The 144,179-nt window shown below is 39.6% G+C and overlaps 3 protein-coding genes across 6 annotated transcripts; 1 reads left to right on the top strand and 2 right to left on the bottom strand.

The window, feature by feature from the left end:
• Positions 1-53,580: 53,580 nt before the first annotated feature.
• METTL18 (methyltransferase 18, RPL3 N3(tau)-histidine) lies at positions 53,581-56,031 on the bottom strand. 2 transcript variants are annotated; one of them, XM_020874141.2, is made up of 2 exons: positions 55,825-56,031; positions 53,581-54,960 (listed from the first exon to the last, which is right to left on the bottom strand). In XM_020874141.2, exon 2 carries the CDS (start codon positions 54,748-54,750, stop codon positions 53,629-53,631), a length of 1,122 nt encoding a protein of 373 aa, XP_020729800.2. In that variant the 5' UTR covers positions 54,751-54,960; positions 55,825-56,031; the 3' UTR covers positions 53,581-53,628. The 2 variants fall into 2 exon arrangements, with proteins under 2 accessions (XP_020729800.2, XP_020729799.2); XM_020874140.2 differs by having other exon boundaries at positions 55,868-56,031.
• Positions 56,032-56,065: 34 nt separating this feature from the next.
• On the top strand, positions 56,066-105,547 carry FIRRM (FIGNL1 interacting regulator of recombination and mitosis). 2 transcript variants are annotated; one of them, XM_020874129.2, is made up of 25 exons: positions 56,068-56,249; positions 61,731-61,770; positions 62,969-63,057; positions 64,471-64,575; positions 65,067-65,207; positions 65,989-66,154; positions 68,941-69,025; positions 70,662-70,800; positions 76,932-77,012; positions 81,653-81,717; positions 84,604-84,752; positions 84,995-85,124; positions 86,267-86,453; positions 88,623-88,705; positions 89,055-89,106; positions 90,598-90,687; positions 94,880-95,065; positions 96,853-96,975; positions 98,094-98,189; positions 99,731-99,844; positions 101,430-101,534; positions 102,150-102,230; positions 103,083-103,202; positions 104,264-104,490; positions 104,929-105,547. In XM_020874129.2, exons 1-24 carry the CDS (start codon positions 56,139-56,141, stop codon positions 104,450-104,452), a joined length of 2,727 nt encoding a protein of 908 aa, XP_020729788.2. In that variant the 5' UTR covers positions 56,068-56,138; the 3' UTR covers positions 104,453-104,490; positions 104,929-105,547. The 2 variants fall into 2 exon arrangements, 1 of the variants encoding a protein (XP_020729788.2); XR_011490371.1 differs by lacking the exons at positions 103,083-103,202; positions 104,264-104,490; positions 104,929-105,547 and having other exon boundaries at positions 56,066-56,249; positions 101,435-101,534.
• Positions 104,597-143,562, bottom strand: SCYL3 (SCY1 like pseudokinase 3). Of its 2 annotated transcripts, none has more exons than XM_020874131.2 (14): positions 143,201-143,562; positions 137,412-137,626; positions 129,876-130,061; positions 127,931-128,044; positions 125,417-125,473; positions 124,220-124,322; positions 122,907-123,018; positions 120,788-120,865; positions 118,458-118,597; positions 117,626-117,810; positions 109,608-109,779; positions 107,139-107,297; positions 105,662-106,335; positions 104,597-105,301 (listed from the first exon to the last, which is right to left on the bottom strand). In XM_020874131.2, the coding sequence occupies exons 2-14, from the start codon at positions 137,574-137,576 to the stop codon at positions 105,242-105,244; spliced, it is 2,205 nt and encodes a 734-aa protein (XP_020729790.2). In that variant the 5' UTR covers positions 137,577-137,626; positions 143,201-143,562; the 3' UTR covers positions 104,597-105,241. The 2 variants fall into 2 exon arrangements, with proteins under 2 accessions (XP_020729790.2, XP_020729791.2); XM_020874132.2 differs by lacking the exon at positions 143,201-143,562 and adding an exon at positions 142,901-143,034.
• Positions 143,563-144,179: the final 617 nt, after the last annotated feature.

The following is a 144,179-nucleotide window of genomic DNA, read 5'->3' as shown; positions in this document are numbered from 1 at the left end:
GGCAGGTTCTTTACCACTAGTGCCACCTGGGAAGCCCAAGGTAGGGAGGGGAAATCCTAATAAAGATTCCATCCAACTTAGAGTATACAAATATGGTATTTCTTGCACACTCAAAATTGTGAAGTAAAATTAATCAACAATGTGCCATCATGGTGTAGAATGGCATTTCTTGCATGATTGAAACATGAGTATATTTGATAGAAAATGAGTCTGGTTCCCTCTAAATTCATTCTGCAGAAGGGCATGTTCACTTTTTTAGCATGTGTAGCCTTCTCAAAACACCTGGGTCAGGTAGGAGCCTTGGGCTCTCAGTCTGCACTCCCAATCCTAGGGAGAAGTGGCGTTTTCAGACTTCTCTCATATGAAGAAGACTCACCTGAGCAGCTCATTTAAAATGCGTATGTGGGGTTTCCCTGGTGGGTCAGTGGTAAAGATCTCTCCTGCCAATGCAAGAGACGGGGGTCTGGTCCCTGCTCCGGGAAGGTCCCACGTGAGCAGCTGAGCCTGTGCACCGCAACTACCAGGGTTGTGCTCCAGTACCTGGGAGCTGATCCTGTTGAGCCCACATGCCGCAGCTACCGAAGCCTGCACACCTAGAGCCTGTGCTCTGCAACAAGAGAAATCACCTCAGTGAGAAGCCAATGAACCATAACCAGAGAGTAGCCTCCACTCATCACAGCTAGAGAAAGGCTGAATGCAGCAATGAAGACCCAGTGCAACCAAAAACACCAAACTAATGTCTTTTAAAAAATAAAATGTGTATCTTGGGCTTCCTGGTGGTCCAGTGGTTAAAAGTCTGCCTTGCAATACTGGAGACATGGGTTCAATCCCTAGACCGGGAAGACCCCACATGCCGTGGAGCAACTAAGCTTGTGCACCGCAACTATTGAAGCCTGCAACCCTAGCACCCAGAGCTCGTGCTCTGCAACAAGAGAAACCATGGCAGTGAGAAGCCCATACACTGAAACTAGAGAGCAGCCTCCACTCACCGCAACTAGAGAAAGCCCAAGTGTAGCAATGAACACCCAGGGCAACCAAAAAATAAATAAGCAAAATAAAATAAAGTGCATTGTCTTCAAGCCCAACACTTAGAGACTTTGACTCAGTAGGTCTAGGGCTGGGACCAGGAATCTGTAGTTTAAATGAATATTCAGGTGATGCTGATACAAATGCCCCAGTTCTACCACACTTTGAGATATGTTGGTCCAGGGTCACCTAATTTGGGAAAGAATACCAAGAAGACTCTGTGGCTGGTGCTCAGCTCTCAGTAGAATTTTGACCCAAATGTCAGTACAGTTACTGACACCTTTTCTACTGGAAGTCTAGAGGCACTCTTGGTAACAGTGCTGGGCAAATAAAGAAAATAATTAGGTTGAGTTGTTGTTTTGATTTCTCATACATGGAAAGTAATTTTTTTAAATTTTTAATTGGAGTATAACTGCATTATAATATTGTGTTGGTTTTTGCCATACAACAGCATTAATCAGCCATGCGTATACATATGTCTCCTCTCTCTTGAACCTCCCTCCTACCCCCACCCCATCCCACCCCTCTAGACTGTCACAGAGCACAGGGTTGAGCTCTCTGCATCCTATAGCAACTTCCCACTAGCTATCTATTTTACATATGGTAATGTACATGCTTGCACGCTGCTCTCTCAATTCATGCCACCCTCTCTTTCCCCTGCTGTGTCTACAAGTCTGTTCTCTATGTCTGCTTCTCTATTCCTGCCCTACAAATAAACCACTTAGGAGTAAACCTACCTAAGGAGACAAAAAAACCCTGTATACAGAAAACTATAAGACACTCATGAAACAAATCAAAGATGACACAAACAAATGGGGAGATATATCATGTTCTTGGGTTGGAAGAATCAATATTGTGAAAATTACTATACTACCCAAAGGTATGTACAGATTCGTGCAATCCCTATCAAATTACCAATGGAATTTTTCAGAGAACTTGAACAAAATATTTCACAATTTGCATGGAAACACAAAAGACCCCAAATAGCCAAGGCAATACTGAGGAAGAAAAATGGAGCTGGAGGAATCAACCTTACTGACTTCAAACTATACTACAAAGCTATAGTCATCAAGACTGTGTGTTACTGGCACAAAAACAGAAATATTGACCAACAAAACCGAGAGATAAACCCATGCACCTATGGGCACCTTATCTTTGACAAAGGAGGCAAGAGTATACAATGGAGAATAGACAGTCCCTTCAGTAAGTGGTCCTGGGAAAACTGGACAGCTATGTATAAAAGAATGAAATTGAACACTTCCTAACACCATACACAAAAATAAAATCAAAATGGAATAAAGACCTAAATGTAAGGCCAGAAACTATAAAACTCTTAGAGGAAAACATAGGCAGAACACTCTGACATAAATCACAGCAAGATCTTCTATGACCCATCTCCTAGAGTAATGGAAATAAAAATAAACAAATGGGACCTAATTAAATTTAAAAGCTTTTGCACAGCAAAGGAAACCATAAACAAGATGAAAAGACAACCCACAGAATGGAGGAAAATAATTGCAAGTGAAGAAACTGACAAAGGATTAATCTCCAGAATATGTAAGCAGCTCATGCAGTTCAGTATTAGGAAAACAAACTGCCCCATCAAAAAATGGGCAGAAGACCTATACAGACATTTCTCAAAAGAAGTATATGGTTTTTAACCAAAGAAAGCAAGTTGCTTTAAAGAAGTACCATAAGTATGTATATGTTTATTCTCCTTTCTGCTCTGATTCGAGTGAAGTGAAGTCACTCAGTCGTGTCCAACTCTTTGTGACCCCGTGGACTGTAGCCCACCAGGCTCCTCCATCCATGGGATTCTCCAGGCAATAATACTGGAGTGGGTTGCCATTTCCTTCTCCAGCGGATCTTCCAGACCCAGGGATCAAACCCAGGTCTCCCGCATTGCAGGCAGATGCTTTAACTTCTGAGCCACCTCCATAATTCCACTAATTTCCCTTTTAAAACTTCTGACATGATTCTGAGATTTCAATTCTAATGTATTTCCTTGCTTCCTGCTTGGCAGCACCTTATCTTGTTATTGTTCAGTAGCTAAGTCAAATCTGACTCTTTGCAGCCCCATGAACTGCAGCACACCATGCCCTTCACTATCTCCTGGAGTTTGCTCAAACGCATGTCTGTTAAGTCAGTGATGCCATCCAACCATCTCATCCTCTGTCATCCCCTTCTCCTCCTGCCCTCAATCTTTCCCAGCAACAGGGTCTTTTCCAGTGAGTCAGTTCTTCACATTAGGTGACCAAAGTATTGGAGTTTCAACTTCAGCATTAGTCCTTCCAATTTAGGGTTGACTTCCTTTAGGATTGACTGGTTTGATCTCCTTGCAGTCCAAGGGACTCTCAAGAGTCTTCTCCAGCACCACAATTCGAAAGCATCAGTTCTTAGCGCTCAGCCTACATTATGGTCCAACTCTCACATACATGACTACTGAGAAAAAACATAGCTTTAACTATGTGAACCCTTGTCTCCAAAGTGATGTCTCATATACTGTCTAGGTTTGTCATAGCTTTCCTTCCAAGGAACAAGCGTCTTTTAATTTCATGGCTGCAGTCACCATTGGCAGGGGTTTGGGAGCCCAAATAAGCAAAACTGGTCACTGTTTCCCTTTCTATTTTCCATGGATGGGACTGGATACCATGAACTTAGTTTTTTGAATGTTGAGTTTTAAGCCAGCTTTTTCACTCTCCTCTTTCACCCTCATCAAGAGGCTCTTAAGTTCCTCTTCTTATTCTTCCATTAGAGTGGTATCATCTGCATATCTGAGGTTGTTTATAGTTCTCCCAGCAATCTTGAAGCTCCATTTTCTGTTTTGGAATCTAAGAAATAACTAGCGGGAATATCTTCAAAATGAGCCAAACCCAGTGAGTTCCCAAAGCAGAAGAAATAAGGGCAGATGGGCTGATAGATTGACGGAATCCTTCCTGAATGTAGCCAGACTGTTTGCCGTCTGTCATTAACAAAGAAGGGAAAATCCCCCTGGATTTTAGAAAACTTTCTTTGCTTGTTTTCCTTGGCCATTGTGCTGCTTGTTTTGTAATCAGGAATTTCCTAAGTGATTATTATTAGCTTTGCTCTCAGAGCCCTACATCAGGAGAAAAACCTGGCCTCGTCACTTTTGGAATAAAAAGATCTACTCTGTTTCCCTTGTATATTGTTGTAATTTTTGAACATGTAAACGTATTATTAAAAAAAAAATGCTGTTTTACACTAACACTGTGACTTGGAGCAAGCTTCTTGTCCTATTTAAGTCTCAGATCTCTCATCTAGAACTAAAGGTGTTTGACCCCAGTCCCTGCCAGCTGTAACATATATACATAAGCATATACATACAGCATATAACATAAATACAGAAAGAAACTCTAAATCCAAGTGTTCATCATTTTTTCTTGCTGTGATGTTTATAGCTAATGATTAATAATGATATCGTGTACTATTGGCATACATGTGTGCCCAGTATGTGCCAAGCACTTTACCTGCATTACTTCATGCAAATTTCACAAAATGAAAAGTAGATATTATTAATTTCATTTGCAGCGGATGAAGCACAGACCTCAAAAAGTTAAGTAACTGGCCTATGTTTTTTCAGCTGATATGTGGTCAAGCAGGGAATCAAATCCATGTCTTTGTTATTCTTAAGCCCATGTCCTTTGTGTTGATTCCATGCCTGCTCAGATTGAAACCTCAGAAGGAAAATATACTTTAGTTTTTGCATTAAAAAAATGTTACAGCAACTTCCTTGGCTTCCTGTACCTCTAACCAGCCCTGTAAATTCAGTGTCTTAGATTGAGTTCCTTCTGAAGCAGATCCGGCCATAAGGATGTAGGTGAAAGTCAATTATTTGCGAGGTGATCCCAGCAAGTACTAGTAGGGCAGTGAGAAAGTGAGACAGGCAGGAAGGAATCTAGTAAAGGGTGTGCTAGTCAGCAGGTAACCACTGAGGGAACCAGGATTCAGCCCCACTAGAGTACTGGGAGATACCTCAGAGTATTCTCAAGGAAGGACAAGGGAGGTGGGGGATGTACCGATTAATCCCAGTCGTCATTGTCTAGAGGCTGATCCTAGGGGGGAGGAGGGCATGGTTAATTCTCCTGCTCTTCCAAGTGGATTCCTGAGGCCAGAGAGGGCCCTCCACAAAGAGATTCAGGTGCTTGTGGTTGGAAATGACATGATTTGACCTGGGTTTTTAAAGGATGGTCTATAAACTGTATTGGGACATAATAGGCATTTTAGTTTTCTATCACTGCTTTAACAGAATACTACAAATCTAGCACGTGAAAAAAACCCCAATTGATTGTCCCATCATTTCTGGAGGGCAGAAGTATGGGGTGCTCTGCTCTGGGTTTCACGTTGCCAAAGTCATGAAGTCAGCCAGTTGGGCTCTCCTTGGGGGAGTGTGGGGAAAATATACTTCCAAAATCATCCAACTTGTTGGTAGAATCTAGTTCCTTGTGGTTGTCGGACTGGGATCTCGTTTTCTTGCTGGCTGTCAGGAGTCATTTTCAGCCACTAGGGGCAATTTGTATTCCTTGGTTTATGGCTCTCTTCACTGTCCAAAGAGGCAATTTGTTCTCCTCTCTTCAAATCTCTCTGACTTTCCCTTCGGCTTCATCGCTTGTTGGCCTACATCTTCTGCCGCATTTGTCTGCCTTACTTTTCTGCCACCACTTTACTACTAAGGGCTCATGTGATTACATTGGGCTCATTCAAATTATCCAGGATAATCTCCCTATTTTAAGGTCAATACATTGATAACTGAATTTCATCTGCAGAATCCCTTCCGGACAGTACCTAGATTTGATTGGATAATCAAAATGTTTGATTAGATAATCAAAGAGGAGATGTGAATTTGTTGGGATGGAGGAGGACATCTTTAGCATTTGCCTGCCAGAGTAGGGACTTTGTCATAGGGATGCAGTATAGAAACTAGGTAAATGGCTAGCCTAAATTAGCGCTGCTGTGCTAAGGCCAATTCTGTTCTGATGTTTTCTCCTCTTATAGTAAGCCCCCCATATACAAATGAGTTCCATTCTGAGAGCATGTCCATTAAGTCCAATTTGTTTGAAAGTTAACAAAGTCAGCCAAAGTACCCAACTAACACAGTTGCCTATATAGTACTGTGTTGTAACAGGTTTATAATACTTTTCATACAACTAATACAGAAGAAACAAACACTAAAAATAAAGAAAACATTTTAAATCTTATTTTAACTTTGAAAAGTACAGTAGTACCAGCTACATCACTGCTGTTTTCATGCTTGCTTCTGGACTTGCTGAGCTTGAAATAATAAAGATACTGTACTACTCTACTCAATACATTACTGTACAGTAAGGGACACAAATGTGCAACCACTTATAGAGGATGCACACACTTGACAGTGTACACCATACACATGAACTAACTTACATGATTGGTCATGAGAATACACTTTGAATCTTTGAATGTTCTCAAGTTGGAAGTTCTCATATAGGGGACTTACTATACTTAGAACTGGGACTAATTCCCTGAATCCAAGGATGTTCCAGACCTTTAAGTGGGGATTAGATATAAATAGAGATTTATAGCCTGTAGAATCCAGGACTGGCTCACCTCAGGCCAAACAACTAAGAGGGAGGGAGCACAGCCCCATCCATCAGCAGACAATTGGATTAAAGATTTACTGAGCATAGCCCTCTCCACCAGACCAAGACCCAGTTTTTCCCACAGCCAATCTCTCCCATCAGGAAGCTTGCACAAGCCTCTTATCCTCATCCATCAGAGGACAGAGAGAAGAAACAAGAACTACAATCCCACAGCCTCCAGAACAAAAGCCACAATCACAGAAAGCCACCCAATACGATCATATGGATTACAGCCCTGTCGTGGCAAAGGTGCTTATGTAACTCAATGAAGCTATGAGATGTGTGGTACAGAGCCAGTCAAAACAGATGGGTCATGGTGGAGAGTTCTGACAAAATGTGGTCCACTGGAGAAGGGAATGGCAAACCACTCCAGTATTCTTACCTCAAGAACCCCATAAACAGTATGAAAAGGCAAAAGATATGACACAGGAAGATTAGTCTCCCAGGTCTGTAGATATCCAATATGCTACTTGGAAAGAGCAGAGAAATAGCTCCAGAAAAAATAAAGAGGCTGGGCCCGAAGGAAATGATGCCCATTTGTGGCTGTGTCTGGTGGTGAAAGTAAAGTCCAATGCTATAAAGAAAAATATTGCGTAGGAACCTGGAATGTTAGGTCCATGAATCAAGGTAAATTGGACATGGTCAAGCAGGAGATGGCAAGAGTGAATATCAACATTTTAGGTATCAATGAGCTAAAATGGATGGGAATGGGCAAAATTAATTTAATTCAGATGACCATTATATCTACTACTGTGGGCAAGAATCCCTTAAAAGAAATGGAGTAGCTCTCATAGTCAACAAGAGTCTGAAATGCAGTAATTGGGTGCAATCTCAAAAATGACAGAATGATCTCAGTTTGATTCCAAGGCAAACCATTCAACATCACAGTAATCCAAGCCTATGCCCCCAACCACTAATGCCAAAGAAGCTGAGGCTGAATAGTTTTATGAAGACATACAAGAACTTCTAGAACTAACACCAAAAAATGAAGTCCTTTTTATCACAGGGAATTGGAATGCAAATATAGGAAGCCAGGAGATAACCTGTAGTAACAGGCAAGTTTGGCCTTGAGGTGCAAAATGAAGCAAGGCAAAGGCTAAAAGAGTTTTGCCAAGAGAACACACTGGTCATAGCAAACACGCTCTTACAACAACATAAGAGACTATTCTACACATGGACATCACCAGATGGTCAATACTGAAATCAGATTGATTATATTTTTGCAGCTGAAGATGGAAAAGCTCTATACAATCAGCAAAAACAAGATCAGGAACTGACTGGCTCAGATCACGAGCTCCTTATTGCAAAATTCAGGCTTAAATTTCAGAAAGTAGGGAAAACCACTGGACCATTCAGGTATGACCTAAATAAAATCCCTTTTACAATGGAGGTGGCAAATAGATTCAAGGGATTCAATCTGATAGAGTGCATGAAGAACTATGGATAGAGGTTTGTAACATTGTACTGGCGGTGGTGACCAAAACCATTCCAAAGAAAAAGAAATGCAAGAAGGCAAAGTGGTTGTCTGAAGAGGCTTTACAAATAGCTGAGAAAAGAAGAGAAGTGAAAAGCAAAGGAGAAAGGGAAAGATATACCCAACTGAATACAGAGTTCTAGAGAATAGCAGGGAGAGATAAGAAAGCCTTCTTAAATGGACAATGTAAATAAATGGAGGAAAACAATAGAATGGGAATGACTAGAGATCTCTTCAAGAAAATTGGAGATACCGAGGGAATATTTCATGCAAAGATGGAGACAATAAAGAACAGAAACAGTAAGAACCTAACAGAAGCAGAAGATATTGACAAGAGATGGCAAGAAAACACAGAAGAACTATACTAAAAAAAGTCTTAATGACCCAGGTAACCATGATGATGTGGTTACTCACCTAGAGCCAGACATCCTGGAGTGTGAAGTCAAGGGGGCCTTAGGAAGCATTACTACGAACAAAGCTAGTGGAGGTGATGAAATTCCAGCTGACCTATTTAAAATCCTAAAAGATGATGCTATTAAAGTGTTGTACTCAATATGTCGGCTAATATGGAAAACTCAGCAGTGGCCACAGGACTGGAAAATGTCAGTTTTGATTCCAATCCTAAAGAAGGGCAATGCCAAAGAATGTTCAAACTATTGTACAGTTGCGCTTATTTCACATGCTAGCAAGGTAATGCTCAAAATCCTCCAAACTAGGCTTCAACAGTACATGAACCAAGAACTTCCAGATGTACAAGCTGGATTTAGAAAAGGCAGAGGAATGCAAGAGATTTCTGTGTGTTAATTTTATATCCTGCAACTTTACTATATTCGTTGATTAGCTCTAGTAATTTTCTGGTAGAGTCTTTAGGGTTTTCTATGTAGAGGATCATGTCATCTGCAAACAGCGAGAGTTTCACTTCTTCTTTTCCTATCTGGATTCCTTTTACTTCTTTTTCTGCCCTGATTGCTGTGGCCAACACTTCCAAAACTATGTTGAATAGGAGTGGTGAGAGTGGGCACCCTTGTCTTGTTACTGATTTTAGGGGAAATGCTTTCAATTTTTCACCATTGAGGGTAATGCTTGCTGTGGGTTTGTCATATATAGCTTTTATTATGTTGAGGTATGTTCCTTCTATTCCTGCTTTCTGGAGAGCTTTAATCATAAATGGATGTTGAATTTTGTCAAAGGCTTTTTCTGCATCTATTGAGATAATCATATGGTTTTTATCTTTCAATTTGTTAATGTGGTGTATTACATTGATTGATTTGCGGATATTAAAGAATCCTTGCATTCCTGGGATAAAGCCCACTAGGTCATGGTGTATGATTTTTTTAATATGTTGTTGGATTCTGTTTGCTAGAATTTTGTTAAGGATTTTTGCATCTATGTTCATCAGTGATATTGGCCTGTAGTTTTCTTTTTTTGTGGCATCTTTGTCTGGTTTTGGAATTAGGGTGATGGTGGCCTCATAGAATGAGTTTGGAAGTTTACCTTCTTCTGCAATTTTCTGGAAGAGTTTGAGTAAGATAGGTGTTAGCTCTTCTCTAAATTTTTGGTAGAATTCAGCTGTGAAGCCATCTGGTCAGGGAACCCTCTTACACTGTTGGTGGGAATGCAAACTAGTACAGCTGCTATGGAAAACAGTGTGGAGATTTCTTAAAAAACTGGAAATAGAACTGCCATATGACCCAGCAATCCCACTTCTGGGCATACACACCAAGGAAACCAGATCTGAAAGAGACACGTGCACCCCAATGTTCATCGCAGCACTGTTTATAATAGCCAGGACATGGAAGCAACCTAGATGCCCATCAGCAGACGAATGGATAAGGAAGCTATGGTACATATACACCATGGAATATTACTCAGCCATTAAAAAGAATTCATTTGAATCAGTTCTAATGAGATGGATGAAATTGGAGCCCATTATACAGAGTGAAGTAAGCCAGAAAGATAAATACCATTACAGTATACTAACACATATATATGGAATTTAGAAAGGTGGTAACAATAACCCTATATGCAAAACAGAAAAAGAGACACAGATGTATAGAACAGACTTTTGGACTCTGTGGGGGAAGGCAAGGGTAGAATGTTTCAAGAGAACAGCATCGAAACATGTATATTATCTAGGGTGAAACAGATCACCAGCCCATGAGACAAGTGCTTGGACCTGGTGCACTGGGAAGACCCAGAGGGATCGGGTGGAGAGGGAGGTGGGAGCGGGGATTGGGATGGGAAATACATGTATATCCATGGCTGATTCATGTCAATGTATGACAAAAACCACTACAATATTGTAAAGTAATTAGCCTCCAACTAATAAAAAAAAAAAAAGAAAAGGCAGAGGAATCAGAGATCAAATTACCAACATCTGTTGGATCATAGAAAAAGCAAAGGAATTACAGAAAAACATCTGCTTCTGCTTCCTTGACTACACTAAAGCCTTTGACTGTGTGGATCCTAACAAACTGGAAAATTCTTAAAGAGACGGGAATATGAGACCACCTGACCTGTCTTCTGAGAAACCTATGTGCAGGTCAAGGAGCAACAGTTAGAACGGGACATGGAACAAAGGATTGGATCAAAATTGGGAAAGAAGTACATCAAGGCTGTTTAGTCACCCTGCTTATTTAACGTCTATGCAGAGTACATCATGCAAAATGCCAGGCCAGATGAATCACAATCTGGAATCAAAATTTCTGGGAGAAATATCAACAACCTCAGATATGCAGATGATACAACTCTAATGGCAGAATGGGAATAGGAACTAACGAGCCTCTTAATGAAAGTGAAAGAGAAGAATGAAAAAGCTGGCTTAAAACTCAACATTTAAAAACCTAATATCATGGCATCCAGTCCCATCACTTCATGGCAATAAATGGAGAAACAATGGAAACAGTGGCAGATTTTATTTTCTTGGGCTCCAAAATCACTGCAGATGGTGACTGCAGCCTTGAAATTAAAATATGCTTGCTCCTTGGAAGGCAAGAGATCAATAGTCAACTCACTGTATGAAGTCATTTTTCACTACCTGATGTTTGCTGTAATCCAGTTTTACTGTCCTATAGTCACTGGTGTCCAAGTTTTTACTGAAAAGTGGAGGTAATTTTGGAAATCACAATGATGGTCTTCTAATGGAGTATTTTATTAGTTGTCACATTCCCAGGTCCTGACTCAGCCTGTCTTTTAGTAAACAATCAACAGATACTTATCGAATGAATAAATGAAGTCACTTGAAACATGTAAAACATTTGTTAATGTTTCCTACACTTGAGTTTTAGAAAGCCTGGCATCCTAATAAAAGTGCATGCACTATTCTTTCCACTTAAATTTTTTGCCGTTGTAAAAACAGAAAAGCATCTGGGAGAAGCTGTCAGCCTCAGTGTCTCCTAGTAACAAACTGAGTGCTAAATCAGAGGGTTGCTGAGTCTCACCCACATGCCTCACCGTGCTGAGAGATCTGTGGGCAGTCAGATCACAGGAGATCAGAGAGCACCCCTCCAGGGGCACATCTCCACACTGGAAATGATTAGGCTCGAATATTAGATGCATGGGGCTTCCCTGGTAGCTCAACTGGTAAAGAATCTGCCTGCAATGCAGGAGACCCCGGTTCAATTCCTGGGTTGGGAAGTTCCCCTGGAGAAAGGATAGGCAACCCACTCCAATATTCTTGGGCTTCCCTGGTGGCTCAGATGGTAAAGAATCTGCCTGCAGTGTGGGAGACCTGGGTTTGATCCCTGGCTTGGGAAGATCCCCTGGAGGAGGGCATGGAAACCCACTCCAGTATTCTTGCCTGGAGAATCCTCATGGACAGAGGAGGCTGGTGGGCTACAGTCCAGGGGATCACAAAGAGACTTGACTATATGACTAAGTGCAGCACAGCACAGCATTAGAGGCATAGATAAAATGTTTTTTATCTTTAAAGGCATAAGGAAGATTGCTCAATAAAGAATGACTCTGATCTATAGCATCCGCAAACCCTCTTTAATACTTTATTTTTTGCCACACATTTGGGCTTATGGGGATCTTAGTTCCTTGACCAGGAATTGAACACAGGTCCTTGGCAGTAAGAGTGGGCAGTCTTAACCACTGGACCACTAGGGAATTCCCTGAAACCATCTTTGAAATATCTTAATCCAACTAATTATTAATCCAATTTATCCAATTAATTATAGGAGTACTAGCACAAAAGTGGAAAACCCTTTTTTTTTTTTTTTTTAAAAGAAACTAATTTTTGGACATCTAGAAAAAAGAATCCTGATCTGGAAACCCAGCCTGAGTCAACCATCCTGGCATTGCCTCTGTGTGTCTTGTCTACATACAATAGACATCTGTGTAAGACATACGAATCAGGGTAATCAACCACATTCCTTTCATCTAAATGGCCAGTGTTATAGGATGAAGTTAGTGCTTATGTGGGGCAGAGCATCCATGGTTATGAAATGATAAACCTGACAATGAGGAGTTTGCATGTATTGTTCAGGAAAGAAACTATGAAAGAAGATTTAGGGTTGACTTTCAAAGTGGAATTTCCTTGCTTTCTGGGTGTTGGCTTCCTTGGCCTTTGATGGTTAGAAGTTCCTTTTGTTGTTCAACAATGTTGATTTTGGAGAGAAAACAGCATTTGAAAACCCAGAGGTCATTTTCAAGAGACTGTTACAGGAATACAGAGGGCAGTTTCATGAAGCCAGCAAGGCTTTATCTCGGCTTCTAATAGATAGGAAGAGAGGAAGAGATGAACAATACATTTTTAAGAAGTTCAGCTTTATTTCCTGGAAAGATACCTCCAGTCAGTCTGGCTAAAGGTAATTGGCATGGGAGCATTTTTATGATTCTAAAAATTAGACTGTTTTCCTTAATTAAGAAAGTCTTATCTGACTCGGGGAAAATGAAACACTTTCTCAGATATGAGTGGACCCTTATCCCCACTAAAAAGACCCAAATAAGGGCAGTTGTCTGGAGTATCAGAAATGAGTCATATTCAGAAAATTGAAGCAAAAGTATATATTTTTTGTATTTTCTTTGTCTAACAGACAATTTTTTGTTTATAAAATATAATTTTATCTTTGCTACTCTGCTGTCATATAAGGCATAACATTTCCACAAAACTCTTTTAGACCTACAGTCGATGATTAGCAACACGTAATAGTGGTCCAACTCCCTAAACAATAATCACTAGACATACAGGATGCCCTCTCACATGCACAAATCTACATGGAAAAGTACTAAAGTTTTAGACTCAGACTTGTGTACTTAAGCTTATTTCCCCTTTCTAGTGTATTTAAAAATGATATGCACTTCTATTTGCCGAAAGCAATGCTTGTATTTTGACATCAACAGGTTACTTCTATTACATGGTGAAGTGAATACCAGTACTCCAAAAGCAGCAGGTGTAAGTGAAGTGAATTTTTATTGGGAAGAGAAGTTGTCAACTTAAATATCAGCAAATGAAGAACGTATAAGGAAACTCTGTTGTCATAGATACACCAGACTTCCACCATATATGACATAGGAGGCATTTTAGTTTGTGATCCCCAGCCCAGAAATGTTGAATGATTTTCCATTCAACCTGACACTTTTGGAATCAGTTGGTAGGAATCCTACCAGTAAGGAATACATTAAGAGTATGGAAAGTTGCTTATTGAAAGGAAACCCTTGAAGAAAAGTAAGAGATGAAATATAGAAATTAAGAAGCTATGGGGATTTACCTGGTGGTCCAGTGGCTAAGACTTCATGTTCCCAGTGCAGGGGGTCTGGGTTCGATCCCTGGTCAGGTAACTAGATACTGCTGCTGCTGCTCCTAAGTCGCTTCAGTCGTGTCCGACTCTGTGCGACCCCATAGACAGCAGCCCACCAGGCTCCCCCGTCCCTGGGATTCTCCAGGCAAGAACACTGGAGTGGGTTGCCATTTCCTTCTCCAGCGCATGAAAGTGAAAAGTCAAAGTGAAGTTGCTCAGTCATGTCCGACTCTTAGCGACCCCATGGACTGTAGCCTACCAGGCTCCTCCGTCCATGGGATTTTCCAGGCAAGAGTACTGGAGTGGGGTGCCATTGCCTTCTCCGAACTAGATACTACATGCTGCAATTAAGACCCAGTGCAGTCAAATAAGTAAATAATTAAATATTTTTTTAAAAAAAAGAAGTCATGTAGAACACTCTTGACATTAATTAATTACATTTTCACATGTTCACAGTAAGGCAAAACACAGTCATTAACACAACTGGCTCAGATTACTTAAAAAACCAGATACATGTTTAGTCCTCTACATTAGCACTTGGAAGTTATGTTTATATGAAGTAAAGCTATTAATACTTTCCTACAACAATAACTGCCAAGGAAGGTCAAGACAAACACAAATCAGGTTTTCCCAAAGGTGCAACATGATACCATATGGCTTTACAGATGATGAACCTGAAGTTCAGAGAGATTTAATATCTAGGTCAAGGTCACAGCCAGTCTGTGGCAACACCCAGAACTGTTTGTTTGTTTTGCTGATTTGCTTTATGGGCAGTATTTCTGTTTATTTTCCTTCACTCAATCCAGAATCTATTTCTCAAGGAAAGGGTTTCATGACACTAGACCAGAAATTTCCCACCTGCCCAGGCTGATAGACTCCAATTTAGGATTGACGCTTTGCTAAGAATTGTATCAGGGAATCCCTGATAGCTCAGTTGGCAGAGAATCCACCTGCAATGGAGGAGACCCTGGTTTGATCCCTGAGTCTGGAAGATCCACTGGAGAAGGGGTAGGCTACCCACTCCAGTATTCTTGGGCTTCCCTTGGGGCTCAGCTGGTAAAGAATCCTCCTGCAATATGGGAGACCTGGGTTTGATTTCTGGGTTGGGAAGATCCCCTAGAGAAGGGAAAGGCTACCCACTCCAGTATTCTGGCCTGGAGAATTCCATGGACTGTATAATCCATGGGGTCACAAAGAGTCAGACATGACTGAGTGACTTTCACTTCACTTTCAAGAATTGTTTATTCCTATTCTAAAGATGAAGTAAATTCTTAGTTGCCATCTGACATAGCTAGCCTTGGTTGATTATCTCTTAATAGCTAAGTCTAAAATTAGCATTTCTATGCAAATCAAAACTACAATGAGATATCACCTCACACCAGTCAGAATGGCCGTCATCAAAAAGTCTACAAACAATAAATGCTGGAAAGGTTGTGGAGAAAAGGGAACACTTTTGCACTATTGGTGGGAATGTAAATTGATACAGCCACTATGGAAGATGGTATGGAGATTCCTTAAAAAACTAGGAATAAAACCACCATATGACCCAGAAATCCCACTCCTAGGCAAATACCCTGAGGAAACCAAAATTGAAAAAGACACACAGACCACAGTGTTCATTGCAGCACTATTTACAACAGCGCTGGAAGCAACCTAGATGTCCATCGACAGATGAATGGATAAAGAAGTTGTGGTATATACACATAATGGCATATTACTCAGCCATAAAAAGGAACACAATTGAGTCAGTTCTAATGAGGTGGATGAACCTAGGGCCTATTATACAGAGTGAAGTAAGTGAGAAAGAGAAAGATAAATATTATTTACTAATGCATATATGGAATCTAGAAAGATGGTACCAATGAATTCATTTGCAAAGCAGCAATGGAGAAACAGACATAGAGAACAGACTTATGTACACAGGGAGGGAGCAGAGGGTGAGATGTATGGAGAGAGTAACATGGAAACTTACATTACCATGTGTAAAGTAGATAGCCAACGGGAATTTGCTGTGTGGCTCAGGAAACTCAAACAGGGGCTCTGTATCAACCTAGAGGGGTGGGTGCGGAGGGAGATGGGAGGGAGGCTCAAGAGGGAGGGGACATATGTACACCTATGGCTGATTCATGCTGATGTTTGATAGAAAACAACAAAATTCAGTAAAACAATTACCCTTCAATTAAAAAATAAATAAAAATTTAAAAATAAAATTAGCATTTCTAACAATACTTTACACAGTAGTATTTATTGAGTGATTATGCCAAGTGCTTAATTCATGTTATGTCATTTATTTAAAAATTTTTTCAAAGTATTTATTCATGTATTTGTCTGTACCAGCTCTTAGTTGCATCATGTGGGATCTAGTTCCCTGACCAGGGAGGGAACCCTCTCCCCCTGCATTGGGAGTGCAGAGTCTTAGCCACTGGACCACCAGGGAAGTCCCTATGTCATCTATTTTTACTTAAAAACCACAGAGTTACAATATAGAAAGAATTCCCATTTTACAAATAGCATAGCCCACTCACCACAACTAGAGAAAACCTACGTGCAGCAATGAAGACCCAGTGCAGCCAAAAATAAGTAAATATATAATTTTTAAAACTTATAATACCTTAAGACTGTAACCATTCAATTGTTTCTCACACACACACAAAAAAAAAAAAAAAAAGGGAAAGAAAGAAAAGAAAATAGTCCTGTTGCTAAAAGTAAGGAAAACACTTCGTGCAAGAATAAAGTTCTCCTAGCCTCCTACCTATCTAAGCAGAAATGTAAGCTGTTTTCCTATCTTCTTTTATGTCTGCCTTACAATCTTTGATGCTGTCTTGGACATTCATTTTCTTTTTTGCACATAATCATGTTAAAGTTCAAGGTAGGAATAAATTATACCAATATCTGTTTTGCCGAGTGATTAATCCTAAAAGAAATTTGGCTTTGCTTTTGTGAAGTTCAGCATGATATGGTGTGAATTTTTCATAGTTCACCATTTCTAGGAGTGGTTTGGCTTGTTTAGATGTTCTGAGATTATGAAGCAGAACCTTCCTGTCCTAGAACAGACTGGTTACAAATAAGCAACTTTACTGTTAAAGTTGTAAAAAAAACTCCAAAGCAGATATGATATATTCCTAGTCTGCGCTGTTTCTGGAGACTTGACAGAACCAAAAAAAGTCCTGACAAGCAAAATAAATTAGAATAAAGACTATGAGAGATGGGAGGAAGAAAGAGAATAGAGACCATATGAGGCCAAACCATTTAAAAGGTACTATCTTCACAACATTTACAGCATATACTGTCTTGGTGAGGCTGAAGGGAAGCATTCACTTCTATATATTGCTCGTGTGGATGAGAAACAGTGACCCACTTACAAAATGGAATTTAACAATATGGGGCTTCCCCAGTGGCTCAGCAATAAAAGAATCTGCCTGCAATGCAGGAGACGCTTGTTTGATCCCTGGGTTAGGAAGATCCCATGGAAGAGGACATGGCAACCCACTCCAATATTCTTGCCTGGAGAATCCCATGGACAGAGGAGCTTGGTGGGCTACCATCCATAGGGTCACAAAGAGTCGGACACAACTGAAGTGACTGAGCATGCAGGCACAGCAAAACTACACATGAATTTATTCTTTGATCAAGCAACCCAATTTCTAGGAATTTGGGGTGAATATGCACTGCAACCATATAAAAATATATATGCACAAGAATGTTCATTATGCTCTAATTTTAATAAAAAATTATTGGGGACAATCAGAGTGGACAAAATAGGAGACATTAAACAAACTATGGATTATCTACACAGTGGAGTGCTATTCAATTACTTTGTTAGTTTTTAAAAAATCGAGGCACTTATTTTACAGTAAACAGATAGATGCATATTTACCCTGATTTTCCTTTCTTAAATACTTGAGTATTTAAAATAAAAAAGGGAAATTAAGTAAATATGTATGCTTCTGCTTATTTTGTAATAGTAAGCACAAAAAGGGTAAATCAGAAATTAATGAAATTGATTATCTCCTGGTGTTAGTGGGGAAAGGGTAGATAGAAGAGAATGAAGCATCTTTGGGTATACAATTATATATGGTTATGACTTTTGAGCCACATTCATGTTTATACATTCAAAAACAAAAATAAACTAACGAGTAGCAAAAAGAAAAATCCCTAAAATTGAGTGCAAACAGGAAATAATTGATCCTACTAGAATTGATAACATAAACTCAGAGAAGAAAAAAAACAGCCAATCCAAGTATCAGTGGAGCATAATGCTCTCCCTGTGCATGGTCACCAGAAACATTATATGGACAAAAAGAATTGCAAAAATACCTTGAATTTTAGCTTGTAGGATTTTATTGGTAATGAAATTGACATACTAACCTTGAAATTATTTTTCATGTATTATAGGACTGAGTAAATGAATAAATATATTGATGTCACAGGGAACTAAAATTATCAATATGTGAAAAGGGATATTATAATATGGGCTCAGCAATCCTTATATGGTGACATATCTGTATAAGCTCATTACTAAATAAAATATATCTCCTAGCTCTGTGTGGCAGGGCCTAGATTCACTAGCAATCCTAGTAGAAATAAACACATCTGTTGGTAGAGTCTAATATCTCATTGGGCTTCCCTGGTGGTTCAGAGGTTAAAGCATCTGCCTGCAATGCAGGAGATTCTTCACTAAATAATAGTCATTTTCTTGGGGGAAATAACTGACCCCAGGTCTGTAGCAGAAAAAAAGCATGATGTAATCTTGGAATTTCTTGCTGGGCCAGAAATAAGCAAGTGCTCAAAAACTTATGGGAATGTACCAGAGGATATATGAGGCAGCTTGATATAATCCTCACTGACCAAATATGGAGCAATTTGAACATGAAAAGTATATTGAGAATAATGAATTATAACACTGGTTAAAAAAGAATCCAGGAGCCCACAGAAGGTGAAGAAGGGGAAGCTCTTGTTTACAGAAGAGTATCAAATAATAAATAAAGAGGAAGTGACAGAACTGGAGAAAAATTGTTTTGCAAGCAATGATTGCAATAGTGAATTCAGGTAAGTATTATTTTTAAGTATTTGAATACATATATGAAATTTTTATAAAAACAGACTATGCTACATACCAGGGTGTTTTGTTTTTTGGTTTTGTTTTTGATGACGAATCTTATTATTATATCTATTAATACATCAGGTTAACTATCTTTTTACCTATTGATTGACAACCTTACATTACATTCCTCTTGATATGATACAATGGAAAGTATATAGTATCATGTATGAAGTATCTTTGACTAAATAAATGAACCTGAATCTAAAACAAGCATCTAAATCTGTCAGTTTATAGGAAATACAATCCCATATTCATTAAAATGCTAAAACTTGGTAAATCCAACCTTAGCAAGTTTGGTGCATATATGGAACATTGGAAACTCCTGTCTCGTTGGTAGGAGTACAAATTGGCTCAAGCAGTTTGAATTTGACAGTACTTAAATTATAGAGAAAAAAAATCACCTTCTTTCAGGCAAGTGTTATGAATGGATGTGTTAGGGGAAGCACGCTGATTGCAACCACCCACCCTGGCCAGGCACCATAGTAACCATTTGCATGAGTTGTTTTCCGACAGGAGGTCCTGGTAAGGAACAGGGAACTAATAAGCCTCCACCAACCAGAAGAGTTCAGGAAAGGTCAAAAGGAGACACCACATGCCCCAACACCTCCCAGAATCCTTCTCTCTGGCATCCATCTTAGCTGAACAAGGCATGCACCACCAGAAAGGACTCTGAGTCAGAATGATTGGCTAAAGACAACCCGGAAACTAATCCCATCACCATAAAACCGGAGACTGCAAGCCACATGGCAGAGCAGTTCTCCTGGGTTCCCTTACCCTACTGCTCTCTGCCCGGGTGCCCTTTCCAATAAAATCTCTTGCTTTGTCAGCACATGTGTCTCCTTGGACAATTCATTTCCGAGTGTTAGACAAGAACCCAGTTTCGGGCCCTGGAAGGGGTCCCCCTTCCTGCAACAGATGTAATACTACTGGGTAAAGATACTATTGAGTAAAGAGAATGAGGTATTTATACAGTTTTAAGGTAACACCCTAAAGATAACTTATTCATGGGGAGAGGTGCCTTTACATGGGGGAAGTCTGACAGATACCGCCTTAAATCTAGTGATCAAACTTAATGTCACCAATAATCCATCAAATTGAATCATATGTCTCTTTATATGATATCATGCTTAGGAAAAATACAAATTATCAGTGCGATACTCTTCTGTGTTGAGCAGTACCCAAGGTAAAGGAGAGCTTTATTACTTACTTTCCAGGCTTGTTGGTTTTAATCCATTTTGAGGATCTCAGATTCTGTATTTTCTTGTCAGTTCAGTAATTCATTTAAAAGGCTTTTACATTTTATTCAGTATCTTGGTTGTTTTAATGTGGAGAGTCTTTCAAAGTTTCTAACTCATCAAATTACCAGGACTGGGAAACAGGATGGTTTCCTTTGAAAATAGCTAACTCTGCACTTACTTATGGGTGTCACTTAGATTCATAGAGACCTTTTGCCTAATAATGTGGCACTATGTGGGAAGGGCTATAAAAAATGTTTATACCCGTTTATTCAATAATATGGCTCTTGAGATTTTTTTCTAAGGAAATAATTTAGTAGCAACAAAACACTTCACACAAAACATAATTCGATTTGGATGACCAAATACTGGGAACAACCTAAATGCCCACTGGGGAAATCATTTACTCTGCAACCAATAAAACACTCATTATGAAGACTGTGGTAATACGGATGATGGTTCTGACGCTAAATTTTAAGAGTGAACATAAAATTTGCCTATAGGCCAATCACAACTTCTAGAAAAACATGTGCAAATAAGATTAAGATGGTACTGTGAAATGGAATATTTCCTGCCATAGCGGTAAACAAGGATGTCACAGTCTTCATCGGGATTCCAGCCTCCTAAATGTAAATTTCCAAGCCCAGGAAGAACAATGCCGCTATCTAGCAGCCATCATTTACCCCCCCACTGTAAGTGATAAGCACTGAGGAACTGGGTGTGGGAGCGAGCAGGATGTGAGAAAGCGCAAAGGCAGCCATCAGGCCACATCCGAATTTCTCATTTACAATAACGGGTGGTGGATGTGGTGGATGACTACTTCTTGTGTTTTTCATGTCCCCCCAGCTCCTCAACGCTTATCGTTAGCATGAGGTGGTTGTTATTATAATCATACATAATGGCCTGCCTCAGGGAACCCTGCCCCTCTGCCTGACTTTTTAAAAATATTTATTTATTTTTTAATTGAAGGATTATTGCTCTACAGAATTTTGTTGTTTTCTGTCAAACCTCAACAGGAATCTATATAATTTCCTTTGTTCAGCTCACAGGGAGATAATCTGACCCTGCTCATCTGTGAATGGCTGCTAGAATGAAAAGATTAACACATTCCTTCCCTGAGGTTGGCCATTCCATGAGATATTTGCAAGATAATGGCCTTTACTTCCCAAGATCCTCCCTCTCTCTGTTTTATAAAGGAACCTGGCATCCAGGCCCCAGCACAATGGTTATTTTGAGGCATTAGTCTGCCATCTTCTCAGTCAGCTAGCTTTCCAAATGAAGTTATCTCAACGCCTTGCCTCAACACCTTGTCTCTTGGATTCATTGGCCTGTCATGTGGTGAGCAGAGGGAACTTGGACTAGTAACAGAATGAAAGTAGAGGAAACGAAAACAAGTTTACTCTTGGCTATTCACTGTGCTGTTTAATCTGCCTTTAGTCTTTCTTGTCAGCTCAAGCTAGGATGTGGGTCTGAGTTTAAGTCCTTTTTTGGCCACTTAGAAAGTGACCCTGGGCAAGATACTTGTACTCTCTGAGCCTCCATTTCTTCATTTGTAAAACAGGGATATTAATGCACACCCCACTTGTCTTGCAAGTGTTTTGCAAGGCCTCTAACCTAAACATAGTTAAGTCATTATTATCTTTATGTTGGTAAACTATTCTGAGATATGATAACAAAAATGTTTGGTGTAATTCTACTGGCATATTCCAGGTTCAAAAGATGGAATTAAAAAGCCTTATCCTTAAAAAGTGACTTCCTTCCTACTTTTTCATCCCCATTCCTCACCACCAAGCCCTCACGAAATGGCAAGTTTTGCATGGTTAAAAATAAATCTTATTGAGTATATGACATCCACATATTCAAACCATATTTTGAAAAAATTGCTATATTTGTGCTGTCTCGATAGAAATCAGGGAGATATTATAGAAGAGGGAGAGGACTGCACATTTTTTTCAGCAAGTCTTGCATCTTTTACAGAATGTCCCAACATCAATTCCTGTGAGAGAGATTAGAGGCCAAGGATTAATGGTTATAAAGAGTATTAAGATGTGGATGAATGGGGCAGTCAAAATGGAGGCCCTACAGATTCATGTGAGGACAAATGGATGGTCTAAATAAAAAGATAAGAGGTTGTGAAAAATTGGTGGGTGTAAAAATTGTTACAATGTATTCTGGAGGAAACTGTCAATAGTTATCAGACTTTTACCAATTGACCCAGCAATTCCATTTCTTTCTTCAGAAATATTCATGTAGATAAACATATAAAAAGTTGTTCATTGCAGTAATAACAACAAAAAGAAAAAAAAATCAGAAACAACCTAAACTGTAGTACATATAGGTCATCAAAATACTATCCCACCACTAAAAATGTTAATGTAGGCATACATTTTTGGTGAACATGGCTTAGGTCTTCAGCAACTGACTTTTTAGTGTTGCTCACAGAATTGGACTTAGCCACTTAAGTCTCTGACCTCACATGGCCAACACAAGGTTTGTCCAGCAGGGGAAATGCCTTATACCATATATCACTGAGTAAGACACAAATTCTCTATGGACAGGCAAATGCCAAAGAGAAGAGAGGGGGGGACTGAAACACTGTGGGGTCAACTCCTTCTCCTGATCTCTCCAACAAAAGAAGGTGGACAGTTGCTGAAAAAATTTCTCTAGTGAACATCTCATCACAATAACACAATAGCCCTTTGCCTGAATCTCTAGTGTTGCACTCATTTCATGCCCTCTCAAGTATAATATCTATTTCATCTACTTTCTACAACTGCTAGCACACTGGCTGATACAAGAAAAACAAAAGGCTCAATAACAGCTGAGTGAGTTAACTAATAGCACTACTAAAAATGAGAGTAGCAGACCTCATAGAATGAGCCAAGTATTGACATCATCCTGAAAGCTGATTTAGTATATGAAGATAGCAGTTATTTAGAATGTAGGAAATGTGGGTTATGGTCAGTAAGAAAATATCTTTGTATTGTCTTTGTTGTTGTTGTTGTTGTTTAGTTGCTAAGCATGTCCTACTCTTTTGCATCCCCTTGGACTGTAGCCCTCCAGGCTCCTCTGTTCATGAGATTTCCCAGACAAGAATACTGAGGTGGGTTTCCATTTCCTCTAGGGGATCTTCCCAACCCACAGATCAAGCCTGAGTCTCCTGCATTGGCAGATGGATTCTTTACCACTGAACCACCAGGGAGACCCCTTTGTATTATCTTACCCAACCATATTATCAGTACCACAAGTCACTGAGGCTTTTTTCTTTCTCTTTCTTCTGCTTTTTGCTGTTGTATGCAATCTTTCTGTTCTTCAGACTGTGTTATTCTTATTTAGCTGACTTCAAGTTCATTCATTCTGTTTGATCATCTCCAATCTAATGTTAAGTCCAGTCAGTGAATTTAAAAATTTAAGACATGATGTTTTTTTAGTTCTAGAATACCTATACTTTCTTGTAGTTTCCATTTCTCTGCTGAGATTTCCTGTTTGTTCATTAATTATGACCATATTTTCCTCAACAGTATTGAGAATAATTATAATAGTTAACCTAAAATCTTTGTCTCAGTTTCCAACACCTGAGTTATTTTGGAATCAGTCTCTATTACATTGCCTTTTTTGAAAAAGTGTGGATCGTATATTCTGGTTTATTCGTATGTACAATAATGTTTTGGTGTTACCTGAACATTTTTAGCTGTTCATTGTGAAAAATAAGTTCAACTGGATTCCCTGAAGAGTATGGAATAATTTTTTCTATCAGGCAGGCAACTCAATCGAACTCACACTCCAAACTCACTGCTTCATAATGGGCAGCAGCAGTGATCTTTGTTCAGTTCTTTGAACCCTAGTCATAATGCTTGACATCTGCCATTCACACAGTAATTCATGAGTAGCTAGAGATTTGGGGACATTATATACAGAATTTGGGACTCCATTTCTATGGATTTCTCCTTTTTAAGAATTTTTCCTTCTAGTTGTTACGGTTGCCCTAAACTTTGCCTTCTGATTCTTCAGTTCAGTAAGATTTTAGATTTCCTATCTAAGTTTTAGCCTTGTTTGAGGCAAAAAGTTGATAAAAATGGGAACATTTTTTAATCTCAGTGTTATTCCCTTCCTCCAAGTATAGATGACCCCCCTCCCCACCCCAATGTCTACCTGCTTTGGGTTGCTCTCCAGAGTCCAGAATTTATGGTTGTTTTCTCTTGAAGAGTTGATTTGAAAGGACTGCCGCTGCTGCTGCTAAGTCACCTCAGTCGTGTCTGACTCTGTGCGACCTCATCAGGCTCCCCCGTCCCTGGGATTCTCCAGGCAAGAACACTGGAGTGGGTTGCCATTTCCTTCTCCAATGCATGAAAGTGAAAAGTGAAAGTGAAGTCGCTCAGTCATGTCCAACTCGTAGAGACCCCATGGACTGCAGCCTACCAGGCTCCTCTGTCCATGGGATTTTCCAGGCAAGAGTACTGGAGTGAGTTTCCATTGCCTTCTCCACATTTGAAAGGACTACTTCTCCATAATTGGAAGTTTGAATCCTCTAGATATAACTGGCCTTTAAATAGTGCTTTTCTTTGGAAAGGACTTATAGCTACTTCCTGTGTACCTTCTTAGTTTCTGTTTTTCTTAGCCTTAAACTTTTTATTTCCTAGTTTCTCAGTCAGGTATCTTTCTGCTTGAAGATTCAGTGATTGTTATCAAAGTGTCCTCCATATCGTCAAATATAATTCCCTTCACTTTGTGTTTATAAAAAGGAATATGTATTTTTGTTTGTTAGAGAAGACAGTATGCATGTGTGCGTGCATGCTAAGTTGCTTCAGTCATGTCTGACTCTTTGCAACGCTATGGATTGTAGCCCGCCAGGCTCCTCTGTCCATGGGATTCTCCAGGCAAGAATACTGGAGTGGGTTGCCCAACCCAGGGATTGAACTGGAAGACATCTCTTATATAAGTCTTCTGCATTGGCAGCCAGGTTCCTGAAGACAGTATAGTATAATAAAAAAAAGTACTTGGTCTTTTCAGCCAGGGAATAAAGGTTAGCATCTCAGGTTCTCACTTACTAACTGAAAGACCTTGACAAACTCATTAATTCTGTACAAGTAACAGTTTTCTAATTTGTAGGACAAAGTTCAGTTCAGTTCAGTTCAGTTGCTCAGTCATGTCCGACTCTTTGTGACCCCATGGACTGCAGCATACCAGACCTCCCTGTCCGTCAACAACTCCCGGAGCCTACCCAAACTCATGTTCATTGAGTCGGTGATGCCATCCAACCATCTCATCCTCTGTCATCCCCTTCTCCTCCTGCCCTCAGTCTTTCCCAGCGTCAAGGTCTTTTCAAAGGAGTCAGCTCTTCTCATCAGGTGGCCAAGTATTGGAGCTTCAGCTTCAACATCAGTCCTTCCAATGAACACTCAGGACTGATCTCCTTTAGGATGGACTGGTTGGATATCCTTGCCGTCCAAGGAACTCTCAAGAGTCTTCTCCAACACCACAGTTCAAAAGCATCAATTCTTCGGCACTCAGCTTTCTTTATAGTTCAACTCTCACATCTATACATGACTACTGGAAAAACCATAGTCTTGACTAGACAGACCTTTGCTGACAAAGTAATGTCTCTGCTTTTTAATATGCTGTCTAGGTTGGTCATAACTTTCCTTCCAACGAGTAAGCATCTTTTAATTTCATGGCTGCAATCACCATCTGCAGTGACTTTGGAACCCCCCCAAAAAGTTAATAGCATGTATTTTAGGACAAGAGCTAGCTTATATAGATTGGCCTGGTGTCTGACACAAAATAGGTGCTCAGAAAATAGTAGTAATAGCATTTTTAAAAATAGGCTTTATTTTTAGAGTGCTTTTAGGCTCATAGGAAAACTGAGCTGAATCTACAGAGCTTCCATATAACTGATTACCCCTTCCCATGCACAACCCACCCCATCATTCATAGGCCCCATCACTCTGGGGTACATTTTTTACAATTGATGAACCTACGGTGACACATCATTGTCACCCAAAGTTCGTAATATACCTTAGGGTTCACTGTTGGTGTCATACATTCTATGGGTTCAGATGAATTTCTAATGACATATATCTACCATTGTGGTATCATACAGAATAGTTTCACTGCCCTAAAGAGCCTCTGTGTCTCCAAACCTGTGGCAACCACTAATCTTTTTATTGTCTCCATCGTTTAACCTTTTCTAGAATGTCATATAGTTGGAATCATATTATATGTAATCTTGAAAGATGGCTTCTTTCACTTAGTGATATACATTCAAGTTTTTTCATGTCTTTTCATGGTTTGATAGTGCATTTCTTTTTGGTACTTTCTACTTACGAGTGCGCCATAGTTTGTTTATCCATTCACCTACTGAAGGACACGTTGATCATTTTCAGGTTTCGACAAATGTGAATAAAGCTGCTATAAACATCTGTGTGCAGGTTTTTATGTGGACATAAGTTTTCAATTCATTTGAATAAATACCAGCAAGCAAGACTGTTGGATCATATGGTAAGGGTATATTTACTTCTGTAAGGAACTGCCAAACTGCCTTTCAAAATAGCTGTATAGTTTTGTATTTCCATCAGCAATGAATGAAAGTTCCTGTTACTCCACATCCTCACCCACATTTGGTTTTGTCAGTGTTTGCGTATTATATTTTATGCAATTTTCCCTAGTTTTTCCTTGTTCAAGGAAGATAACAGATAACAGAGAAAGAATATATAATGGCAATGCTATCTTTTATTTGTAGTCCATCAATTAATGAGATGTTCTGGTCACAGCTGATATTACTAATTCTGATCCTCTTCTCCCACTACCAGCACCACCCCCACTGATGATGTATACAAGAAAGCAAGGAAGTTTTCCTACATCTCAGACTTGCACTGGTTGTGTCATTCTTAGGCTCCCTGTAAGTGAAGCATGACTTTTGCTTCGATAAAATGAAATATTGCTCTGCATTATTATCAAACTATTTGAAGTGTCATATCTCCTGAATTAAATCATAAGCTCTTGTAGAGAAAAACTTGTATTTAAGGATGCTAGTGTCACACCATAGCTCATATCATATGTCCTTTTATATTACTACATGAATTGATTCTTTCTGAATTAAAGATAACTCCTACAGTAGTCCATATACATCATTAATTCCTCATCTGACACCCAGACCCTGATCTGTGAAAAGTGAATTGAATCAGCATAGGAGTTAGAGATCGATAATTATGTACCACAGTTATGGTTGTTGGAGAGTCTCCTATGTCGTCATTTCCCTCCCAGGCCTCTTCTTCTTGTGGATGATATGTGGCACAAGAGAAAATTCAGCAGGTAAATTTGCTCAATGCACAAATTCTTTATCACCTCTCACAGTTCACAAATGAAAAAGGCCAGAACATCCAATGCCTTGTAAATTGTCTGGTATATAAAAGGCACTAAATAAGTGTTTGTTGAAAAAATAAATAAATGAATGAATGAGTTCTTACCTTTAGATAATTTAATAGACACAGTAGTGGACTTCCCCAAATGCTCAAACTCAAATTCTTGGAATTTGTCTGTTGCATGAAATGGCAAGAGAGAATTTCCTGATGTAATGAAGGGTATGAACCTCGAGATTGTGAGATTATTCTGGATTACCCATGTGGGCCCAGTCTAATCACATGAGACCTTAAAGGCAGAAAACATGTCCTGGCTAAGTAATAAAAGGAGATAGAAGGGAAAAGAGAAGAGAGTCAAAGTGGGAGAATGAGTTTACCCACTATTGCTGGCTTTGAAGATGGAGGAAGGGAGCCACAAACCTAGGAAAGTGAATAGCCTTGAGAAACTGGGGAAAGCCCTGAATTGATGGCAAGCAAGAAATCAGGAACCTTAGTTCTAAAGAACAAGGAGCTGAATTCTATCAACAGCTCAAATGAGCAGGGAAGTGGATCTTCCCTGGGAACCTTCAGAAAGGAATGCAGCCCTGTGACATCCTGATTTTAGCCAGGAGAGACCTGTCAGACTTCTGACCTACAAGACTATAAGATAATACATTTGTGATCATTGATTACTGCTTCAATGGAAAGCTAACACAGAAAGACTTAAGCAAGAGTGAGTGAGCTCTTCCCTGAAAATTTTCCAGGTGTCTGGGCCTATGCCAGACACACTTCTCAGAAGATTAACTGATTCTGCAGCAAACTCTTATGTCTAGTTCTCCAGCTTCACTTTCTTAGGCTCACTGTATGTCCAATATATCCACGGGAAAGTCAAACCTGGATGCTGAGTAGCTGGGAAGAAAAGATGGGTTGGAAATGAGTTGTGCTCCAAGCGAGAAGACAAGAGGTAGGAGCCTGGCCACTTTCTCATGTCTAAAGCTGCAGTCTTATGAATGTTTTCCGTTTGCAGCTGTTGGTGACGGTCCAGTAATGTGATGGGACCTGGTTACAACAGTATTAATGGCTCTGGCGTCCAAGGACTCCAATGTCCCATAGGACTCATTGAACAAAACTGGTTGGAAATGAGCTTAAATGGGGAATTTCCTGAACATATTCCCCATTGTTACAAAACTGGGTTGGCTTCCTCACCTACTATTATGCCAAGCAGTCACACTACACAGTCTCTAGAGACAACGATATTACCAGTTACTTTCAATATAAGCAGTTTCTTAATAGACATTTATGCTAAATGCAAAAGAGATGATGGCTTTTCCACCAGAAATGGAATTGGCTACCCAACTGGAAAAGAAGACAGGAAGAGGGTAACAGAGGACACTCTCCAACAACCACAACTGTGGTACATGTGTCCTGGTCACAGTTGGTATTGCTAACTCTGATCCTTGTCTCCCGCCACAAGAAGACAAGGAAAGGGACAGTAATCTCCGCTAAGTGGATTGGCACCTGACTCTTCACTGTACATTTCTTTATTTTACTTCTCAGCACTGACAGGGCTCTTATTTCAGAATGTCAACTTGATGAGTGTTAAGTCATGTCTCTGAGAATTTGATCTAAGGATAATTTGTTCCTTGGACAAAGAAGACATAGTTTGGAGCCTGGGGTCATGCGGTTGACCTAACTAGGTAAGAATAGTTAGTAACAGCAGTGGGATATGACTCAAATTCTGTCGAATGGCCAGAGTATTGACCAGAAACAAGTGTGCCCTAGCTCATCTCACAAACAACTTGAAAATTTCTTTCAAAAATTTTAAATGTAGATATTTAGTTCCTGAGCCATCAAGGCACAATTATTATTAATATTAGCTAAATTCCTTGGTGACTTTTACACATTATTATGGGCTTCCCTTGTAGCTCAGTCGGTAAAGAATCTGCCTGCAATGCAGGAGACCCAGGTTTGATTCCTGGGTCAGGAAGATCCCCTGGAGAAGGAAATGACAACCCAATCCAGTAGTCTTGCCTGGAGAATCCTGTGGACTGAGGAGCCTGGCAGGCTACAGTCCACAGGGTCACAAGAGTCAGACACAACTTAGCAACTAAACCACCACCACACATTATTGTAACTGACAGTGGATCTAAGTCAGCAGACTGGGCCACATATGATTATTTGACAGTCTCCACACTGCTAAAATACTTGTTTCATAAATATAGTAGAATTTATTTGCAGTTTTAACCCAGATAGAAGTCTAGAGTTCTTCCCACAATAAATCTGTGTTTTCCAGTCTGCTACTATGCAGAAGGTTTTAAGTTCACTTGGCAATTTAGACCTGCTTATATGTGACCAGTGAGTCTATTTCACTTCTCCATACCATAAGCATTAATATACCTACTGACTAAAATGCCTGTGCTTAATTTGGCAAGGAAGTACCCCAAGCTAGAACATCATTATGTGAATGCTTAGATAATTATAATTATTGGTAGAGAATAATGATCTGTCTTCTCTGTTCAAAAGACAAGAGTTAAAACGGGCCTATCCAAGTTTTGGATTTAATGTGGAAATAAATGAGAAAGAAGAATCCAAGGTGGCTTTCAGTGTCTACAAATCCCAGGTTGGATTGTTACCCTTGCTCCGTTCACTAAAGCTTCTCCTATCATAAAACTTGGTGGTGGTTTAGTTGTTAAACATTTGTCTTTATCTGACTTGTTTCACTAAGTGTAATACCCTTCAAGTCCATCCATATGGTTGCAAATGGCAAAATTTCATTCTGTTTTTTAATGACTGAGTAAATAGTCCATGGTCTATATTGAGTGGATATACCAAATGTGTTTAACCTTACTCATTAAAGGATGTTGGATTGCTTCCAGTTTTTAATGAATAGAGCTTCTAAAAATATTCAATTACAGGTTCTTATGTAAACATGTATCCCCTCAACCCTGGGATAAATGCTCAGGACTTTAATTCCTGGGTTGTATGGTAAGTTCGTGTTTAGTTTAAGAAACTGCCAAACTATTTTCCAGAGCATCTATAACATTTTATAATCCTCCCACCTTTAGGCTATGCTTCTCTCTTAAGCTCCAGACCTTTGATTCCAACTGCTTATTGGGCAAATTGCCTTGGATATCTTCCATCCTGAAACTCAGCATGTTAAAATATGAGTTCATTATCTTCCCTTACATACCAGTAATCCTCTTTTGTTTTCTGTCTTCACTAACAAGAGTTAAAACGGGCCTATCCAAGTTTTGAATTTAATGTGGAAGAGAAAGACATTACCTATTCTGAACTGCAGGATATTCTTTGGAATATTTTTTTTTAATTTATTTTTAATTGGAGGATAATTGCTTTACAATACTGTGTTGGTTTCTGCTGTATATCAACATGGATCAGCCATAGGTATGTCCCCTCCTTTTGACTCTTTAATTCATATTTACTCACAGCTGATCTTATGATGGGCTTCCCAGGTAGAGCTAGTGGTAAAGAACCCAACTGGCAGTGTAGGTAGATGGAACAGATGTGGGTTTGATCCTTGAGTTGGGAAGATCCCCTGGAGAAGAAAATGGTAGCCCTCTCCAGAATTTTTGCCTGGAGAGTCCCATTGACTGACAACCTGGTGGGCTACAGTCCATGGGGTCACAGGAGTCAGACATGACTTGGCCACTAAACCACCACCAAGTTTTATGATAGGAGAAGCTTTAGTGAAGAGAGCAAGGGTAACAATCCAACCTGGGATTTGTAGAAAGACACTTGTGAGATTATAGTAAACTTGTATATATGATGATATTTGCTTGTGTTTTTTTTTTCTCAGCCGTCTGCCCTGAAAAAATGTTTTCTTACAAATGGAAAATTCCCATATTTAAGTTCAAGGATGTTTCCTAGTTTAAATTAATCACAAGTCTAACTTTGACTTAGAAATGTACTCATGAAACTTGATAATTAAAGCCCAATTCCCGAAAACGCCCATTCCTTAGAAAACATGCAGTGAAAAGCAAAGGGGCCTAAGGGCAGAGGGGTAAAGAATTAAAAGTCATCAGTTTGCATAGGAAACACCTTGCTTAACCTAACCGTCAAAATTTTATTACTATATTAGTCACTACAACTGCTTTCTGATTGCTATGGTAATAGACTATTTAAAACAAGCCTTCATTAAGAATTGTCACACGATTGTCTCAGTCAGAACTCCCAAATTTTTCTTGTTATTGACTTTTGTGGAAACATCCAGAGTTCCAAGAAGACAAGGAGACCTCTGAACTTTCTAAATGAGGACTTCAAACTTTCTGGTCTGAATAGGAAGCTGTTTGGGAAGATTATCTATCAACCACTAACACAGAGGAACTGAACCCCAAGCTAAGAGTTAAAAGGTAAGTAGACATGAGTCAGGCAAAGATGAATACAGAGCAGGGAGAGAATCCAAAGAAAGAATAACAAATGTGAAAGTCCAGAAGTGTTGAGTAGTGGCAGTATCTGACCAAAACTAAGGAGAGTTCAGAGCATCTGAGCAGTGAATAAGGCTAGATAAGGAAGCAGCGACTAGCTTGTAAGCCCTGTGGAGTTGCTGAACCTTATCCTAAATGCACTAGGGAGCAGCTGAAGAGTCTTTCAGCCAGTTGTTCAACAAATATTGATTGAGAGCCTTTTAAGTGCAGGTATCCTCCTAAACTTGAGGATATAACAATGAATAGGACAAATAAAGTTCCAGATTGCTGACATTCCAGAGAGAGAGAGGAAGACAATAAATAAGGAAACATAAAATTGAACAAGGTGATTTCAGACAATGGTTTCTATTGTGGAAAATATAAAACAAGGCTATGGCCGATGAGAAAGTAAGGGAAGGAAAGGTACTTCACTTTGGATAGTCTCTCTGAGAAGGGAACCACATTTGAGCTGAGACCCAAATGATATCAAGAATGTGCAAAGATGTGGGACAGATGTTTAGAGTGAATAGTAAGGGTAAATACCCTGAGGTGGGAGCTAACTTGGTCTCTGCTCAAGGAACAAAAAAAAGTCAGTGTGCCTTTAGTGTAGTGAATTAGGAGGGGAAACGTGGTATATGCTGAGGCTAGAATTATAAAAAGTCCCTTACAGGTCATGATAAGAAAATTAATTTTATTCCAAGGGCATCTGAAACCATTAGACTTTTTAAGCTAGAATGGATGGGATATTTGATTTATATTTTAAAGGATAATTACGGAGAATTAATTATGAAGAGGCAGGTATAAAATAAATTAGGGTCTATTTTTCAGATTATAGTAGTGGAAATAAATGAAAGTGGAACATATTTAAGATTTATTTTAGAGGAAAAGCTAATATGATTGGTTTATAAATCATTAATAGGAGTAGGGAAAAGGAAGAAATTGATAATGATTCCTAGGTTTATGCCTGAGAAACTGGATGAATGGGAGCTATGAATTGAGATAAGGAAGTTGGGAAAGAGAATAAGGATCACAAGCTTTGTTTTGCTACATAATATTGAAAGCCTATAAATATTCAAGTGGAGATTTTAAGCAAGCAGGTGGTTGCCCACAGCTGAGTTTAGATAAAAGGTAAGGGACAAAAGAAATAACTTCAGGGTCACTGGTGTATCCAAGGCATTTAAAGTCATAAGAGTAGATGAGATACTTACTCTGAATAGATGAAGATAAAGAAGTGATGAAGGCCTGGGACTCTGAGATGCATTTAGATGGTTGTCAGAGGAATAGCAACTGGCAAATGAGATTGAGACTGAGCAGGCAATGGAGTGGAGCAGAAAATTGGGAAGGTGTAGCATCATAGAAGGCAGGAGAAGGAAGGATTTTAACAAGACTGTCATCAACCCCTGAGCCATTGAGTAATGTAAGGACAGAAAAGTGACCACCGCCACTGGATTTGGAAATATGGAGTAATGAGCTATTTGTATAGAGTGATGAGTGCATGCATGCTAAGTCACTTCAGTCATGTCCAACTCTTGTTGAGACACTATGGACCATGGCCCACCAGGCTCCACTGTCCATGCGACTTCTCCAGGCAAAAATACTGGAGCGGGTTGCCATGTTCTCCTCCAGGGGATCATTCCTAACCCACATCTCTTATGTCTCCTGCATTGGCAGGTGGGCTCTCTACCACTAATGTCACCTGGGAGGCCTATAGAGTGGTGAGACAGAAGCTCAATTAGAAGAGCTTGAGGAAATAGTGGAAAATGAGGCAATGTAACATGTGAGTAGAAATAATATTTTGGAGACATTTTTTCTTAAAAAGGAAGAGTAGATGGAGTCTTAGCATGGCTTGTCTTTCCATGGTAAATGTAAATAGTTTGAGTCCAGGAATCAGTTCAGTTCAGTTCAGTTCAGTCGCTCAGTTGTGTCCGACTCTTTGCCACCCCATGAATCGCAGCACACCAGGCCTCCCTGTCCATCACAAACTCCCGGAGTTTACTCAAACTCATGCCCATTGAGTCGGTGATGCCATCCAGCCATCTCATCCTCTGTTGTCCCCTTTTCCTCCTGTCCCCAATCCCTTCCAGCATCAGGGTCTTTTCCAATGAGTCAACTCTTCACATGAGATGGCCAAAGTATTGGAGTTTCAGCTTCAGCATCAGTCCTTCCAATGAACCCCAGGACTTATCTCCTTCAGGATGGACTGGTTGGATCTCCTTGCAGTCCAAGGGACTCTCAAGAGTCTTCTCCAACACCACAGTTCAAAAGCATCAATTTTTCGGCACTCAGCTTTCTTCACAGTCCAACTCTCACATCCATACATGACCACTGGAAAAACCATAGCCTTGACCAAATGGACCTTTGTTGGCAAAGTAATGTCTCTGCTTTTTAATATGGTGTCTAGGTTGGTCATAACTTTCCTTCCAAGGAATAAGTGTCTTCTAATGTCATGGCTGCAATCACCATCTGCAGTGATTTTGGAGCCCAAAAAAATAAAGTTTGACACTGTTTCCACTGTCTCCCCATCTATTTCCCCAGGAATAGTAATTATTCTTTTTATACTTCTATCTTGCATTTCCTTGGTGGCTCAGATGTTAAGGAATTCACTTGCAATGCAGGAGACCCGGGTTTGACTGGGTTGGGAAGATCCCCTGGAGAAGGGAATGGCTACCCTCTCCAGTATTCTTGCTTGGAGAATCTCATGGATAGAGGAGCTGGCGGGCTACAGTCCATGGGGTCACTGAGTCAGACACAACTGAGCAAACACATCCTACTTAGCATACACCTATACTCCTAAGTGTGTTAATTCTTACTGGCTGAATGCCTGGATAGGTGGATAGATGGGTGGATGACTTATGACTTGCCAAGAGGACACTTGGAACAGAAACAAAGCAACAATGGAGATAAGAGGCTTTTGATTTTTGTTCTAACTTTGATGCCAGTGAAACATGAAACTCAGCTCATGAAAGTTCCCTAGAAAATTGTTGTTGTTGTTGTTTAGTCGCTAAGTCATGTCCAACTCTTCTGTGAACACCAGACTATATCCAGCCAGGTTCCTCTGCCCATAGGATTTCCCAGGCAAGAACACTGGACTGGGTTACCATTCCCTTCTTCAAATAATCTTCCCAACTCAGGTATTGAACCGGGGTCTCCTTCATTGGCAGGTGGATTCTTTACCACTGAGCCACCAGGAAAGCCCTCCATAGAAAATTAGATGCAATTATTTGCTTAGAATTTCAAAAAGTGATCATTGATACTAACATGTTTCTGGTGGAAAAGTTTTGGTGTTTCATTGGTTGTAGTTAGTATCTTGCAAAGTTGCTTCCTGTTCAGGATAAAAAGCTGAAAGCCCCGTTTGGATAGCCCCAAGGTTCCCAGGGGTCCTTAGTACAAACTGTTTCTAAAACGGTCAGTAACAAGAAAATCGTTGATATACTTGACTAGTCTAAACAATGGAAAGACAATTCTCAAACAAGATTTGTTTTAAGACACTTTCCATAGCAATCATGCAGTAGTCCTCAGTGACTAATATGTTCAGACAAAGGGTGTTAGCTGTTTGCCCCAACCTCTTGGCTTGCTGTATCTTACTTTTCCTAAAATTGTTTCTGAAACTGTCAAATCCATAAACTTACCACGGGTTGACTAGCCTCTGGGGAATTACATACACGCAGGAAACTTACAAGGGACATATTTATATGCCATGGGGATAACTTAAAGGAAAAAATTTGAACTGAAAATAAGAGTTTTTCATTTGCAAATGGGTTCCCTTTCTCAGAGCAACTACTGGGGAAATTGTCATGCAATGAAAATGAATCTTTGGAGTTCCCCTTTCCCTTTTTTTAATGTGTGTTTTCTCCTTCCATAGGCACCAGACGTATTGTGTTCTCTGAATCTTAGCTTTACAGAAAAAGAAGAAAGTGATTTGATAAAATAATTTACATGGAAGTATTATTGTTCTAATGTAATTGTATTTTTAAAGAGATCCCAAGGAGAGGGATAACCTAAGTGTCCATAAACAATGAATGGATGAAGAAAATGTGGTGTACACACACACACACACACACACACACACACACACACACACAGGAATACTACACAGCTGTGGAAAAGAAATGAAATCCTGCTATTTGAGACAACAAAGATAAACTATGAAGGCTTTATGCTGAATAAAATAAGTGAGGCAGAGACAAATGCTGTATGATCTCACTTGTATGTGGAATCTTAAAAAAAAAAAAAACTCATAGAAAAAAAGATCAGATTTGTGGTTACCAGAGGCAAGAGTTTGGGCGGGGGGGTGGGGGGTGGGAGGGGGATGGGGGGGTTGGATAATTGGATAAAGGTGGTCAAAAGTTACAAACATCCATTTTATACATGGAAAACAAAAAAGTATGCAGGATGGAATGTACAACATGATGGCATAGTTAACACTGCTCTACAGGATATTTAAAAGTTGCCAAGAGAGCAAATCCTGAACGTTCTTACCACAAGGGAAAAAATATATATTTTTTCTTTCCTTTTTTCCCATTTTTATATGAGATGATGGATGTTAACTAAACTTGTAGTAATCATTCACAATGTATGTGAATCAAGTCATTATGCTTGACTTGAGGTCTGTGTACCTTAAACTTACACTGTGTTGTATGTTAATTATATCTCAATAAAACTGACAGAAGAGGGGGACTTTTCCTGCAGTTCAGTGATTAAGACCCTGTGTTTCCATTGTGGGAGGCATGGGTTCAATCCCTGGTCAAGGAACTAAGATACCACATGCTGCATGGCACAGCCAAAATATAAAAATTATACAGCTAAAAAACTGATAGAAGAAATAAAATTTAAAAAGAGAGAAAGAGAAGGAAACCCAGGTGGTCATAATGGGGTGTGTGTTAAGTCACTTCAGTCATGTCCAACTCTGTGAGACCCCATGGACTGTGTGTAGCCCATCAGGTTCCTGTGTCCATAAGGTTGTCCAAGAGAAGGAGGAGATTCTCAAGGCAAGAATACTGGAGTGGGTTGCCATTTCCTTCTCTAAGGGATCTTCCCAATCCAGGATCGAACCTGTGTCTCACGTCTCCTGCACTGGCAAGCAGTTTACCACTAGCACCACCTGGTAAATCCATAATGGGGTAACCTTTGATAATGAAAGATTGCTTTAGGAGGAATAGTTATAGCAGTGTTCTAAAGACAGCATGGAAATGGTAGTTTTGGCTAAATTAAGGAGAGTCTTGAATGCAGACTAAGAGATTTGAACTTTACTCTTGAGATAATAGAGTTACTGAAAGTTTTTGAGTAAAGAAGTGATAAAATAAAACATTGACCCATTTCTCAAGCACTCAGGTCTTTCTCCAGAGTAGGGGGAAGCTACCCTTGGAATAATCAAAGATACTAAAGTAAGTTCTTCTCAAAATTTCCCCTGGAAAGTCTCCTGTGGTAACCCCAAGACATTCTGGTCCTCTTTTCTATACATGAGGCTCTTATGGTTCTGAGGTAATGTAAATAAAGGCAGAGACAATTATGATGGCAGAGTATTAGGAGATTATGCTGAACTCCTGGTGTGTCTTATGCCATGGGAAATAAATCAAGAATTAATTTCTTTGTTATGCTGTAGATTTTTAAAAATCTAGTGCAAATGTATGGTCTAATAATTTCTTCCTTTCTCTTTACAATGAGGATCTTTTATGCCCACTTTGGAGACCACAGTCTTTGAAAATGGGAAGCTCTTCAAGATGGTAATGAGGAAAAAATGAAACTGGTGTGTTATGAAAACTATCATTATAATCTGGTGTTATGATTTGAATGGATTAGTATTGGTCAAATTAGCATTTGGCAAAAGGGGCAAATCCTTGATTAGAGAAAGAGAAAAAACAAAGGAAGCAATTAACTAAATAATGGCAGTGGCAGCACGAGGAAAGTTTGTTTTAGCCAAATATGGCAACAAAAATGAAAAATGAATCAAGAACAGTGGTTTTAAAAAAAGACTAATCACATTTATATAAACTCTAATGTACAATATTATGTTAGAAACTTATAGCTCGATGGGTATAAACAGAACAAATGCCCAATATTTTATTATAGGGAGGCCATTAGAGAGATCTCGGTCATTTGATTAAGAAACAGCAGAAAGTCATAACACTCTGGTGTGAAGATGCCCCCAAGAAATATTCAGCCTGTAAAATTTTTATTGCTTTCCCTGAGAATTTTGTGGACGTACTAATCTGTCCATCAGCCAGGCTAAAATAAGAAGGCAACCTGGTTCACTTCAAATCCATCACAGTCACTGCCTCACAAGAAATTAACACACTTCACAGATTGATCCTTATATGTGTGATAAGTAAAATCAAGAGTTTATGCTCAGAGGTCTATTACAGCTTAACAGATAGAAAGGGTGACACTTTCCTTGAATCTTAGGTGTAGGTTTATAAAAAACTGAACCCACTCTCTAAAATATTTTTTCTCCACAACACAATTTAAAACTAAAGTGCTGTATTGACTCATTTTAAAAGAAAGCCAATTTGTAAAATGCCCAAAGAACTTACAGTTTAGATTAGTAAAATGAGGTTTTGAACAAATTTAATTGATGTCAAATTTTAAAGGAAAAGCATTGAATTCAGAAGCTTTCACCAGTCACCAGGAGTCAGTTTCACATCTGATTGAGATCATGTGGTGCCATTATTTGGAGTTTTGCTTCCTATGAAGGTGAAATGCTAGTCGTTCAGTTGTGTCCAACTCTTTGTGACTCCATGGACTACAGCCCACCAGGCTCCTCTGTCCATGGAATTCTCCAGGCAAGAATACTGGAGTGGGTGGCCATTCCCTTCTCCTGGGGATCTTCCTGACCCCGGGATCAAACTCTGGTCTCCTGCATTGCAGGCAGATCCTTTACCATCTGAGCCACCAGGAAGCCCCTTGCTTCCTATGGTACCATCCATAGTCTAGCAGCAGCCACACCTGAGTTTGTTAGAAGTCACCAGAATCACCTCTCCCCACCCTCACTCTGCAGCACCTAGTAATGTGCCTGACAGATAGTAGGTGCTCAATAAATAATCAATAAATCAATGAATTAACATACTCTCAGCTTTCAGTTCTTTTTCACAGTCCTTTGCCTCTCCAACCCCACTCCTCTCACAATCTAACAAAAATCTACTTACATTTGAATCTGATAACAAGTGTTATCCTTCTGAGAAGTCTTTCCTCACTGGCTCAAAGGAATTTCTCCTCTGTGTTAGCACTGGATCAGCGGTGTCTACCATTATTGCTATTCTCCTGTTGCAAGTTAATGGTTTGCTTACATGTTTATGTAAGGAAACTGGTAACTTCCTCTAATAAAATAAAACCCCTAGCCTTTAGGACTGGCAATGAGAAGACTCTAATTAGGAAGGGAGGTAGTACTCACCCAACAATCCCCTTCTAAGATCTAGGTTTCTCACCTTTAGCCTATGGTCCCTCATATCTTACCTCCACCTGGAAGAGGCTATCTGTCCCTACAAGACTGTCTCAATTTGGAAATTAAAAGTAAAAATAAGGAAGGCAGGATTTCCTAACTTCCAACTTCTATTTCTGTCTGAAAAATTCCTAAGTCACCATCAGATGATTAACATTAGGAAATACCCACCTATTCTCGTTTCTATCTATTTTCTCCCTAATATATGCCATTATGGGCATATGGTCTTACTCTAGAACTCAAAAAGAAGCTCTATCAGAAACCTTCACAGTGGCCTGTATGCAAAGGAATCTTAAAAAAACTGAATATATGTATATGTATAACTAATTCACTTTGACGTACAGCGGAAATTAATACAACATAGTAAATTAACTATACTATAATACAATTTTTTTAAAAAAAAAGGAAAAGAAACCTGCACAGTGTGTGTGATGTAAGCAGTTCACTAGTTGTGTTACTATTTCCACCCCACACTGGAAGCCCCCTAAAACACAGAACATATTACTTTATCTTTCTATTCTATTGTCAAGCTCAGTGTCTGACATATGATAAGAAGAGGAGCATTTTTCTTGATTCCTGGGTGTAGGTTTTTTAAAAGACTGAATTTGAAAGTTAATACTGATTTATTGAGTGGTTTTTTCCATTGTGACTTACTCCACAAAATTATAAGATTAAGGATAGTGCTACAGGATTGGTATAAATGACCATATCATTATCATTCAAATCAGAAGAGTTTGAGAATGCTAGAATGTTAAACCAGATAAGACCCTGGGGCAGTGGGTGTGGACCTAGGATTGTGTCAGGGCCACTGGGATGTGTGGTCATTCTAAATTTGAAGCTCAGCAGTATTGTCCTGTAAAACCAAATCTCCAATGGGGATGAAATGCTAGGGGTATTGCCAGGTCACTTGGGGCTGCCATAAAATGCTTTTCCTTGGCCTCTTACCATTATCATGTGACTTTGTTCTTTCATTGTCTTTTCTGCTGTGAGTCACCAGGAAGCCCACCTCTAGTCACTTGATTAAAAGTTCAGCTATTAGGCTTCTCCAGTAGCTCAGGCGGTAAAGCGTTCTACCTCAAAGTTCAGCTATTGTGCAAATTCCAGGAAATCTCTTGACTTCCTGATTGGTCTTTTTCCTTGGGTTCCACCATCTTAACTTTCCCCAAACTCTTTCTGGTTTCCTACATTTTAGTTGATATAACTCCATATATGTCTCTCTATGGGCTTCCCTGGTGGTTCAGATGGTAAGGAATCCACATGCAATGCAGTAGACTGGAATTCAATCCATGGGTCAGGAAGATATCCTGGAGAAGGGAATGGCTACCCACTCCACTTCTGGCATGGAGAATCCCATGAACAGAGGAGCCTGGCCGGCTACAGTTCCACCAAAGAGTCAGATACAACTGAGCTACTAAGCGCGCAAGTACTCATTTCTCTCTATCATTCTTCATTTCTGAACTTTCCCTCATACATTCCCAGTTTGGGGTGTTTGTTTTGCTTTCATACATCTCTCTTCTTCTGAGGTTTGAATCCTGTCAGTTATCTATTGTTCTGGTTCCTGTTAGTTAATCTCTGACCTTCCATAAATTAAATTTGACAAAGTCTCTTGATTAACAAAGGAAATACACGAGGCACAGTAAAGGGGGCACACAGAAGTCAAATATACTTGGGGACTTGTTTATTCTTTGCACCACTTCTGGAAAGATCCAGAAGAAATGGAGTATACCTGGAAGTGTTTGGTTACCAGAGAACTGAAGAGTAAACTTTTATTGCAAATATTACGTCTTTAACAGAAATTATTAAAGATAGAAATGGTCTTTTCTACATAACAGTAAGTGTTGGATGAATTCTTGTTGGCATGAGAATGAATCTGCATTAGAATAAAGCAGAATTCTATTTGATTTGCAACTATTGGACAAAACTAACCATGAAGGGACTGGCACCAAGAAGGGGCTCAATTCTTCCTATTACTGAAACAGAGCAGGACCCTATAGTCCTTCCCCCATGTCCTCTGCCTGCCCTTTGTCTGTGGAAAACTTTAGTCAAAGAAGTTTAGTCAGAGAAATGAGCACATTCACAAACAAAGGGAAACAGTCACAGGAGACCAAATAACAAGTACTCATTAAGTATAATCAAAGAACTTTAGTTCCTTCTCAAGGGCGATACATAATATTCTGAGCCATATCCTGTCAGCAGTCTTATAGACACTGAAAGGCCCATCGGATGGAGAAGTTGATTACATGAAGACCAGGCTGTAGCCATGTTGTAGGCTGCCACAGTTATGAGTGAAAATGTGAAAGTAAAAGTCATTCAGTCGTGTCCAACTCTTTGTGGCCCCATGGACTATACAGTCCATGGAATTCTCCAGGCCAGAATACTGGAGTGGGTAGCCTTTCCCTTCTCCAGGGGATCTTCCCTACCCAGGGATTGAACCAGGTCTCCCACATTGCAGGTGGATTCTTTACCAGTTGAGCCACAAGGGAAGCCCAAGAATACTGGAGTGGGTAGCCTATCCCTTCTCCAGGGGATTTTCCCAACCCAGGAATTGAACCGGGGTCCCCTGCATTGCAGGCGGATTCTTTACCAACTGAGCTGTGGGGAATTGGCTTCAAAGACATGGAAACAAACCAACCCTGGAACTGAAGACTAACTGTACCTAAAGCAACTAGATGACACTGGTCAGACCACTGATGACCAATCTGAAGATGACTGTCAGAGCTGACTCTACTGTTTCTGCTGTGGCCCCCTCACTCAGCCTATAAAAGCTCTCACCCTCTGCTCGTCAGAGGGATGGGAGTTGACCTGTGGACAGATAGCCACCCTCCCAAGTTCACTGGTGTGCACCCAGGCAACCTTCCCATCTCTGAGTGCTAATGTTATTTGGGCTTTCTCACCAGTTGGTTCTGATGTGTGTGTGATGTTGAGACTGTTTAGGGACAAAAGGTGCTATTTGGGCATTTTGCCAGATGCTTCTGATGTGTGTTTGATGTTGAGGACCATCAGTGAGCACTGACTGCGATTTGGGCATTCTTGCCAATTTGTTCTGACATCCATCTACCTTTGAAGACTGTTTGTGAGCATTGAGTGTCATTTGGGCATTTTGCTAATTGGTTCTGATGTCTGACTACCATTGAGGATCATTTGTGTTGGAGAAGTGTTTGTTTGGGACTCCGTACCAGTCACCAATGGAGAGGGTTTACGACAGATCTGTTGTTTAATGTGTCACTGTTTATTCTATTTGTGTGGTTGATATTCTTGTTGCCTATGTAAAATGAGAAAATCAGGTTCAATTCATTAAGAAATATTCAAATTATAAAACTATGACTATTAAAAAAGAAAGATGATTTTTTCCTGAACAATGTATGGCATAGGTATTCCTTAGACTCCAGAGAAAATTGGTTAAGATCAAACTCTTTTGAAATTCCAAAACTTGTTCTTTTTGCATATGCAGTTAGAGAAAGCTCACTTGATAAAACAATTTTTTTTTTCAGACACTTAGGAAATGAATATGCCTAGGAGAAAATTTGAAGTTAGCTTTTATCATGTCCTTGAAATACAAACACAGACCACTTTTCCTGGGACTCTAGCCTTGGGTTAAATAGTAAAAATTTAAGCCAAGGGAAAACAAAAGGGAAGCCTTTTGACATTGAGAGTGTAAATTCAACAATTCTGACTATTATTCATGAACTGATAAAGTTTAATCACAATGCCTAATTTATGAAATGTAAAAAGATGAAACAATGAGATCTCTGTCTGAATGTCTATATGTCTGAATATGTGTTTTTGTCTTTGGATAATGTTGCTGAGGTTAATTTGTAAAGGAGATCCATTTAATTGGCTTAAAAAATAAGTGCTTAAAAATCCAACAAATTTAAATTTATCTACTTTTGTCTTGCAAGACCAAGAAAGAAACTAAAAATGTTTGGATTTATAAACACACACCCTGTACCACATTTAAGAGAAATTGTGATACGAAAAATGTATGTTTTTAAAGGTTATAGAATATGTTCTTGAATTTGCCAATCAGAAAATGCTGGTATGACATTTCAATCACTTGTTTCTTGGTTTTGTTAAGGTTTTCCAGGGTTAAAACTTGTGATACATAAAAATAATAAGGGAAGCATTTCAGTGTGTGTTGTCAGTGAAGAGAAGGTATAAAGAATGGAAATATTTTTGTTGAGGAAAAATGATAATAATTTGTCCTACAGTTGTTTGTTTCTGGATGGGGAAATATAGGACAAATTTGTTTGGATCCATAAAATGGTGAAAGATTTGTGAACAAGGAACTTTGAGAAAAGAATTTTGTACATTATCAGGATTAAGATTATGGAAAAATTGTCCAGTAAAGTTGTCACAGAGTATAACTTCTCACAATGTGTAGCATTGATGGCTTTAAGTTCACTGCTTAAAGCACATGTCCAATGTTTGTGTGACAATTGGATATAAATGATAAAATGCGTGGCTTATAAAGTGTTTCCCTATTAATATACCTCAGAGCCTGTCCATGATACCTGATGAGTCTTCCCCAATGTGGACAACTAGGTAGATACATAAACATAAAGGAGGTCTAGAACCGAGGGACATGGATAGACCCAGAGCAGACTTCTGAGCCACCCTGGCAACGCTGGAAGAATATACTGATTATCAACAATTTCTATGGAAAGATTTCCAATTGAAAAGGGTAAATGATGAAAGAACTTATCACATGCTGAGGTATGGGGAAATCATTCTGGCTTATACATGATTTACTTTGAACTTTAGGCTAACCAAAACAGCCTATGTGTGGCCTATTAAACATATATTGTACTTTTGCTTTAACCATTAAGAAAAATAGATTCAGAGAATAATACAAAGATGCATTTTGATTATTATCCTCATTGTAGTATGTCTAGTAATTTTCAAATGTTTGTCCAGGTACCATGACAAAGTAATATTCCCTTTCTTGCTCTGGGCCTCCACAAGATTGAGGAGCATCAAAGAAAAGGGAGGACCGAAATGCAGTAGGACCCTCCCACTGTCTCTCCCCCATGTCCTCTGCCTGCCATTTGTCTGTGGAAAACTTCCGTCAAAAAATAATTTTAATCAGAGAAATGAGCACATTCACAGACAAAGGAAAACAGCCAAAGGAGACCAAATAATAATAATGTACTCAATAAGCATCATCAAGGACCTTTAGTTCCTTCTCAAGGGCTATAGATAATATTCTGAACCATATCCTGTGAGCTGTCTTATAGATACTAAAAGGCCCACGAGCAGAAGTTGATTACATGATCACCAGGTTGTAGCCGTAACGTAAGCTGCCCAGTTACGAGAACTGACCTCAAAGAAATGGAAAAAACTCAACCCTGGAACTGAAGATTAATTGTACCTAAGATAACCAGGGGCTTCCCCAATGGTTCAGTGGGTAAAGAATCTGCCTGCCATGCAGGAGATCCAGGAGACATGGGGTTCGATCCCTGGGTTGGGAAGATCCCCTGGAGAAGGAAATGGTAACCCGCTCCAGTATTCTTGCCTGGAAAATCCCATGGACAGAGGAGCCTGGCTGACTACAGTCCATAGGGTCACAAAGAGTTGGATACAACTAAGCATGCAGGCACAACATAGCAAAATAACCAAGATGGTGCTGGTCAGACCACCAATGACCAATTGGAAGATGACTGTCAGAGCTGACTGTACTGTTCCTGCATGTAGCCCCCCTCCCTCAGCCTATAAAAGCTCTCACCTCCTCTTTGTCAGGGGAAGTGGGGGTGGGAAGGGAGTCAGCCTTTGGACAGATGTCTGCCCTCCCCTCCCAGTTGCCAGCATCTGAAATGAAGCAAACTTTCCTTTCCACCAACCTGGCCTGCTTTATTGACTTTGGGGCAGTGAGCAGCTGCACCCCCCACCTTTCGGGAACATTACTATAATACTCCTGAGGCCAAAATGTCACGTGCATGTTTATGTGTAACCAAACAGTGGGCCCATCCAAGATGTCTTATTTTAATTGAAGTATAATTGACATACATCATTATCTTAGTTTCAGATGGGCAACATAATGACTCGATATTTGTTTATATTGTCACAATCAGTCGAGTTACCATATGTAACATACAAGGTTACAAATTTTTTCTTCTGAAGATAACTTATAAGATTTATTTTCTTAGCAACTTTCAAATTTGAAATGCAATATTATTGACTATAGTCATCATTGCTGTATGTTACATCCCCATGATTTATTTATAACTGGAAGTTTGTACCTCTTGATCCCTTTCACCCACTTCTCCCACCCCCTTAACCCCCTTCCCCTCTGACAAAATGTTCTCTGTATCTATGAGTTTTGCTTGTCTCCTTTTTCGGATTAATGAACTATCAGAAACAGAAGTTAAGAAAATAATCCCATTCACAATTCCATCCGAAAAAATGAAATACCTAGGAATAAATTTAACCGAAATGACTCTTTAGACCAAGTATGGTAGAGCAATTCACATTCAGGGTCTGACATTTGGCTTTGTCCTTTATTTTTAAGGAATTAGGTAAAATGTTTATATGGTGATAATAGAAGTTAGGAAACTAAAATTACCAAGACATAAAGATATCTAGTGATTTTGACTCGAAGGTTATGTTTCTTTCAGCTGAATTACAAGATTACAGGATACAGGACAGAAGAGTTTCTGAAGTATTTGGGGGGAAGTTTATAGAATAAGACATTTTTCTTACTCTGAGAAGATGAAAAATGTTTAAAATAAATTTAACATTAAAACATTTAATGTTTAAAATAAAAGCCTGAACCAATTCCCAGTTAAAGGTACTAAAATGTCAGCACATTAGAAATGCGTGCCACTCTTCCAAGAAAATGTTTCTCTGAGCTATTTTCCTTAGTAGAGAGATTCTTTTTGGTTCTTTTTGTAAAAATCTTGGAGAAGCTTGAAATCAGCAAAGCAGACAGGAAGCAGAGTTCAATTTCTGGAAAGTTAAGGGAAGAAAAGCATATCACTGAAAATGTAGCTCCTTCTGAAGATTCTTGAAACACAGAGGTGGGGAAGTAATGATTAAAAAAAAAAAAAACTGGCATAGGGATAGGCTAATGAAAATGTGGTGTGCCAGTGACTAACTGGTCTGTTTTGAGTTTCTAGGGCTTTATCCTACCTTTTTTTTTTTTTGCTGTGCTGGGTCTTCACTGTGGCACACAGGTTTTATAGTTGAAGATGCAAGGGCATTCTAGTGTTGCGGCATTGTGATCTTATTTGCCCCAGGGCATGTGGGATATCAGTTCCCAGAAAAGGGATCCAACCATGTCCCCTGCGTTGAAAGGCAGATTCTTGACCACTGGGTCTTTAGCAAAGTCCCCTATTCTACTTTTTTATACAAAATCTTTCCTAAAAAATGCTCCCCAGCCCAAACACTTTTTCAGGCTATTAAAAACAAGTTCAGAGTCAAGTTTATAGCAAGAAATGATTAGCCTAGAACAGCAAAGACCTGCAAGAGGTTTGAGTTCTAGAAAATTTTAGACACACCTAAAGAATGCTGTCAAGTCTTGGCCTTTTCAACCTCAGATTTCCATTAACTGAATGAGGATGATTCATTTTTCTATTTATCTCGTTGACTAATTTTCTCACAGTAGGTGTGTTTGTTCTTGGCAGGTTCTGAGGCATTGATTTCTCTGCAGCCTCAGATCTGAAATATGACCAGGCTGATTGAATGATTGCTGATCATTATATTGGGACCAGGAGTTGGATCTCGCTGGTGGGGACCTGCTGAATTTTAGAGCAGGCTGAGAAAATTGCTAGAGCTACACTCACGCTATATGGCTAACTGGACATGCTGTGTTAGGAGGCTTTCAGAATTGTGCAGCTGCTAGTGCAGCTGAGCCCTCCAGAGAGCCTCTAAGATCCTGGATGGGGGCATATGGACAGGTTTCAGTCGCTGTCTGCCTTCATCACTCACGTTGACGACCTCTGCTGCGGTGTCCAGTGTGCGGGGGGAGATCACATGCGAATGCTTGTCTCGGCAGCTCATCCCCTGGTTCGAACATTTCCTGTGAGATCACCTGCTGCAGTTAGATCCCTAAGACCTTAATGCCATCAAACTGTGCTGTTTGCCCTGAAAGGCTGTAAATCACCTTGAGAAAAGAAGAGAAAAGAAAAGCACTGTCTCTGATAGTTCCTCACTTCCTGTATTTAGTGGATGTTACCTGATTCTCTTGGTGTTCATCAGTTTATTGCCCATTTTCCAGTCCGTTATGAGTCAGAAAGTTGTGGAAGTTTGTAAGGCTAAAGCGCAGGGCCACGAAGAAGTTTGAAGGGGCACATGGATCTGAAAACAGCCCTATTCCACTTGCCAGTTCTGTTCTCAACCTGAGGCTAACTCTGCCTGAAGGGCATGCGGAGTCGCTTCATTTTTGTCCAACTCCTTGTGACACTATGGACTGTAGCCTGCCAGGCTCCTCTGCCCATGGGATTTTCCAGCCAAGAATACTGGAGTGAGTCGCCATGCCCTCCTCTAGCGGGTCTTTCCGACCCAGGGGTCAAACCTGTGTCTGTTATGTCTCCTGCATTGGACGCAGGTTCTTTACCACTCGCACCTCCTGGGAAGCCTGCCTGGAGAGTAGAGTCTCTTTTTTTACACAAAGGCACCACAGTCTAGCAGCAGCATGGCCCAAGGCACTTTGGGTTCCATGACACCCAGTACATCCGATTCTACTGCAAAAGCTTGTGCTACACACTGCCAAAGGCAAGCCTTTACACCGACTTTTTCCATCCCATCAATACATACCATGGAAAAAGACAGAGGCAGCACCCCCTTCATTGCATTTTTAAAGATCATATAACCCTCTTGGCCACTTACCCTGTTCTATAAAGGATAAGAGTTGTCCTTTTTGGATACTTTGGCATTGCGGAGCATGAAGGATGAAGAAGAATGCATCTTGGAAACCTGTTGCTAAAAACTCAGTCACATGCCGGCTGTGTTCTGCCTTCAAACTTCCCATTTGTCAGATCGCCTGTGCCCTTAGCTCCCTTTCCACTGCTCCGCAGAGGCTCCCTGCCAGTAGCTCAGAAACTGAGGAGGGTGGGGATGGGGGTGTCTCCAGGCAGACCCGGAACTGACACTGCCTTTAAAAATGTTTAGGTCACTAAGTTGTTTGTTATTATTGTAACTTTTACTGTTTCTTTCAAATCCAGTATTATTCCTTCTCTTGAAAAAGCACTTTAATAACTTCCTGTATAGATGATGAAGTTACTTTTAAGGCTTATCTGAGTTCACTTTTAACCCCTTAAGAAAACAGCAATCGGAATTGTGAGAGACTAATAGTGATAAACCTACTGTGGCTTCCCCCAACCATCCTGGATGACTAGAAGCTACATCCCAGAGCTGCAAAAATGGAGTCTTTTATAGCACACAGAATGTTCTCTGCTGGGCTGCACTCAAGTTACGATGGTGATTTTGAACTGCACTTTTACCCAAAGAAAAAATTTAATATCAGCAAAGTCAGTGCAACCATAACATAGGATGAGAAGTTCAGGAAATTCTGGCTGAAGTGTAAGCAAAGAATCAAGGTTATGTTATCACAAAGGTTTCTTGTTATTTCTTTGTCTTTGTCAAATGCAGTCGCCAATGGCACATGTGCTGTTCTGTCCTCAGGGGAGATGGATCAGATGGGGTCAGCTGCTCAGCTAGCAGGTACTTCTTAGCACCATCCATAGTGTTTTATTCAGGTTTTACTAGAGCTTAATGAATAGCTATTTGAATAAAAAGAAATAACAAGAAAGCTTTGTGCTCTAGTAAAACCTGAATAAAACACTATGGATGGTGCTAAGAAGTACCTGCTAGCTGAGCAGCTGACCCCATCTGATCCATCTCCCCTGAGGACAGAACAGCACATGTGCCATTGGCGACTGCATTTGACAAAGACAATGTGTCAGCTCCGGGTCTGCAGGGAGACATCCCCCTCCCCAACTCTCCCCAATTTCTGAGCTACTGGCAGGGAGCCTCTGTGGGGCAGTGGAAAGGGAGCTAAGGGCACAGGCAATCTGACAAATGGGAAGTTTACTTTGTCAACAAAGGTCCGTCTAGTAAGGCTATGGTTTTTCCAGTGGTCATTTATTGATGTAAGAGTTGGACTATAAAGAAAGCTGAGCACCAAAGAATTGATGCTTTTGAACTGTGGTGTTGGAGAAGACTCTTGAGAGTCTCTTGGACTGCAAGGAGATACAACCAATCCATCCTAAAGGAGATCAGTCCTGGGTGTACCTTGGAAGGACTAATGCTGAAGCTGAAACTCCAATACTTTGGCCACCTGATGCGAAGAGCTGACTCATTTGAAAAGACCCTGATACTGGGAAAGATTGAGGGCAGGAGGAGAAGGGGATGACAGAGGATGAGATGGTTGGATGGCATCACCAACTCAATGGACATGGGTTTGAGTAAATTCCAGGAGTTGGTGATGGACAGGGAGGCCTGGCGTGCTGTGGTTCATGGGGTTGCAAAGGGTTGGACACGACTGGAGTGACTGAACTCAACTGAACTGAAGGCAGAATACAACTTGCATGTGACTGAGTTTTTAGAAACAGATTTCCAAGATGCATTCTTCTTCATCGTTAATGCTCTGTAATGCCAAAGCATTCACAAAGAAAAAGACAACTTAGAAACTGAAGGTGAAGTTGGGGGGGCGTTGTGGAGGGAGAGAATGAGGGCTGGCCTTGGGCAGTGAAAGTTCTTAAATCTATTTATATCTCCAAGTTCTGAACTGGGATTTGTAAACTGTAAAGTCTCAAACCCAATTTTTAACAAAAGTGAATAAGGCTTTCTATTTGATTGAGAAAACAGGGTGACTAAATACTATGAGAATTCATGAACATAATAATTTTCATTTATCCATATTAATCATGTTGAAGGAGCCATGATAAAGGCTCAGTACTAAGTTGCTGGGTTGTTGTTGTTGCGTGTGTGTGTGTGTGTGTGTGTGTGTGGTAAAGTGCAGCATTTATTGTAAGGAACCAATACAAGAATGGGTGGTGGTTCATGCTCTAAAACTCCAAACTCCCTGAAAGTTTCCCAATATTCACTATTAGTTTTAAAAAGAATTCTCTTAGAGAACTACTACAAAGTTGGGGAAACTGAATTTTAACCCAGGTATTGAACTCCAAAACTCATTGTCTTGACATATTAATAGATGCTTCTTTAAATGATTCAACTATTTACATGACAAAGTGTACTATGCTATGCATCCTTCTCTTGGATTTATATGCATAATTTTATCTCCAGTTTCTTTTGCTGCCAGCTATCTTAGGTAGATGTGTTCTTGATCAGTGGTTACCTCCAGAATTATCTTTAATGCCCAGGATTATCTAGTTCCCAGGACTGGGTTTGTGTTTTGACTCCTGCTGTTTTCACTAGGCCTGCCTCCCTTGGGGCTAAAATTGTTCCCTGAGCCTCTGTTCAGGGCTGTGTCTCTTCTGCTTCTGGAGAAGCCTCCTAGATGACACCTCTTTGGGTGTCTAATTCATCACAGAGAACTGAGAGATACCTGTTTGTCTCAAAATCATTGATGCTGACCATTGTCATGGGACTCTATCTAATGCTTTGTACCTCCTCATATAGCCAAACCTGCTGTCAGGGCTATTCTGCTTTATCTAGTAGGTGGGTCTGGAATTGTAGCTGTGACATTGACAGTAACCATATCTTAAGTATAAACATCTTACTACTACATATTTTCTCAGCAACTACACCTGTGCATTTACCTGAGGGAACACAAACTGTTTATAAATGACTTTCTTCATATTATAGGTTTATACATATACATATGCACACATATATATACATATGATAAATGCATTAAGGGTTTGTTTCAGTTCAGTTCAGTTGCTCACTTGTCTCTGACTCTTTGCAACCCCATGGACTGCAGCACACCAGGGTTCCCTGTCCATCACTAACTCCCAGAGCTTGCTCAAGCTCATGTCCATTGAGTCGGTGATGCCATCCAACCATCTCATCCTCTGCCATCCCCTTTTCCTCCTGCCTTCAATCTTTCCCAGCATCAGGGTCTTTACCAAGGACTCAGTTCTTTGCATCAGGTGGCCAAAGTATGGGAGCTTCAGCATCAGCATCAGTCCTTCCAATGAATATTCAGAATTTATTTCCTTTAGGATGGAATGGTTAGATCTCCTTGCAGTCCAAAGGACTCTCAAGAGTCTTCTCCAACACCATAGTTTAAAAGCATCAGTTCTTCGGCACTCAGCTTTCTTTATAGTCCAACTCTCACATCCATACATGACTACTGGAAAAATTATGACTACAAAAAAAAATTCTTTTAATGATGTATGTAAATAAGTTGGGGCTTCCCAGGTGGCACTAGTGGTAAAGAACCCACCTGCCAAAGCGGAAGACATTTAGAGATGCAGATTCCATCCCTGAGTTGGGAGGATCCTCTAGAGAATAAAATAAAACACAGCCCATTTGTGTTCTTGCCTGGAAAATCCCATGGACAGAGGACTCCCGTCAGGCTACAGTCCAGGGGGTTGCAAAGAGTTGGATATGACATGTAAATAAGCTTAACTGTGGGTTTCATTTCAGAATAATAAAAGGGTCCTAAAATATTTGGCTTTGTAAGGCACTGTTAAAACCACTGAGGTGGTGAAGAGTAATCTTCACCACCTTTTAAAATACTTTAATTCAGATTCAGGTTCTGAATATGAGGACTGTGATAAGGATCAAATTTTCTTGAGTCTCAACTTATCTATAAAATGGAGACAGTAATTATAATTCAGGGCTGTTATGAATATTAAATGTCAGTGTATATAAATCCCTTTTACCCTGCACATAGTAAATGCTGAAAACTGTTAGCTATTATGATCATTATTAAAATAGGGATGATATATACCTTGTAAGATTGTAAATATTCAGCAAGAAGTAGACAAACTTCCTAATTAACAGACATTGTGAATATCACATTTCATTGAATCCAAGTTGTACCATTAGTTACCTCCAAGAAAGACAAAAAATACTGCCAGTTGCACAATAGTTATAGATAGTAAGGTTGAAAAATGAAATGTTAGTCACTCAGTCATATATGACCCTTTGTTACCCTGAGGACTATAGCCCGCCAGGCTCCTCTACCCATGGAATTCTCCAGGTAAGAAGTGGATTGCCATTCTCTTTTCCAGGGGATCTTCCTGACCCAGAGATGGAACCTGGATCTCTAGCATTGCATTTATAAACAGTAAGGTAGATTCCAATTTCAGGTTCGTTAAGTGTGAAAATTTTGCATTAAAATAAAAATACTTTCTCTCTTCTTCTCTTCCCTATTACTTAAAGAATGAATAATCTTTACTCCTTAGAATCTGAAATTTTGTTTCCTGTTCTTTTTCCTCCTACCAAGACCCTAGGATCTCCTACTTACTTTGCTACAAAATAGCTACAAGCACTGTAAGTTTTCTGTATCACTTTTATACTATCAGGACTCCCCTTTATTTCTTCCATCTCAGTGTGAATTCTGAGAATGCTCAGCATTCTGATTCTTGTTATACAAAATAAATGAATATTTAAAAAGCCCAAAACTTCTTCCTAGTTACTTAACACCTCCGATCTAATATTTAGGTTCAGAACCATTTAGCAATGCATATGTACACCTTTGGGCTTTCCAGATGCCTCTAGTTGTAAAGAACTCATCTGGCAGAGCAGGAAAGGTAAGAGATGGGGGTTCAATCCCTGGGTCAGGAAGATCCCCTGAAGGAGGGCGTGGCAACCCACTCCAAGATTCTTGCCTGGAGAACCTCATGGACAGAGGAATCTTGCAAGCTACAGTTCATGGGGTCACAAAGAGTTGGACATGACTGAAGCAAGTTAGTAAGCATGCATGCATGCATGCCTTTAAAATGAACAGCATGGTGCCTGACCAGGCACTCCGTGGGAAACTGACAAGACTGGGAAGAAATTCAAACATGAAGTAAGAAATGGCAAATTTATATGCCAAAGGTGGTAGAAAGGTTAAATAGAATGAAAGTGGAGAGTAGAAAACTTTCTCACAAAATGACTTCCTAGGAAATCTCTTCAAATGCTCAGAAACACTGTTCTCTCTGTCTCACCTAGCAAGTAAAGTGTTGTTAATATAGCTGGTCTCTTATTTGGCTAAACAAAATTAAACAAACATCATAATTTCAGAAATAAAATAATAGAAAAGCAGAAATAATTCAAAATAAGGTTTTGGTTATTCTGTTTATTTCACTTAGGACAGTCAGTGGGCATTAACTGGGGTACTTAAAAGTCATTTCAATTAGGCATCTCTTTAGTCCTTCATCGATTATTTCAAGTGTTCTAGTCTCAAATACATTCCTTTCTTCTACAAACTTCTGGAAGAGATGAGTACCTCCACCCACACCAAAATAATGTACTTTGCTGGCCAAAAGCACCCGTCCATTTTTATCTAACAATCTAAGGAATGTTTGGTGCAAAGGACCATAATAATCTGGATTGTAGATCGTTTCTGAGGTAAGAATGAGATCATATTTTTCAAAGAGTTTTTCACTGCTCAGTACAAGCTTACAAAACTCAGACCACTCCCCTGAAAAGAAGCGGCATTTACATAGCTCTTGTGCTACTGATGATCTCCTGAGTCTTTTCACATCTGGTTCATTTACATCATTTTCTTCATCTTCCAAAGTGGAGTTAGCCACTACATTAGGTAAGGTTACTTCATCAATCACCACACTGTTATAATCTTGAAAATGAATTTCATTGGCACCTCCCTTGAGTGCCATTATACCCAGCAACCCTGATCCACAACCAAGATCCAACACTTTTTTCCCAGCAAATTTCACTTTGGCCTTTGTCAAATATGCCAGGAGGTCAAAGGTACACTCCCAGATTTTCAAGCCTCCTTCATAAACACCTGAAATCAGGTCAGAGTGAGAAGAAAAGCTTTTTGAAATGATGTTTTCTCCAGGGAAGTTCTCTTTCAACAAGGTGGTTTTCATTATTGATATGTTAATGTGTTGGAGACCTGGTAATGTTTCTGTGACTTTATTTTCTAACACTTTCTTTAAATCTTTAGGCATAGCATGCTCTTTGGCAACTCTCAAGCAGGTCTTTTCCTCGTGTGGTTCCAAGTTACTTGAACTGTTAGCTGTACTGAATGAACTGTCTGGATCTTGAGAGGGAGCCTCATTTCCCTCTGACTTATGTTCCCACAAATGGTCCTGCAGCAAGTCAGATTGTTCTGTGGAACATTTTTTGTCTCTGTGTGTACCTTTTTGTCTTTCTGAGACTGAAGACTCTTTTGAGGAATGTACGGCTAAAGCTCCATCTGCAAGAGATGTTAATTCATCTTCCAGATGGTCTTCTATAGTGAAATTAAATTGAAAAGTCATTCTCTCATAAAATGCACACAACTGTTAAACTCCAAGGAAGCTTCTTCAACTTCTGGATAGAACTGATGACACACATATAAACCTGCCTCAATTAATTATTGTTAGTTTTGCTGAAAGTCTATTTCTCTTTAGTTGCTTATACAGTTACAAATATTCGGAGCTATTTCCAAATGACTTTTAAGAGGTCTTTGCTCTTCTTTCAGTGCAGCTCTAGAGAAAAGGAAAGAAATGAAAATTGTTATTAAGAAGCAAAGTGACACATTTCATTTAAATTTAATATTAAACATTCCACCCTCCCCCACCAACAGCTTTTCTATGAAAGCTGTGGAGGGAGAAGGAGACAAGAGATTTGGAAACACACACAGCCTTCAGGGTTCAAAAGCTGAAGATAATAAATTCTAAAAACGAACAAAATAACGCCAGCAGCAGCAGCAACAATTAAAAACAATAGAGTCAGAAATTCTTGGGCAGAAAATGATCAGTCTAGCGATTGTCACGACCCTGCGCAAACATATAATATTTCCCTCTTAAACTGCCAGAATCTTTTCAGTCTGTTACTGTTTCAAGTAACAGGACTTCAAGATTGTATTTTGCTGAATGAGCATCCCTTTAAAAACATGCACAGGTATGCTGATGTGTGTAAATTCATCCAAATGACCTAACTACAAACATTCAGCCGAGATCAGCAGCCCTAACTGTACTGGGAGGGAGGTAACTCTGGAGTAATTAGTAAAGATTAGCTTGACACAAAATAAGGGTACTGAACCGTGTGGACAGGCCCGTAGAAAATGGAAGCAACTTAAGAGGGTCTTCTCTGGGTTAGACACTTAATATATACCATCAGTTCAATCTGCACACCAATTCTGACAGGTGGGTCTCTAGCACCATTACACAAGAGGTACAGAGTAGGGTCAACACATTAAGAGGGTAGGAAGTCGCCTGTTTCTATCCCACTTCACCGCGGGACTTGCAGTCATTCCTGGTCGCATGCCCGGGTCAAACCCAACCCCAGATGTGCAACCAAAATGCCCCATGGGATGGAAGGTTGTAAATCTGGGGACTCTCGGCCCTCACCTCCCCCACAGCGTCTCAAAACAACGTTAACAGCGATACAAACTTTAAGATGCTCGCCGCCCGGCGGACTCCCGACTCCCCTCGCGGAGAACGCCGGCCAGACTCGCCAGACCGGAAACGTGCACCAGTGAATCGAGTCCTCCGCAGGCCAGACAAGCCCGGCTTTCTTCCCAGTCGTGTGGGGCCCGGGCTCACCAAGGAAGGCGGCGCCCTTCCTCTCTATGGTCTTGGTTCGCAAGGCCTGCCGGGACTGTGGGAGTTTCCGGTCTTGGCTCTGGCGGGAGTGTTTGGAAGCTTTGGTGCTGGGCGAAAGCATGTCTCAGGAACGCGCTGTCCCGGCGAGCGCGATTCCACTGGAAGAAATAAGTAGCTGGCCGGAGGAACTATGCCGCCGGGAATTGCCGTCTGTCCTGCCTCGGCTCCTTATATCCTTTATTGTCATTTCCACCTGGAGAGGGCTGTGGGGCCGGTCTCCAACCTTCTGTCTCATCTAACCCGCTTTCGGGCCTTGTTGGGTCCTTGCAGCTTCAACCTTCTCTGTTGACAGCGAGATGAGTAAGCGAGGAAATGAAGGGCGAGCGAGAGCCGTGGATGCTGAAGCCGGAGTACGCTTGGCTTTGGCGTTGGGAGGGCTTTCGGGTGTTCTTAAATGGTTTTCGGCAGTGGATATGGCGTTTCCTTCCACTCCTCTGGGCCTTCAGGTTGCTCTTTACGTGCAATTAACTGTGATTACTTTTGCTTGTTGGATATCGGGAGAGACACGAACTTAGCCTTGAGCTGTAAGGTGAGCCGACTCTGGATGAAGTAGAGGAGAGCGTGATACTCCGAGCGCTCATCTCTAAAATGGGTGGTGAAAGTGAATACCTTCCTCCACTATTTTGAGAATCAAATTAAAAGACGTAGTTCTGCCATGTGCCAGGTCTGTAAAAGATGTTAAGCAAATTCAAATGTTATTCCCGCCCAGTTTTCAAACCTCTTGGTTTATTGCTGGTGAGGAGTTGCTTCGTTTACTAATTGGCTTTCATGTGCTGCGTTTGAGGTACTCCGTTCAGGTGCAGACCATTTAGTACTTGAATCCCTTTTGGATTGTAAATATATGTTGAGGCCTAACCCCTCATGTTAAAGGGTAACTTTTTTTTTTTTTAACAGCTTTGACCACAGAAAACTTAAAACTGCACTCAAAAACAAGAGCCTCACTTGAGACATTCTGAACACTGCACAAGTAATTTTTTACAGATAAAGCCAAATGTAGATATTACTGTCACAAAGAAATCATTCACCTGGACACTGTCAAAATCTCACTTCGGTGCCAAAAGCCTTTCTTAGTTGTGCCCATGTGGAATTTCTCTCCTAAAAGATTTTTGATTTCTGCAACTAATAGCCATTCTTCTCAAACACTTTTGCAGTGTACATAATACATAGCAGGCAGGGTGTTAGGCTTAGGGGGAACAAAGAACATGGTTCCTCCTTCCCCACCTCAAGCTCATAGGGGATTTCAGTAATTGAAAGTAAAAATTTTTATTTCCCCCCCCCAAAAAGAAAAAGTCAGCATTCTCTCCTGGTTTTCATCTCAAACTTAAAATTCGAAAGAACAAAAACCTGTTCTTTTGATGAAATTTTAAGTTTCATCTCAAAATTCGAAAGAACCAAAACCCCTGGGCTTCTTAAACGGTTTCACAAGCCAAAACCTTTAATCAAGTTCTTTCATTTCTGCCCTCAGAATGTATCTTGAATCCATCATCCCCATTTTCTGCCACTGCTCCAAGCCCCCGTAACCTCTCATCTGGGCTGTAGTTAATAGTTCTCTTGCTTCTACTCATGTCCTTTTATAATCTCTCCAATAAAAGTTCAGGTTGAAAAATATGTCATTTCCTTTTTAAAGCACCCCTTACCACAAGGGCTTCTTAACAAATTAGGAATAAAACCTAAACTTTTACTTTCAAGTCTCCTCATGTTCGAAGCCTTGTCCTCTCCTGCTTAGCTCACTACATTCTAACCAAAGATACATGAAGCTCACCTGCCTTAGGATCTTCATGTTTGTTGATGTTCCATGTAGCTCTCCCAGCCTTCGGTAGGTCTCATTCAGGTTTCAGCTCAAATGTCACCTGCCTAGGTAAGCCCTTTTCAGAGCCCTGAGTTTTTGGTGGTTTCCCCCAACCCAGTCACTAATACTCATCACATTGCTCTGTTCAGTTTTCTATAGAGCAGTCAGATCGTTAATAGAAATTATGTTGTTTACTTTGTTTTATTTTTGCTTTTCCTCACTACACTGTGAAGTTCATAAAGGCAGGAATTTTGTTTTCACTGCATTGTCTCCAGCACTTAGAATAGTTCCTGGCACATAGTAAGCATTCAGTGAAGGGCTAAAAACTTTTGTCACGTTTTAAACAGCATGAAGTCTCATTATATGATTTTTGTTTTTCAGCTTTTGGTTTTACTACAGCACTTTTCAACAAATGAAAGAAATTTTCTATAAATCCACAGTCCTGTCACCCAAACATAATTATTTTTATCTTTTGCATTTTGCATGTTATTTTTCAGTCTTTGCCTGCTTGTCTGTATAACCATAACTTAAGTTTAAATTTTGGAAGAGGCTAAATTTTTTTTTTTACCTTTTCTAAAATTTATCCATGAGGCTGATTCTTCCCTGAACTAAAATAAATTAATGACCATGCCTCATTTTGATTGCTGCTGTAAGATATGTAGTTGCGAAGTGAGATTTCAGAAGAAGAATGACTTCTTATATTACTGTATTGGGGTTGTGGTGGTAATTTTTAAGATTGACACATGCTTTGATAATTCATATTATTTTTATAGTAAAAACTTTCTAACAATTCTTAATGGTTTGAAAGTATATAGTTTATAATGTGATTACTGTTGACGTTTACAGTGCACATAGGATAGTTTATTATCACATATTTGTAAGCTATTTGCAGAAGAGTTTCAGTCTGATAAGGTGATAAGATAGATATGCTAATAACATGAAGAAGGTAGAAAATGATCCGTGACAGGTGTAGATACAGTACTATAGAAGTGCTAAGGGGAAAGAAATTTGTTTCGGAAACCAGAAACCATGGGTTATTATGGACTGTTTCTCATCTGTCAGAAATATGTCATAATTACATATAGTTTGAAGAGATAAGTTTATCCTTGAGCATTTTGAAAATACTTCCTTAAAGTATTTTCATTCTGTTCTTTGTTAGCCTAATAAGCATTACTTTTTTAAAAGCAAAATTATGCCAGTAATCTGAGTCTAATTTTAGTCTCTTACTATCATTGCTTAAACTTCAAGAAAGATCTTTTGAAAATCTATTCTCAGTAGTGAATATCTTACTCAGTTCAGTTTAGTCGCTCACACGTCCAACTCTTTGAGACCCCATGGACTGCAGCTCGCCAGGCCTCCCTGTCCATCAGCAACTCCCGGAGTCCACCCAAACCCATGTCCATTGAGTCAGTGATGCTGTCTAACCATCTCATCTTCTGTCATCCCCTTCTCCTCCTGCCCTCAATCTTTTCCAGCATCAGGGTCTTTTCAGATGAGTTAGCTCTTCATATCAGGTGGCCAAAGTATTGGAGTTTCAGCTTCAACATCAGTCCTTCAGTGAACATTTAGGACTGATCTTTAGGATGGACTGGTTGGATCTCTTTGCAGTCCAGGGGACTTCTCAAAGAGTCTTCTCCAACACCACAGTTCAAAAGCATCAGTTCTTCGGCGCTCAGCTTTCTTTATAGTCCAACTCTCACATCCATACATGACTACTGGAAAAACCATAGCTTTGACTAGATGGACCTTTGTTGGCAAAGTAATCTCTCTGCTTTTTAATATGCTCTCTAGGTTGGTCATAGCTTTCCTTCCAAGGAGTCTTAATTTCATGGCTGCAGTCACCATCTGCACTGATTTTGGAGCCCAAGAAAATAAAGTCTCTCACTGTTTCCACTGTTTCCCCACCTATTTGCCATGAAGTGATGGGACCAGATGCCATGATCTTAGTTTTCTGAATGTCAAGCTTTAAGCCAACTTTTTCACTCTCCTCTTTCACTTTCATCAAGAGGCGCTTTAGTTCCTCTTCACTTTCTGCCATAAGAGTGGTGTCACCTGCATATCTGAGGTTATTGACATTTCTCCCAGCAATCTTGATTCCAGCTTGTGCTTCATCCAGTCCGGCATTTCTCATGATGTACTCTGCATATAAGTTAAATAAGTAGGGTGACAATATACAGCCTTGACGTACTCCTTTTCCCATTTGGAATCAGTCTGTTGTTCTGTTTCCAGTTCTAACTGTTGCCTCCTGACCTGCATACAGATTTCTCAAGAGGCAGGTCAGGTGGTCTGTATTCCCATCTCTTGAATAATTTTCCACAGTTTATTGTGATCCACACAGTCAAAGGCTTTGGCATAGTCAATAAAGCAGAAATAGATGTTTTTTTGGAACTCTCTTACTTTTTCAGTGATCCAGCGGATGTTGGCAATTTGATCTCTAGTTCCTCTGCCTTTTCTAAAACCAGCTTGAACATCTGGAAGTTCACGGTTCATGTATTGTTGAAGCCTGGCTTGGAGAGTTTTGAGCATTACTTTCCTAAGGTGTGAGATGAGTGCAATTGTGCAGTAGTTTGATCATTCTTTGGCTTTGCCTTTCTTAGGGATTGGAATGAAAACTGAACTTTTCCAGTCCCATGGCCGCTGCTGAGTTTTTCAAATTTGCTGGCATATTGAGTGCAGCACTTTCACAGCATCATCTTTTAGTATTTAAAATAGCTCAACTGGAATTCCATCACCTCCACTAGCTTTGTTCGTAGTGATGCTTCCTAAAGCCCACTTGACTTCCCATTCCAGGATGTCTGGCTCTAGGAGAGTGATCACACCATTGTGATTATCTGGGTCACGAAGATCTTTTTTGTTCTTCTGTGTATTCTTGCCACCTCTTCTTAGTATCTTCTGCTTCTGTTAGGTCCATACCATTTCTGTCCTTTATTGAGTCTATCTTTGCATGAAATGTTCCTTTGGTGTCTCTAATTTTCTTGAAGAGATCTCTAGTCTTTCCCATTCTGTTGTTTTCCTATATTTCTTTGCACTGATCTGAGAAAGGCTTTCGTATCACTCCTTTCTGTTCTTTGGAACCCTGCATTCAAATGGGAATATCTTTCCTTTTCTCCTTTGCTTTCTGCTTCTCTTCTTTTCACAGCTATTTGTAAGGGCTCCTCAGACAGCCATGTTGCTTTTTTGCATTTCTTTTTCTTGGAGATGGTCTTGATCCCTGTCTCCTGTACAATGTCATGAACCTCCGTCCATAGTTCATCACGCACTCTTGTGTATCAAATTTAGTCCCTTAAATCTATTTCTCACTTCCACTGTATAATTGTTAGGGATTTGATTTAGGTCACCTGAATGGTCTAGTGGTTTTCCCTACTTTCTTCAATTTAAGTCTGAATTTGGTAATAAGGAGTTATGATCTGAGCTACAGTCAGCTCCCAGTCTTGTTTTTGCTGACTATATAGAGCTTCTCCATCTTTGGCTGCAAAGAATATAATCAATCTGATTTCAGTGTTGACCATCTGGTGATGTCCATGTGTAGAGGCTTCTCTTGTTTTGTGGGAAGAGGGTGTTTGCTATGACCAGTGCATTCCCTTGGCAGAACTCTATTAGCCTTTGCCCTGCTTCATTCTGTACTCCAAGGCCAGATTTGTCCGTTACTCCAGGTGTTTCTTGACGTCCTACTTTTGCATTCCAGTCCCCCATAATGAAAAGGACATCTTTTTTGGGTGTTAATTCTAGAAGGTCTTGTAGGTCTTCATAGAACCATTCAACTTCAGCTTCTTCAGCGTTACTGGTCGGGGCGTAGACTTGGATTACTGTGATATTGAATATCTTAATACTATAATACTAGTATCCTCCTTAATTTTTTTACTCTATGTATCAGCATTCTGACAGTTGGATCGAGCATACTCGTAAGTAAAATTGTCTTAATTGTATGATTGCTTTGATGTCATTAAAACATGAGTCCCACATCTCAGTATGGTTTCATATTCCCTTTGAATTTATTCTCTATTGTAGTGTTACAACATTTATAATCTAATGTAGTGTTACAATATTTTGTTACTTAGAATGACCAATTATCTCAAATTATAGTACTTAAAAAGTTTTAAATTTCAGTCTGCATAGATACCAAAAGTGTTCTATTTGATAACGTGTGATAAGCACAATGTACATTTTAAATATTAGTTGTTAAGCTGGTTAGACCTATAAAAAACATAATTTATAGTCTACTGAATAACCTTCAACCTCTTTGTACGTGTAATGTCAGTTAGAAAATACTTTCTAAGTTACAAAAAGCTGGTTGTTTAGGCATGACAAATTTGTTATTTGGAAAAGTTGACTTTATCTTCATCTGTCTTTATTACTCTTACTTGATGTGATTTACTTATTTACTTAGAAGAGGTACAGAATTAAGACTGTCCTTTCTAGTTTACCCATATATTTTGAGTTCTTTTCTATTTACATTTCACTTGATTGTGGAATATTTGCTTACAATCTTGAACCTATGTGCTGCATATGGGCATATGGAGTCTAATTTTTTTTTAAGTAACAGTTATTTTTTTTAATCCTGAGGTTAAGAGTCATGCACATTCAGTATAGAAAATTTGTTAACATGCAGAAAAACAATAATAAAACAATTATGAATCTGAAATATTTAAGATTTTCGCATAAGACATCCTCATCTTGATTCTGTATATTCCTGCCAGCCTATCTGTATTATCCTTTGTGTATACATGTTTATATATATTAAAATTAGAATTATACCATTTGAAACTCTTCATTTTAGCTTAAAGTACTGTGGACATTTTATCATAGTTTTACATGATCTCTAACAAATGTTTTAATGATCGCAGATCCTATTCAGTAGATGTATCTCATCCATTAACTGATCCTCAATTACTGGACATACATGTTTTTTTTTTTTAATTTTGCTATTATTTCAGGTTATTTAATTGTTAATAGTTTCTCTAATAGACTATGGCATTTTGAAACTATTCAAGGCTTTTGGTTGGTATTACTTACATATGTTTGCATTGGGAAGGGGTAGTAATCTTTGTTAGCTGATGTGACTTAATATGTTACAAAATATGTTACTATTTTCTTTTATAGAAATTTTGAAAATTATTGTGGAAATGTTTTTACCTCATATGAACCACCTGACGTTGGAACAGACTTTCTTTTCACAAGTGCTGCCAAAGGTATAGTACTATTGTTATCTTAATCAATCTACATGTTATCAAGGCTATTAAAATCTAGCCTCAGTTTTAGGCCATTTATTCTTAATTTCTTAATGTATCACATGCTTGAAATACAAATAAAACAGTTAAAAATGATTTCATGTGAGAATATAATGATGTTAGTATGATTGTTAGGTGAATAAACAACTTATGTTTTCGGAGAATATGGATTTTTTACTAATTGAATTTTTATTATTTGTAGTTAATTTTAAATACTCTTGTAACTTTTAAAGCTATTCATTGAAAATTGGGATGGATGATGAAGTTAGTTAAGTCTCTTTTTGTATCTTCTCTGTACAGTTTATTAATAATTGTTAAATTTCATTGTCTGGAAAAATGAAACCAAAATTTATCAACGTAGCCTTAGAATAAAAATAACTGGAATATTGGTAAAATTAAGTAAATTAAGAGAGAGCATCAAATTCACCACTGCATTGCCTTTGAGATATATGTGGTATACTTTTTCTCTGAAAAGCAGAGTCATTACTTTTTTTTTTTTTTTTTTATTATGAGAACTAAAGGTACTTTGCTGACAAAATGAAACATTTTTTGTGTGTGATAACTTATCTCTTATTAGAATGGACTTCTAAGTTTAGTTTTAAAGCAAATAGTTATCAAAATTCCTTTTACTCATTCACTCAGTTCCCTAAAAAGATTCTTAAAATTTCTTCTTGATACCAAAAAAAAAAAAGGTCTAGCTAACACGGATGAAAAGGAGATGTTGAGGGTTAACAGGCCTAAGGGAAACAATACTCTCTTTAATTACAGTGTGTTGTCAACTATGATTATTCTTGTAGTGTAGTGTTTAGGCCACTTAACTTGTTTAGATCTTAATCTGGTTAACTTTTCAGACAAAAACACAGTTTTGAGGTCATGTACTGTGTCTCCAATCTAGGAATGGTGTTTTGAGTTGGTCAAAAATGAAAACTGGTTAGAAAACAAGTGAATAGGTAATTCAGCACAGATTCATTATCACTACCAGAAAATATCCTTTTAATGTTCACATGGATGTTGATTGGTTAAGATCATCATCTTTTATTTATTTAAGTGTAAGAAGAGCACTTTTGTTACAACACCAAAAAGTGAACTTTGAGTGATTTCTTTATGGATGTTATTACAGAAATGGAAGACATCAATTTTTGTTGAAGACTTTGTATTTTTCAAAGAGATTCTATTGTGAAAATACTATACAAAAAATACTATATATTTACACACACACATACTATTAACTTTATTAGGTACAGTTGTTATACTGGACAATATTCTGTGGCTATTAATAATGTAAAATCAAGTCAATTTTTTTCTTGAACAGTGTGTCTTTCCTTTTCTAGTGATTTCTATTGCTGCTGTTTATGACCTTCTTTGTTTTCACAGACCGTGAGATTATTTGATGACATGATGTATGAGTTAACCAGTCAAGCCAGAGAACTGTCAAGCCAAAATTTAGAAATCCAGAGCACTCTAAGAAATATTTTACAAGTATGTCAAGTATATTAGGAAGGAGGGGTGGGGCAGAACTTCAAGAGTATGAGAATTTTTATACTAATATTAGCTGTATACTCTTTATATAATGGCCCAATGCTAGAATTAAATTTATAGAAGTAAAGATATAAAGATACTGCAAAAGGCATAAATGAATTTTTATACAATTTTGTGCTTAATGAACATCTAAACTTGTATAAGTTTAGACAAACTCGTGTGAGACAAATAGAATCAAGATATCACGCCCTATCTATAATTCCAAGGCATATGCGTGGAACACCTGCCATATACCTTGATGAGTGGTTTAGTATGCCAGCTTCTTTTTTTTAACCAAATAGCTAGCCAGTTTTAACATTTGTAATTCTGATAGACTAAAGTTATGTGTAAGGAGGAACAGAGGGTCTGTTCTGTTCATTGCTGTATTCCGAGTACACTGTTTAGATGCACAGAAAATATGTTCTGAGTGAAACTTCTTTCCTTATTTCCAGACAATGGTACAGCTATTAGGAACTCTTACTGGATGTGTTCAGCATGTCTGTGCCACTCAGGAACCTGTCATTCTAGAAAACATTCATAGTCTTCCCTCCTCAGTCCTACATGTAATCAAAAGTACATTTGTCCATTGTAAGGTGAGTAATGGGTCTAAGTACAGTTTAAATGGCCTAGAATCCATGAGCAAAGGGCCTGAGTTTGTGGTGTTTATAATGTTTGTTCATAAGCTTACATTTAACCTGTATTATTGCAATGGATTTTTCCACAGAGCAAACAGCATGTATGTAAATATTTGTTTCAAAATAAGTAGTTATAGAGAAATCTTACAAAGGGGGCTCTTGCAGTTTCATTGTTGTTGTCTTATTCTATTTCCTCTTGGTAAGGAAAGAAGTGATATGGATTCATGTTAAGTCACAGGGATCCTGAAATAGTTCTGTCGTGGCATTGGTGACTCAGGTGAATTCCTTAACAATTAGGTGCCTATAAAAGGACCTTGACCTTTATTTAGTCCTGTGGGAGCTTTAAAGCAGAAAAACTGGCCTAAGATTTGTAGGTCACAGGGAGTTTTGATAATGCTGTTTGTTGGGTGAATGCACATCTCTAGTTACCTAATCCTTCTCTTTTGTGATAGGGTACTAAGATGTCATACCATGGACCTAATATTATTAATCTCCTATCTCCTTTTTTGTTCTATATTTGTAAGATCTTAGAAGTCAGAGATTGTATTTTATACATGCCTGCATCTCTCAAAGTACACTATATATGATGAAAGTTCATTAAGCATTTCTTTAATGAATGAATATGTCATTCAGTAAAAATATTATATTTATAAGCTCTGATAGAATGAGTTAAAATAAATTTGGCTCTTGAGCGTTCTCTGATTTAACTTTTTTCCTCTTGTTATTTCTTTGTGATCAGAATAGTGAATCTGTCTATTCTGGGCGTCTACACCTAGTCGCAGACCTTCTGCAGGCTCTTTTTAAGGAAGCCTATTCTCTTCAGAAGCAGCTCATGGAACTGCTGGATATGGTGTGCATGAACCCTTTAATAGATGAGCAAGATGATATCTTGAATATGGTAGTAGGTGAGTGAGGAAAACTTACTACTTAGTATGTGGTGTATATTGACTATAAACCATGCATCAACTAAATTATTGAACCCAATCATTGTTTCTCATTAATGATTCATGATATTAAATGTCTAAAAAAATTTAAATCCTACCCAATCAACTTTTAATCTTTTCAATTTTTAGGTTTTGTGAAGTTGATATTTGATGCATTAACATAGATTTATATATTTAGTCTAGTGATTTTCCCTACTTTCTTCAATTTAAGTCTGAATTTGGCAATAAGGAGTTCATGATCTGAGCTACAGTCAGCTCCTGGTCTTGTTTTTGCTGACTGTATAGAGCTTCTCCATCTTTGGTTGCAAAAAATGTAATCAGTCTGATTTTGGTATTGACCATCTGGTGATGTCCACTGCTTTATTGACTACACCAAAGCCTTTGACTATGTGGATCACAATAAACTGTGGAAAATTATTCAAGAGATGGGAATACCAGACGACCTCACCTGCCTCCTGAGAAATCTATATGCATGTCAAGAAGGAACATTTAGAACTGGACATGGAACAACAGACTGGTTCCAAATAGGAAAAGGAGTACGTCAAGGCTATATATTGTCACCCTGCTTATTTAACTTGTGTGAGAGTACATCTTGTGAGATGCTGGGCTGGATGAAGCACAAGCTGGAATCAAGATTGCTGGGAGAAATTTCAATAACCTCAGATATGCAGGTGACACCACTCTTATGGCAGAAAGTGAAGAAGAACTAAACCTCTTGATGAAAGTGAAAGAGGAGAGTGAAAAAGTTGGCTTAAAGCTTGGCATTCAGAAAACTAAGATCATGGCATCTGGTCCCATCACTTCATGGCAAATAGGTGGGGAAACAGTGAGAGACTATTTTCTTGGGCTCCAAAATCACTGCAGAAGGTGATTGCAGTCATGAAATTAAAAGACGCTAAGTCCTTGGAAGAAAAGCTATGACCAACCTAGAGAGCATATTAAAAAGCATAGACATTACTTTGCCAACAAAGGTCCATCTAGTGAAAGCTATGGTTTTTCCAGTAGTCATGTATGGATGTGAGAGTTGGACTATAAAGAAAGCTGAGCACTGAAGAACTGATGCTTTTTGAGCTGTGGTGTTAGAGAAGACTCTTGGGAGTCTCTTGGACTGCAAGGAGATCCAAGCAGTCCATCCTAAAGGAAATCAGTCCTGAATATTCATTGGAAGGACTGATGCTAAAGCTGAAACTCCAATATGCTGGCCACCTGATGTGAAGAACTGACTCATTTGAAAAGACCCTGATGCTGGGAAAGATTGAAGGCGGAAGGAGAAGGGGACGACAGAGGATGAGATGGTTGGATGGCATCACTGACTTAATGGACATGAGTTTGAGTAAGCTCCAGGAGTTGGTGATGGTCTGTACTGCAGTCCATGGGGTCACACAGAGTCAGACAACTGAGCAACTGAACTGAATTGATATATTTAGTCAATGTTCAAAGTAGGTTGTTTCTCCACAGTGATTAGCAAAGAAAGCTGTGCAACCTTGTACCTTTTAAAGCAGTAGCTTTCAGAATTTTTAAGCCATAAATTCATAGTAAGAAAGTTTTCATTCCTTCCTGAAACACATATAATTACATATGTATGTGTATGTTTGTGCATGTGTATGTATATACTACATTTATTTATTATACATAAAATAATGTACTCTTATTATAGTCTATTTCATTTTTAAAAAGTACTGATTGCTCCTTCATTAATTTCATCACTTGCCAAATGGATCATGACCCAGAGTTTAAGAAACAATACTCCATAAGGGCAAAGGTTGCATTCATAACTTCAGCATAAGGAGAGTAAGTTGGTTTTGTACAGTATTATAAGGTACCTTTTGCTCTGTAAAACCACCCCCAAAATCTATTATATTGAAGCAACTACTAGGGAGTTCCTTGGGGGTCCAGTGATTATGACTTGGGGCTCTCACTGCCAGGGCCAAAAAAAAGAAAAAGCAATTACTGTTTCATTTATTCACAGTTCTGAGTTAGTATTTTTAGGCTGGGCTGAGGTGGGACAAGATTTCTCTGCTTCACAGGGTGTAACTGGCTCACCTGGGTGTTTGTGGCCATTGACCTTACTCATGACTGGTTATGAGCAGAGGGAGGAATAATATGCTGAGTCAGCTCTGTGTACCCCATCATCCAGCAGGTTAGCCTGGGATCAGCTACCTGCTGATAGCCTCAGGGATTGTCAGATCTGCAAGAGAGGGCAGGCCCCAGTAGTCAGGCACTTTAAAGTCTTTGCTTGCTTTACGTTTATTTTTGTCCTGTTGACCAAAGTAAGTTATGTGGCCATGCCTGGGGTCTGTGGAAGGGAACTGCTCAAGCTCATGGACACAGAAAGGGGGTTTATTGTGCTTATTTTTACAAATTATCTACTGCAGGCAGAGTAGAAACCGTAATAAGTACTGTACACATTTGTTTTGTTTCTTCTTTGTTAGGTTTCTTTCCTTAGCAATATATCATTTTTTGTGAGAATATCTGCAGAATATTTCAGTTATAATAGGGCACAAATTTTATTCCACTGAACATTTTTCATTTTATTTAGGTCATAGAGTAGCTATAAGCATCAAACTTAATTTTCCATATTTTATAAAAACTAAATCAAAAGTGTGACACTCACTAATTATTTTGACGTAATTTTTTTAAATTATATTGCTGATTTTAACAAATGTTGAGATCATTCGTTAGATATTTTTAAACTCACTCCATATAATATTTCAATGTCCTAAGAGTTCTGTTCTCTTTCCTTGTAGTTATTCATTCATTGTTGGATATCTGCTCTGTTATTTCCAGTATGGACCATGCATTTCATGCCAATACTTGGAAATTTATAATTAAGTAAGTTTTTGTTTTGTTTTTACTTTTTGTAATGTATTTTCTATATCCAAAGTCTTAATTAAGACTTTGTTTTAAGTCTAAGTTTTCTTAGATTGCATTTAAAACATTTTGTGTGGGTTTGTGTAATATTTACTGACACTGCTCTCTGATAATCGAGATATTGTACATGTAACTCCCAAAGTAAATCTTACTTCTTTATCCTGCCATCTCTAAAATTAAAAAAAGTTCTACTCAGTTAGCTAGTACATCTGAAATAATAGGGTATGGGTCTTAACCACTTGCCTACTGCTACTGGTGTTTTACTATCAACTATCCGTTTTCCAGGCTTAGGTAAGTTAATAATTATAATTAGAGCTGAATACAATCCCCTCATTATATGCTTTTGAGTTAAGTTTAATTTCTTTTATAATTTTAACTAGAACATTGTGTGAAGTTGCTAGGGAGAGTGTCCATAGCATTCATCAGATACTTGGGGGTGGGAGGAAGTATAGTTGAGATGTGAAAATGGTTAAGAACCTCTACTTTACACATATGCATAAAACATTAAAGATCAGTGTAATACTTTCAGGTCTTGGGTGCTTTTCTTGCACCAGGTCGTTCCATTGCCAACAAGTAATAAATAGTGCAGTGGTTAAAAGTGTCAGCTCACAGCCATGCTGCATATACTTGAATCCTTTCTGAAATCACTTATCCTCTGGAAGTCCTAGGCAAGTTAGTTAACTTCTCTGAGCCTTAGTCTGCTCATCTGAAAATGGAAGTTATAACAAAAGCACCTTCTTGATGGGGATATAGTGAGAATTAATTGAGTTTATCAGTGTGAAATGCTTGGAACTCTGCAAGGCACATAGTGAGTGCTCAGTGAGTTAGTCATGCTACCATCACCATCAGGGCTTCCCAGGTGGTACAGTAGTAGACAATCCTCCTGCCAACGCAGGAGATGCAGGTTTGATCCCTGGTCCAGCAAGACCCCCGGAGAAGGGAATGGCGACCCACCCAACTATTCTTGCCTGGAGAATCCCATGGATTGAGGAAGCCAGTGGGCTACAGTCCAGAGAGTCGCAGAGTCAGACATAGTTAAGCAACTGAGCACACATGCCATCACCATCAAATATTGTCTACTCTTGCCCACTTCTGATTCGTTTTCTAGTCTTCATTCAGACTGATCTGCTTCTAAAACTGTCAATCAAATCATGTCACTCTACTGCTTAAAATCCATCCAAGTTAGAGTAGATGTCTCTGTTGCAGCACCCTGAACTTCTCCACCGTAGCATTTGTCACAGCTGCAATCAATCAATTATTCTTACATTATTTAATCTTCTTTCTTGTGCTGGACCAGAAATTCCATACAGACAGGGCAGAGATTGTGTCTTTTCATTCACTCCTCTATCTCCAGGCCCTCACAGACTCCAGTGTATAGTAAGAGTTCAATTAATATTTTATAAGGAGAAATTAAAAATTAGCAATTTAAACTCATATGACAACTTCAGAGGTAAAGTCAGCATGTCTTAATTATGCCATGTCTATTATAAATGATGGATTTTGATTTTTTTATATGTTCTTTCAAATCATGTTTTTATGGTCCTAAGTTACTTGATGTGTTACTTGTGGTGATTATATTTTCTTTTTATTCATTTAGGCAGAGCCTTAAGCACCAGTCAGTTATAAAGAGTCAGCTGAAACACAAAGATGTAATTACTAGCTTGTGTGAAGACATTCTTTGCTCCTTCCATTCTTGTTTACAGTTAGCTGAGCAGATGATACAGTCAGATGCACAGGTAAAAATATGGGCTGACAGCACTGTGAACAGTAGCTTTTTTTCCTTTGACAGTTATTACTAAACCTTATTTGAATCTATGTATCAGTTTACCAAAATGGGTTTTAATTTGTTTTGTGTTTGTTTTCAACCTGTGAGATTATTTGCAGCCCAGTATTACTTTTCACCCAGAATGTTACATTAGACTCCTGTAACTCCTCTACTTTCATTCCCTCTAAAAAGTCTGTCCCTGCCTTTTTAAATACTCGTTGGTTGGTCAAGGCATTCTCCTCAGAATCCTTTTAGTCTTTCTACTGTTACACAGAAGTCTAATTCCTTAGTGCTGTTTTTATTTAAGGTTGTTTTGATATAGCCGCAATGAACCTTTTCTTCACCAATCCATTGCAACTTGTAGAGAAGCAGTATACAGATGTGCATATGTGTGTGTATCTGTCATCTTCTAAACTTGGTTTATACTTATATATATTTATATTGATTTCAAAAAATTATAGTGTTGAATTGGCATCAGTTTTATAAAACAGATTATATTCTGAAAATTTGTAATATGCTTACTGGGAATGACAGTTTATTTTCCTATAACTATTATGCATAGTCTGTTCTCAGACTAGCTCTTTAAAGTTTAACTCATAATAGTCCTAAATTACAGGACTAACAGTACTCATGACTTAACAGTTGTAAGTAATAATTTCAGAGTTGTTATTGTCAAGTCGCTAAGTCGTATCCAATACTTTGCGACACCATGGACTGCAGCACTCCAGACTTTCCTGTCCTTCACTGTCTCCTGGAGTTTGCTCAACTTCATGTCCATTGAGTCAGTGTTGCTATCTAACCATCTCATCCTCTGTCACCCTCTTTTCCTCCTGCCCTCAATCTTTCCCAGTATCAGGGTCTTGTCCAATGAAGTGACTCTTTGCATCATTTGGCCAAAGTATTAGAGCTTCAGCATCAGTCCTTTCAATGAATATTCAGGGTTGATTTCCTTTAGGGTTGACTAGTTTGATTTCCTTGCTGTCCAGGGGACTCTCAAGAGTCTTCTCCAACACCACAGTTCAAAAGCATCACTTCTTCAGCCCTCAGGCTTCTTTATGGTCCAACTCTCACATCCATACATAATTACCGGAGAAACCATAGCTTTGATTATAATGACCTTTGTCAGCAAAGTGATGTCTCTGTTTTTTGATACACTGTCTAGGTTTGTCATAGCTTTCCTTCCAGGGGGCAAGCATCTTTTAATTTCAAGCCTGCAGTCACTGTTCACAGTGATTTAGGAGCACCATAAAATAAAATCTGTCACTGTTTCCCTATCTGTTTGCCATGAAGTGATGGGACTAGCCAGGCTTCAGCAACACGTGAACCATGAAATTCCAGATGTTCAAGCTGGTTTTAGAAAAGGCAGAGGAACTAGAGATCAAATTGCCAACATCCGCTGGATCATTGAAAAAGCAAGAGAGTTCCAAAAAAACACCTATTTCTGCTTTATTGACTATACCAAAGCCTTTGACTGTGTGGATCACAATAAACTGTGGAAAATTTTTCAAGAGATGGGAATACAGACCACCTGACCTGCCTCTTGAGAAACCTGTATGCAGGTCAGGAAGCAACGGTTAGAATTGGACATGGAACAACAGACTGGTTCCAAATAGGAAAAGGAGTACATCAAGGCTGTATATTGTCACCCTGCTTATTTAATTTATATGCAGAATACATCATGAGAAACACTGGGCTGAATGAAGCACAAGCTTTGAATCAAGATTGCTGGGAGAAATATCAATAACCTCAGATATGCAGATGACAAACCACCCTTATGGCAGAAAGTGAAGAAGAACTAAAGAGCCTCTTGATGAAGGTGAAAGAGGAGAGTGAAAAAAGTTGGCTTAAGGCTCAACATTCAGAAAACTAAGATCATGGCATCTGGTCCCATCACTTCATGGCAAATAGGTGGGGAAACAGTGGCTGACTATTTTTTGGGGCTCCAAAATCACTACAGATGGTGATTGCAGCCTTGAAATTAAAAGATGCTTACTCCTTGGAAGAAATGTTATGACCAACCTAGACAGCATATTAAAAAGCAGAGACATTACTTTGTTAGCAAAGGTCCATCTAGTCAAGGCTATGGATTTGCCTGTGGTCATGTATGGATGTGAAAGTTGGACTGTGAAGAAAGCTGAGCGCCAAGGAACTGATGCTTTTGAACAGTGGTGTTGGAGAAGACTCTTGAGAGTCCCTTGGACTGCAAGGAGATCCAACCAGTCCATCCTAAAGGAGATCAGTCCTGAATATTCATTCGAAGGACTGATGTTGAAGCTGAAACTCCAATACTTTGGCCACCTGATGTGAAGAACTGACTCATTTGAAAAGACCCTGATGCTGAAAAAGATTGAAGGCAGGAGGAGAAGGGGATGACAGAGGATGAGATGGTTGGATGGCATCACCAACTCAATGGACATGAGTTTGGGTAAACTCTGGGAGTTGGTAATGGATGGGGAGGCCTGGTGTGCTGCAGTTCATGGGGTCGCAAAGAGTCGGACTTGACTGAGTGACTGAACTGAACTGATGGGACTAGATGCCATGATCTTAGTTTTTTGTATGTGAGTTTTAAGCCTCTTTTTTCACTTTCCTTTTCACCTTCATAGAGGCTCTTTAGTTCCTCTTTGCCTTCTGCCGTTAGAGTGCTATGAGGTTGATATCTCTCCTGGCAATCTTGACTCCAACTTGTGATTCATCCAGCCTGGCATTTCACATGGTGTACTAGGCATAGAAGTTAAATAATTTCAATGGTAAATGGGTTAAGTATTTTTCCATAGGATAATAACATCTCTAATAACATCTCTCCCTGTCATAGACCTGTGAATGGATACAGGAAATTCCTTTGTCCATAGTTCTTTGCCCAGCAACTGTGGGAGTGGGCGTGTGAGGATTCATTCAGTTCCTAAACACTGGTCACAACTTCTCGGGCAGGGATGATCTGGAAATAGAGACCTAGAGGAGGGTGGGAAGTTTGAAAAGGGCTTCTGAAATTGGTAAGAGGGAGTGTGGAGTAGCTTTAGGAAGGGGCAAGCCCTTTCCTTCTCGCTTCTCTTCTTTTTATCTATCCTCTCCTTCCATCCCATTTTTTCTTTTCTCTCCCCACTTCCTTCATTTACCCTTTCTGATTCCCCTCACCTTGCTGAAAGGAGAAGGTATTTGCTTAACTATCCTGTGTCAGTGGCAGGAAAGATGCTCCTTTCTCCACCTTTATCCTGTACATTTATATTCTCCACCACAGCCTCCTCTTTTCCCAATTTCTATCTTGCTTATCTTGACACCACAGATCCCCCAGTTAGTACTTATTCAGAGAGTAAGATTAGACAGATTCCTTGGAGAGGAGTGAGATGGAGAAAGCTGAAGCCACAGTATAGTGTGTAATGGAAGAGGAAAGAGAAGTCCTGAGGATACCTGATCAGGACGGCTGTTTCTACATAAGGTATATAAGTTCAGTGCATATAAACTCCTTGTATATGAAAATCAGAGAATTGTAAACTTTCCTAACTGTCCAAGTAGACTTTCATGTTTTTCCTTACTTGTTTTTCTTTATTTATTTGGGATTCATAAGTGTAACCAGCACTACTTAACTGCTGTCCATTGCCTGAAATGGAGCTTTGAAAAAGTCTCTGTAGTTTCTCCATTCTTAAGTCTAAATGTTAAATAGCAGTGCCCTCTGCTGTTTACTATTGATATTTATTGAGGAATCAAACTGTTTCATTAAACTCTTCCAAGCAGCTTTTTCACCTTGTTTTTAAAAACATCAGAAGGAAACCACTAGATTTCATAGGTAGTATGCTGTGTATGGAAGTATATAGATGTATGAGTCCCTGAATTATGTAGCTGAGGCAACTATATAACAAATGATCACAAACGACTGCAAATCAGGTGGCAGATTTAATCACTCACAGTCCTAGAGGACAGATCTCTGAAACCCATCAGCAGGACCTTGTTGACTTGCAGACTGTGTGGGAAAGTCGCTGCATCCGCTCTCTCAGTTCCTGGAGTCACTGGCGTTCCTGGATTTGCAGCTGCACAGCTTCAGCCTCTGCCGCCATCTTCTCTCCTTGTCTCTTCACATTGTCTTCATGATAAGGGCACCAGCCATGCTAGGTGAAATGCACATCCCACTCCAGTATGACCTCAGCTTAACTAGTTACCTCTGCAATGGCCCTCCTTCCAAATAAAGTCACATCCTGGGGTTTTGTGCATTAGGACTTCAACCTGTCTTTTTAGGAGACACAGTTCAACCCATGGCAGCTCCTATAATGGATGCTTTTTCTCTCTTAAGTCTTGAACATGGTTTCAAAATGAACTATTATATATAGACTTTGTAACAAGATTTTTTGTCACCAGTAATTTAGATGGGGAAAATTTAGATGTAAATTTGTACTATAATTCCTACTTTTGCTAGTGTAATGCTTATAGAAAGTTATACTCAGAAAAACTCATTTTAAAATCTGTTGCGTACAGTTGGATTTATTCCTCACTACATTTAGATTTTATCAGTATTTTTCTTTTATCATTACTTTAAAGAAAGGAAGAATGGCTCAATATTTTGAAACATTAAACACATAGCACACATTTAAAAATAATAATAGGATTATACAAATTGTTTTACAGCTTGATTTTTTTACTGAATCTATCTTGAGGCTCTCTGTATCCTTGAGGGTATGTCTACCCAATTCTTTTAATAGCTCTATGCCACTACAGTTTATGAATATACCTTGAATTTATTTAACCATTCTCCAGCTAATGGAGAATGGGTCATTTCAATTTTCACGACATAGGAAAGGTTACATTGCATTCCTATGCTGATATTTCAATAGAATATATTTCCAGAAGTAGAATTGCTACTGGGTCAAGGAGTTTTAATGCCCAAGCGTTTTAATAATAGTAATAGTAATGCAAAGAGGGTGTTATTTTATGCTCCCATAAATGGTAAAATGCTTATTACTACACTTCCATTTCAACACTGGAATATTATTAGTCTTTTTTTTTTCATGTTTCTTTTTTTTTTTTCTTTATTTTTTATTAGTTGGAGGCTAATTACTTTACAATATTGTAGTGGTTTTTGCCATACATTGACATGAATCAGCCATGGATTTACATGTGTTCCCCATCCTGACCCCCCTCCAACCTCCCTCCCCATCCCATCCCTCTGGGTCATCCAAGTGCACCAGCCCTGAGCACTTGTCTCATGTATCCAACCCGGACTGGCGATCTGTTTCACATTTGATAATATACATGTTTCAATGCTATTCTCTCAGATCATCCCACCCTCGCCTTCTCCCAGAGAGTCCAAAAGTTTGATCTATACATCTGTGTCTCTTTTTCTGTCTTACATATAGGGTTATCGTTACCATCTTTCTAAATTCCATGTATATGTGTTAGTATACTGTATTGGTGTTTTTGTTTCTGGCTTACTTCACTCTGTATAATGGTTTCCAGTTTTATCCATCTCATTAGAACTGATTCAAATGTATTCTTTTCAATGGCTGAGTAATAGGGAATATTATTAGTCTTTTAAATCTTTGCTAATCAAATAGTCACCTGTCCTCCAGCTTCAAAAGATACATTAGGTTGTAATTTGGAGGTTTTCAATATTACTTTATTGGAAATTTTGTAGTTGCTTTTCTATGACCTTCCTTCTCATGTCTTTTATCTGCTTTCTTTTATACCTCATTGTTTTATGGGTTTGTAAGATCTTTTTCTTGCAGTCCTTGGGGTCGCAAAAAGTCAGACATGACTTAGTGACTGAACAACAACAGAGACCTTTTTCTTTTGACCACTTACTGATCCCCATACAGCAAGGGACAATTAAGATATTAAAGATTGTTTCACTGTCAGATCAATCAAATATCACCTCTTTTGCTGTTTTAGATTATTTTCAGTAATACAGACTAATTTTTTGAAATATCTTTATCATCACTGGGTGTTTTGTATTGCTTCAACAATAATTCAGAGAACAGTTATTTTCTTATGGAAAATGTTTCCACTCTGTGTTTATTAAGAGATATTTTTAGAAAATCCTGTCTCATTTACATGTTTAGCTAATTTCATGTTCTTTTCATATTTATTATGCTTTCTTATTTTCTTTTTTTGAAACAGGATAATACGGACTACAGATTATTTCAGAAAACACTCAAATTGTGTCGTTTCTTTGCCAACTCCCTTTTGCACTATACTAAGGTAAGCTTATTTTTTTTATAATGCATGAATGTGAAATCTACAATACATTGTAAGTTATCCTGTTTTCTAATTCCTGCCAAAAACAATCTTAAAGTTATTTTGTCAAGAGTATATTTTGTAGGGTTTTTGGTTTAATATTGTTTGCTAAATATTGAGCATCTGTTATATTGTTTAGGTTGCTACCATCATATTGTTACTAGTTTTATTCAATTTTCTGAAATATTTATTTTGTAAGTATAAACAAAATTATTTCTATAAGCATAGATCAGTTTTTTTAAAAGATAATTCAATTTATCTTTACTGTTGATAAATTATTTCTAAAGTAGGTTGTTAAAGTTTTAATATTAAAGTTTAAATGTTCAAGCTGCATAATAATTTTAAGACCTGCATATTTGGGAGTCGTCAGGGTAGCATAGTAATAATTGAAGATACATGAACAGAATAGATAAGTTGTCAAGGAAGATTATTTAGAGAGAAGAGCAGGGGATACTTAACAGCAGCCAGTGAAAGAAATAGCATTAATAATAAATGTTAGTAATTAAAACTAATTTCAGTGTATTAGAGGCAGAGGAATTTCAGTGGCAGAGGTACATGATGGGGAGGACCTAGCTCCAGTGGTACTTTTGGGTAGTTACCCATCTGATATTTGCTGATATGTAGGAGGTAAAATGTGCCTAATTGTACTGAAGAAGCTAAAAGTTGATCAGTTCTATAAAGACCTAGAAGACGTCCTAGAACTAACACGAAAAAAAGATGTCCTCTTCATTGTAAGGGATTGGAATGCTAAAGTAGGAAGTTAAGAGATACTTGGGGTAACAGGCAAATTTGGCCCTGGAGTACAAATGAAGCAGGGCAAAGGCTAAAAGGATTCTGCCAAGAGAATGCGCTGGTCACAGCAAAAACACCCTTTTTCAACAACAGACGAGACAACTTTACACACAGACATCACCAAATGACCAATTGAAATCCAATTGATAATGTTCTTTGTAGCCAAAGACGGAGAGGCTGTATACAGTCAGCAAAAACAAGACCTGGAGCTGCCTGTGGCTCAGGTCACCAGCTCATAGCAAAATTCAGGCTTAAACTAAAGAAAGTGGGGGAAACCACTAGGCCAGTCAGGTATGACTTAAATCCCCCTATGAATATACAGTGGAGGTGACAAATAGATTTAGGGAATCAGATCTAGTAAACAGAGTGCCTGAAGATCTATGGACAGAGGTCTGTAATATTACACAGGAGGCAGCAAACAAAACCATCCCAAAGAAAAAGCAATGCAAGAAGGCAATGTGTTTGTCTAAGGATGCTTTACAAATAGCTGAGGAAAGAAGAGAAGCAAAAAGCAAAGGTGAAAGGGAAAGGTACACCCAGCCAACTGTAGAATTCCAGAAAATAGCAAGGGGAGACCTGAAGGCTTTCTTCAGTGGGCAGTGCAAAGAAGTAGAGGAAAACAGCAGAAAGGGTAAGACTAGAGATCTCTTCAAGAAAATTGGAAATAAAAGGAACATATCGTCCAAAGATGGGCACAATAAAGGACAGAAACAGTAAAGAGCTATTAGAAGCAGAAGAGATCAAGAAGAGATTGAAAGAATACACAGTAGAATTGTACAAAAAAGATGACCTTAATGACCTGGATAACCATGATGGTGTAGTCTCTTACTCAGAGCCAGACATTCTGGAGTGTGAAGTCAAGTGGGCCTTAGGAAGCACTGCTGCCATTAAAGCTAGTGGAAAGATGGAATTTTAGCAGAGCTATTTAAAATCCTAGAAGATGATGCTATTAAAGTGCTGCACTCAGTATGTCAGCAGATTTGAAAAACCCAGCAGTGGCCACAGGACTGGAAAAGCTCAGTCCTCATCCCAGTTCCCAAGAAGGGCAGAAGTAAAGAATGTTCAAACCACTGGACAGTTGCACTCATCTCCCATGCTAGTAAGGTTATGCTCAAAATCCTCCAAGCTAAGCTGCAATATTATGTGAACTGAGAACTTCCAGATGTTCAGGCTGGGTTTAGAAAAGGAAGAGGAACCAGAGATCAAATTGCCAACATTCACTGGATCATAGAGAAAGCAAGGGAATTCCAGAGAAACATCTACCTCTGTTTCATTGACTACATTAAAGCCTTTGACTGTGGATCATAACAAACTGGAAAACTATTAAAGAGATGGAAATACCAGACCATTTTACCTGTCTTCTGAGAAACCTGTATGTGGGTCAAAAAGCAACAGTTTGAACCTTGTATGGAAGAGCTGACTGGTTCAGTATTGAGAAAGGAGTACGACAAGGCTGTTTGTTGTCACCCTGTTGTTAACTTATGTGCAGAGCACACCATGTGAAATGCTGGGATGAGTTACAAGCTGGAATCAGGCTTGTCAGGAGAGATATCAACAACATCAGCTTTGCAGATGGTATCATTCTAATGGCAGAAAGTGAAGAGGAACTAAAGAGCCTCTTGATGTGGGTGAAGGAGAAGAGTGAAAAAGCCAGCTTAAAACTGAATATTAAAAAAACTAAGATCATGTCATCTGGCCCCATCACTTCATGGCAAATAGAAGGGGAAAAGGTGGAAGCAGTGATGTATTTCCTCTTCTTGGGGTCTAAAATCACTGTGGATGGTGACTGCAGCCGTGAAATTAAAAGATGATGGCTTCTTGACAGACAAGCTATGACAAACCTAGACAGTGTGTTAAAAGCAAAGATAATATTTTGCTGACAAAGGTCCGTATAGTCAAAGCTATGGTCTTTCCAAAGAGACGGAGCCAAAGCAAAAGCAACACCCAGTTACTTTGCCAACAAAGGTCCGTCTAGTCAAGGCTGTGGTTTTTCCAGTAGTCATGTATGAATCTGAGAGTTGGACTATAAAGAAAGCTGAGCGCCAGAGAATTGATGCTTTTGAACTGTGGTGTTGGAGAAGACTCTTGAGAGTCCCTTGGACTGCAAGGAGATCCAACCAGTCCATCCTAAAGGAGATCAGTCCTGAATATTCATTCGAAGGACTGATGTTGAAGCTGAAACTCCAATACTTTGGCCACCTGATGCGAAAAGCTGACTCATTTGAAAAGACCCTGATGCTGGGAAAGATGGAGAGCAGGAGGAGAAGAGGACAACAGAGGATGAGATGGTTGGATGGCATCACCAACTCAATGGACATGAGTTTGGGTAAACTCTGGGAGTTGTTGACGGACAGGGAGGCCTGGTGGGCTGCAGTCCATGGGGTCGCAAGGAGTCAGACACGACTGAGCGACTGAACTGAACTGATGGTCTTTCCAGTAGTCATGTACAGATGTGAGAGCTGGACAATAAAGAAGGCAGAATTCCGAAGAATTGATGCTTTCGAATTGTGGCGCTGGAGAAGATTCTTAAGAGTTCCTTGGAAAGCAAGGAAACCAAACTTGTCAGTCTTACAGGAAATCAACCCTGAATATTCATTGGAAGTACTGATGGTGAAGCTGAGGCTCCAGTACTTTGTCCACCTGATGTGAACAGCTGACTCATTAAAAAAGACATTGATGCTGGGAAGGAGTAAAGGAAGAAGGAGAAGAGGGCAACAGAGGATGAGATTGGTGGCATCACCAATTCAGTGGACATGATCTTGGGTAAACGCTGGGAAGTGGTATGGGACAGGGAAGCCTGGTGTGCTGCAGTTGATGGGGTCACGAAGAGTCGGACATGACTTGGGAATGGAACAACAACCACATACCGTTTTAAAATTAGTTTTTTTTTCTTACAGGGAAATTTAAATTTTTTAAATGATCAGTTTGTTTTCTATATCCTGTGATAACAATTAAAATTATTTCTTTGACATTCTAAGATATAACATAGCCACAATGGATAAAGCTGTCACAACTGTACTTGAATCCCAACCTTACTCTTTTTTTGCCATGTGACTCAGTTTATTTGGTACATTAGCATCAGGCATTCTAGTCTATAAAGTTGGGACAATAATATGTCATTATATTTTTTGAAAAGTGAAAGTCACTCAGTTGTGTCTGACTCTTTGCGACCCCATGGGCTGTAACCCACCAGGCTCCTCTATCCATGGAATTTCCCAGGCAAGAGTACTGGAGTGGGTTGCCATTTTCTTCTCCAGGGGATCTTCGTGACCCAGGGACTGAACTCGGGTCTCCTACATTGTAGGCAGATTCTTTATTGTCTGTGCCACCAGAGAACCCCTAAAGTGTTAGTCACTCAGTCATGTCCGATAGTTTGTGCCCCAAGGACTGGAGCCCACGAGGCTCCTCTGTCCATGGAATTCTCCAGGCAAGAATACTGGAGTGGGTAGCCATTCCCTTTTCTAGGGGATCTTGCCGACGCAGGAATTGAATTTGGATCTCCTTTATTGCAGGCAGATTCTTTACTGTCTTAGAGAACTAAAGTAATGTTTATAAAGTTATTACATGTCTACTGAGCACTTGGACATGCTCATTAAATGATAGCTACTAATTGTGGTTGTGTTGATAGTTAACAGTAAAGAATTTTAGGTGCTTAGCCTCATTCTCCTTTTTATTTTCATGCAAGAAAATTTGTTTTCCCTATGTAGCACATGTAGGATTTTATTTAATTTTGCATGCCTTTGATGAAAAAATATATATTTTAGCAAAGCATATTGTGTACAAGGAAGTGAAGAGAGTTGCTTTATTTTTAGGAATTTCTTCCTTTCCTCTCTGATTCTTGCTGTACGTTGCACCAGCTTTATCTTCAGATATACAGGTAAGAAGAATGCTATATGACCATTAACATGTAATAGAGCCATTTGAGCCTTGCAGCCCTTTAGTGTGCATCATTCAGAAATCAAGTATCACGTGTCAGTGTATGGCAAGAACCACTACAATAGTGTAAAGTAATTAGCCTCCAATTAAAAAAAAACCAAGTATCAGTAATTTTTCTTAATGTTTTAGTGGATTTTTATATGCTTGCTTAAAAGTAATTAATAGAGATGGAAGCTTTGCAAGAATAGATTCCATATTAGTTTTATTTGTTATATTCTAACTAGTATTTTATACCCAAGTGATGAATAATTGGTCTGATAAATACCAAAGGCAAAAAAAGAGGTTATGTTTATATATTTTGTATCAGCATACTGTTTTTTTATCTTAATTTTTATTTTACTTCTATGAGATTTAAGTCATGTGGTACGTGACTCCACCTTAGAAAAAAACCCTGAGTTACAGAAAGGGTATCATAATTTAGATAAGGGCCGAATGATGTCTCAAACTAATGGTAACCTCAGAAAGAAGCCTTGATTTGACACTAAAGGACTCTCAGCTCATTCATCAGCAGTCGTTAATCCTTAATCCATTTAGTCTCCTAGACAACTTTTCATCGCTTCAGACATTTTAAATGTCCAGTACCACCTCCCCATTTCTGGTTGGCAGTGTCCTCACTCTGTGTCACTTAGAAAGATGGAAGCAATGTAAAGAGAACTTCCACATTCTTCTTCTGACACATCTATTATTCTGCCTGTATCTCGGCCCGTGTATTTCCTTGTTCCCAAGAGTGAACTGACTGTGCACCTATCTGAGGCCAGCCACTATTTCTGCATTGGATTTCACCCTCTCACATGCTCAGGGACCTCACTGTCACAGTTGTTCCTTTTCCTTCTTGGATCATCAGTCCTCCCTACCTTCTGGATCATTCTTATGAGTATACAGCATGCTTTCTTCCCATCTTAAAAATAACATAAAGCAGTCTCAACTCTGCATCCTCCTGCGAATAAGCACCTTCCCCTTATTCTGCATTTGTTACAGTACGACTCCTAAAAACAGTTGTCTATACCACTGTCTTTTTTGAAGCTACTCCAATCAGACTTTCCATTCTAACACATCACCGGAACAGTTCTTGTCAAGGTCATCAGTGACCTCCACATTGCTATGTCTAATGGACAGTTTTAGGCCTCATCTTATGTAATCTGTCAGCAGTGCGTAACCCTGTCATTTAGACTCTATTCTGTCGACTTCCATGCAACCTCCCTTCTCAGCAGGTTCCTCCTTGTCTCTCCAGCTACTTCAAGATGGATGTGCCCCAGCACTCAGTCTTCAGGCTCTTCTCTCTTCTCTGCGGTCATTTAGTTTCAAGACTTTAAATGTGTATCTCTTCCCTTTAATGTCTAACCATCAATCAGGACTGATTCCAGCCCATGTCATCTGACCCTCCTCACCACCCCCCACCAAGCTTCCTCATTTCAGTTTAAGTTGTAACTTGGTTTTGCAAATTGACCAGGCCGAAAAACCTTGCTGTCATCTTTGATGTTTCTCTGCTCTCTTACCCCTCATCTAGTCCATTAGCAAATTCTGTCCGTATAACCTTCAGAATAAATATGTATATATGCAGTATATAGAAAAAATGAAACAAACTGGGGTTTTCTATTTCATAGTTAGTCTTCCCATTTAGTTTAGTTTATATTTTCCAATTTCTTTGTCTCCATTTTTCTTTTTTGATGTTCTTATTCAAGGCTTTATCAAGTGTAGTAAAAAAGCTTCTGTGATACATATATATAAATAGTGTGTATAATATATCTATTTTAGAAAACTTATGAACTTTTGCCTAACTAAAAAATTTATGACATTTTGATTCCACTTGTTTGATTTAGTATGAATAGAGTGCTAGATTTCTAATTAAAAAAAATGGATATGCAACACGCAACATAACACAGGGAACTATAGTCAATATCTTGTAATAACCTATAATGGAAAATAGCCTGAAAAATAATATATGTGTATATATATGTGTATAACTGAATCACCTTGCTGTGTACCTGAAACATTATAAGTTGACTATACTTCAGTAAAATATGTGAAAGTGAAGTTGCTCAGTCATGTCCTACTCTTTGCGACCCATGGACTGTAGCCTACCAGGCTCCTCCATCCATGGGATTTTCCAGGCAAGAGTACTAGAGTGGGTTGCCATTTCCTTCTCCAAATATCAAGTGTTTATCTTAAGGATTTCCTTTTAAATGCTGTTATCCCTTGACAGGGTATTTTCATTTTCTGTCAGGTTTGCCATAGTTAAAATTAACACTGCAAAATATACTGAATATGTATCTCATTTCACATAAGTTTTGATGAAGTTTAGTTTAAACTGCAGTTACTGAGACATTTTCTCTGAAAGTCTTTGAATCTTCCTTCAGTGTTAGTATAGTTTGTTTTTGTAAAGCTCTTGCCTCCAGGCATTAATTCATCGTCAGTTTAGCCTTCTACCTATTTGAAAACAACTTTCAATAGAAGTAATTAATCCAGAATTTATCAGAAGTATCTTTCTTACATATATTTTTACTAGTTATTTGGTTCATATTTTTATAACTTTTTTGAGAATATCATTGTCAACAATGTATTAAAATGCATCAAAACAATACTAACATTTTCCCTAAGATTATAAACTTTTAGTTTTGTAGAATTCCAGCCATGTTATTTAGTTCAGAGGTTCTTCATACAATTTTGGTATCAGTTCAGTACTTTGAGTTTTGTTTTATAAAACACATGCTACTTAATTTTTAAATATATTTTCACTTCTAGAAGAACATGATTTTGTAGTACTCAGCCTCTGGCTAAAATTAGAAGGTAACTATTAAGTGAATGAGTTTTTTCCCTTCCTTTCTAGTAAGTTTCCTCCAAGCCTGTATGCTGCTGGGATTTCTAAAGCACAGCAGGAGGAAATAGCCGGTACTTTCCTGGTTACACTGAGTCCACTCATCAGTCAGCTTCTCACATTCCAGCCTTTCATGGATGTGGTTTTGGACAGTAAATTAGGTAAGCTTCAAAACACATTTAATGTTAAATGTGTGAGACACATGGTAATTTTCCCTTACATAGTCATCCTTTTTTTAAGTTTTAAATATTTTCTTTAAAGTTTCTTCTACTTTCTTTTCTTGGAGTATATTTCTAACTTTTTAAAAAAAAATTATATATTTTTTAATATAGCAATCAGAGTTATATAGAGTATGTTTTACCAGTTTGCTATAACTTAATTAATGTGTTTTTACCACGTGAAGAGCTGCCATGTGAACTACAGTTTCCCCAGTGTCTACTGCTGGTTGTCATTATGGATGAGCTGTCCTCTCGGCCTGAGGATGTGCAGGCCCTGTGGTGCACAGAGAGCCCAGTCTCAGAAGCTGCAGCCAGGTAACAGACACAACGTTGTTTCCTTGTTTATCTCCGATCACATTACGATGGTAGAATGCACTGTTGTTTGCAATGACCTTGAAATTAAATTCTTTGTTATATCACATATTCTAATTAATAGTTACTATGTAGACCTCATACATATTGCTGCTTAAAAATATAAAATACATAAATCTATGACAGGTGCTGAAAATATTTTAATTTTTTTTTTAATTTTTTTTTTCTCTTTTCTAAAAATATTTTAATTTTGTTTACTCTTTTAAAAGGTATTTCCTAATAGTGTTAATAAACATTGAATGTAGTAGAGATGTAGTTGATAACATTTAAAGATGAGCTCTGATAAATAGAATGCTTAGACACTATAAGGTATCCCCTGGGTAATCTCCCTTGTATTCATTCTTCTTCCCAACATCAGGCTTTAGTTCCTACGCCTTGGCTGTTGCTGTGTTCTAGTTTTTTATCCTTTCCTTTAGTGGCATCCTGTGCACCACTGTCAGGTTAGTCTTCCTAAGCCCCAGCTTTTTGAGCTTCCAATTCTCCTGCTCAGTAACTGAAGCATAATGTCCCAGGTCCTCAGCTTTGCATTTAAAATCTGCTGTTGTTGTCATTAACTTTTGTTCCTTATCCTGTTTTCTACACATATACCTTGCTTCTGTCAGACTGGTGATTCCTGTCTGCCTTTTACTCAGGCTTTGTCATCATTACCTATTATATTTTGCTTATTTTTAATTTATTATTTAAATCCTCTATGAAGAATTCTTAAACCATTTCAATCTTAAAATGACCCCTCTCTGTCTGTATAATAGGACCTATTTTTTATTTTATATATGATACCTAGTTTAGCTATTTAAGTTTCAGGTTCCTTGATGAATTTTGTCTTAGACTTTGTATAGTTCTGTATTTTGTTAATCACTTGGTAAATGATAAAAGATGTATAGGAAAATTCTCCTTTAAGAGATTTCTCTAACTGTATTTTATTTTTATGGATACATGGATACGTAGTCACATATATTAGAAACTGTGACTGGTATATACATCTTGAGACATTTGTATTTGCTAAAATAACCCTCTGTAGTGTTGTTATACCCACTAATTGTTACATGTTAATAACATTGGGTTCAATGTTCTCAATTTCCCTGCAGGGTGTCTCTCCTCAAAGCCATTTTCTCCAGTTTTGAGCAGTGTTCTGGTGAACTCTCTCTACCTGTTCATTTACAGGGAGTAAAGAGTAAAGGGCAAGCCGAGGTGGCTGTCACCTTGTATCAGCATGTTTGTGTTCATCTGTGTACATTTATTGCTTCCCTTCATCCCTCACTGTTCCCTGAACTGGTAAGTGTGTCAGTTGCAGAGCTAAGCTGAGATTACTTTTGCTTTCTTTCCATTGAAACTGTGAATCAGATATAGCAGAAAGTGTGGGAATAATAAATGTGTATGTATTTATTTATATTGGGGTATCGTTGCTTTAGAAGCCTGGCAGGCTGTAGTCCATACGGTCATATAGAGTTGGACATGACTGAAGTGCTTAACACAGCACAGCACATAGTTGTTTTCGGGCTTCCCAGGTGGTGTAGCGGTAAAGAATCTGCCTGCCATTGCAGGAGATGCAAGAGATGCAGCTTCAATCTCTGGGTCAGGAAGAGCCCCTGGAGACAGAAATGACAACCCGCTCCAGTATTCTTGCCTGGAAAATTCTGTGGACAGAGGAGCCTGGTGGGCTACTGTCCGTGGGGTCGCAAAGAGTTGAACATGACTGAGCAACTAATAGTTGCTTTACAACATTTGGTTAGTTTCTGCTGTACAGTGAAGTGAATCAGCTATATGTATGCATATATCCCCTCCCTCTGTTAACTCCGCTGCCACCCCATCCTCCCCATCTAGGTCGCCACAGAGCACTGAACTGAGTTCCCATCACTATACAACAGGTTCCCACTATTGTTTTACATGGCAGTGCACATACGTCAATCTCAGTCTCCCAGTTCATCCACCTACCTCCACCCTGACTGCCGTCCCTGAGTATAGTTCTGTGCATCTGCATCTCTGTTCCTTCCCTGTAAATAGATTCATCTTACCATTTTTCTAGATTCCACATATATGTGATGATATATGATATTTTGTTTTCTGACTTACTTCACTCTATATGGCAGACTCTAGGCCCATCCATGTCTCTACAAATGACCCATATCATCTTATCCATATGTATCTATATCCCTGTCCTCTTTATCCATTCGTCTTTTGATGGACATTTAGGTTGCTTCCATGTCCTTGCTATTGTAAATAGTGCTGTAATAAATGTTGGGGTGCATCTGTCTTCAAAAAATAGAAGACCTAAAGAGACAGTTCTCCAAAGAAGACACACAGATGGGCAACAAACACATGAAAGGATACTCGGCATCACTAATTATTAAAGAGATGCAGATCAAAACTACAATGAGGTATCACCTCACACTGGTCAGAATGGCAATAATCAAAAAAATCTACAAACTAAATGCTGCAGAGGGTGTGGAGGAAAGGGAACTCTGTTGCACTGTTGGTAGAGATGTAAATTGATACAGCCACTATAGAGGTTCCTTAAAAACTAAAAATAGAACTACCATATGACTCAGAAATGTGTATTTATTTTTGAGTGTCATTCTCTCAGCTTGCACATTTTATGCTTTAATTCAGTTGGGTCTTAGGAAATGGTAATTTTAAGAGTCCTGTAGTATTCAGATGTAATATTTAGCTAAAATACTTCAGAAAATATTTGGGGTGGAAAGGTATGGAAAGACGGTGTGAGAAGAAAAATGGGTATGATTTCACCTAATTCAGTTTCTTAAAAAGAAACAGAGCATAGCAGAATGTAGTACCAAGTCTCTTACAGATCCTAGGCTTAATGTGTTTGTTTTTTTTAAACTGGAATTGTTTGTTTTGGTTTTTTAAAAATTTTTGGCTGTACCATGCAGCACATAGGACCTTAATTCCCCAACCAGAGATAGAACCCATAACCCCTACAGTGGAAGCCTGGATTTTTAACCACTGGACCACCAGGGAAGTCCCTTTTTACTGGAATTGGATTAGAAAAGATATTGGTAAAATTCTAGGAAAAAAATTCTTAAAATTTATTTAAAAATCAGTATCATTTATGATATTATAAATGGGTAATATTCAGCACATATTAAATATTGTCTTTGAATAGGTTAAGACAGAAACAGAAGTATAGGCATGTGTATTACATATATTGTTTTAGAGACTTGAGCCTACCTAGAGGATTTTTGTGGAGCCTAGTGACTGAGTTACCACATTGACAATCACTTTGCATCTCCATAGCCTAGTCCAGTGCTGAACATGTAGGTACTCAATAAATTTTGAGGGGATGGCAACGTAGATTCTTTCAGACACTAGAAAGTAGAGCTTTCCTATTGAGGATCTGTTGGGTTTTTTTGGATTGTGACAGTATTTTTTTGTTTTGAGAAATGTTATATTAATGATGATTTATCATAACCATTTGATTTTCATTAGGACACTGCTCTGTTGAATGCTGTTCTTAGTGCTAATATGATCACCTCTTTGCTGGCCATGGACGCATGGTGCTTCCTTGCTCGGTACAACATATTCTTTAAAATTTTGGGGTTGATTTACTGTAGTGATTGATAGCAAATGACTTTATACTTGTAAGTTTATAGAAGATTAAATCTTGATAATCCTTTAACAGCCCCCCAGAATGGTTTGATTTCATATCACAGCACTGAATTAGGGACTGAGTTCCCTCTTTCCTTTCTTTGGCTCAGATCAACAGAACCTATAGCTTAGGTAGTTTTGTATGTTGTGATAGTCCTTTGCCATGGAAGTAACTGCAGTTTAGAATATTTAGTGCTTTATGGTAGTTCATCTTGCTTTTCTGAATAATTGTATAAACAGTTGTATGAAGATCGCCTTCTCTTTCTGTCACAGATATGGGACTGCTGAACTCTGTGCTCATCATGTGACCATAATGGCCCATCTAGTAAGTAGAATTATGAAGCCTAAAACATTCAACTTCCATGCATTTCCTTTAGGGATATGATAATCTGAAAGAATGTGAATATCAAAAGGAGAAATAGCATGTTAGCTAAATGATTTTGACAGTAAATTAGCTTCTTTACTCTGCATTAATGCTGATGCTGGGCTTCCGTGGTAGCTCAGATAGTAGAAAATCTGCCTGCAGTGCAGGAGACACAGTTTCAGTCCCTGGGTTAGGAAGATCTTCTGGAGAAGGGAAAGGCAACCCACTCCAGTATTCTTGCCTGGAGAATTCCATGGACACATGAGCCTGGCAGGCTATAGTCCATGGGGTCGCAGAGTCGGAGACGACCGAGTGACTAACACTTTCACTTTCAATGTTGATGCTATTGAGAAAGATATATTAGAAAGATTGTAACACTGGGGAAATTGTCTCATATTTTCAAAATTTTATGGAGTTTCATTGATCTGGGGAAGAAAAATTAGGTTGTTTGAGGATAAATTTAAAATTGAATACAAAGTAGAGAACAGGAGTTAGCTTAATGTTGATGACCCAGAGTTCTTCTTACTCTCCCCTCCTTACTCCCTCTCTCTCCCGGGCCCCTCTCTCCTGCCCCAACCCCCTCTCTAATATGACTTAGACATTCTGACTCTTGATTTTGTTGTATCTCTTTCTGAGAGGGACTAAATGTGATAGTAATTGATACCTTTTGGATAAAGAAGTAATGTGAATAGATACAAAGAGAAAATTAACGATGACTTATGTTAATCTTTTCAGTGTTGATCTTTTGCTTTTAAATACCAAGATGTTTTTGTTCCATATAAGATGGGCATGACTGGTTTGTTCTGTTTTTAGTCTCTGGATTTTGATAAGATTTTATGTGGGCCTTGTGTCTTTTGTTTTTCAGTAGAGTCATTGTTTCATGTATTTCTCAGTTTACCCTATAAGGATATTGTAGACTAAATCCACTGAGGTGCATGATAACCAGGCAGCTGACATCTATGTCTCCATGGCTAATGGTCTGGAGTGCTTACCCAGTTTTTTTCTAAATCCTCATCACATCTTGCACAAAGCAGTGACTTTTATGTTATTTGTATCATAACTACTTTAAATAAAAGCTTTCCTAGCACATTATGATAGGAATTTTAAATTTTAATTACGCTTCCATCTTATATTCACTGCTGTGCTTTTGTGTTTAGACTTAAAAAAATTTCACAAGTTATCTTTCAGTAGGGGGATTAACATATCAAGTTATAATAAAAATGGTAATTAGAAATAGAAATTCCAAAGTATTGTTTTTAAATATATCAAAATTATTTCCATATTACAAAAGTAATCTAGATTCATGGAAGAGAAAAAATTAGAGGAAAGTGCCAAATCAAAAATCTGTGTTATTTTCCAGAAAGAGCTGTTGTTAATATTTTGGCATATAAAAGCTTGTAAAAGCTATGATTTTAAGTGTTGATCTCTGCTCTCTCTCCTGTCTTTTCCCAGATAAAATCTTGCCCTGGAGAATGTTACCAGCTCTCCAACCTATCAATACTGTTGAGGCGTCTCTTCTTCTTCATGGCCCCACCCCAGCAGGCAAGGATATCATCTTTGTCACTGTCTCTGAGCAGCTGCTGAGAATTGGATTCAGATACTTTTGAAGGCTTTTTCACTCCCGTTTATTCTACATGTAAATGTTGACATGATCTGAATGTAAATTTTTAATGTATTGATTGCTTTGCTTATTGCTTTTAGATGGATTTAGATTTTGATTAAGAAAAGCTAGAGCTATACAGGAGTTAAGTGATAAAAATAGATTTTATTCAAGGCTGTTGCAGTAGGAGAGAAGAGATTTCAGTGTAGAACTGGGCTCAGTTCTGAATACAGCATAGACTAGTGTGAATCTAGGGTCAAGAAGCAGGGTAGGAGTCCATGGATAAAAATTCCTAAAAGGAAACATCAGAAGTAAGGGAGTCATTCTGGCTTGACCAGATTCTTGCTGCACACAGACCAGGATGATCAGATATTAAAGGTGAAGGATTCTTTCTAAATTTAGGTATGATTCTTGCTAAAACTGGATAATGCAAGACCCAGAAAAGATGGATACAAGCCCAGGGTCAAAGACTTCTCAAGAAGAGAGCTAAGAAGAGCTTGACTTAAGATTGGTCAAGGAGAGGGTCTTTGTCAGTGTCTTTGCCGCAAGTTACAGATATCATTCTAACTGTGTCTTCTGAGAGAACAAGATGGCGGAGGAGTAGGTGGAGGTTCAGTACATCTAACTCTTCTTTCTTCTTATTTCTAATACATTTAAGATACTTGGAATGAAATGGTTCTGTATCCCCTGTCCCTTTAACTTATTTTGAAGAGCTAGAATATTACTTATGCTTTAAATGAAAATGATATCTTTTTTCTTTTTCAAAGTAAACAAGTTTAACTTCCTGGGGAAAATTGGAAGCATAATGAGCCTTAGCAGTTTGCCATTGTGAGGAAGACAAGCTCTGCATGACAGAGAGATTCTCCAGTTACAGGAGTTTTGGTAGCCTGGTGTAGTCCCTTGGATTAGTCACTTTGGAGCTCTTATGAGCTTTTTATAAAATACAGGTTCCAGGACCTAAACCTGTGAATAGAATGGGTATGGAGTGGTGGCTGTTAGGGGAGGCTCAGTAACTTGTTTTTGTTATTATTAAATTCCTACATGATTCTGACATGGATACAAGCTGGAGAAACACTAGGTTAGTGAAGTGGGTTAAAGGCCTTGGTGTGAATCCTGACTTACTATGACCTTGGGCAAGTCATTGTTTCTGAAACTGTTTCCCTGCCTACAAAGTGACAGAAATGTGTAACTATTATGAAAATTTTCATAAGGATATAGAGATAATATATATGAAATACTTAGCATAGTGCCAAGTTTAGAGGGTACTCAGTAAAGGCTGAGTTATTTCTGACTAGAGTGTTTACCCCAAGTCCATGCCTGTTTTCCTGCCAAGAGAGGATGGCAGGGCAGCGAGGAGCCACACTGACCTTCTGGCCCTCTTCCTTAGGTGTCTCCAAGGCAGAAAAGCACAGCAGGCCCACCTCATAGCCCTCCAGAAAACATGTTAGAGTTGCTGTTCATGCCTCTAAAGCTCCTGAAGAGTTGTCTGCTCCAAATGCAATTTTAATACCTTCCACTCCCCTATCAAAGATTGTACTCTTGGTTCCTGGTATATGGTTCTTCCTAGAAGCCCTGTTACCTGGCAGGCCCTTCCTGGAGAAGTGGGATTTGGAAGAGATCCTCCATTTTCTCACTTTATAGGAATAAAATTCTTTTCCCAGAGTTGAGAAATTTTAACTTTTAGGATAATACAACTCAGAATGAATTAGCCCCAAGTGAGTTCTAGAAGGTTTGTTATAACAAACTCTAGTGTATGTTTAGAGATCTCTTACATACTTCTCAGTTTATTCTGAAATTTCCAAATAATTGCAACTATCAGATATGAAGTTATGGATAAATGAGGGGTTACTTGTAACATTTTCCTTCATTTCCTTCATTTATCAAATACTGATTTTTCCTGCTGTATTCAAGTTACTGTATAACACTAGAAACCTGAATTTGAATTCCTGTTCTGAGAGTCCTTGGGAGAGTTAGTTAATCCTAAAATTGAAATATTATTACTTAGATGGCAGTTGTGAGACTCAAGGAGATATAAAGTGTATATATGCATCAAGTGAGCATTTAACAAGTGTTAGTTCTTCTATCATGTCATATCAGCTTTTTTTCCTTTTTTCTTAAGACATAATCCAGCATCTTAAAGGAAGCAGCAGGGAAAACTGTATTTTTTCAGACTGTATTATGGACCAGGTTTTGTAATAGGCACTTTAATTCTTTTAATCCTTACCTCAGCCTTGTGGGATAGATGATATGTTATCATGTCCATTTTACAGATGAAGATTGAATAACTCAGGATAATTAAAGACCTTCTCCAAGCTCACACATAATAAATGACTGAGCTAGGATTCAGATAAGATCTGTCTTGCTCCCAAGTCTGGGCTCTTTCCATGGCTCCTGTATTGTTTTTAGCTGGTTTTCATGCAGCTGCCTCAGGGGCCTCCTCTGTGGGATGTTGCCTGTGTCTTCTTACTCCCTTTTACCCTAGAAAATACGCTTTTTTATTTCCTGAAGTTACCTGAGGGGAAAGGATATAGTATGTCTGGTTGAAGCACATTGGCAGCTGTGCTACCATTTTTATGTAAAGGAAAGATTATATATTTGCATTTTAAGCCTACTGGTGTATTTTTCTCTCAGTGTTAAGGAGGGAAGTCATGTGCTCTGCACATTAGATCCCCTTATATTTCACTCCTTGTGAACTGTCAGCACTAGCAGTTTTAAATCTTTAAAACTGTGTTGAGGCCAAGGTTTTCAAACCCAGAATAGTAAATAAATAAATAAGTCTTTGTATGTAACAGATCTTGGCAACACCAACCTATGTTGTCCAGGGTGTTATTATTTATAGTTCTATTTTGGAAAGGGAACTCATTCACTCACTGGACTTTATTATAAAGAAAGGTCTTGTTTGAATTGATGTTAGTTGGCACAATTCTCTGGGCTTTCCTGATGCAGTTTGGTTTCATGAGTAAACCTGCCTGTTATAATAGATGCATCGCTCATGAAGGGATCCAGTTTTCTGGCTTTTCAGCTGTCCCAGAAGATAGCCATGTAATTTCTCCGTTGTTTTGACAGCTAAGTATTTTCTCCAAACAAATAAAATTCAAATATAAATGTGATATATAATGTAGAAGAGTTTCTCTATCAGATTTAATACAGTGGTGTGTTTTTTCTTTTCTCATTTTTGATGTCAGAAAGTTTTTAATTCAAGTAGATTTTGGATATTTGTAAACTGAATTATTCTTCTTAAAAAATTAAATCAATATTCCTGGAATATACCTTAATTAGTAATTAAGTACACCATTGCTTTTGCAGTTTTTCCACAAGAAACTGATTTAACAGTTTAGCTCTTTCTTAAAATAACTTTTGTTTGCCATTTTTATCTAGTCTGTTAACATGACATTTTAAAACAGAACTGTTTTTCTGTTAACCTGGCAAACACTTTGAATTATTTCATTGGTGGAATCGTTTTGCCAACCATACTGTTCTGAACACTTGCGAATGAGTTTCATATGTTGTCTAAAGTAGAGCAGAACTGGCCAGCCCATTGGAAAACTGAACCTGTGACCTTTGCTTCTCTGATAGCTAAGTAGTAAGCCACAAAGTTTGGCTAAATCAATCTTGTTGGTGTATTCTGGACTATTACTTTTGATTTAGCTGTACAAGTTGTTGAGTACACAGATTCTTAGGAAAAAATAGACTTATTGGGTAGAAGCATTTACAGTAGCTGACATGACTAATAATGAAATACATTATTTAACATTTCTTAATGCATTTATATAGTGTTCCACTTAACCTGTGTTTTTCAATTTGGAAAAAAGTGCAAAAACAAAGATAACAACTAAAATGCATGTTCATCTAGGCTACATTGATCTGGTACCTTGTGATACTATTATGCAGTTCAGGACTGTTATTTTTTGTCATACAACCCACACAGCATATGGGATCTTACTTCTCCTACCAGGGATCCAACCTGCACCCCTGCACTGGAAGTGCAGAATCAGAGACTTAACCATTGGACCACCAGGGGAAATCCCAAGAACTTTAAAAAAATATTAAATATGGAAGCTAATACTTAACTTTGGTGTATCAGTTCACTAGACTGTCTTATGTTACTCTTGTTTTTTTAACAATTAATTTCAGGTGGAGTTTATCCAGAGATTTCCCCCAAAAGAAACAGAAAATCTGCTTCTGTGGCAGTATATTTCCTTTCAGGCATTACCTGCTGAGCTTAGGAAACAAACTGCACTTGAGGTCAGCAGAGCAGGTATTGCATGGTGTAGGAAGTGGCTAGGCAGTAACCGCACGCTGGAAGAACTTGGGTCTCTGGTAAGTGCATTATGATGGCCTTGATTCATTCTGTAGCTGTTTATGAAGCTGTTTTAGTTACTGGGGATGCGTTGTTAAAAAGACACAGTTTGTGCCCTCAGAATCTAACAAGAGTTTCATATTTCTACACTGTAAGAGTCTGTGAGAAATGTGCTATTAATTATCTTGATTGAGGTAAATATGAGAGAGGAGGGTGGAAAAACATGAAACACATTATGAAATACTTTATTTGTAGTATATTTGCTGACATATTTCTAGATTTGGTAGAGAAGATTCTTCTTTTTGTACAACCCTCATTTTATGCAAATCTCTTCTGAGTCTTTATGTACCTTTCTATTTAGAATGCTCCCTCTTAATGAAATAAAAAAGAAGTTGATCTATAAGTTAAAATACAATTTTAAAAACTGAATATAGTACATGTTGTTTGGTGTTTATTTGCACATTCTTTGATCCATTCATTCAGTATATTTTGAGTGCTTATATGTGCCAAGCTCTGTTTTAGGCATTGGAGATAAAAATATATCAAAGAACAAAACCAACAAAAATTCCTGTTCACAAAGAAGTAACATATATATATATATATATATATATGTAAAACTTATATACATATTATATATCAGTTTGTGAGAAGAGACAAATCAAGCAAGGATGGGCACAGAGCATTCAAAGGAGTGAGGGCTTATTTGCAATTTTAAATTGAGTTCAGGGTTTTCTTGAGACTTATATTTCTAAACTGAGTGTAAATGTTCTGATACTCTATTACATAGTGGTATTTGACCTTAATCATCAAGATAATTTAAAACATTTACATATATTGAAAGGAAATATTTCTGTGTGCCTTTATTTTAAGAAACCTATTAAATAACCTCCTTAGGAGATGGTGAGATTGTTCAGGTTTTGTGTTCATTATGCACAAATTTCTATAGTAAAGACAAAAACTTTTGTATTAGATAAAATAAAAGCACCTATTTTCTAAAATTCAACAAATCCTTTTTTCTATGACCAAAACTAGATCAGCAAGTTATTTAATGTTTATTGTAAAAGGAAATAAGTAAATCATAAGTTAAAAGCCATGTGGTGATTACATAAAATTAAGTGTGGTTGTTGAAGTATAATGGATGAAGGGCAAAATTACTGATTGTTACCACATCCCAACCAACCCCATTCCTGGCCAGAGAGACAGACATTTGATATATCATTAAGAGTGAATCCAGGAAAAATTATCTTTTGTTTTAAATTCTAAATAGTGTGCTTAGGTACTATATTTGTTTATTGAATGCAGTGTTGCTAAAAATTTTAAAGATTAATTATACAACAATAGCAACAATAATTTAGTAAACTGTGAAAAGTTACTAAGTACATAATATGAAAAAAGTTTAGTTGATAAATAGTATGAGTTAGCTTGACCATATTGGCCATTTGTATCAAGTCTATTTATTAAAATATGATGCGGTTTCCATTTTGTTAATTTTCAACCTAAAAGGGAAAAAAAAAAATTTAGGAAAATGAAGCAAATGTTTCTGTGTATAAGGAAAATTAGCTTTAACAAAATATATTGGTTGGCCAAAAATTTGTTTTGAGTGTTTCTATAACATCTTAACATCTTATTTGGTCAACACAGTACATGTATTAAAGACATCACTGAAAAGATGGCTTTCGGTCTTAGAAATACACTTCTAGTGTTTTTATGAAGAGTTATAAGTAACTCAAAACCTGCAGGTAATTGGGTTCCAGCTCCTTTAGACTGATGTCTACACTCAGGTCCTTTCTGTGTCTCTCGTCTTTAGAACACAGTGCTCTCTGCTCTGCTTGCTGTATGTAATTCTTCTGGTGAAGCTCTGGATATGGGGCAGCAAACTGCAGTTAAGGAAGTTGGAAGTCAGCTTTCAGTTCTTTTAAATGTTAAACTGGTAAGGAAAGCAACTGTAATCATTTTGCTGAAGAACAAATAAAATATTGGAAAAGAGAATGAAATTTCCATACAGAGTAAAATGTATGTAATTTCTTTAGGTTCTTGGTAGCAATTGTGATTAGAACTTAAAAATACCTTTTACTCTTTCAGCCAGTTCTATTTAAGTGTGATAGAATTACATTAATAAAACTAGAAACTAGCGAAGTGACAGTCTAGTTACTATTTTCAAGACCAGCTGGACCCTATTTTTTTTGTTTGTTTAATTTCTTCTCCTACTGTTTTTTCTTCTTTCTTTGTTTGCTATGGCCTGTTTCTGTGATTCTGGAGTTTTTTTTATAAAATCTTTTGAGCAGTGGAGAGTGGTCTGGCTTAATAGTAGAAGGGGCAAGTAAATGGATGTGTCTAACTTGTATTCCTCTTCTCCAGAAAAGCCAAAATCAGGCTAGAATTAGAATGATATGTGTCCCACAGATCATTGTAATTTAAAAATCATATTTAGTTAAATATCTAACTATGACATTGATAAGTTGAAATACTGGCCTCTGGTGTCCCAGTCAGTGGAAGCTGAAGGCAACATTCACATTTGTGAAATAACAGAAGTGGTTTTGCAGATGATATTTTATCATTAAAGTTTATGTATATGGTTAGATTTCACTGTTTCAGCATTTTAGCTTCAACAAGTGCTTGCCCCCAATCCTCATTAAATCATTCAATAAATATTCACTGAGGATCTTTCCTGGTGGTAAAGCTTATAATATCATAATAGAAGCAACAGTTATGGAGAGGAGAAATGGAATTTTAAGAAGACTAAGGAATAAGCAAGCTTTTTCTAAGACAGATAAAAATAATGAGATGCCCATCTGAATTAAATCTGGGTTTAGAACTTGGCTATACTTTTTCCTAACTGTATGTCTAGAGGAAATTATTTAACCTCTACTCCTTTTTCTTAGTAGTAAAGTGAGGGTAATAATACCTGCTTCATAGAGTTATAAGGAATAAGTGAAGTAATAAATATGAAGTGCCTAGCATATTTCCTGGAATATAATAAATGTGAATGTTGCTAGTCCCATGTAATGGGAAATTTTCACCAAAATTATTTTGTGCTTCTTATTTAAGGTAATAGGTCAACCTTATGTTCAACAGACACTCAGCCTTTTACTTCCACTGCTGGGATTTTTCATTCAAGCTCTAGATCCTCAGCTGATAAGTCAGGTAAGAATAGTGAGCAAGCTATCTATTCTCTATCTCTTTGATACTGAATTGTCAGACCTGTTTTGTTGTTGCTGGTAACTGCTTAGGAAACCCTGAGGTTAGGAGTCGGTTCACGTGGGAACCCTGCCCTGCCTTCATAGCATTTTCAAAGGTATGCCAGAAGCTGTTGTTGAAGTTGTGTTAGTCACTCCCCCATGGACTGTAGGCCACCAGGATCCTCTGTCTCTAGGCAAGAACACTGGAGTGGGTTGTTATTCCTTCTCTAGGGGATCTTCCCAACCCAGGGATCGAACCTCTGTCTCCTGCATTGCAGGTAGATTCTTTACCATCTAAGCCACTAGAGAAGCCATGGAATAAAACCAACATGGACTTGAGGATAATCCTCACTATTTCTTTGAAGAAATAAAATGAGGAGCACTACTGAATTTTTTCTCTGGTCCCTAGCTTGCATGGCTGGACCTGGCAGAACCAGGGCCACTGGGGGATCCTTGTGGTGTTGCCTCAGGTATGCCTTGCTTTGGGTGGGTCTAAGTGATGAAGAGATGGAAAAGGGGAGAAGGCCTTCATCTTACCTGAAGTGATTTGAGGATTTGGAATGAGTTCATACTAGACAGACTTGATCCTCTAATTCAGTTGGCTTAAGCTTACTGTCACTTAAGAAATAAAAACTATTCTGAGGTAAAGCTAGTCCTTCCTATTTAGGAAGTTATAGCATACTGCAGAGAGTGAGACTAGCAACACCTTGTTTTCAGTAGCTCTGGTTTTGGTTGTGTACATGAAGAACTTAGCATTAAAAAATGTTTACTAATTAGATATATTTTTAGTTACTAGATATGTATTTACAGAGAATATAGTAAAATAATTGACTCAAATGTTTATTCTGAAGATTCTTTTTTGAAAGATAGTGATAGTTTTTGATGTAATTGTACCTACCTTTAAAAAATCCAAATAACATTTTAAAATTTCAACATAAGTCAATTATTCATTGAGACATTGCTTCCATAGAAGACTTATCTCAGTGTCCTTTACACCAGGCAAACTTTGACCTCCTGACTAGGTTCTGATCTCCTGTTTTCAGCATAAGCGCTAAGGAAGATATTTTACATTTTTAAAGGTTTGTTAAAATATATATATGTATGTATGCAACAAGGAACAAGCCCAAAATATTTACCATCTGGCCCTTTACAGAAAGTTTGCCAATCCATGTTTAAAGAATGAATTTCTCCCTTTAGAATTTAAAATACAAAATAATTTTTAAAGATTTAAAGGAAGAACACTGGCATATTGTTTTTCAGAAACACACGAATTTCTCATTTTTTATTTCAATGGTTGATAAAGCTAATATTGTGGTAGTAACTGAATGAGTGATTTTATTGTTTATTCAGATTCCATCTGTGAAGTGCAGGCTTTGTAGAATGTTTGACTGTCCTGGGTCTGGTTTTGTTTCCTGTCCTGCATACCCATCAAAATCTTAGTCGTGTCTCTACAAAGCACTTGTTTTATAACTGCTTGTAACTATTCTTTGGTCTTTGCATCTTCAGGTCATAACTTTGCAGACTTCACTACTTAAATTAGAGCCTCCTGACCATGTTCGACTGGCATTTCTGGATTTTCTCTCTTCTCTGGGAAAATTTTTTATACCTCAGACTATCCAGGTAATACTCTCTTAATCCTGTTGTTCCCATGTTAACAAAATCTCTAATAATTACTGAAGGATTTTCAGGCTTTAATTTCTGGAATTCTGTGGATTGCTGACAAGTGAAAAGTGGAGAAAAACTTTTGTGAAGAGAGGGTGACTGTCTTAGTAGAACTCATGTCAAGTCATTTACTTTTAGAAAAATGTTGACATACAAATAATTTATAGAACTGGCTACAGTAAGATTTATGGTAGTTGGGTTCTAGCATACAGAGTTCCTGAGGAAGGAAAATATTTATGTCTTCTAGGGAACAATGTATAGTGAGGAAATTGGGTGATTTATTAGTTATTCTCTTGGTTTCTGTATCCATTAAAGGGAACCTATTTTTTAGAAGATATTTTTGAAAATTTTGCAAAGTACATATAGTTGACAAATATTTATTTATAAAACTGTAAAGGCCTGGTGATACACTTCTACTGAATCTTAAGACTACTTCACAGCAAAAAGAAGTCTTCCTCCTAAATTGAGGTTTTCCTTCCTTGTTACTGTGGTCAAGACAATTCTAGACAGTTGACATTTTCCCCCTACTTCCAGGTCATACTATGAAGAGTTCAGTGCTGATAACTTTTTATGTAAGTGGGGCAAAAATATGAATGTTTTCTTAGTACATGTTAAATAATTCCAACCTTGAAACCAAAATTTGAACTAGTTAAGTTTGTAAAGGGCTCTCTTGTTCAAAGGTAGACAATACCATACTGTTGGTTTTCATCACGTTGTGTTTCTTGAGGTAAGTGTAGATTTGACAGTTTTCTTTTCAACTCTCTGGATAGAAGTATTCAAAGATACTTGCATTTGAGCTATCTTTTTAGCATATAATGAATGTAAATGTATTCTGAAATTCTGCTTTATCAGTGCATAGCCATGGACCCTCATGGGCCCAAAACCTATGGAACAAATGTTTAATAAAAGCAGAAATCACCTTTCATATTCCCAGAGTGAAGTTAAGATCTGAAGAAATGTGGGGGAATTCATCAGCATATGAGAGGCATTAACCCATGTGATATTGATTCATTTATTCAGTCAAGAAAAAGTTAAGTTCTTGCTATATGTCAGGTGCTGTTTTAATCCCTGAGGATTCAGTATTCAGTAAATCAAACTAATAAATATCCTCGGCCTGTTGAGAAGCAACAGACTACTAAAGTGGGGCTTATATGAAATGCACTAAATTGGTGGTGAGTGCTATGGAGAGAAATAAAGCAAGGGAAGGGGAAGAAACAATGTTTATGTGGGAGTAGAGTCTGAAATCAGACTTGGTCACTGGAATCCTCACCGTAGTGACATGCGGTTAACACCTGATGCTGGGGGACCAAACCAGGCAGGTACCTGAGGAAGGATCTCCAGAACAGGGGAAATGGGAAGCGAACACCCCCAGCTGGAAGCTCTTCTGATGGGAGAGCTAGCACAAAGGCAGGTGGGGCTTTGAGCAAAGGAGGGACACGATTTAACATGTTTTATTGTGTTCCCTGGGACAGAATTATGGAAAACTGATAACAAATGTACTCTGCTGAGGTTCTCCTCTAATAAGGTTTGGTTTTCTTTGTAGGACAGAATTCTGCCCAGCCTGTCTTCTGTTTTTGCCTCACTGCTAACTGACAGGAATTGGCTACTAGAACAACATTCCTTGGAGGCATTTACTCAGTTTGCTGAGGTAATTAATTAGAAGGCCAGTCTATCACAGTGACCTCTAAAACATTTTCTGATTTTGCAAAATATTTCAAAAACATGTATAAAGCTGCTTTTTGTATCTTAGCCATAAAATTTCTGGAGGTGATATTACTAGCCTTCTGTTTTACAGGATCTAAAAATGAAGGCCAGAGAAGGGAAGTGATTTTCCTAAGGTCCTCAGTAGTAATGATCAGAACAGGTATTCAGACCAGGTGTCCTAATTCAGATGCTATTTGGGGTTGAATGATAATATATTTCATCTCCACCTTTCATGGGAGCTAAGTTGATGAACACAGACCTGTGAGCTCAGCTTTGTAGAGAAGGTGACTCTGCCCTGGGCTGCTTTTACTCTAACCCGCTATTGTGTAATCCTGCCCTTCATCTTAATGGGGCCCAAAAATGTTGGGATGACTGGGCAGAAATCATTACAGCTCACAACTTTATACTTCTGCAGTCTCAAATATCCATGAGCTTATTATTTTTTGAGCGATTTTTCTTTGAAAGTTGCATTTTTAATTAAAGTAGCTCTTAAAATTGTGTATTTCTTTTTGCAAGTTATTAAAATGTACTGAAATTAGTTTTATCAATCTTTTAATAGGGAACAACTCATGAAGAGATAGTTCCACAATGTCTCAGTTCTGAAGAAACAAAGAAAAAAGTTGTATCCTTTTTGGAGAAGGTATTTTATTTATATAGCATCCAAGTACCAGTACAAATTTTGTTGTCATGTTACTTTTTAAAAAATTATTGCCAGGTTGAATATCCTGTTAGCTTATTAGGCAGTTGGGACCTCACTGCAGGTCAGAAGTGAAACACTTGGTTCACTCTGGCTGTAGTCTGTGGTACTGCAGCATTGATCATCCAGGCCCAGAGATGAAGAATGTGGATCCCGCACCAGTAACTCACCATCATTAGACTCACATGTGGAACTGTAGGCCCAAGAGGGTCATATTCACCACCATAATCCAATCAGGGCTTTTCCAAATAGTGGCTCCCATATTTGTGTGAGCTTTGAAACTTATATGGGGACAGTGGTAGGATGTAAGTCAAAGGTTAACTGAAACACTAATAGAACAGTTAAACCACAAATTTAGAATAGTATGATAAAGTAATTATACTTAAGTACTTAATTTTCTTAAGAATATCTCACTGAAGTGGGCTATGTCTCTTTTTCATATATATATGCATATATTACATACAAGCTGGATGTAAGTAAGTGTGTGTACATGTTTCTTTTAAAAATTTCTCACCCTATTCAGTAAAGGCTAGCAGATGATCTTTTTTTTTTTTTTTTTTCCTGTAGGGAAGGTGTACACTGTAAACATTTTTACCCGAATCACACTGAGGATAATTTTTCAGACGAGTCCAACTTACTTCCAGAATTGGCTTAGTTCACAAGCTGGGCCTTGTAGTTAAACATTCGGCACTTAATACACACAGGTCTTTTCAGTTTCTGAGCATCACACCATTTTGATATTGAGTTGAGAACACTGATGTTGGTATTTACTTGGTTCTTCATGATCTCTGGCAGACAGGGTTTGTAGATGAAACTACAGCTGCGAGAGTGGAACGTATCAAACAGGAAAAAGGGACTTTCTGGGAGCCTTTTGCTAAAGTTACTCAAGAAGAAACAAAGATGTCATCTTTACAGGTATGGACTGCTCTTCAGTGTGGATCAAGCTTTAATAAAAAATTTGCTTTATTACTTATAAAAGTAGAACAGAAACTAGCGTGGTTCTTTGCCTCATACAGAATAGACATGTGAAATTGTTTTATGGTAGCTGCTCTTTTAAAAATCACATTTCTTCTTTCTGGAAGGCCAACACATAGAACAGAGGTGGGACTCTAAAAAGTTTTAGACATCATACTGAATATACCTTTAATATAACTTTCAATTATTTGCAGTAATCTTTGGAAAAGTTAAGTCTTTGTATCAGTGATGCTACAAATGCAGTAGTTTCTGAACCACAGATGAAAACTAATTCACATACCTTCTTAAATGTTTAGTGTGATCCTTTGCCTCATTTATCACAGTCCAGAAATTACATCTATCAAAAGGCAGAAATCTGACACTTTGAAGGATATTCAAAATTGTTTGAGCACTAATAGTATATTTAGAATGGCAATCCATAATGGTAAATATGTTACAACTCTTAAAAACCTAATAACTGGTTTTCAAGACATGTTAACTTTTATGCCTTAAATCTACAAAGTTAAATATATCAGTAGTGTAAATAAGCCCTAAAGAATTTATATATTATGACCATCTTTAGGAAGACAATGATTTTAAAAACTGTATGGCTCTAACCTTTCATCCTCCTTCTGGTGCAGTGAAAGCATCATTATTAACTTAGCATGAAAAAAGGCATTTTAAAAAATTCATAGTTGGGGCTTTTTTTTAAGGACAGATTATATGGCTAAATAACACTCACCTGAAGTCAGTGGACAAGGCAGCACCTCTTCGTTTCCTTGGACCCTGAGCATCAGTTGTGGTAGCACCCTGAATCCCTGTTGCAAATCAACACTGCCTTCGTGTCTCTCTCCAGATGAATGCGGGGGTAGGGGTCTCCTGCCCTTGTGAACCAATGACTAGAATAAAATTTTCATATAAAACTTTACAGTTTTAGAATTTGTCCTTGTAAGCTTTAGTCCAAAAGGAAAGTTCTATTTGGAACAGGGATCGTGGCATTACATGTTTTTCTCATTTGCCAGCCTTGTGTGAAAAGAGCCCGTCACGACCTCCCCTCAGAAGATGAGTACAGGTCAACACTGCAAGCAGCAACAGCAGCCTTGGAGGCGATCGAATTATTACTCCAGAAGTCTCCTCCTCCAGACTGGCTCCTGATGGAAATGGAGACACTTCAGGAAAGGATTGATAAGCTAAAACGTCAGGTACCCTAAAGTGAGGAGTTAGTGGACTGGACCACTTTGTCAACTAGGTAAATGAGTCGAATGTGATTTTTTTGTTACTCTATAGTACATTTTGTAAATGAAAATATTGACATCTGTGCATGGTCTAACACATAAAACTTTTCTGAAGTTGAATTTAGTGAAAATAAGTCTTTATTTATTGGACATTTAGAGAGCAGGATCGTGGGGGATATTTCTCATTAAGGACTTTGGTACAAGGTAATACAGGTGGAACAGTCGGTAACTGCCCAGGTCTCCACAGGGCCACTCACTCAGATAGTACCTCTGTAAACAAATAAATAAGCTGCCTAAGGAAACCTTAGCAATTTAAAATCATTTATATACTTTATAGCTAAAAGTTTTTCAATAAGTTGTATTCCATAATAGAGTTTACTCTTCTGACAAAGAAATGGCACAGAATTAAGCTAATCAGCCTGAATTTTTGTATTTATTTTCTTTACTTCCAGAATTGCTCTGGAAGAAAGCAGTAAGTTCCACCTTTCCACAGCCACTTGCTCTTCACAGAAACTGGCCTCCGTCAGATGCACAGGCTCTTCCTCTGAGAAGGGCTGTGAACCTCTGCACTGCCCAGGGTTCTCCGCCAGCAAGCCAGGTCTCCTTTCACTTCCATTGGCAGACTGGAAAAAGAGCTCCTGACATGAGAAAAACAGGATGCTTTGGGGCTTTCTCATCTGCAGTGCCTGCTTCTGAGGTATTAGTTTGATTTTTTTGTTTGTTTTAAAGAAATCCTTTTTCCTGAAAAGTGACTTGCAGCCACTGTCACCAGCTGTTATCGTCCCAGTTCAGCTCACCATCTTCCCCCCAGCCTGCAGACTCTCCCTGCAACGAGAGAGATCGGGGATTTAAAAGGGGCCCAACAAATACATTTCTTCAAACTAAGTAAAATAATCTACTATAACAGAAATGTGAATTCTGTGGTTCTGCTATTACAAAATCACAGCATTAAAAAATAACTTTCACAAGGACTATTTATTAATACATTTTCCTGGGGAAGAAAAGATGCCATTGACAGGAATTGATTTTGTTCATTTTCTGATCATGTTAATAAACCAGTTGTGGACATCAGTCTTCTCTCACTGGGAAAGAGTGTATTTTGTTTTTATATATATAAATGGGACAGTATAGCTTCTGCCTGTGAGGGAAATATGTAAAGTAGTAACATAATTTAATAATCCTCACCTCAGTAATTTCTGCTGCAGCAAATTTTGAGGAAAAGTGCATCACTGGTGAGACATTATCCTTGTTGGGAACCACTGTTTCTGTCCTCAGTTCAGGCAAAATAAGAATAGCAGCTGAAGGCTTAATTTCTGGGATCATATCAGCAAACCAGTCCAACTCTGGGTCTTTTACTGGCTTCTTTTTTACCTGAATGGTAAACTCCTCTCCTAAACCCAGTTCTGATGGAACTTTAAGGCGCCTTTCTTGTGACAACACTTTCAGTGGCTTGGTTTGGTCTGGGTCATCCCTGCTTTGTATAAGACTGGTCTTTTGGGGTAGGCTTGATTTCGAAGGCAAAGCAGGAGTGGCCTTTTGCTCCCCTGAGGTAACAGATCTTGTGGCCATCATTCCACCTTCCAGATTTACTTCGGTATCTAAGCTGCCGGGCTCAAAGTCATCCCAAGGCTCCTCCTCCGCATTCAGGTTAGTGAGCGGGGAATGGGCAGCTGCGTGGGGATCTGCCGGACAAACCTCTATGTTGACAGTTTTGTTCTCAGGCTCCTCAGGCTCGCTCCAGTCAGGCCACTCCTCAGATTTTTTAGAACTTGATGGGAACTTTCCACTGTCTCCTGAGGTAATTTTCACATTGGAGATGCCATTGATGGGAAATTTGATAGGCTGAGAAAATTGATCGCCTGTGGGGGATATGTACAAGAGTTATTCTTATAAAATGTTGGTTAAGACATGCAATATATTTAGGAGAAAGTTAACACTGAAGAAGTGTATAGACTCAATTCCTTGGAAATAACCCATGTGCACTGAACTGTGAGATAGCAGAACATAAACCAACAAAGATACAAGTTAAACAAATACTTAAGTTATGATAAAAGTTAAACAAATGTCATTTGATGGGCACATACCAAGCAACAATTAACTGGAGCACCTAATCCTTTACTAATATTCAAACATACTATTTATCTATAACAAATACAAAAATGTTCTAGCCAGGCACTAATACCCTCAAGATGTTAACTGTGTACACCTTGAGAAAGTGTATGCTCAAGTAGGCCGGCTCACTTTAACATATCCTCATTCTAAATAGATTTTCACAAGCATAGTCAAGTCATGAAGTCCTTTGTAGTATGGTCTGTGTGCTTAATTCCGAAAACTTATTTAATCACAGAACTCCTCTTTCATGGTACACCTGATAACATCTTCCAGAACTATCATACTTTGATATAATTTGGAGAAAGTCCCCAAAGTGAAGTATCTGGTGCAAAAAAGAATTCAAGCAATGTCTCCACCAGTTATGAAGAAAAGACAAGTATTTACCCTATAGTCCAGGGAAAACAGATGCACCCAAGCTGACTACATAATTGTAAATAATAAGAGAATTAAGTCTCAACAATCCCAAAGTGCCCTTTAGTTTCAGAATTTTAATTACTCAGGAAAACATTCACCAAGCAGTGGAACAGCTATATAAATTTAATAAATCTACCTGTCTGTAGAAGAGTACTGTAGTAATCTTGTGGTATGTGCTTCTTGCTGTTGATGGGCACATTGTCAGAAAAACATTTAGGGAACATGCCAGGGGAGGGGTTCTTCAAGATTGGCAAGCTCTGACTGCGCTGGCTGCAGGTGACATGCACAGGAGAATCTGAAGATGAATAAAAACTCCAAAAAATGAAAGAGTAGTAAATTGCTTCTTTTCCTATCACGTTAGGTGAGCGACAGTTAAGAGGAGGGGGGTATATTAAACGCAGATAAAAGATAACTTGCTGGGAGAGGACATCTCCAAATATTTGGAGAGACACACCTACTATGGAAGTGTCCACCTGGTGGGAAACCAAGGATTCAAGCATTAGGTAAGCATTTGGAATAGAGAGAGAAAACCTTTAAGATACCTAGTTATAAAAGTTAACAGCCTTGTTTAAAAACATCTCAGTGGTGATTTAAAACTGTACTTGATTCTACTTTCCTTTTAAGAATAAAGAGTACAAGCACACGAATATGAATGTACTTAATGCCACAAAACTGTACACTTTAAAATGTTTAAAATAATGTTATTTATTTTATTTATTTAACTCCCAACTGGAAAAAGAAAAATGTTTTAAGAAAATGTAGTCTTTAGCACCTTTTAGAAAGTTCATATTCAAGAATGAGTAGTAGTCAAAAGGATCCTAGCAAAATTGTTGATTACTTTGCCTGCCTTAGGAAAATGAGGGGGTGGTCTGGGCTGAGTCATCATAGGCCACACCTCCCCTCCTCATCCCAGTCTGATCTGTGCAAGTCCACCACCCTCTTGCTTATTTCTGCCACCGTCCTCCCGGCTGAAACCTACTAATTTTTCATATAAATTGTCTCCTTCTCTACATGTCTTCCCTAACTCTGTTCATGCAGACTTATTTCCCTCAGGTATGTTTTTCATAAACCCTAGTATCAGCCTTCATAAGTCTGATCATGCAGGCAAACTATAAGAACAGAAGGAAAAAAAAAAAGAGTACCTCTTTTACACACACCCCTCTTCCAGCAGCCCCTCTGTCCTATAGGACAAGGGCCTCTCTACCATAAATCTGGAATACAAGCTGCCACCAGGGTCTCAGCCATCCTGGATGAAGAGTCTAACATGGCAAGTCAGTGGGATTAAAGTTTTCAGGAAAATCTATTTTAATAAAAACTTATCTGCTATTGATGCTTTGGTGCCCTTTTCTGTTTCCTATTTAGATTACAGAGTGATCCAAATGTAAAATATCTAGAACCAGAAAACCCCATCCAATAAATAAAGTCGTTGGGAGTGGGGACTTTTGTTAATTCAACATGTAAAGTTGTCCCTAGAGACTGACCCCTAAACCTTTCCTCACAACTATGCATATCCTCTCCTCTGGCCAGAAATTCCTCCAGTATGAAAATACAAACCCGTCACCTGCTCGTTGTGTGCTCTGCTAAAAGAAAAACTGCTAGCAAGAGACCTCACTCAGTTTGGTGTACATGTCTCATGGCTGAAGAGGTGGCGACAGTTTGTACATCACCCTCTTCAGGCTCCTCAGAGTCTCTCTAACACTGACTCAGGAGCACTGAGGAAGTCAATGTTGCTTTAAAAATCCTCTTGGCAGCAAAATTAGAGAAAAGTCTGGCAGTTCTTTATTACTAATAACTGTTTCCATGCTCTCTACTCACTATCACTGAGAACTGAATCAGACTTAGAGCTTTATAACATGGCCATCATCCTTCAGGATTATACAAAGGAGCAAAGAAGCAATGGTGCCGTCAATACAAAATTCTTATTCTTGACTTCTATAGCCTATAAAGACCAGAAATTGCTGCTACTTCCCAGGTAATATTTCAATGGGAACATCAGAATTAAGGATTTTTTTCTCTTGATTTCCTTCAGTAACTAAAAATGAATAGCTTGTCACCTAACAGGCCATCAAAATCAAAAGAACTTAAAACATTTGGTATTACTAAGACCTGCTCCAGCCTTTTTCGAAACTGAAACTGTTAAGATGTAAAATATTCTATATATTCTTTGACTCAGTAAGAAATTCAGAAAGGAGTGCAACAGCCATCAACAGGGAGGGAGGTCACTGAGTGAATTATAGTCAATGAAATATTAGGCAACTATCAATAAAACAAATTATTAGGTAGTTATGTATTGACCTGGAGACAGGTCCCTGATAAGTTGTTACATGAAAAAAATCAAGTTGTGGAACTGTGCATAGTATTTTTTTTAAAATCCTATGTGTGTGTGTTAAAATACATTTGTGTCTTTGTGGGCTTGCAAAAAGGATGAAAGAATTCCCATTAAACCATTAAAATTGGTTACCTTAGATGCCCCAGAAGGAGGTGAAAGGGAAATTAACTTTTTCCTTTTAATTCATGTATCATTTGAATATAATCTATCTGTGTTACTTGTATAATGTTTAAAATCTAATAAAACAATAACACTGGACCTTTTAATCACTCTTACCTTCTGGGGAAAGGTCCACAGTTTTAGTAAAGCTTGGGGCAGTGCGTTTGAAGATCTTGGTTCTCTCTCCTCCCACAACCACCTCTGGTCCAAGTAGTGAGACCAACACTGCCAGGCTGTGAAGAGTAATGGCCACGATGGAGTCGCTGGTATCACGCAGGCCCAGTAAAACCTAGGAGTAAATTGGGTAGTAAGTTACACAACCATATTGCCTGTCTCTTCTCCCTTTCCCCCCAACCCCAACAAGTAGTTGAGCTGAATCAGACTGTGTTTGTTCAAGTGAACTTCATTTCTTAGATGTGTTCTAGGTCGTAGCTCTCTACATATTTGTGGTCAAGGACCAATATTTTCCCTTCCCAATCCAGCACACCCTGATACTTTTTTGAAGATACAATAAAAATGAAGTCAAATACATACATGAGAAATGTATTAGAAATAAGGTTACTCTGTTAAGTTGCTATAAAAGTTTTTAGATCATGATGCCTGTCGGCTCTTGCCTCCAGGCCACTGCCACAGAGTCCTCCTGTGGCTCAGCCCTTTCAAGTCTACAGCACCAAGTATTCCCAGGTGGTCTCCCATTCCAGTAAAACCAGGCCCGACCCTGCCTAGCATCTGAGCTCAGATGAGATGGATGCATTCAGAGTGGTAAGGCTGTAGACATTTCCCCAAGTTCTTGGCAAATCTGAATACTCCAACCAAAAGACAGAGTTGCTGAATGGATTAAAAAAAAAAAACAAGACTCATCTGTATGACACCATAAGAGACTTCTCATGTAAGGACATACATAGATTGAAAGTGAAGGAACAGAAAAAGATGTTTCATGCAAATGAAAACCAAAAGAAATCTAGGGAAGCTATACTTAGACAAGACAAAATAAACTTTAAACCAAGTTTTGGAGGGGGGCTCCAAAATCACTGCAGATATTGACTACAGCCATGAAATTAAAAGATGCTTGCTCCTTGGGAAAAAAGCTATGACCAACCTAGACAGCATATTAAAAAGCAGAGACATTACTTTGCCAACAAAGGTCTGTCTAGTCAAAGCTATGGTTTTTCCAGTAGTCATGTATGGATGTGAGAGTTAGACTATAACGAAAGCTGAGTGCTTTAGAATTGATGCTTTTGAACTGTGGTGTTGGAGAAGACTCTTGAGAGTCCTGTGGACTGCAAGGAGATCCAACCAATCCATAAGGGAAATCAGTCCTGAATATTCATTGGAAGGACTGATGCTGAAGCTGAAGCTCCAATACTTTTGGCCACCTAATTCAAAGAACTGACTCACTGGAAAAGACCCTGATGCTGGAAAAGATTGAAGGTGGGAAGAGAAGGGGACGACAGAGGATGAGATGGCTGGATGGCATCACCAACTCGATGGACATGAGTTTGAGCAAGCTCTGGGAGTTAGTGATGGACAGGGAAGCCTGGTGTGCTGCAGTCCATGGGGTCCTGAAGAGTCGGACATGACTGTGCAACTGAACTGAACTGTATATCCCTGATGAATGTAAGATGCCAAAATCCTCAACAAAATTAGAAAACAAATTCAACAATACATTAAAAGGATCAGATACCACAATCAAGTGGAATTTTTTTCTAGTGATGCCAGGATGGTGGAACATCCACACATCAATGTAATACACTACATTGACAAAATGAAGGATAAAAATCATATGATCATCTCAATGAACACAAAAAGTATCTGAAAAAATTCAACATCTATTTATGATAAAAACTCAACAAACTGGATATAGAGGAAACATACCTCAATATAATAAAGGCCATATACGACAAGCCTACACTTAACATTACACTGAAAAGCCTAAAGTCTTCCCTCTGACATGAGGAACAAATCAAGGATGCCTACTGTTGCCAACACAGTGTTGGAAAACCCTAGCCACAGCAATTAAGCAAGGGGGGTGGGGGGGTGAAGACATTTAAACCAGAAAATAAGAAGTATTGTAAACTATACACAATATACAGAAATCTGTAGCATTTCTATACACTAATAATGGACTGTCAGAAAAAGAAAAAAAATCCCATTTACAGTTGCATCAAAGAAAATACATAGAAATAAATTTAACCAAGGAAGTGGAAGACCTCTGCACTGAAAACTACAGGACACTGATGAAAGACACCGAAGAAGACATAAATAAATGGAAAGATATTCTGTGTCATGGATTGGAAGAATTAATGTTGTTAATAAACTGCCCATAGTTCCCTAAGCAATCTACAGACCCAATGCAACCCCTATCAAAATTCCAATGACATTATTCACAGAACTAGAATAAACAATCCTAAAATTTGTATGAAACCACAAAAGACTGAATAGCCAAAGCAACCTTCAGAAAGAAGAACAAAGCTGGAAGCCTCACGCTCCTTGATTTCAAACCATATTACAAAGCTACAGTAAAATAGTATAGCATTGGCATAAAACAGACACATAGGTCAGTGGAACAAAACAGCCTAGAAATAAACCTGTACATATATGGTCAGTTAATTTATGACAGAAATAGCCAAGAATACACAATGCAGAAAGGACAGTCTATTTCAATAAAGTGTTGAGAAAACTGGACAACTGTTTTATAACACATTAATTTAAAATGGATTAAGGACGTAAATGTAAGACCTGAAATAACAGAACTTCTAGAAAAAAATACAGGCAGTAAGCTTTTTGACACCAGCCTTGGTGATGAGTTTCGGATCTGACACCAAAAGCAAAGGTTACAAAATCCAAAACACAGAAGTGGGACTACATCAAACTAAACAGCTTCTGCGCATCACTAAACATCAGAGAAATACAAATCAAAACCACAATGAGATAGCACTGCATACCTGTTAGAAAGACTATTATCAAGAAGACAAGAATCAAGGGATGGTGAGGATGTGGAGCAAAGGGAACCCTTGTGTGCTGCTGGTGGGAATTTTCATAATGGGTACGGCCACTATGGCAAACAGTATAGAGATTCATCAAATTAAAAATGGGATGACCATACCATCCAGTGATTCTACTTCTGGGTGTTTATTTGAGGAAAAACCTTACTAACTCAAAAAGGCATATGCACTCCCATATTCACTGCTGGATTATTTACATCCAAGTATCTATTGATGAATGAATGGATAAAGAAAATGTAATATGCATACAGGAAGATTATTCAGCCATACAAAAAGAATAAAGTCTTGCCATTTGCAACAACATGGATGGACCTGGAGGGCATTATGCTATGCTAAGAGGAATAAATGAGACACAGAAAGACAAACGCTCACTTATATGTGTGTGTGTGTGGTGGGGAAGGTGGGGTAGAGGACAAACAAAACACAACACAGATACAGAGAACAGATTAGTGGTTGCCAGGTGGAAGTGAGCAGGTAGAGAGGAAATAAAATGGGTCAAGAGGTATATACTACATTATGAAATAAAAAGGTCATGGAGATATAATGTACAGCATAGTGACTATAGGTTGTAATACTGTATTGCGTATTTCAAAGTCACAAAGGATATTTTTTAAAGTTTCATCATGAGAAATTTCATAACTGTATGGTGACACATGGTAACTAAGCTTATTGTGATCATCTGCAATATATACATATATCAAATCATTTTCCTGTATTCCTGAAACTACATGTCCATAATGTACTTCAGTTAAAAAAAAAGATTTTAAATGTTAATTTTCCGTATCTGTACTCAGCTCAATGCGGCAGAACCATAACAAACAGTTCATGGACAGGCAGTGTTCTTCAGGGAAACACTCATCTTGGTCACTAAGAGCTGTGTCCTTCACCTCTTAGCTTAATACACAAGAACAGGACTGTGAAAACTTTCTTTATATCTGATGCATATAACACCTATCCCAAACTGAGCCAATTATGATCTCTTTCCCAGTAATAAAAACTGGAATTTAGAGAAACTGGTTATCTCTGGTTTGCTTAAAAGGAGGACAGTAAACTTGGAAACTACGGGGCAACTATGCTTGGCCACCTGTATACCAAATAACAAAAGCTGGTCTTCAAAAGTCAAACGTGAATGGATGTAAAGAGAAAGGAAAGGAATGAAGACCATATGGCTGAGTCCCAGCTGCACTTGATTTCCCTCTTAGGTAGACTGACATCCTTTGATTAAAGTCTCTCTTTTGGGCTTTAGCCCATTTAAGTGGGTTTCAGTTACTTGCAACCAGAAGAACTTTGATTAAGACATTCACATGGAACTATCAGGAAAGGTTTTGCTCTGAATTGCCAAACACGTATAGAAGAAAGACAGAGGCAAAGCGTCTGCACCAGTCAGACACAAGGCCAGGATGACCGGACTGCCTGGTAGAGAGGGCATCACGGGTTCAGGAATCCTGGGTTCTGGTTCAGTCTCTGCTGGGAATTCTCAATATGACTTAGCCAATTAATCGTTTCATTTTTCTGGTCCAGTTTCCTCATTTACCTAAGATAAAGGTTTCCAACAGGACTCAATAAAGAAGTATCAGGTCCAATGCTAACAAACAAGGTACTGTCTCAAAACACAGCTGTACATGTAAACTAAATCATGGTTAGAATTGTCAGCTAATTATGGTAATCGTAAGAAACCACCTGAGCCAAAAACCCAACAGTCACCCTCAAAACTCTCCCATCTAGTGAAAAACTGAGTCCTCCCCCAGCTACCCTTAACCACTGCCACCACGTTTCCCCCAGTCCTTGGCATCTCTTAGCAGGACTATTCTAATAATGTCCTCACTGAGCCTCCTTGCTATAGTCCATCTTGCATACTGCCACCTAAGTGAACATTAGAAATCAGCTAAGTTACTCCTCTACAGGGCAAGTAACTCCACTGAGAGTTTTCATTGCTTTTCACGTGCTGATTATCTATTTGTTAACAGGCTGGTGCAAAAGTAATCACAGGTTTGCACTGTTGAACTTTTCCATTTGATACTGGAATATATTCTTAAATAAATGTGGTTATGTCACACATCATTTTTTTTTTCTCTTCCATTTATTTTTATTTGTTGGAGGCTAATTACTTTACAACATTGCAGTGGTTTTTGTCATACATTGAAATGAATTAGCCATGGATTTACATGTATTCCCCATCCCGGTCCCCCCTCACACATCATTTTGAAGTACATTTCTTGCTTTATTTTTTTTGCTAATTATTATTACTTGTTTTTTATATGTATTTTAGACTATGGAAATGATGTTAGACACAAAAGCAAATTTGAGCGATTTTCTTATTTGAGTTCAAAACGGGTCAAGAAGCAAGAGACAACTCGCAACATCAACAAATGCATTTGGCCCAGGAACTGCTAACAAATGTACAGTGCAGTGGTGGTTCAAGAAGTTCTGTACAGGAGACGAGTCTTGATGATGAGGAGCATAGTGGCCACCCATAGGAAGTTGACAACAATGAACTGAGAGCATCATTGAAGGCGATCCTCTTACAACTACACAAGTTGCCCAAGAACTCAACGTCAGTCAATCTACAGTCCTTCGGCATTTGAAGCAAATTGGAAAGGTGAAAAAGCTTGATAAATGGGTGCCTCATGAGCTGACCGAAAATCAAAAAAATTGTCATTTTGAAGTGCTATCTTCTCTTATCCCATCCAACAACAATGAATCATTTCTCAATTGGACTGTGATGTGCAACGTAAAGTGGATTTTACAGGCCAACCAGAGAAGACCAGCTCAGTGGCTGGACTGAGTAGAAGCTCCAAAACACTTCCCAAAGTCAAAGTTACATCAAAAAAGGGGTCATGGTTACTGTTTGGTGGTCTGCTGCTAGCCTGACCCACTACAGCTTTCTGAATCCCAGCAAAAATCAAAATCTGAGAAGTATGCTCAGCAAACTGATAAGGTGCAATGAAAACAACACCTGCAGCTGGCACCGGTCAACAGACTGGGCCCAATTCTCTGCAACAATGCTCAACCACACATACAATCAACGCTTCTAGAGCTGAATGAACTGGACCACAAAGTTTTGCCTCACCTGACCTCTCACCAACCGACTAGCATTCTTCAAGCACCTCGGCAACCTTTTTGCAGAGAAAACGTTTCCCCAACCAGCAGGACGCATAAAATGCTTTCCAAGAGTTCGCTGAATCCTGAAGCACAGATTTTTTTTGCTACAGGAATTAACAAACTTATTTCTTACTGGCAAAAATCTGTTGACTGTAACGTTCCTATTTTTATTAATATAGATGTGTTTGAGCCTAGTTACAATGATTTAAAATTCAGAGTCTGAAAGCACTATTACTTTTCCAAAAACCTAATACTGATCTCAGCTCAGTGCCAATTCTGAGACCTATGACAGGACCTCTGTTTCAGAGTTAAGAGTGCTTCATTCCTCTTCTACATTCTCAGACACAAAACAACTGCAGGTAGAGTGACAACTATTGCTACAGATGTAAACACAAAGTCCTATGCTAGAGTAACTAGGCTGTAAAGCCAGCCCCCAGTGAACCACACCCCCAGTATCCTTGGCCTTGTATAAACCCACCCCACCGTGAACCTAGCCTGACTTATGTGACTCACTCCAATCAAGAGAATGTGACTGAAGAGATATGGTCAGTTCCCAATCTATGCCTTAGGAAGGCTGCTTGGGCTCTTGTGGTCACCTTGGGCAGCCATGTAAGATGTCCACCAACCCTGCTAGGGAAATCATGTGGAGATGTCACATGGGGGAACACGGGCCCTGAGATGTCCAGAGACTTTGTGGAGAGAGTGCCCCAGGTAAGCCTGGCTTTTCCGCCCTCCCCTCTGAGGTGCAGATGACTGCTGCCTCCACTGACATGTGGAACAACAGAACCCCAAGCTGAGCTCAATGAATCCAAAGAATTATGAGAATTAATGAAGTGTCATGGGACTTCCCTGGTGGTCCAGTGATTAAGAATCCGCTGTGCAATGCAGGGGACACAGGTTTGACCTCTGGTTGGAGAACTAAGATTGCACATGCCGTGGGGCAACCGAGTGCACACCACAACTACAGCGCCCTCGTGCTGCAACTGAGACCCAACGCAGCCAAATAAATCAGGAAGTAAATACGCCAAATGACTGCCGTGTTAAGATACTAAGCAGTTTTGGGACGGTTTGCTACACAGATAACAAATATTCATCATCTCCCATCTTCTCACTTCTTGAAAGCAGGGAGTGTGTTACACACCTCTATGGCCCCAGTACTTAAGCACAAGAACTGGCCTAAAACCAGGCCTTATCATCTTTAAATAAATTAATCTCATAGAAAAACAGGCAAAATCTTTCCAAATCTCATAGTGAGTTGAACAGTGTCTCCCAGAAACGTGACCTTAAATGAGGTCATACTGTGTTACAGTGGACCTTAAATCCAATGACCAGTGTCCTTATAAGAAGGCCATGTGCCAACAAAAGCAGAAACTGAAGAAACAAAGCGACAAGCCAAGAAACACCAAAGGGCTACCAGAAGCTGGGAGGAGGGCAAGGAAGGACTCTCCCACAGCGCCTTCAGAGGGGGCCTGGTGGACACCCTGATTGGGGATTTCTGGCCTCCAGAATCACAAGAGAATAGATTTCTATTGTTTAAGCCACGCAGTTTGTAGCAATTTGTTCTGCCACAGGAAACCAATACAAACCCGGAGGCCCAGAGTGGGCAAAGGTAACAGGAGCCCTGGTGGTGGATCGAGCTAAAAACCACGGACAGGAACCATGTCCTTTCGTCTCAGCTGTAATCTAATTATTTTATAGTAAGTTAATTATGACATGTGCAGTTTCTCTTCACAGAGCATCCCACAAACGAATCTTGTTAGTTTCCCTCCAAAGAATTAGCAAGCAGAATCACAGGTTTCCGGTTATAAAGAAGTGAAGACTAAATATGCTGGTTTAACTGCTTTGCCTGTGTGACTGGCCTGGAAATGTGGTTTTTGTGTCCGCCCTTTGGGTTCCAGGAGGCTTTCACACTGAAACGCTGTCTCAGGCCTTCTCAGCTCTTACCAAATGCCCCCGAGCCCCCTTCCTTCCGGGCCACCTCCCCGGCTGACCCTGCGCGCCCGCCCGCCCGCTGAGGCGCCCGCCTACCTGGGGCAGGACGACCTTCTTCAGCTGCTCCTGCGTGAAGTGCCCCACGTAGGCCTCCAGGTGGGACAGCAGCACCACCCGCACGTGCTCCTCGTGCACCTCGAAGAGCCGCAGCAGCACCGGGATCACCCGCGCCTGGAACAGGGCCGGCGAGAGCAGGCAGGGCGTTTCTCCCTGCGTGTTGTCTTCCCCCAGGTCAGACAGGGAAAAAAAATCATCATTTCAGTGAAAGGAGCAGGAAGCCCAGTGCATAAACTGAGCCTGGAACTTCACACAATCCTAAGTACTCTTCGAAATTCTTATGTCCTGAACCAAAGGCAAGTGCTTCTTTGACCCCATATTACTCAACGCTTAACTGTCTTCAGTATACTCCACCTTGTAGGAGTGTTTCTGAAACACTCTTATCGTACTTAATGTACTGCAAAGAAACCTTATGTGTTAATATAATTCTGAGTGGATAGCTCTCTGTATGAATACATTCATGTCTAATCAAGGAGAAATTTCATATACTAGATTCAACTGATATTATTGTTGCAGTTTTTCCTGCAAAGCCAGGAAGTGTTAAATGCTACAACAGGAGCTCGTCCTCTCTTCCGAGCAGTTAAGGAAGGTCCTTCAACAGAGACAGGCATCAGAACCATTTGGGGACCTTTGAAAATATGTATTCACCTGTCCTCGCTCTGTCCCAGACCTAGGGGGCCAGGCACAGACAAATTTAGAAAAAGCTCCCCAGGTCATTCAGATCACCACACAGTAACCACGCACTGTTTAAATGGGGACAAATAATTCCCAAACCCCGTAATTACCAAGAACACTTTGGGAAAAAATTCACCTTTTTTAGGGCCGAGGAGATAAGGAAGAAAACTCTTAACAGCTACTGGCTCTGCAAACACCAGCTGGTTAAGCAGAAGAGGCACCAACCGTGAGGCTATTAATTCCTCTGACAGGCAGCTGACTCTGTCCAGCAGGAATCTAGGGGCAAAGAAGGAACACTTGGGACACTGCAGCAGCTTTTTGCAGCCTCAGCCCACATCATCGAAGTGATGCATCTGAAATGTGGCTAGGGGAACTGAACAGGTTCCCAGATATTTAAGAAAACACAGGTGTGAGACAATGCCAGCTAGTCAGTACATATACAACCTCCAATCCAAGCTAGGAAAGTTTTTTCAACAAATTTCCCCTCATTAATAATAGCAAGAGTGTCCTCTTTCCCCCCTAATAAGCCAGAGTCTTTTTAGTCAATAAAAGGTACTTTCTCAAATTTAAAACACATGTGTGTGCTTAGTCGCTCAGTCATTGTGACCCCCATGGACTGTAGCCCACTAGGCTCCTCAGTTCATGGACTTCTCCAGGCAAGAATACTGGAGTGGGTTGCCATTTCCTTCTCCAGGGGATCTTCCCCATCCAGGGATTGAACCCGGGTCTCCAGCATTGCAGGCAGATTCTTCACTGACTGAGCCACCAAGGAAGCCCATTTTAAAACACACAGGATATCACATTACTTAAAGTTTCTACGGTAAACAAAACGCTGGCTTTTGGTAGAAGCAGCTAAGTACAAGCACTTTAAGAAAGCCACAGACATCACGTATTAGCAGTAATAGTGTGCCACCGTTCAATCACCCTAAGCAAGTGCCTTGTCTCCTGCCTGATCAGGGAACAGACCATACCCAGCTTTACCTTCTTCAGGCCCCTCGGCCACCATCCACAAACGGGCCCATGGCCAGAAAAACTCCCACCTCTTTGCCAGGTACCAAGGATGTAAGGGATTCCTCTTACTTAGGGCCATCCTCACAGGGGCATTCCCCAACACTCCCTTCTGCCCCAGGGCCACAGGCCAACAGCCCCCCAGCACAGGGTGGGCTTCAGTTCCTCTCTCACTCACCCACCAGCTCCATTCTGTGAGTCCAAAGACATGCTCCCATCTTTTCCAGCCTTAAAAACAGCTGTACTTGACTCCCTTAGCAACTCAGTAGCAATTCCATGTTCCTCTCCTCCAAGCTTTTCAGGAGGTTTTACCCACAGTCCATGTTTTCACCTTCTGCTCACATCTCAATTCACAGCAGTTTGATTCTCTCTGCTGAAACGGCTTTTTCTAAGACAAGGTTACAAAAGCTCTCTTGATGGCAAAGCGGTTCCTCTCTTTCTCAAAATCTCTACTGTTTGGCATACCAGCCCTCCTGTTTCTCTCTGAATCTCCCCTAACCACTGCTTCTGCCTCACTTATCAGCCACTCCCTCCCCACCAGCCCCCTGACAAACTGGGTGCCCCAAGTCCTTTTCATGCTACCCACTTTCTCTGGGAAAATGTCAATGACTACAGGCTAATGAACCTTAATATTCACCTCCAGTTAATCCTCATCAGACCTCTCTCCTGAGATGCAGACCCATCTACCCAAAGGCCCATGTCCATCTTTACCTGGAGGCCCACAGCCACTTCCAACCAATAAGGACACCAGATTCTACGTCTCCCCTCCAGTATTTTCCAACTCATTTAGTGATAATCACTAAGGCTTGCCAGGTTTTATGTTTTAATATTTCTTGTCTGTGTCTTCACTGTACCATAGCTGCCCTTACATGAGGCCTTCCATCTACTGCTGGCCTGCTGTGGTCTGCCAACCAACCCAAATCTTACATGAAGTAAAGCTGTGCCCCCTCCGTAGAAAACACAGTAATCCACCCAAGGGGCCTCACAGCCTGTTTTCACTCCTTTGACAGTTTCAAGGCCTGAAGTCCACTGCTTACCAATAGCATCAATACTCCCCTTGGCAATAGCCGAGGGTGCCTGCCCTACCCCCTCCAGCAGGACTCAAGTGGTCATCACTCCACACACAAGACCTACTGCGTTTTGCCTTTGTGCACTGGTTCACACTGTCTCTTCGCCCAGAATAGCTTTTCTCTAACCTCCTCCTCCCTGCCCTGTCCTCTATGTTTTCAGGACACCCCCCTTAAGCTCCACTACTGTCTAAGGCTTATCAGTCTATATCTGTTTCCTTCACCAGAACTATACATCCCAGGGTCTAGCAGAGAGCCTGACATAGAGGAAATGTCACTGAATTCTGTCTAAGAAACCCAATGATAGACTCATCTTCTCTAGGAAACCTAAAGTGATTACATGCACTTAATCCAAGTTACTGAATTTTAAGGCCCGAATTTCTGAACTTACTTGAAAAATTCAGTTTTTTCCTCTTCGCTCTTCAATGTTAAACTTTTCAAAAAATTTACAACTTCTAGAAAATCATTCCTAAATTCCAAAAAGAAAAAAAAAATGCAGGACAACAGATTAAAGAAGGCACATCAAATATCAAAGCCATAACCGCAAACCACACGATAATACTACTCAACAAAGACACATCTCCCTTGACCATGTGCAAGATTCTACTATAACTAAGTAGCTTAGAAGACAAGTGCTATAGGACAAGCCCATAGGGAATTTAATATTTTAAGAATATCAAAGAGATCTGTGAAGAGGATACATGCTTAACCACACACATGTGTGCATACAAATGCTGTGGTTTTAATAAAATCATCATAATCATCCAAACATTTTGTTGTAATAGGATGTGGTTACATGAAATGTCCTGGGAGAAATGCTTTTACCATTACAGAACAGTTGCTGATTCTCAAGTCTCCTCTGGGGAAGTAGTAACTATTAAAGAGGGTTGCAGAAAGAGGCATTTCTGGTACAAGTCACAGGGGTCTTCTCATTTCGCCTGTTTTAAGTTGTCTGGTCACTTTCCCAGCCAGGCAGTGAAGAGGGTGACAGGAGTGAGCGGTTTCCTGCAGGGCCTCCAGACAGTCCCAAAGCCAGCTCAGCTCCAAGCAAACGTGGCCCCTGGCAGAGAGGCTTCAGCAGCAGCCAGCAGCCCCCACCAGCAGGGCTGACCTCCTCTCCTGGGTCTCCACACCTCACCTTTGCACTGTTTCCCTCTGGCTCGGCAGAAAGAGCGCAAATGCCTTGACCAGAGTGTAAAATCAGACGGTTCGGCTGCCTCGGCAGGAGCTTTGGCCCTGCCTCCTCCCCCGGCCCGTGGCTGGGCTTTCCCCTCAGGGGCAAAATCCCCTCCCGTGTAACAATTTACGAAAGAAGGAGCCAGTGTGTGGTTCTGCCTTCCCTTTCCTGCTTTGTTTTTTAATTGAAGGATAATTCAATTCTACAATGTTGTGTTGGTTTCTGCCAAACATCAACATGAATCAGCCATAGGTATACCTATGTCCCCTTCCTCTCCCCTCCGTTTCATCCACAATGCATACTAAGGAACTCCTACCCCACACAGTGATGAGAGAATCTATTTACTGTAAAGGATTCTTCTCTGCAGAGAGTGTATCAGTCTGAAACATCCCCCTCAAAAACACATGGAGATACCTTGCTTAAAGGACTCATAATGGGAAAGGTTTGAATAGTTCTTTTGGAATATAAGTAACAAAGCCCATGTAACCACAAGGAAAATACCCCCTCTGCTGTGTTTAATGATATACCCTCATCCTATCTTAGAGGAAATGTTCCCCCTCCAGGGATATCATCAGCTCTCCTTTCACTCTGATTTCTCTCAGGCTTTCCGACTGCAAACACATAAGGATTTTTAGTTTCACAACTGACACGAGTTTGATTTTGCTAATAAAAGTTATGAATGAGGAGTTAACCAGTGCAGAAGTTCTGCAGACATGGAAATTTAAAAAACAAAGGACACATAATTAAAACTAACCTTGAAGAGAGGTTCAAAAATCTCTCTGAATCCAGCGACAGTATTGACAGCTATACTGTGCCCTCCCTCTAAATTGACTTCTTTGCTCTTCCATCACGAATTACTAAACAAAGAAAACAATCTTCTGCCTGCCTGAAGAAAAATAAGCTCATTTCCACGCCCATCCCCCACCAACAAGTAAAATTCAACAATGATAGACTCCTATAAATAATACAATGTCAGCAAAACAGAGAGGCTGTGTTAACATTAAGTTCCTCAATTAACTTCTCCAACTCTACACCACTGGACACAGCCTAGCTTCTTCACGTTCACAGAAGTCCTAAGGAATCCAGCTATAAGGTCTAGACCCAGGCGTCCACGGTGAAGGGGTTCTAGAACTCCCTCTCTGTGAGAGGAAAGTGAGAGGCAGTTATCACGCCCCCCTCTCCTTCCCACGTGGACGTAACTCTCTCTCCCCTAACACTGAGGCGCAGCAGCAGCAGCGAAGGGCCTGCCTCGCTCGGCCCTCCGAAGCCCACGGCGGCAGCGCGGCCCACAGGAGCGGGCGCGGGCAGGCAGCGTGCCACGCGGGCGCCTCACCTGAAGAAGTCATGGCAGAGGAGGGTGCAGAGCGCCGGCCGGCACTGCGGGCTGGGACTCAGCAGGGCTGAGTGCAAGGTCTGCTGGAAGCTGGAGAGAATGTCCGCTGACACTGAAACCCAGAGCGACAGTTAGTTCCCACTGCCTCCTCCCTCCTGTTAGGACCTCTACCGCTGGAGGCTGAGGAGAGCAAAAACCAACCTGGAAAAAGCCCAAACAAACAGCTCCCCGCCTGCCTGAAGTCAAACTCCTTGGCAGGTGGAGAAAATCATCCTGCCAACACGTCCACCCCCCTGTGCCCCCGGAGGCCCCCACCTTTCCTGACTGTCAGCTTAACTCAGCTCAGGCCTAGAGGAGGAAGCTTAGTAAGTGGCAGGTTTGAGGGCCTTTTCAATCAAGTCTCCTAACCCTCAAAACACAGGAAGTTATTTGAAGGACTGTATTTTCTCTCAAGGATGGTACATAATTGCCACCATGCCAGACACAGTGAAGAGCAGTGAGTTCATCACCCACAAATGATGTCACAGGGCTTAAACCTCAAATGTTCAGGCTCAGACAGCTCAGAGCTGCTGGCTGAATGGTGCTTGTAACTTCAGAGGACGGAATGAACCAGGCAGAAGAAACTGCGTTAGAACTGCACAAAGCTGCAGTGACGTGAGCTACTGGCTGGTGAAGGGGCTGAATGTATACAGACCCCAGTACATGCAAAGGATGGACATGTGAAGGCCTGGAGCGGCTGGAGGAGAGTGAAGCGGGCTGTCAGACACGCCGCCAGAGAACTCAGAGGAGAACTATGTGCTCACTAGCCTGGGCTTTAAGGGCCAACCAAAGAAAAGAGTAATGAGTAAATGAAATCATGACCAAAAAAAAAAAAAAAAAATCGAAAGGACTTTGAAAGAATCGAGAGAAAGAAATGTTAATCTTAATTTAGAAATTAATTTTAAAAAACTCTGAATCTTATCCTCAGATCATTACATACACATCAACAGCATCATTCATTTATTTATAGTCTGGTTTGATAAGGAATAGTCTTTAGACCATAAATACAGTACCAATCAATAAGATCATAATATAAGATACCCAAAACCATAGTTCCAAGTATTTCCTACTTAAAATGCTTTTAACTATGCAAAGTAAAGAAACCCAAAGCTTCTGCCCTCACTGCTATTACGATCTGCCCTGCACAAAGTTACTTGGTAAGCAACAGTTCCTTACTACGATCAAACACCGCAGTCCTTTGAATTCACACAGAACAGGCCGTGGATGGCTGTCCCACTAATTCTGTGGATGCAGAAAGCACAAGTCCAACTCACCCTGTTCACTTAAGACTGTGAGCAAACTTTCCACCAGTGTCCCAAAAGAATAGGCATCCCGGGCGTGTCCATGGGACGCTGGTAGAGTCGTGAATTCTGGAGACTAAAAGCAGTAAAGATCATTACAACCAGAGGATCTGCTTTAGAAACCATTCCTAATCTCTGAAGCACTTTCTCCCATTTTTCCATTTAGTGTATCCAAAGTTAACTACACAGTATCACACACAAATTTATAAGCTCTTACAATGATTAGTGAATAGACTTTATCAAAGATATTAATAATATTAAATACGGACGGGGGAAAGGCCATAATATATGTTTGTGGCTTTCAGAAATATTTCTGACTACAAACTGGAGTAAAAAAAATTATCATCAGCATTATATGCACATATATGTGTAAGTACATAACAAAAACAGAAGTTTTATAAAACAGTTCTTAGTCTTGCTTCCCAAGATGTCCGGTGATACTTTCTATTTTATTCCCTATTTTTCTCCCTTAAAATGCCAGTCAGGACCCCTAAATTGATTCAAAACCTACAAATCGTTGGTTTGAAAGATGCTAGTATATACACATAGTACTGCTTGAATAAACCTGAGTTTCTTTCAAGTCTTAGGTTTATACTTAAGTTTATTGTTGGGTTTGTGTTTCCTGCAAAGCACACTAAATATGTCTTTGGGGATTAAAGTCTACAGTGGTTAAGAACAAATTTAGAAAGAACAAGTGCTTTTGAATTTATTGTTAAATATTATCTTTCCTTACCAGCACCATAATATTAATAATCACTCTTCCTCACATCTTGGAATCCCAACTAATGGCAGATCGGCCGAGGACCAGCTTGGGGGAAGCACCGGAAAGGGCTGCGCTCTCGTTTCCTAAGCTCTCACAGCTTCCACGAAGGTACAAAGGCTTCCCGTGAAATGGCTAAGACGCCCCCACTCTGCTCACACCGAGGTACCGCCTATCTTTCAGCACTATCACAGGTGTCTACATGACCAAAATGTAAGCTGAGTTTCAAGAAAAAAGGCTCTCTGCTGTGATAACATGATCAGTCTCAGAAGCCTTCAAGGCCATAGGAATTAGGAAGTGTCTATGACTTAGCAAAGAGGTGGGCAGAGGAAAGGTTTTTGTTTTGCTTTAAGTTTCATACTCAAGTTACACCAAGAAGCCTTCATGACATCTTTAGTGTATCATCTTACCATCTCTTCAGGAGGAATAGATGCTGGGTCTCTTACTGACCGAATACTCCTCAGAAACTAAGAGAAATAAATTAAGGAAAGTAATTCAAGCATATGTTTGGTGAACCAATCTCTTATATCAAGTTACAAAAGCAAAGAGCAATCATCAGCAATAAAACCTTCAAACCAATGCTACAGGCTAAATACATAAATTAAAAATCTTCATCACTGAAAAATGTAGATATAGTGCCTGGTATGGCACAAGACTTAGTGGAAAATGAACATCAGTTTCCTTTCCTTTTCCTTTCAGCTGGTTTAACAGACACCCTCTGGTGTTCAGAGGCATCTCTATATCTGATTTATTTAAAAGGAAATTAGAAATACTTTTTTCTCATCCTGCATGAAAGTGAAAGTAGCTCAGTCATGTCCAACTGTTTGCGACCCCATGGATGATACAGTCCATGGAATTCTCCAGGCCAGAATACTGGAGTGGGTAGCTGTTCCCTTCTCCAGTGGATCTTCCCAACCCAGGGATCGAATCCAGGTCTCCCATATTGCAGGCAGATTCTTTACCAGCTGAGCCACCAGGGAAGACCCTCATCCTACAGAAATAAAAGACTTCTCTAGCATAGGACAAATCTATCGTTAATCTGTTCTCTGAATCAAGTCAGTCATAAGTTGGTTGCCACATGAGATATGTGAGGACCTTATATACTAGAGAGACAGAGCCAGCATCCACAGAACAACATTCAACTACTGACTCATCAAAAATTATTTCTCAAGAGTTTATATGTTCCAAATGCCATCTAGGGCGCCAGGAATACATATTGAATGCAATAAATCCCCGTCCCCGGCCAGGAGCTCACGACCTAAAATGTAAAGGGGAATACATGTAAATCCATGGCTAATTCATTTCAATGTATAACAAAAACTACTGTAATGATGTAAAGTAATTAGCCTCCAACTAATAAAAAAAAAAAATGTAAACTAAGACCTTCGATAACCTGTGCGGGTTGAGCACCTGGGGAGCCCAGGAGGAGGACTACTCTTGCTGGGCAGGGGACACCTCGGGGAGGCTTCACAAAGCGGAGACATAGCCTGATCTAGGCTTTGGCGAGACGTCTGCCTCATCTTACATCCTGCAGAGTCCAGGGGAGGAAAGGCGACAGAACAGCACACAAGGGAAAAAGGGGGTGGAGGAGGAGAACCCCGTCGGGCGGCATGGAACAGGACGCAACCGGAGTGGAGCTCAATAACCGAGTGGACCTGGAGCTGAAGGCAGGCTGGGGAGGAGCTGGGGAAGGGCCTGGGGACCGTGGTACAGCATCTGGGGTACACCTCCCAGAGGGAATTAGGCTGTTACAGTGACAGCTGGAAGCTGACTTCTGAGAAGAAAGGGTCAACGGGGACAGAAATAACAGAGGAAACGTCTTCACGGTGGAAGGAGCATTTGAGCTGAGCCAGAGCCCTGAAGGTACTCATGCAACAAGGCCCCCGTGAGATCTGCACACAAGGGAACAGGGGGAGTGAGGTGGAGCCAGGAAGTCAGAGAGCCCCCTCATCAGCAAGGAAACCATGGTGGGTGTGTGTGTGTGTGTGAGAACAGGGGGAGTGAGGTGGAGCCAGGAAGTCAGGGAGCCCCCTCATCAGTAAGGAAACCATGGTGGGTGTGTGTGTGTGTGTGTGTGTGTGTGTGTGTGTGTGTGTGAACAGGGGGAGTGAGGTGGAGCCAGGAAGTCAGGGAGCCCCCTCATCAGTAAGGAAACCATGGTGTGTGTGTGTGTGTGTGTGTGTGAACACAAGGGAACAGGGGGAGTGAGGTGGAGCCAGGAAGTCAGAGAGCCCCCTCATCAGTAAGGAAACCATGGTGGGGGGGTGTGTGTGTGTGTGTGTGTTAAGGCTAAATCTAGTGGCAACATGCAAAATTATGGAAATAAGAAACAGACAGAGAACAGTAAGACTGCTCAACTCAGGAGGGGACTTTGCAGACCTCTGTCAGACAAAATTACAAGACGGAGCACAGGCAGCAATACCGTAGCCCGCGAGGAGTTACGATGCACAGTCCCCGACACCAGCTCTTAGGACATAATGTATGACTCTGGAAAACACGAACAAGTGCTCAGTGAACATGTCTAATGTGCCTAGTACGTGCCAGGCCCTATTCTAGGTGGATAGATAAAGATAGATACACAACACTATCACCCTCAAGAAGCTCAGCCACTGGTAAAGAAGGGAGACACATGGAGGCAATTCAGCATTAAACACTCACTGGTAAAATGAAGTGCAGGTTACTACAAGAGCGCAGAGGGTGGGCATTTAATGGAAAAGTTGACCAAGACACTTTACCTCTTCCAGTCTCAAGATACCTTTGCTAAGAATAGATGATGCCTAGCCCCTCTGGACAGTAAAATCCTACAACCCTGTGAATGTGAGTATTGACAAAAAAAGTCACATCTCCAAACCTCAGCTCACACTACCGCACACCAAAATGCTACCAGACTCTGGGTGACATGGAGGGCCTGGCACCTGGCTTACCTCTGGGGTGGCCTGAGGAACCCTGCAGACTGTTTCCATTCCTCCCAGCTTCCAGTGCCCATCTTCGCTCACAAACACAGACGATATGCAGACATTGTTGTGTGTGAGGTGTCCCTGGGCAAAAAGAACAGGAAGAAGATTGCCATTCCCATTTTCTGAGTAGAAGTTTTAGAAAACTAAGAACTCATCACCCAAAAAAAAAAAAAAAAGAGAGAGAGAGAATTATGGCAATCTTCCTACTTGTGGCATAAGAAATAGAACTACAACTTTAAGAAATGACAAATTCAATGAGCCAGCTTAAGCATTATGAGGTTAGGAAAAAATGAAAAACACAATGGAAAGGCTTATCTCCCCCTGCCCAGGGAGGCAGGTTAATAAAGACACGAAAGCCACCATACAGACACTGTACATCCCCATCTCCATCGGAGTCGGGAGATACAAGTGTCCTTATAGGTAAGTTTACAAGTCTTTCCAGCCTACATCGTATGCCTCAATGCCTTTAAAGGAAAAATTTATCTTTGCTCCCATAAGGTTATTGTATTAATGTTCTCCTCTAAATTCTTTCTCACCTACATTCTATCACGAACCCAGATCCACTTCACCTGAAATCTTTCCAGTAGGCATTAAAAAAATTCTGCCTGAAGAAGAGGAAAATGGAATGATAAGGACCACCAGAAATATCCCACAGACCACAGAGGAGCCAAATTTAAAACTATATAAAAAAATAGTACAGTCAAATAAATGAGGGAAGAAGAAAAGGAGAATGGGGATGATGTATGTTTTTTTTCTCAAACCAGAAAGTATTCCAGTAGATAAGTGTATTTAAATATTCTACCCATCAGATCCAATATGTACACATTTTACATACAAACACCCCAAGGTATGTATATATTTTTTTAAAGGAAAGCTTAGAATAGTATTAGGCTGTGTTTCTGCTTGAGAAAAAGTAAAGGCAAATAAACACTTACATATTTGCTTAAGACACACAAAGAGCATCTGTGGCCTAACACACTGATCACCGAGGTTGTCTATGGCAAGAAGCAGGGCCCTGGCTTCAAGGACAGAGACTTGTTTCCTTGTCTGCACTCTCATGCTATTCAAACTTTTTACCGAATTCAAACATTTTTCCAACAGAGAAACTATTCCACCACAGTGCAGCATTAATAATTCTACTTATGTGTATCTTAGAAATACTTTTAAGAGGCAATAAATTCAAAGTGATTTGGAGAGTCTATCTCCCATTAACAGAAAAAATTTTTTAAAAACACATTGAGGTGAGTCAAATGCAAGTGCTTCTAACCTGTAACTGGTGTTTTTTAATCTTGGGAGGCTGCCATAGGCCTTTATACTTCAGAATGTAAATCCCAGTAAGAAACTAGTAGTTCAATAATACTGTTAAGAAACAGACCACAAGTAAACAATACCACTTTATCCCCATAATAGCAAATACTGCCGTGGTATTAAGGGGCTGCCTCTCTTTGGCACCACCTACTTGAATGGGAAAGGGTGTGTGAAACTCTGTCTCTTTCTAAGAAATGATCATTTGTTTCGTTAAAAGAAAAAAAAATCGTGAAAACAAATAGAAACATGGTCCACACCACCACTGATGTTACTAAACTTTAATCTCATCCTAATAACAAATACCAGCTGTAGATAATTTTTGGTAAAGACTTATCCAAAACTAGAGACAGACTATATAGTAAACTGAAATAAAGTTCTATAAATAACTACCCAGGGACAAAGAACTTGTTGCCTGCTCCACAAACCACTTGTCTGTCTATAGCATCTCATGTGCTGTTTTCCCTCAGGAAGCTTTCTGATGAGAATAGTAACTTATGATTTCCATAGATACCAAAACTCAAAAGCACTACCCCATACGTCAGCCTCCATCTCCAACTCCTGGTCTACAGGAAAGGCTGTGAGGCAGACTGCCCAGGTTACTTACTCGGTCATGAAGGAAGATAAGAGCCAGCAATATGTCATAGATCCCAGCACAGACCTCTGCAGGAGACAATGTTTCCAAAACCACTTCCAGAGGCTGCACTCGCTCAGTGACGAGATGAATGCCGTCTGCTTCCACAGTGCAAGATAAAAACCTTAGCAAGCACGGGTGACGAAGGGTCTTCAGGTGCTTTAAAAATACAAACAGAAAAGTCGGTAAAGTTAATGACTCAAAACAAGATGAATTATAGACTCATATATATTGTAATAAATTCAGAAAATGTATACTTACATTCAAGGTCTTCTCCAGTCTCTTACCTCCCCCACCTAACCCCCCAAGTGTCAAATAAGGCAAAGAAAAATCCATGACGTGTTCTGACAGTGTTCACTTTACCAGCATTTATATTACTCTACAGAGACTTTCATTTCCCTGAGTGTAAACCCCCAAGAGCCCAGATTTCCAATGATTATTGCTATAAACTCTGAACGAAGCACCGAAAACAACGCCTGAGAACTCTGAAAAGTAAACGAGAGCATGTAGATTATGCGGGCAGTCACCCACGGGGTGAGTTTCCTGGTTGCGGGTGCCCCTTCTCACAGCTGAGCACTGAAGGCAGGCCCCCGTGCAGATAAGTGCAGCGAAGGCAGCTAAAACTCCAGTGGAAACTCTGCCATCTTTGCAGCCAGGAGAACCGGAGCAGGTTCGAGCGTGAGGAAACTGTCCTAGAGGAGAGAGAGCGAGGGAGGGAGAAGAGGAGGCCCCAGTTACCTGTGTGCCCACCAGGTCTCCGACGAACCCCAGAACCAAACACGCACAGGACAGACCCAAATTAGCACAGCAAAGTTGTGAAAAATGAACTAAGGTTTGAACTACCATGCACAAGAAGGGTGAGAGGAGAGTAGTTAAAAAAAAGGGACGCTTGAGCCTGAGGGAAGTGACCGTCTGCAAACGAAAAACATCAGCAGTCTCCAGAGAATCACAGCAGAACCAAGAGTCTATGCAACAGGCATTCAAAATGTCCAGGACGCAACCCAAAATCTCTCAGAAGATAAAGAATCATGAAAATGTGAAAAAACAGCCATCAAATACCAACCCTAAGACTGACCAGACACCAGATACTGGAAATTATCAGAAGGAATCTGAAGCAGCTATCACCACCATTCCCCCCAGAGATAAAGGAAACAGTTATAAAATAAGTAGAAAGACAGAAGCTCTCAGAAGAGAAATGAGTGTTACACAAAAGAATTAAATGGATATTTTATAAATTAAAAATATTACAAATAAAAAAATACAATGGATGAACTTAATAACAGAATGATAATGACAGAGACAAGACTCAGTGAACCTAAAGTTGTTAACCAATCTAAAGAACAAAGAAGAAAAAGTAAAAGAAAAGGTCAGAGCTTCAGAAACCTGGGTGACGATAACAAAAAGTTTAATGTACATAACTGGAGTTCTAAAAAAAAAAAGAATAATTGGGACATAAAAAAAATATAATGGATGAAAACTCCCAAAATTTGGCCAAATACTTGTTTACAGATTTAAGAACTTCAATGAACGCTAAATAAGATAAATCAGAGAAAACTACACCTAAACACATTATGATCAAACTGCTGAAAAATCAAACATCAATTTAAAAATCTTAGAAGTAGCTAGAGAAAAACAACACAGGTGGAGAGAAATAACAAACTGAATGATACTAATTTCTCTTAAGAAACCAGAATCCAAAAGATAAAGGGAAACTATCTTTAAAGCAATGAAACAAACAAAAAAAATTATCAAACCTGAATTGTGTATCCAGCAAAAATACCCTTCAGGAAAGAAGGCAAATTAGAAGCATTTTTGATCACAAAAACAGAAAAGTTGTTGCTAGATGATCTGCTCTACAAAAATTCGAAAGAAGTTTCAAGCTGAAAAGGAAACACCACCTAAGGGAAACCTGGATCTTCAGGATTGGAGGAAGAGCAGCTGAAATAGTAACTATCAGGTTAAAGCTGAAGCTTACATTTTTCCTCTCTTATTTAAAATATACACGACTGTGTAGAGTGAGCACTGCAACACTTGCGGGAAAGGCTTTCCACCTGTGCCATGAACATGCCTGCTGCGCACCTGTGAGCACAGACAGTTAACATACATGTCACAGAAGAACAGCAGGTTTGCAGGCTGCAGACATCTATGTGATTCCAAGGCGTCTACATTTTCTGTGACTGTGGTACACACTAACCACAATTAGTGGTTAGTATTAACTAACCACAGTTAATAACCATGACTAATTACAAGTTAGTTATGTATACTGAAGCCCTCAGTGTAACTACTTTAAAAAACTAAAGAAATATATAGCCCCCATTCAAGATACATTAAAATAAAATACTAAAAATATTAAAATAATTCACAAGAAGGGGGAACAGAAGAACAAAAATCAGAAGGGGATGAGAAGAAAACAAATGATAAATAATTACATTAAATGTTAAAAAACTAAACACTCTAATTAAGAGTGGATAAAAAAGGAAGATCCACTATATGCTGCCTATAGAAGACATACTTTAGACATAAAAGACAGAGATAGGTAAATGAATAGAAAATAAATTAATTTGATAGAAAAGGCTATCTATCAGTAAGCAAAAGAAGGCTGACACGGATATATTCCTATCAGACAAAATATACTTCAAGACAAAGAGTATGGCCAGAGATAAAATGGGACAATTACTTAAAGAATAAAAGGGATAATTCATTAAAAAGACATAACCAATTATAAATGTGTATATGCATAAGAGCAGAAACTCAAGATACACATGAAGCAAAAACTGGGAAAATGAAAGGGAAAAACAGACAATTTCATAGTATCAGAGCAAAAACTGGGAAAATGAAAGGGAAAAACAGACAATCATAGTATCAGAGTTGGAGATTTGTTGAATCAACGGAAAAAAATAAAATCAATAGAACTAGCAGAAAATAAACTAAATAAAATAAATAAAACATAGAAAACCTGAATAATATTAACTACCTGAATCAAACTGAGATTTAGAAAACACTATATCCAATTGCAGAATACACATTCTTTATCTGATGATCCGTTTTCTAATTAATGAAAAGAGAAAAGCTTTAAAGATAGTTGAATATGATTAAGGGGATTAAATGTTTGAAAGTAAGAAGGCAAAAAATAAGAAAGCAAGATCAACAAAATTAAACTGCTTATTGTGGATCAGGGTACTAATTCATTCAAAACTGTTTTATGATCCAGCACATTAATCAACCATCTTTAAAACTCTTCTCTTTTCATTAACTCATTAGGTGTCCCAAGTGGCTTCTTATTTGTTTAAATGAAGGAAGAAAGAATGGAATAAATCTTGCATGATTCTGAATAAGGCACTTAACTCAGCAAAAACCTTGTCACTCCTCTTTGGCATATGTAGTTACGCATAAAATTATGTATAACTTCACAGGAAAGGTTAGAGGTTAAGAATGAAATAGAAACACTTCTTGATTTAAACTTCTGCTATTCCAAACAAAAGACGGAATAACAAGATGTACTTGCTAAGTGTAACTAGGATATTTTCTCATTGAACATCAATTAAAGAGAAAAATGTTTTTGTTCTGGTGGAGAAAGGTGAATGCTGTTCAATGAGACTGATTTGAAACCATTTGTTGCAAAGTTACCAAGTATCGATCACATCTCATTCACTCCGCTAGGTACTGGTCTTTAAAAGAGGATTCTGAGTAAGGACCTTTATATTATTAAATATGAGTTGTAGTAGATATTTTGTCAATCTATGCCCATACACAGATGTTAAGTGTGTGGTATCCCTACTATTCAAGAATCAGTTAGTTAGGACTCAGCCATTCAGAGACTTAATTCAAGCCTCAGGGGCTTGACTTCATTATCATTCTACCTCAGACTTGCTACTTCACTTTGAAAACAACACAAAGTTGTTCTCAACGGTAGCTTAAATTCACTTTTAAGTTTTTAGACAGGGAGAAAGCTTTACTGTCACTCTGCTATGAAATACAACAAAATAACAAGATGCCTAAACCAGACAGCTAGAATCTTCAGGGAGACATACTCTTCCTCCTACCCCTAAAATACAAACTGGAGAAAGACAGAAGTCCATTCTGTCTTTAAATGTTCACTGCCTGGAAGTAGGATCATAAACCAAGAATAGAAGGCAGGATAAAAAATTCTATGCTGGAAAGCATGCTTTTGAGTACAGGAGATACTGAAAAGGCACGTGGAAATAATAGATCTGGAGCTCAGACAAGAGGTTTTGACAGATATTTAGAGACAAAAGGATGAGAATGTGAAGTCTGAGAACCGTGGTGGGAACTGGCCAAGGGCCAGTGCCACCTGGTGACCGTAACACTCTGAGGGAGGGGTAATACTTCCTAAGTTCTTCTGAGCAGGTGGTGCTTGGGAGCCTTGTAAGAGAACCAGAGTTCGATCATGAGGGGAAGGAAATCATTTTTTTCAAAGCTGACGATACAGGGAAGTTGATTTACCGGAATGGGGGTTGTAAATAACATAAAAAAGGCTGAGAGGGAGAGGAACAGAAAGAAAATGTCAGTATAAGGAAGAGCAGTAAAGCATTTCCCAAACAGAATTCAAGCTCCTTTAAGCACAGCAATCAGTCCTTCTATTTCTTTCTCATGCCCACACAGCATGGGTTCTCAAATATGTTGACCAATAGCAGCGTGAACCCACCCTGGAATTAGAGCATGTCTCCTAAGGCACTAAACAGAGCACCTACACAGCATCTAAATACCTACTCTGATGTGGCTGCTTGATAGAAAGACACTTAGGAACCATTCTTTGAGCCTATACTCACCATGAGGCCCTAACTAAACACATACATTATATTATAGCAAACCATATAGTAACCAAGTTCTGACTTAGGATTTACCACCCCTTGCAGGCTATTGTTTAGAAATGAATCATAAGTCCAGTGAGAAAATTATACTATTGTATCAACAGCTAATGAATTCAGGATAAAATGAGAAGGTATGATGGACTTGAAGTATTTCTGATCCTGTTTTGTAGCCAAAGGTTATACCTGCATTTCATCTTACTTCAGAGGTTAAACAGTGTGCTGAGATTGCTGTTTTCTGTTTACAACATGGTTAGAAGAGTATGGCTTCCCTGGTCGCTCAGACGGTAAAGCATCTGCCTGCAATGCAGGAGCCCCGGGTTCGATCCCTGGTTCAGAAAGATCCCCTGGAGAAGGAAATGGCAACCCACTCCAGTACTCTTGCCTGAAAAATTCCATGAACTGAGGAGCCTGGTATGCTACAGTCCATGGGGTCCCAGAGTCGGAGATGACTGAGCGACTTCACTCACTCACTCACTAGAAGAGTATAATCACTACCTAACAATGTTTGGCAAAGGAAACACTGTATATCTGCTTGAAATGGTAATTCTACCATTGACAGTTATTAGAAATGTCGGTGGTAGGATTAGGAACCTGATCTCTAGAGAAAGGAAGCAAGCTAATGATGGTACTTCAATATTTAAGGTATCTAGGAAACCAAGTTCCTAAAACCCAATGCAATGCCATTCATTTCTCAAGTACTGTGACCTTCATCTAAACTCCTTATCATTTTGTTGCCATTTCAAATTTCGCAGATTCAAGGTTCAGGTATTCAAAGCCGCATGAGAGCCCGAGGAACCTAAAAGACAAGTATGAACTACGTGAGAAGAGTCATGGCTCAGAAGAGTATGTATAGATACCAAGGGTGGAAAAAAATCTTCCTTCTCAAGTTTTGCAATTCCTACAGGGCGGAAGTTATCAAACATTGCATGAGCTTTGCTTCTTCCCTTTAAAACTTTTATGATCTGGGTTGTTCAACTTTCATGCTACATACACCATAAAGATTAACATAGTTTAAAAAATCTTATGGTCTTAGAAATGGTTATAAATTTCTAGTACTTCACTAGTAATAGTCAATTGTTATTTTTTTAAATATGCAATCTTATTAGATGATAATGACAAGAAGTATGTCAGATATTAACTGCACCTAAGCAAAAGACAGGGAGGCAAGGCATTGCATCTTTTGTAAAATCACAATAAAAAATTAGTATCAATTCCCAGATGGGATGGAAAAGAGACAATGTGTGGTCTTACCAAAAAACACAATTACTTAGTGATACAATAGCCAGCTACACTTTTTATCAGAGCACATTAATGGAAAATGCCAGCTACACTTTTTATCAGAGCACATTAATGGAAAATGCATTCTGAGTAAAACATTTTCCTTAGGAAACCATCTTACAACTATTAATCTCAAGGCTGATCAGAGACATCAAACAATCAACTGGTGTGACAGACAAAATGCCTAAATTATATTCCTAACACTACATATTATAATATAGCCCTTTATAATCATTAACAAGGTATAAACCATTTAAACAGATCTATGAAATAAAGGGCGTCCCTGGTGGTTCAGACAATAAAGAATCTGCCTGCAGTTCTGGAGACCCAGGTTTGATCCCTGAGTCAGAAAGATCCCCTCGAGAAGGAAATGGCAACCCACTCCAGTATTCTTGCCAGAAGAATTCCATGGACAGAGGAACATGATGGGCTACAGCCCATGGGGTCACAAAGAGTCAGACACTGAGCAACTAACACTTATGAAATATATATCAATGTTTCATTCTTATTGTTAGTATAAAGAGACTTAAGGTAATACAGATTATAACTCCTAACAAAATATACTGAATCAATCTGAAAGGGCTTTCCTTTTTAGAATCTTCCTGAAGATAATCTGAATGCCTGAATACCCAAGGAAATGGCTAACTAGCCAAAGAAATATCAGCTAATACTTTTCTTTTCTCTAATCTGAAAAGATACTTAGGGCTATTTTATTGAATTATATTCCAAGGTGGAGTCATTTTTTCTAATGAGAGCCCAGGATTCCCTGACAGCAGGTCAGCCAGCTTGCTAGCCCACTGGTGCCCTTCACAGGAGCAGTAGTTAGGAGGCCTGAGGTGGGAGGAACTTTTTCATAATAATAAAACTGAAGCCGCCAGAAGTTAATGCTCTAGGGTCCCTTGGCAAGAAGTAGGGCCCAGGTCACAGTCTTTCTGGGGCATCTTGTCCCACATTCCAGTTTCACATTCTTTCTGGGAGCACCGCAATGCCTCAGCAAAGAAAAAATAGCGTTACAGTTCCTAAAATATGTAATTTTCAGGTCCATCCCATCATCAGCACACCAATTAAAATGTTGTCCATACTTACAGCATTTTTACTAAGCTAGAATTAAGTCCCTTTATCTTCTGTGAGCCATGTAAAATCCCCTCCCAAACTTTCTCACTAAAAAATACAATATGATGAGAAGAGCTATTAGGCTTATCTACGGTACTTGACCTTGTGATACAAGCTGATGACGTTCCCATGAAGTAAGGACAACTATATTTTCAAAAGGAAATGAATGAAAATATTACTATAACCTACTGCCTTGGAACTTTGTTAATTTCATGATTTTTTTTTTAATAGAAAACAAGAAGACAGTAAAAAGTACTAGCTATTAGGCAGTCACTTATGAAGGTACCTTGGCAGCTTTATTAACCTTATCTTCATTTTCTCTCTTATAGACAAAAACCGACGCGAGTTTGCCATCTTGCAGCACAGCGGGGTAGACGGCAAGTCCGGAGGGCAAGGTGAAAGGCGGCTCCTTCAGGGCATAGCTCTTCAAAGCACTGCTCTCTGAGCCCATCCCTTGTTTGGTGAGGCAGGGGTGCAGCTCCTTCTCAAAGCCAAGCAGACCTGAAAGCAAACAGAAAATGTTGCCCAACACTGAGCATCTGAGCTATGGGCCAGAGACAGCCACGTAACCAGACCCAGGCGCTCCGTCGTAGGAACTCCCACCACTGCCTACAATCCTCATAAACCAGGCCATTTGACAACAAAAACAGTCAATGTTCAGCAAGTTACCTGCAAGGCTTGACAATGAACAAATAACAGCTCTAGAAAAAACGCACTTAACCAGACAGACACATGCAGTTACCGTCGCTCCCGACCCCCAGTGCACACACAGAACTTCCACAGAGGAAAAGTGATCCAACACAGAACAAGGGCTCTCTGGCACCCTACCCCACTTATATCCAGTCTCACAGAGGAAAGCGCTGCAAAACTTGATCATTCAAAAAGGACAAACTTCTGGATGTCTAAAACAACTTACAATTATATAGAGAACATTACAAACTGGAGAATATTTCTAAAAATGTTGAAAAACATGTTAACTAATGGAAAGCTTGTATAAACCAAGAAAACATTAAAACACCAGCAGAATAATGGGAAGGGAAATAGATAACTCATTGGACACAAATGATAACAAATATAAGAAAAAATACAATCCCGTAACTATCTCCAAAGTATGCTAAAAAGGGGAAAAAGCAAAACTGTATAATCCCAAACATTAAAAGACGTGAGATTCTAGGAAATACAAACTTTTCTGTAAGGACAGAAAACAGGTAAGTGGTTGCCTGGGGTAAGACTAGTTAGATAAACCATGGGAGAGAACAGAAATACAATGGGGTATGAGGAAACTTTGGGGGGAATGGATATATTCAGTATACCTTGATTATGATTACAGAGATGAGTGATCTACTGCTATAGCTACACACACACACACACACACACACACACACACACACACACTTGAAAGGTGTGTTAAGTATTAACAGGTTTGCTGTGGATGTCAGACCATGGATGATTCACATACATGAATGTGAATTCACATTCTGTGTTTGTCACACAGACATACATTTGCCGGCACCTCCCAATTGTTCCACAATAAGAGTGTATCTTTCAAGCATACAAACTCATGTGGTTACAACAGACAATACACAGAGGTTCAGCAGTATTGGTGGAGAAGCAAAGGGCTTACTGTGTGCACAGGCACCTACTGTGACTGGGTTTGCTCTATGAAGGCAGCCACCATCACAAGGTTCCAACCAGAACTGCAACTTCAGAATTGCCAGGTCACACGATTTACCCACAAAGAGCCAAGAGCCAGAATATTTATGTGGAAATTTCCGTATATTTCAACATTGGCTCCAACATTTTTAAACATGTATAGGCCAAACAACACATGTCTGAAAAGTTTATGGCAGTCAGTTTTTAGTTCTGGCTTTACCATAACTTTAAAAATACAAGATAAAAAGAGTTCTTACTAACTCTGGCAGCGTGGGAAGCAAGTTGCAAGCTCTAAGTAACAGCCAAAAATTCTAGGTGGACTTTTAAGAAATTCACTTTAAAATCTTCATCCTTTGGGTAAATATAAACCCAAGAATTATTATACATAGACCCTCTACTTGAGATTTTTTTCCCCCACTTTGGCAAAGTTCCATTCAACACTTACTAGGTTATCAGAATATGCAATACTGCTTAAAACACATACCCCAACCAAAGAATTTCAAAGGGCTACAGACCTACATATAAACCTGAATAAGGATTGTAACACGTATAAGGGCTAAAGTTAGCTAAAATTGATGTTTTTTAAAAAACCCAAGAATGCTTCTGAGGATAAGAACTAAGCTGGCTTTGTAACAAATCCACTGAGCTCCTACCTACCAATTTATTTTTCCTAAGAATGATAGAGGCAAAAAAAAAGTAAACCCCTCCAAACAAACAAAAAAATACCCCAAATGACAACAAGAAACAGTATTACAAAGTATCTCAACAACAGCTGACCCTTTAAAATCACAGGAAATTAGGGGCACCCATAACCTCTTGGTCAAAAACCTGAGTATAACTTTACAGCTGACCTTCTGTATCTGCGGTCCCACATCCGTGGATTCAACCAACAAAGGGAATCCGACCAACCACAGATCATGAAGTACCGTAGTGCACATTTACTGAGCGTGTAAACGGGCCTGTGCAGCTCAAACCCATGTTGTTCAAGGATCATCTGTGCATGTAACACTCACCTTTCTACTGGGACGACAAAGAAAACTGGTATTTATGTAGGATCTTGGAGGAAAAAAGCAACTACTATTAATTCCCCTGTTTTGGAGATGGTGCGGTGCCTGCCCAGCCTGTGGCAACCCCCTTCCCCACCCCTCTTGGGAGCCTCACATTTGGCACGCGGATCTTGCGCCCCTCCTCTTAGGCACAGTTATTTATGGGTCAGATGACACCCTGAGCCAAAGGGCAGTCAAATCACACATGAGCCATCTCCAGGACCCATGACCTGAAGGAAGAGCTAAGCTGGACAATCACTGCCTGCCCCAGGAATCTGAATGAACAGGAGCCATTTTTGTCTACTAGCAGCACCGGTGAAGGTTAAAAGCATCCCATAAGGCAGAGTCAGGGCTGTGGTAAGCCAAAGCCATGGAAATGAAGAAACCGGGCAAGTGCAGAAGAAACTGGCAGGCAGCACCAGAAGGAAAAGCAAGCGCTGGGAGAATGACGGAGGTACAGTACTACTCCAACCCGAGGCTGCCGGAAGCCCAGCTTCTGGTCCGCTGCCTCACTGCCACCCTTAGAGTCGTGGGAGGGGAAGAGGGGGATGCCAAGGACACCTGAGGTGGCCCGAACGGGTCCATGCTCTTTGAAACTAACTGCCATTTCATAAGCACAATTTTTAACTCCTCCTATCTGAAAAGCAAGTCAGACTAGAAGAATGAGCTAGAGAGGTGCTACTTTCAAAAGTAGCATCTGAAGTTAATCTAACTTCTTTCTCTCTCTTAGCCACAAAATACAGCTTTCCAAAATCTACATGTAAGGAACTGCTGCAAGAAAATAACCTTGGTAGAAAAAATTCATGCCATTCACTTAGTTTTAATATTAGTCTCCAGAGGCGATAAAGTGGTCATAAGAGTTCAGAGGGGACTCTGGCTGAAGGAATGGCCATCAGCAGAGGTATAGCAATAGACATTTAATAAACTTGGTCATTTCTCAAGAGAAAAACACTTTCTTATGGGGATATAGGGCCTTACAACACAAATTAACCTTCCATTTAATGTTATGAATTCCACTATAAGATCACTAACAATTCAGTGTTATAAAAGCTCTAGGAAGATACTAAAAACTGGGTTTTATTTGGGTCCATGACCTCAAGAAATACCACCTGAAAATTTAAAGGAATGAACCCCTTCCTTGCGAAAACTCAAAAGGGTGACATTTTATTAGTTTGAAAGCATGATTAATGTTGACAGCAGTCTACTGATACCACCCTGCAGCGCTTACAGTAGTTGGATTACAGCCTGCTGCTGCTGCTAAGTCACGTCAGTCATGTCCGACTCTGTGCGACCCCATAGACGGCAGCCCAACAGGCTCCTCTGTCCCTGGGATTCTCCAGGCAAGAACACTGGAGTGGGTTGCCATTTCCTTCTCCAGGATTACAGCTTACTTTCAGTAAAAACATTAGTTAGTGTTAATCGCTCAGTGGTGTCTGACTCTTTGCCAGCCCATGGACTTAGCCCACCAGGTTCCTCTGTCCACAGAATTCTCCAGGCAAGAATACTGGAGTGGGTTAACATTTCTTTCTCCAGGGGATCCTCCCAACCCAGGGATCAAACCCGGTCTCCTGCACTGCAGGAAAATTCAATACTCTCTGAACCACCAGGGAGGCCCTGTTGAGAAATAAATATTAGGAGGGAAATAAAAAGATGCGCTGTTGACTGCAATTTGTTTATGTCTTAAAAGCAGTAATTCTTAATATGTAGCTTCACAATTCTTACATCCTAAGATATAAGTTGTATAGTTGTATCCTAAGAGGCACAACTGTTGCTATAAACAACGCTTTAAAAATGACAATTCAGCTAAAATGGACTTAACTGAAACGTAATATTGGTAAACAAGAACACCTGGACCTCCAAAATGCTCTTTTTTGTTTTGAAGAGTAAAGGGGAAAGCACCAAATCATTTAACCTTGAAATGAAAAAGTCACAAAAAGGCAGAAAAAGATACTCTAATATTAGCATAGGTATTTTTCAGAATTTACCACCTGGTGGCTCAGTTGGTAAAGAACCCGCTTGCCAAAGTAGGAGACCAAGAGACACAGACTCCATCTCTGGGTCAGCAAGATCCCCTGGAGAAGGTAATGTCAACCCATTTCCAAACGCTGATATTCTTGTCTGGAAAATTCCAGGGTCAAAAGAGCCTGGTGGGCTACAGTCGATGGGGTCCAGAGTTGGGCAAGTGTGATCTCCTGCACCAGTGTACACACACACTAAAATAAAATATTGGGTAGACAGTTTGACTTATATAGATATCATCGTCTTCTCTTTAAAATGTTGTTCACCTATCTTCCTTCATCCTTTTACTTCTCTGGGCAGCACATCAGGTTTCTGGGCCACCTGTGGGATTAAAAGCCCTTGTCTATGTTACTGGGCAACTCATACACTAAACTAAGAAATGAGTGTTCTTTGAGGAATTCGCTCTCCTTCGCAAGTAATTGGGATGATCGTGATCTTAACTCCCTCAGCTTGGACGTTCCAACGATAAGGTTTTGCATTGAGAGTTCAAAGGACATCTGGTATTGATCGGTATTTTGTTATCTGGTGATAACATTACTTGAGGCCCTTCGCTTTGATCTGTTTCACGTATACATTCCCTATAATGAACTCTGTCCAGCAATATATAATGAAGCCTTTGCGTACCTAAAGAACCAAGTATGCTTTCAGCTAAGGCACGGGATGTTTTGGGGGTATGCGCACGGGTCCTTAAAAACAACAGTAACAGGGATTCCAAAATTCAGGATCCAACTGAGTATTCGCACGGTTTCCTATATATGTTTCACCTTTATTCTAAACAAAATGCACTACCCAGAGACAGGAGCCAGCGGGTCCCCTGGGGCCCTGCCCCGGTCTCCGATCAAGAATGAAGGCAGCATCCCAGGGCGGGCGCGAACCCCGGCTCCCGCGGCCCGGCCCCAAGCGCCGGGTACCGCCCCGCCCCGCCGCGCACACTCGCCCTTCCGGGGGCCAGGAGGGCAGCCCGGGAGCGGAGGCTGGTGGTCCGCGGGGATCTGACCGCGACTCCTCGGGGTCGCTGAGAGGCCGGTGCGGCGATCCCGCTTCGCTGGCCGCTCACCTTCCACACCTGCCCGCGAGGTCGGGCTCAGACGCTCCCTTCCAGCGCCCCACCGGGCGGGGGTCGTCCGCGACGCCCAGATTAGCAGGGGGCCCTACAGTGAGCAGGGAGGCTGCGCCGAGGCGGAAAGCAGGGCACAACCGGCAGCGGTGCCGCGCCGAGCTCGCCCCCGCGCGGGTCCCAAGCGCGGACCCGCGAGCAGGGCGCGCGCCCCCCGCCTCGCTCCCGGCCCGGGCCGGCCCCCTCCCCGGCGGCCCAGGCCCGCACTGACGCAGGACGCAGCTGGCGGCTCCCTGTTACCTGCGGGTGGGCGGTCGGGGAGGCGGCCAAGGGTCTTAGCTCCGGTCCCCTCTTCGCCCCGTGTTGACACCAACCACCCTCGCCTCCCCCGTGACGTTCTGGCCACTACACCCACAATCTTCTGAGTCTGGTCTCTCCGGCACCATAGAGACGGGTCCGGAAGCCGGAAAGAATGCCGGCCTTCAGCCCTCCAACGCCACCACGAGGGCGAGAGAACCCGGAACCGAGATAGAGCGGCCGCGCAGGTGTTTCTCAGGCCGGTGCCATCTTGAGTGTGGGCGACAATGTAGGCCCGCAGCTCACTCTCGGCCACTAGTCTCCTAGTTGGTCTGTGAAGATGTCTCCTCTCTTGGACTCTGACTTAAACGTGAAAGTCAGCCTTGATTTTAATTTTCAGCCTTTTAACCGCTCGTCTTAACTGGATTTCCGCCCGAATCAAAAATGGCCGCTGGTGGCCTCTAACAAATAGAAAAGGGGCGGGACGGAGAAGAAATTGGTGAGGACTTTTAGGAGAGTGACGTGGCTAACCCCGCAGCTCTGATTGGCTGTGCTGCGTGGGCCGAAGTCTTAAGAATCCCTGACTAAAGCTGGCAGAGGTGGAAGTGATTCTAGCTGAAGCCCTTTGAGATAGAGAACCTGAAGTTACGCTTAAATCAGCGGGGAGTGAAATTGGGATTATTAATAGTGTTTGTGAGCTCCTGGGCCTAGGAGAAGGAAACGGCAACCCACTCCAGTATTCTTGCCTGGAAAATCCGTGGCCCATGGGATCGGGTAGGATCAGCCACGACTGGGCTCGCGCGCGCACACACACACGCACTATTAATACTGAGAGTTTCTACTTAATAGGGTCCTGTGAAAGTAAAGTGAATAAACGTGATATTTTTAGAACTAGTTGACTCAAACCCAGTATATTTTCTCTATTATCCTACACATGATCTTAGTCATCGCTACTATTTAATACTTTTACAACCTCACAGTT

This window comes from Odocoileus virginianus, chromosome 11 (assembly GCF_023699985.2).
Source record: "Odocoileus virginianus isolate 20LAN1187 ecotype Illinois chromosome 11, Ovbor_1.2, whole genome shotgun sequence".
Classification (NCBI taxonomy): domain Eukaryota; kingdom Metazoa; phylum Chordata; class Mammalia; order Artiodactyla; family Cervidae; genus Odocoileus; species Odocoileus virginianus.
The sequence above is the reverse complement of the archived record's forward strand: the minus strand, read 5'-3'. Positions and strand labels throughout refer to the sequence as shown.

Bases quoted from the DNA above. Each gene is read 5' to 3' on its own strand.
- FIRRM (XM_020874129.2), top strand. From the start codon at position 56,139: ATGTCTCAGGAACGCGCTGTCCCGGCGAGCGCGATTCCACTGGAAGAA. The intron at 56,250-61,730 runs ATATCCTTTATT...TAATTTTTTTAC, and splicing joins CTGTCCTGCCTCGGCTCCTT to TCTATGTATCAGCATTCTGA. The intron at 90,688-94,879 runs GCAAGGATATCA...AATTAATTTCAG, and splicing joins TCATGGCCCCACCCCAGCAG to GTGGAGTTTATCCAGAGATT.
- METTL18 (XM_020874141.2), bottom strand. From the start codon at position 54,750: ATGACTTTTCAATTTAATTTCACTATAGAAGACCATCTGGAAGATGAA.
- SCYL3 (XM_020874131.2), bottom strand. From the start codon at position 137,576: ATGGGCTCAGAGAGCAGTGCTTTGAAGAGCTATGCCCTGAAGGAGCCG. The intron at 130,062-137,411 runs GTACCTTCATAA...GTATTTTTAAAG, and splicing joins AGGTTAATAAAGCTGCCAAG to CACCTGAAGACCCTTCGTCA. The intron at 118,598-120,787 runs GTAAGTTCAGAA...CTTTGCCCCTAG, and splicing joins GAAAAAACTGAATTTTTCAA to ATTCCTGCTGGACAGAGTCA.